The sequence below is a fragment of the Gobio gobio genome (assembly GCF_949357685.1).
Source record: "Gobio gobio genome assembly, chromosome: 6".
In the NCBI taxonomy this organism is placed as follows: domain Eukaryota; kingdom Metazoa; phylum Chordata; class Actinopteri; order Cypriniformes; family Gobionidae; genus Gobio; species Gobio gobio.
The window spans coordinates 22,290,102-22,434,280 of record NC_137102.1 but is presented as its reverse complement, the minus strand read 5'-3'; the positions used below and the strand labels follow the sequence as shown (position 1 = coordinate 22,434,280).

General features: G+C 39.3%; 4 protein-coding genes across 4 annotated transcripts in view; 3 read left to right on the top strand and 1 right to left on the bottom strand.

Annotated features, from left to right (window-relative positions):
* rgs13a (regulator of G protein signaling 13a) overlaps positions 1-4,038 on the top strand; it is a 4,593-nt gene extending 555 nt beyond the window's left edge. The window contains exons 3-5 of the mRNA XM_079819866.1: positions 1-61; positions 1,024-1,190; positions 1,300-4,038. The exon at positions 1-61 is cut by the window's left edge and continues 1 nt beyond it. Of these exons, the coding sequence (XP_079675992.1) occupies positions 1-61; positions 1,024-1,190; positions 1,300-1,485 (414 nt within the window). The 3' untranslated portion in view covers positions 1,486-4,038. The remainder of the gene's footprint in view (positions 62-1,023; positions 1,191-1,299) is intronic.
* Positions 4,039-53,204: 49,166 nt separating this feature from the next.
* Positions 53,205-102,206, top strand: LOC307127259 (structural maintenance of chromosomes protein 6). The gene is made up of 27 exons (XM_079818386.1): positions 53,205-53,285; positions 57,432-57,581; positions 57,737-57,854; positions 68,799-68,904; positions 69,077-69,213; positions 73,039-73,100; positions 73,197-73,277; positions 73,368-73,469; positions 73,609-73,728; positions 74,350-74,448; positions 76,148-76,294; positions 81,371-81,459; positions 81,560-81,724; positions 86,354-86,532; positions 89,041-89,242; positions 89,824-89,938; positions 90,035-90,195; positions 94,277-94,412; positions 94,493-94,573; positions 94,649-94,819; positions 96,484-96,621; positions 96,701-96,846; positions 97,308-97,433; positions 98,609-98,714; positions 98,827-98,979; positions 101,585-101,682; positions 101,791-102,206. Exons 2-27 carry the CDS (start codon positions 57,441-57,443, stop codon positions 101,873-101,875), a joined length of 3,264 nt encoding a protein of 1,087 aa, XP_079674512.1. The 5' UTR covers positions 53,205-53,285; positions 57,432-57,440; the 3' UTR covers positions 101,876-102,206.
* Positions 102,207-107,165: 4,959 nt separating this feature from the next.
* otol1a (otolin 1a) lies at positions 107,166-112,334 on the bottom strand (the record flags this gene model as incomplete). Its single annotated transcript, XM_079818474.1, has 4 exons — positions 107,166-108,049; positions 109,309-109,380; positions 111,725-111,814; positions 111,896-112,334. 4 exons carry the CDS (start codon positions 112,332-112,334, stop codon positions 107,166-107,168), a joined length of 1,485 nt encoding a protein of 494 aa, XP_079674600.1.
* Positions 112,335-127,329: 14,995 nt separating this feature from the next.
* On the top strand, positions 127,330-143,707 carry ppm1la (protein phosphatase, Mg2+/Mn2+ dependent, 1La). The gene is made up of 4 exons (XM_079820000.1): positions 127,330-128,641; positions 138,548-138,722; positions 140,742-140,903; positions 142,510-143,707. The coding sequence occupies exons 1-4, from the start codon at positions 128,243-128,245 to the stop codon at positions 142,857-142,859; spliced, it is 1,086 nt and encodes a 361-aa protein (XP_079676126.1). The 5' UTR covers positions 127,330-128,242; the 3' UTR covers positions 142,860-143,707.
* Positions 143,708-144,179: the final 472 nt, after the last annotated feature.

The window sequence follows — 144,179 nt, the reverse complement described above, 5'->3', positions numbered from 1 at the left end:
CTGAACCCTAGTGAGACCCTGCTGTGGTCCCAGTCATTGGAAAACCTCCTTGGATCCAAATGTAAGTGGCATATGCATGTATTAATTCTTACATTCTGTTCATATATTAATTAACGTATTGAATCTAATACACTTGATATTGTGCACTCATATCTGTGAATTTTATATCCACAAGAGCATTTTATCACAGCATTCACAATCATTTATTTTCCATTGTGGATTTAATTGACGTCATGTAAGACAGGGCAAAAATATATGAACAAAACCTGCACTGTTTAAGAGATGGTCAGATAGCTGGATCAAGGAACTGACCATATGCAAAGCAAAAGAGCAGCTTCAGTTATATAAAAAAAAAAAAAAAAAAAAAAAATTCTATTTGGACACATAGGTCACACATGAAAATGTTACATGTATGGATATAATTGCAATTTAATTTTTTTGTAATTTTTTTTTTTATGTATACACTAACGTAGATTTGGCATCATTAAGATTTTGTTTTTAAAGAAATTACTAATTTAATTTATCAAGGACCCAATAAATTGATCAAAAGTGACAGTAAAGACATTTCTAATGTTACAAAATATTTTTGTTTCAAATAAATGCCATTCTTTTGAACCATAAAAACCCCCTGAAAAACCCTTTATCACACAATGTATAGCATATTCAAATGATTTCTGAAGGATCATGTGACACTGGAGTAATGATGCTGAAAATTCAGCTTTGACATCACAGGAATAAATTACATTTTTAAATATAATACAATTTACATCAGTTATTTTAAATTAAAATAATTTTTCACTATATTGCTGGATTTCTGACCAAATAAATGCCCATGTTTTGCAGCTGCCACTAGATATTTTATACTCATATTTTGTATCTAATACAATGAAATTCAGTTGTTTGGGGGTGATTTAGGTGTCCAAACACTCACTGAGGCCACTGTTGCACAGTAGCTTCCGCACTGACGCAAAACAGATGCATTTCCCTTGAGCAACAGATTAACCCAGTGGGTTTTTTTTGTAGATGGCATGGCAACATTCCACACTTTCCTCAAGTCTGAGTTCAGCGATGAGAACATTGAATTTTGGCTGGTTTGTGAAGACTTCAAAAAAATCAGGACTTCGTCCAGGCTATCCTCGAGGGCCAATAAGATATTTGAGCATTACATCAAGGCAGAAGCTCCCAAAGAGGTAAGCACACTAGCACAGCGTGAAGCTCTCTATGTGGTTTTATTGAGCAATGAAGTGATCGATCAACGTCAATATGCTTCTCACTGCTTCTCCGTCAATCTCTCCTCAGATAAACATCGACCACGTCACAAGAGAGCTTATCAAGCAGAACGTCCAAGCTCCAACTAGAGTGTGTTTCGATGAGGCTCAGAGGATTGTCTTTGGTCTTATGGAGAGGGATTCATATCCAAGGTTTCTTCGCTCGGACATGTACAGATCCCTTCTGGAATCAGTCTCGCATAGGATTAAGGTCTGAGAACATCTTTAATGAGGTACTGCAGGACTTTAAATCTGTGGGACACATCTGTGGGACTGTTGGTGCAATGGACAAGATGGCCGTGAAGTAATCAGGCTTTGGCCTGGACTCGGGTAGCACTGAACATTGTGATCCACATAAAAGCTTGAATAAGCTACTGTTTATATGTGCCGTGTTACACTGCTCTATTGTTCTGCACGGCTGTGGTATACACAAAGACAAATGTGCCTTCTGTACAGCTCACCTGTGATGAACCACAGGAGATCTGAAACAAGCTGCAACCACAAAAGCGCCATATGGACCTTATTTAACATTATTTTCATTTCTGGATGAGTGTCAAATCTGGTTGGCATGAGATGATTGGGAATAATACTAATGACAGTCAATGAACTCAATTTCATGTGGCATGAAATGATTCATGAACACACTATGCAGAGCAAATGTAAATCTGACTGTTTTTGAGTGCACGGTGGGGAACTGATGGGATATTCTCAAAATAATCTGTATAACACACCTAGAAATTTCAAAATGTCTAAGATGTTTCAGTTGGATATATTGCTTAAGCAGGCCAACACATAATCAAAAAAGGCTTGTATTTCCTGGATCCATTCAAGTACCACTGATTTCATTCTGTAGAAAAACACTGATGAAAAAAAAAAGTTGGTTGTCTAGGTTGGGCGTTTATTTTAAAGAGCCATCTAATAACTTAATAAACAGAACTGTAAATAGAAAGTCATTTGTTGTTGTTGTGGGGAAAATTTACTTCAAGATTAAAAAATGTATTTGAATGTCACTGCATAAGATATTGAACCGAGTGACATTTATTTTAAAGGAAGGAACACTTTTGCAGCAAAATGGTAACACTTTATTTTGATGGTCCACTTTAGACATTTTACTAATAAGTAACGTGTCAACTACTAGTCATTAGAGTATTAGTAGACTGTCTGCTTTATCTGCTAACATTATTTTTGATGGTCCCCATCAGACATTATACTGACTAGAAGTAACTTTGGTAGTACGTGTCAACTTATTCTACTAACGCTAACCCTAACACCTGTAACCTAAGGGGCCGAAAATGATACCGTTATCGTCTCTGTGTAAACTACAGAAACGTGAATTTGTGAAAACATTGACGACATGCTTATGCGTATTACATGTTCAGTCTATAGGCGTGTAGTGTTTCTTTACAAAGTGACGTCGCCATCTACTGGCCTGGGAGCTGAATACAGTGTTTTTTGCCATTTTCATGGATCCGTGTCACAACGTGGTCATTTTGACAACGTTGCCGTCTGTATGCAGAAAACGCGAAAGAAAATAGAGAGACATACCCTCTACTAACAGTCTACTAATACTCTAATACACTGGTATCTCAACACAAGGAGGCCTAAAGATGACTAAATAAATAATTCATGAAAATTATTGAAAATAAGACAAAATAAGTATTAAAAGTTAAAATCTAAAATATTTTATTGGGTAGAAATTATGACTGAAGAGGGGACCTTCAAATGTTGTTGTGAACAATATCACTTGAAGTCAAAAAGTTGAGATCAACTGCTCTAATGAGGGTTAGTTTACATGTAGTTGCAAAGTTACTTATAGTTAGTAAAATGTCTAAAGTGGACAATCGAAATAACCCAAATAATAAAATAAATTTGTACGTCTGAAATGATAAAACAATTGATATTCTGTTCAAAATGGACACTTGCTAAAAATGGTTCAGAAAAGTTAGTTCTAACAAAGATTTGTTGATGTCACTTATGTGTAATATATTGTTCTATCTGTTCTATCTGAGATTATAGATGCTCAAATTGTTTTTCAAATCAGACATTCGGTGCAAAGTTCTAGGGACTTTTCTTTACAATTCAAATCCCCATATGAATTATAAGATGCATGTGTAGATATAAGAAATTGATAATGGACATCCCCTTCAGCATGCTGCTTTCTGTTTCGTGACCGAAAGCTTGGGGGGAGGGGTAACATCACATGGTGACGCCTGGGTTTCTTTCACCACTTCCCTATATACACAGACAGTGTGATAGTCATCGTACTCTTTTCAAATATCACAGACAGAAGGGAAGTTGAGGTGCCCACTCAGAACCCCTCATCTAGGATAAAAATGATCATATCACACATCTAGTTCTTTTTTTTTTTTCCAATGCTCACTTGCAATGGAAAATTTCCATTTCCTCTGTGAGAATATTACAGGTTTTATGGCCGGTCAGGTGCTCTTTAAAACATCTGCGTAATTTACTTTCATTGTTTTATACCTTTAACCACAATAATCAGCATACTGTAAATTCCTATTCATTACAAAAAAACTGTTAATGATATGTGTACATTGTACCAATAAATAAACTCCAAAATTACCCCAAATTATATCTATTTCTTTTATTTGAGCTTCATTATTTTCTAAAAATTAGTCCAAAAATGCTGTCAAATATATATTTGAATGTCAATGTGATCTGAAAAACGCCTTGATGGCACTGCATATGTAATACATGATATACGATATAAGAGTATATGAAGTCGGTACCATTAAACATCAATCACTGTAAAAGAGGTGTTTCATTTTTACAGAAATAACAATGCTACAGTAAAAATGTTACAGTAAAAACCTAACTACGGTAAAAAAAAATGGTTAGTATTAGTAATTTTTATTTCAAGTACTATCAAATGTATGTTTTTTTGGTAATAAAACTTGCTGTAAAAAAACTCACAGTAAAAGGACCTTCCCAGAAGTCCCTGCATGACACATCACATATGATTAATTCAATACTATTTTTGTTATCAATGTACATTAAGTTGTTTTGTGTTACACTTTCTGTTATTTAATTAAGGTTTATGACATTATGTTAGCATTTGTAGCCTACTTGACCCTGTGCAAAGTCTAATTGCAAGTATTGACCAAGTAGTGGCTTTATGAACAGGCCACTTGATGAACTCATGATTCATCATGTGGCTTTCTGTTCAATCTCCTGTATTATTATGGTGGTATCAGTACATTTTAAGGTAAAACGCAGATGTAGGAAGTACAAGTAGTCTTGTATATTGACATTACAGTGTTTTTACAATCACTAGGACACATTTCTCAATACTTAGGTCAATATTTTCAAAACTCTTCACAGTGATCACAACATCAGTCTGTTGTGTAAATGAAAATGAAAGGAATGAAATAGAAATTGCAATCGTTTTTTCTTCCCCATATCTCAGTTAAACGGCTTCTCGAATTAAAAAAAAAAGTAGGGCGGGACTTGATTTTGTGGATTTGTGATTGGATGGTTGTGCTTTGCTATTGCTGTGATGTCATATGAGTGACAGGTTGTCCCGCCCTCATACCAGTAAACCCATCATCAGAGAAGAGAAGAGATTAGCTGCAAGAAGGAGAAGTTGGTTTAATTATAGATTATGAGGGCACATTAATTACATTTTAAAAAATGTGCACAGATAAAACATTTATAAATACTGCAATATTCTATAAAAAATAAGAATTGTCAGTTTAGATTTAATGGTGATTTGAACTATGCTTATAACTGTGTTAAATCTGGCTCTACTCAGGCATTCACAAGTTAATTATTTATCGGTGATGCACATAGTCATTCCTGTTGCGTCATAATACACGCTCAGGCTGACACAATTCATGTGGCTGAGACGTCAGAGCAGAGGTTAACAGTGTATAGGCGCATATGCAAGCCACATCCTTTCACAAATTCATTCTGTTTGATGTACTGATACCAAGACAACACAATTGGAGGTCACAAGATTTAGAAAGGACAGCACATTTAAACATTTTAAAACACGCAAGCGAAACATTTGCACCACGAATACACTATCTTTTCAGCTGTCTCATTCACAGATGCATATCTTTAACATAGAAATTGCAGCTATTCTGGGAAAACCCCAAAATGGAAAAGTCACTTTTAGGAGGAAATCAAGAAGGTACACTTACCTTCGTTTTAAACTATAATTAAAGGCTGTAAACTTCTGGATATAAGGCCTTTTGTTTGTTTTCCATGTCTAATGCTTAAGTGAATCAGTGCATTCAGTCTCTTGAGAAACTTAGCTCAAGCTATCTTTATGAGTCTAAAAATTATAATAACAGTCACAACACATCAACAATAAAAGTGATTTTTTTTTGTTAATTTCACATATTCTTTTGATCGATAAATGGCTTGATGTTTTCCCATTTCACACTAGACACTAGCAAAATTGAGAATGACATCACACTCTGTGGCATCTTTAAAAAAAAAAAAAAAAACCGATAGGCTTATAGGCCTACGATTCAAAATGTAAAAATATACCATCTACTCCATTTTGCAATGCTGCGATCCTGCGTATCCTGCACCAAACTTGAACTTGTCCTGTCTCCAGCATTCGCATGCATATGAATAGAAATCAATGTAATGAAAAGTGTAGTGTGATCACCACTTTACAGGGGTCTTCAACAGCGGGTCATTAAAGGGGCATTTAGTAGCTAGTAGCCAACGGTGTTAGACACTGCACTGCTATATTGTCTCTTAGGTTTAAATAATTTACAATGAAGCATCGCTACTCAGGATTTTCTCCATCATCAAATCGTTCCACCTGCTGGGAGAAACCAAGCTTTTCAAAACTTAGTTTGAATCATTTCATCCAAATGATTGCCAAAATGATTCAGTTTCAAACGCAACACGCTGGTGACACCTGTTGGTCAAAACTGTGCAAACGCAGCCCAAACATACATAAAACACCTTTTACTGACAAAACTGTTTCGTTGAATGTGTAATCTATTAAATGAAATTAACAAATCATCAAATACCATTACATTTAAAGTGTCTATATCTTATTGTCTTATTTTATTCATTTGAAGGGCTTAAGTGCAGTTCATAGTATGTCCACAAGAGGTTATACATGGGTATGTTTCTACACATTATACATACCTCTTCCGATTGAGTGTGCCCTTATCTTCGCCTGTTTGATATTAAAAACTCAATTCACTCTAATAAATGCTTGGTTAAAAACTACGACGACGCATTGCTGCCACACACATATTCTTTTTTCCTCTCAATTATGTCGCAATAACGAGATGTTATGTTGTTTTATGTAAATATTAATGTAAAACGAACATCATTTATAGTGCCATTCATTAGCCTAGCAATATTTATTTTAAAGCCTAAATGAATTAGGCCAGCCTATTTAAAGCGAAACCACTTCGATGGGGGAGGGAGAAGGGTGAAATGTTTGAATTTGCATGGTGGTAACACATTTTTGTCCTAGAGATGGCCATTTTCCCAAAATATTGTATTTGAATATTTGGGCTCATAAAAAAAAACGAATATTCGAATATTTGTTTATTTAAATGACGTTATTTTGAGAAAATGAAAGTTTTGTTTTTTTTATTCATCAAGTTGTCGTCACCATTTCTGAACAAACGTATGATTAGGTAATATACACAACAAGCTTTAACTTCTCTTAAGGTTTTCATTCAGTTCAAAACATTAAACAGTAGCCTATGTGTAAACCAAAAATATAGGCCTAAAGAACAAACAGAGGTGTAAAAAGTACTCAAAAATGTTACTCAAGTGAAAGTACAAGTACTGAATGAAATTTTTACTCAATTAAAAGTAAAAGTATCTGACCAGAATCATACTTGAGTAAAAGTAAAAAAGTACCACAATCAAATTGTACTTGAGTACAAAAGTAAAAGTAAAATTAAAAAAGTAAAAGTAGCGTAAAAGTAGCAGCAAGAATGAAAACTAGAGATTCTTCTTTAAGCTTTTAATCTCTAAAAATATGAAGTGAATGAACCACATACAAGGTTTTATCCTGCTTTAGAACTGTTTGAATTTAATGGTATTTAGTTATCAAACTATAAGACTACTACCGAATTACTCAAAGTTGTAAAACCCCGGATTTAACTTAAAGGGATAGTTCACCCAAAAATTGAAATGTTATGTTTATTTGCTTATCTCCAGGGCATCCAATATGTAGGTGTCTTTGTTTCTTCAATAGAACCCAAATGAAGATTTTTAACTCCAACAGTTGCAGTCTGTCAGTCGTATAATGTATGTCAATGGAAACAAAATCTATGAGAGTAAAAAAAAACATGCACAGACAAATCCATATTAAAAACCCTGCAGCTTTTGACGACACATTGATGTCCTAAGACACGAAACGATTGGTTTGTGCGAGAAACCCAACAGTATATGTAAAAAATTATTACCTCGAATACGTTCCATGTCCGACACTCGTTCAGCGTGCCATCACTTCTGGTAAGTGAGGTCAATGTACACAATCTGGCGTAGAGATACATGCGAGAGATCACTTCCAGAATCTATCTGATCATTTGCCAGCAGCCATATCACCCTTTTGCCCAAGACTTGTTTCCCACTGAAGCTAATCAGGGCTGAGCATGGTCAGTACCCGGATGGGAGACCTCCTGGGAAAACCAGGTGTGTACTGGTAGATGTGTTATGCTGCGTTCACACCAAACGCGGATAGAGCGTCAGGAGCGAGTGATTTCAATGTTAAGTCAATGGAAAGGCGCGTCTGGAGGTCCTGCGGCGCGATAGTGTGGCGCGTTTTGTGTGGCGCGATGGACGCGATTCCGCCTCGTTCGCGCGAATGACGCAAATTGAGCGTCTTGCGCGACGCGTGTTATGCGTTTATTTACCTGTAATTCACTGTAAAATGTGAATTATTTATTTAAAGGTGGCGATTTCAAGCTTTCTTTAGACGTATGTTTCATGTTTATGTAATAAGTATTCGCCGAGTTTCAGTTCATCTTTGAGATTCTCGCAGAGCTGAAAGCGCACCCTATTTTTATTTATTTTACAAAAGCACAAAGTTGTGTTGTTATTGTGAGTGTACACAAATAAAAGTAGACAATTTATAGTTTATAATTTGTCTTGCACTTATCTGTATGGCTAAAAATGACTTGAGTATTCCGCTGTCATGACGAAAAAATCCAGAGGCCAGAGGGTTAAAGAAAACGTAGCCTATTTATTTTCATAGTTAGGCTATGTTTAAAGATTAGCCTATATTATTATTAATTTTTTTATTTTTTATTTCATCTATGTTGATTATGAAAAGTGAGCAGCACGGCTACATCATAATATGCACAAGACATGGAGAGTCAGACATGAGTTTTGTTTTGTAGAAAGTCTTTCTTTAACAAACCAAAGAATGAAATGATGATGGGGAAGAACTTCATATTTAATTTTTGCGTGTCTTTGATATCAGAACATAAGGATGTGATTCCATCAAAGATCTGGTGAAGGTACAGCTCTGTGGAAAAACTAGTTTTCAGGTGTTTTCAGTCTCATCTGAAATAAGCAGTGTTAGTAACAAGCATTACGCAATCAGATTACTTTTTGATGTAACTGCAAGAACCTTCTAGGATAAGGAATATTCCAGAGCAACTTGGCATTTCTGACATCTTTGTTTGGAGAAAAGAAAGCTCCACATACAATGGCTTGTCACTTAGCAGCAGTGTATAGATGCACTAGTGTCCATTTAGAAGTTGATGTGCAGCTATGCCATCAAAACCCATGCATACGCAAGAAATGGCTTCTTGAATAGCCGTCCACTGTAGTGATCTCTATGTGTGAAAGTGCTAAAGTAAAAATGGTGAGATATAGTCTTTAAAGGAGTCACAGTTGCTTTTTTATTCCGTGGCAGAAACAAGTTTCCATAGAAATGACATCACACACAGAGAAAAAAAAATCGGTAACACTTTACAATAAGGTTCATAAGTAAACATTAGTTAACTACATTATCCATCCATCCATCTTCTTCCGCTTATCCGGGGCCGGGTCGCGGGGGCAGCAGTCTAAGCAGAGATGCCCAGACTTCCCTCTCCCTAGACACTTCCTCTAGCTCTTCCGGGGGGACACCGAGGCGTTCCAAGGCCAGCCGGGAGACATAGTCCCTCCAGCGTGTCCTCGGTCTTCCCCGGGGCCTCCTCCCGGTTGGACATGCCCGAAACACCTTCCCGGGAAGGCGTTCAGGAGGCATCCGGAACAGATGCCCGAGCCACCTCAGCTGTCCCCTCTCGATGTGGAGGAGCAGCGGCTCTACTCCGAGTTCCTCCCGAGTGACTGAGCTTCTCACCCTATCTCTAAGGGAGCGCCCAGCCACCCTGCGGAGAAAGCTAATTTCGGCCGCCTGTATCCGGGATCTTGTCCTTTCGGTCATGACCCAAAGCTCATGACCATAGGTGAGAGTAGGAACGTAGATTGACCGGTAAATCGAGAGCTTCGCCTTACGGCTTAGCTCTTTCTTCACCACGACAGACCGGTACATCGACCGCATTACTGCAGAAGCTGCACCGATCCGTCTGTCAATCTCCCGTTCCATCCTCCCCTCACTCGTGAACAAGACCCCAAGATACTTAAACTCCTCCACTTGGGGCAGGAACTCTCCACCAACCTGGAGTGGGCAAGCCCCCCTTTTCCGACTGAGGACCATGGCCTCGGATTTGGAGGTGCTGATCCCCATCCCAGCCGCTTCACACTCGGCTGCAAACCGTCCCAGTGCATGCTGAATGTCCTGGTTAGAAGGGGCCAACACGACAACGTCATCCGCAAAGAGCAGAGACGAAACCGTGTGGTCCCCAAACCTGACACCCTCCGGCCCTTGGCTGCGCCTAGAAATTCTGTCCATAAAAATTATGAACAGAACCGGCGACAAAGGGCAGCCCTGCCGGAGTCCAACATGCACCGGGAACAAGTCTGACTTACTGCCGGCAATGCGGACCAAACTCCTGCTTCGGTCATACAGGGACCGGACAGCCCTCAGCAAAGGACCCCGGACCCCATATTCCCCCAGCACCCTCCACAGGACGCCGCGAGGGACACAGTCGAATGCCTTCTCCAAATCCACAAAACAAATGTGGACTGGTTGGGCAAACTCCCATGAACCCTCCAGCACCCTGTAGAGGGTATAGAGCTGGTCCAGTGTTCCGCGACCAGGACGAAAACCACACTGTTCCTCCTGAATCCGAGGTTCCACTATCGGCCGGATTCTCCTCTCCAGTACCCTGGCATAGACTTTCCCGGGGAGGCTGAGAAGTGTGATCCCCCTATAGTTGGAACACACCCTCCGGTCCCCCTTCTTAAAAAGAGGGACCACCACCCCGGTCTGCCATCCCAGAGGCACTGTCCCCGACCGCCACGCGATGCTGCAGAGGCGTGTCAGCCAAGACAGCCCCACAACATCCAGAGACTTGAGGTACTCAGGGCGGATCTCATCCACCCCCGGTGCCTTGCCACCGAGGAGTTTCTTGACCACCTCGGTGACTTCAGCCCGGGTGATGGACGAGTCCTCCTCTGAGCCCCCAGCCTCTGCTTCCTCAATGGAAGACGTGACGGCGGGATTGAGGAGATCCTCGAAGTATTCCTTCCACCGTCCGACAACATCCCCAGTTGAGGTCAACAGCCGCCCATCGCCACTGTAAACAGCGTTGGTAGGGCACTGCTTCCCCCTCCTGAGGCGCCGGACGGTTTGCCAGAATCTCTTCGAGGCCAGCCGATAGTCCTTTTCCATGGCCTCACCGAACTCCTCCCAGGCCCGAGTTTTTGCCTCCACGACCACCCGGGCTGCAGTCCGTTTAGCCTGTCGGTACCTGTCAGCTGCCTCAGGAGTCCCACAAGCCAGCCAGGCCCGATAGGACTCCTTCTTCAGCTTGACGGCATCCCTTACTTCCGGTGTCCACCACCGGGTTCGGGGATTGCCGCCTCGACAGGCACCGGAGACCTTGCGTCCACAGCTCCGAGCAGCCGCTTTGACAATGGAGGTGGAGAACATGGTCCACTTGGACTCAATATCTCCAGCCTCCCTCGGGATCCGGTCGAAGCTCTGCCGGAGGCAGGAGTTGAAGATCTCTCTGACAGGAGACTCGGCCAAACGTTCCCAGCAGACCCTCACAGTACGTTTGGGTCTACCGAGTCTATCCAGCTTCCTCCCCCGCCATCGGATCCAACTCACCACCAGGTGGTGATCAGTTGACAGCTCCGCCCCTCTCTTCACCCGAGTGTCCAAGACATACGGCCGCAGATCAGATGAAACGACCACAAAGTCGATCATTGACCTACGACCTAGGGTGTCCTGGTGCCATGTGCACTGATGGACACCCTTATGCTTGAACATGGTGTTCGTTATGGACAAACTGTAACTAGCACAGAAGTCCAATAACTGAACACCACTCGGGTTCAGATCAGGGGGGCCGTTCCTCCCAATCACGCCCCTCCAGGTTTCACTGTCATTGCCCACGTGGGCGTTGAAGTCCCCCAGTAGAACGACGGAGTCCCCAGTCGGAGCACTTTCCAGCACCCCTCCCAGGGACACCAAGAAGGCCGGGTACTCTGCACTGCCGTTCGGCCCGTAGGCACAAACAACAGTGAGAGACCTATCCCTGAGCCGAAGCCGCAGGGAAACGACCCTCTCGTTCACCGGGGTGAACTCCAACACATGGTGGCAGAGCTGGGGGGCTATAAGCAAACCCACACCAGCCCGCCGCCTCTCACCATGGGCAACTCCAGAGTGGTAAAGAGTCCATCCCCTCTCGAGGAGTGTGGTTCCAGAGCCCAAGCCATGCGTGGAGGTGATTCCGACTATCTCTAGTCGGAACCTCTCAACCTCACGCACAATCTCAGGCTCTTTCCCCGCCAGCGAGGTGACATTCCATGTCCCAAGAGCCAGTTTCCGTGTCCAGGGATCGGGTCGTCTAGGCCCCCGCCTTCGACTGCTGCCCGATTTGCTTTGCACCGGCCCCTTACGGTCCCTCCCGTGAGTGGTGGGCCCACGGGAAGGTGTCCCCACGTCGCTCCTTTGGGCTGAGCCCGGCCGGACCCCGTGGGGGAAGGCCCGGCCACCAGGCGCTCGCATACGAGCCCCAACCCCAGGCCTGGCTCCAGGGTGGGGCCCCGGCTGCGCCATACCGGGCGACGTCACGGTCCTCCTTCTTTTTGTCATCATAAGGGGTTTTTGAACTGGTCTTAGTCTGACCCGTCACCTAGGACCTGTTGGCCTTGGGAGACCCTACCAGGGGCATATAGCCCCGGACAACATAGCTCCTAGGGTCATTCGGGTACTCAAACCCCTCCACCACGTTAAGGTGGCAGTTCATGGAGGAGTACATTAGTTAACATGAAATAATAATGAACTGCTCTTGTAAAGCATTACATATTTATCTTTGTTAATGTTCATTTCAACATGTACTAATACTTTATTAAAATCTTGTTAACAATAGTTAATGCATGAGAACTAACATGAACAAACCAAGAACAGCTGTATTTGATAAGATACAGTAACAAATGTATTGCTCATGGTTAGTTCATGTTAGTTAATACATTAACTAATGTTAACTAATGAAACCTTATTGTAAAGTGTTACCAAAAAAAATCATACTGGAAAGAAAGAAATGGGAATTTTTTTTTTCTTCACAATCTTTCTTATTAGATATTTCAAGACTTTGCTGAAGTAGATGTCACTGTTTACATCGCTGGATGTCATGGTGGGTAAAATCTGATACATGCTAAATTAAAATTAAAATAAAAACACTCGCATGCTAAATCAGAAATCAAAATAAACGACACTATTATGCATAAAATATTTGGAGCGAGGAGGATTCTTCTCAAAGTCCGTCTGAAAAGGTTGACTTTTCCCATCTATCCATGATGTTGTGCTGTGTCAGAGAGATCTGTCCAGCTCTGAGTTTGCACTGGTGAGACTGTGATGTGATCACATTTCCTCTGCTGTCACATTCATGTGAACTGTTGCTCCGTCACAGGAAATGCCCTGCGTTACGAGGTTCTGACCAGCAGATGTCAGTATGTCCTGCCTCTTTGACTGATGGGTGCATATAAGAAGACCCCGTGTTACCATGACGTCCGGCCGCATTATTCAGGAAGGATAATATAAGTCAATGGATACTTACATGACACAATGAAAACGTCTAGTCATTTTGGGATGAATGTGTACAGCTGCCAATTCTAATGCATTCAGTGTGAGACTCGCGCAACTGACAGAGAGGACTGACAACAACGCGTAGACAGACAAAACAGAACAAGTTACTTGATATGAAACAAAAGTCTCCGCTTTCAAATTCTGTCAATGTTATTACAAAATTCAAACAATAAGTACCGTTTGGTGCTCTTTTTATGTGGCATGACAGATCGCTAGTGCCTCAGTTTGAGTGGCAGTCATCTCTTCACTAGTTACAGCACCAAATTAACATGAACAGACAGAGAAATGCTGTTCAGTTACCATTTTTTTTTGTAAGATTCAGTATACTTTTTTGTGATGCTAGGTTGCTAGGAATTCTCAGTCTAAGGCAAGTTGTGTGTGTGTGTGTGTGTGTGTGTGTGTGTGTGTGTGTGTGTGTGTGTGTGTGCGCGCGCGCGCACGTTTGAGTAGTGAACTGGCTTTGCAGAGGAACCGACACCCTTAGCATGTTTTATACACTTTTGAGGGATATAATTTTTCAAAAGGCTCGCGGAACTATTTATCAATTCAAAGTTTTAAATTAGCTTAATTGAAAACACATATATACATTTAAAATGCACCATGGCCCTCATGTTTGTGTATAGATTAAGTATAGTTTTCTGTTTACATTGTACATATTAGAGAAACATATATTTCCTCTTTTTTTTTTCATATTTACAAATGTTGTATGGTGTATTTTGTTCTGACGTTTATTGTGGTACAGTTCCAGTCAGTATTGTAAGCTCAAAGTATTATGCATACAAACAATATACATAAGTTTCTAATTTAATGCACAAACAAATGCAGACACATTTGTACTTCCTCACCGAATCCGTTTCAGCTGAATCATTATTTATACAGTGTTTACTGTTCCAGACCGTTTCAGTGACAGCCACAAACAAGAATACACAACACTATTGTACAACAACTTTTCCCCCGTTTTACTCAGAAGATGAACAGAGTGAACCAACAGGCTTTCTTCCATTAGTGCAGCGAAATTTTTCATTCAGCTTATTTTTCATACTTGAAAAATGCGCGAGAGATGAATATTAAATGAGCAGCTTTGACACAAGCCACTGTGACGTCATGCGCCGAACTGCTTTATAATCCGTGCTCGGCTCGCCTCACTGCAGTCGCGAGTTTATCCTCTTTCTCTCTATTACACACTCCACGAGAGAAACAAGACCGACTGAGCGCCAAGGAAACTATCGCTAAGAGCACAGAAAGTGATCCCGCGGGCGAGTAGGACCAACTAGACTACTAGATGCAACAACTCAGATATTCGTGATTTTAGCGCTGGTGACCGACGCGGGATTGTTGGAAGGAGGTCAGCTCCTCTCGTGAGGTGTGGTGAGTGGAAAATGGGGAGGGAAATCACCAACTGGTAGTAGTAGTAGTAGTAGTAGTGATAGATAGATAGATAGATAGATAGATAGATAGATAGATAGATAGATAGATAGATAGATAGATAGATAGATAGATAGATAGATAGATAGATAGATAGATAGATAGATAGATAGATAGATAGATAGATAGATAATAGCTTTTTTTGCATATTGTTAACATGTCCTAGACCAGTTTTTTGGCTTTGCTTGATATATATAGTGTGGTGAGCATAACACCTGATGCACTCGTTACATCATCTGAAGAATGGCATCTACGCTAATGTTAAGGCCCATTTATACTTCTGCGTCGAGTGTACGCCGTAGTGTACGCCGTAGGCTACGCGCGTAGCCGACGCCGTCGTGAGCATTTATACTTCTGCGCTGTTGTCTGCGTCAATGTGCAATTCCACATGCAGACACTAGAAGGCAGTGTCCTCGGGCATGTTGGTGTAATCAAGACAACAGCCGAAGAAGAAGCAGCTTGATGTGTAGAATCTGTACATTCATGTCTAGGGTTGCCACCTTCAGTGTGGCAAAATAAGGGACACCCATTCACGACACGTCGACCCCCCCCCCCCCCCCGGAAAAAAATAGCCTAAAAAACAATTGCATAAAGGACAGAAATAAAGAATACATCATGAAATGATTATTTCAACCTTAACAACTTGACAGCTCAATAATAAACCATAAGAAAACATAAGATCAAGTACGTGAACTTGCAACAGAACACATGCATGCTATATTATTTTACATTTGATTATTTTATTTAATTCTAAAGAACTCTTAGCCTATTTGGTGCACTTATGACGCCTCATGATGTCCAAACCTGTATGAGTTTCTTTGTTCTGCTGTACACAAAAGAAGATATTTTGAAGAAAGTTTGTACCAGGCTGCTTTGGGGGCACCATTGACTTCCACAGTAATCTTCCTATGTGTTCAACATAACAAAGAAATGTATACATGTTTGGAACAACTTGAGGGTGAATAAATGATGACAGAATTTTCATTTTTGGGTGAACTGTCCCTTTAAGCCGTCATTCTGAACCAGTAGGCCTAATCACTTTTTTGAATTTAAAAAATGTTTATTTTCTTTGAATAATTTACTTAAATTATGACTATATTATCGTGTAATTATTTGTCCCATTTTTATCTAAATATTTTTTAAATGTCATAAACTTTATATGACAGGATTATTTATTATGTATGATATAGCCTAGCTAAATTATAAATTAATAATAACATTTATTAGGCTATAATCTATTAATTAACCTGTCTAAAAAATAATAATTCTGTCTGCCAAGCTCTGATAATGTATTGGAATATTATATTAATATATTATCCATTAAAAAAAAACTATAGGCCTACCTTTAGAAGCACGGATGTGTGTGTCACATAGACCGGTCTGTCACCAAAGTCAGTCAGTCTGAGACACTGAAATGCTTCTCATAAAGTGTGCAGTTGGCCTGAGGTTCATCATGAGTTACTGGACAGACCCATTGATACCTTTTTGATATTAATTCAGTTCTATATCTGGAGATCCTCTTGCGTTCAAACGGTGGACGCGACACGAGCTCGACATGTTTTTTAAAAAACCGCGCAAGTTTTCAGGCACACCGGCACAGCGCATGTTCTCGAGACTCCGCCGCTATGGCAACAAAGCCCGCAATCACGCACAAATGAGCTCCTGTACTACTTATTTTGAAATTGATTTGTTTATATTTGCTATCAGTATTCTCCACACTGCAAAATCCGTATGTGTTTATGAAACCGAGTAATGTCGGGACGACATTGATTTTCGACGGGGAGAGTGTGGTGGTTATAAAAATATACAAAACTAATAATAATTAGTGTCATCAGAATATGTCGTCATTGAAAAATAAACTGAATGTCATTAAAGCTACACTGTGTAACTTTTTTAGTCTATTCTTAGCTAAAAACACTTAGTTCTTTCAAAAATATATGTGCTCATTAATGTATATTTACTTCTTTCAAGTAATAAAGTATTCTCGTAAGTTTATAATATGCCATTGAAAATACATTAGGTAATGGGATCTAACGGTGGTCGCCATGTTGCCCCTCCATCTTGAAAGTACATTAGCCAAAGAGGGACATACCCGTAAATTCAAACTTCGCTTTTCGCGTTTTAACCGGTTTTCATACTCGATGGCACTGTACAAAATTCTCTGCCTCGCGCATGTGCGCGTCAACTTGTTCAGACTTGTCTGGTGCATGTGCAGAGAGTTTTCATCTCAGCAGCGTCAGTAACAGAGTTATAAGGAGTTTTCCTGGCTTGTTTATTCCTCAAAAGTCTGTTTTTCCTTGTGTGGTATTTCTGTGCGTTAATAACTCCTTAAGTAATAATAGTTATTTTCATTGTGGATGTGTTTCAGAGTGTGTCATCGCGTAAATCAGTTGATGTCACCTCAGAAGTATTTTTGTGTCAACATACAATAGCGTAATGCTCACCTATTTGAATAATCATTCAGTTATTTTGTTATCAACAATGTTTATTCATTTATAGAAAATATTTGCTTGTAATGTATGTTGATGGAAATATGTATCAGGTCTGATCGGCATATTAACAACTGTTATACAGAGCGCACTGCAGTGCTAACGTTAAAGCGCCGCACACACTTTTGTAACCGGACACCGCTTGTTAGCAGCAGCAGCGGCAGCTCCGCTCCTTTTAATGCAGCTGCCTTTAGCGCCTATATATGGTACAATAAGCTCTGGTTTACGGTTACATTATACAAATGTATAAGTATAGTTATACAGTTCTTAACTGTGTATGTATATTTACCATCCTTATTTCTTCTCTCACAGAAACCACATTTATGTACATATCCACGCAAACCTGTTTATGCCTTGCAATTGGATGACTGAATAAACATTACTAGCATCAAAGTTCACTCTGGATTAGCTGCAGTTCTTTCTAGCCGAATAATTAGGCCAGTTGAGTTCCAACCATCCCACTGGGCACAGAATATCCCACAGGCACCGTGTCGAATGTGGACGAGGTCGAACTGGAAGCCATGTTAATCTTGGACTAAATCGGCCACCGTAGGAGTTAAAACGAAATCGGAATTGAGAGGAACAGAAACTAAAGTTCACTGGATGGTCATATACCTTTTCACCACTAGATGGGGGAAAATATCACACAGTGTAGCTTTAATGCACAGTGTATGATTTTGGATGATGGCGATTGGTATTCCTTGCCTACTATGGATGATCGATCATTTGATTATTTTTGTCTTGGGACTTTCACCTGCTGGGGGAGGGGCGCGCTGCTCAGACAATACAGAGACTCAGAAGATATTGCAGCAGCCGTGTTCCTGTGTCTTTTATTGACTTTATATCTCCCCTAATCAGGTATGATATTAGCAAATTGTAGTAAAAATACACTTTATATAAGTCAAGGCTGTGAAAAATGGCAAGTGTCATTGTTTGAAGTGTATTCATTGTATATATATATGTGTCTAAAAGTTCGGTTCAAGTTTCCCGCGTGTGTATCACATGTACAACTGGCGAATGTTAAATTAATGGCAGAGACCATGCGGTCATATAAATGTGAAAACGGAGTGAATTAATACCACATTGGTGTTTTTGAGAACTAATTTAACAGTTAAGTTACAGGTGACAGTGCTTAAAAAAAAGGAATCTGTTGGTTCAGAAGAGAAAGTGTAATATGTGTTCATGCTAATGGTGTGTAAAGAGATTAGTTTTGCTGATATGCTATAATTCCTGAGTTAATTTAAGAAGTTTAAAAGAGTTGAAGATATGGTAAACGGCACATATGTTTAAAATGTAGAGTATCATATGTGAATATTGTATGTAATATGCAGTACGTATTATTAATATGCATTGTAATTCAAGTTTCTATTGAAATTATTTGTTTAATTGATGGAGACTGTATCTGTTGAGAAGCTATATGTGAGTAATTCTATATTTTATTTGTCTGTATATTGTTTTTCTCTAAAAGAGATATGTTGTTATACTTTTCATTGATATATGAGAATGCAGAAATATTTGCATTAATGTGAGACAATACAGAGACTCAGAAGATATTGCAGCAGCCGTGTTCCTGTGTCTTTTATTGACTTTATATCTCCCCTAATCAGGTGGTTAGGGTACTACATTTTGGAGGCACCGCTGGGATGAAATGCAGTGAAGGTCGGCGTCCACAGATGATTGTCTACCTCCAGTGTCGTTCATTCTGACTTGCGGCTGAGGAGCACAGCAGAGTGAGAACGGGTGGCGTCTACGTTGAGTCCGGAAGAACAGCACGTGCTATCTGAGGTTGATCGTTGATACCTGGAGCATTGTCACTTTCCAACCAGCTAAGACTACTTTTCTGCATCACACTGCACACACCCAAAGCCCAAGTGAACCATGGATCAGTTAGAGGACTTAAAACTTGAAGTGATTGGAGCGTTGTATTCACTGTCAAGAGAAAATCTAGTGAAATTGTGTGACTTTTTGAATATTGAAGGGAGGGAACATGTCAACAAAAGCCGCTCATTTGTCATTTCTGCCCTCGTGAGACATTTTGAGAGGGAGGGGTTACAAGAACTGGAAGATGAGGGCATGTCAGAACTTTTGTGTGTAAGAGACAAAATTTGTGCAATTCAGCAGGGTGGTGAAAATGTCTCAGAGCAACAGATCACACAGGTGGTTCAGAGAGTGACTGTAGACTCAGTAGTACAAATCACAGAGCAAGAAAAGCTACAAAAAGAAATTGATACATTGCAGTTAGCTTTGCAAAAACTAATTGAACAAAAACATACAGTTACAAGCCCACAGCAGAGTATTAGTGCTTCTCACCACACAAACAGGCAGCAAATAAGCAATGACACACAGGAAAACTCAAATACACAAACGACTAACCTAAATTGGCACTCAGCGTCAGCACGACCAGTTGGAGCATGGAGCAGAGAGTTCAAAATTTCTGGCCAGATAGGTGAACCTGGGCAAAAAGACAAACTCTCCTTCTCAAGTCTAGCTCACCAAATTGAACATGGGCTTAGCAGAGGTTTCTCTGAGCTGGAAATCGTTGATGCTGTAATACGAGCAATTGCACCAGGTATGCAGCTTCGTAGCTACCTAGAGGGAAAGACCAACCTTACACTGCCCACATTACGACGGATACTCAGAGCTCATTTCCAAGAAAAGGGTGCGACTGAGCTGTATAAACAACTTACCTCAGAGGTACAGAGCAGCAAAGAGACCCCACAATGTTTTCTTGTCCGCTGTCTCGATTTAAGACAAAAGATTCTCTTTGCATCACAGGAAGCTGAATCCAGCTTGAAGTACGACCCAAAGTTAGTCCAAAGCATGTTCCTCCACACTATCCTGACGGGTCTACAGAATGACAGTATTAGAGGTGACCTGCGACCCTATTTGACACAAACTGATGTGAGCGATGAACTACTCTTTGATAAAGTCAATCTGGCATGCGCCCACGAAACTGAACGCCAAAGTAAAAAGAAACTTGTCCAGCCAAGCGCCACTAAAGTGCACACAGTTCAATCGAGTGATACTGCAATGGAAAAAAGGGGAAAAGCACCATCTCAGCACAATCCAGAAAAGGCTGATCTTGACATCCTAAGTGAGCTGAGGGAAATGCGTTCCGGCATGGCACTGTTGAAAGACCTCAGTGCAGAAGTATCTCAAATTAAAGAGTCAATCAAACAACCTCAGGTCATGTCCACTCAGTGTCCTCTTCCAACTAGTGCGTCCCCGCTACAGACTCAATTCTCACCTCAATGTTACTGGCAGCCTTACGACCAGAGGAGAGAGATGGCTCCACGACCACAATGGTTCCCAGTACAACGCTATCACCCTCCTGCCACCCGAGTAAGGAAATGCTTTGCATGCCAACAAAGTGGATTAGATGTCTACTGTAGTCACTGTTACAAGTGTGGTGGTAGCGACCATTTCTCAGCAGGCTGTCGAGCACGAATGCCCATGACGCATAGAGATGGTTCTTTAAACGAGGCTGGGTCACGGCCGCGGGACGGGCAGTGACCAGTGCTATGGAAGGGTCCCCTCAAAGCTGTACATATTGTGGCACCACCCGCCCTGACTTAATTTTGAGACACTGTGCGACTTGCAAGCAGATGTTGTATTGCTCCAAAGCATGCCAGGCAGGTCATTGGACAGATCATAGGAAACAGTGTAAGCCATATTCCAGAACAAATGTGAATCCTGTCTCGACTACAAAACCTCAGAAGTTAAACAAACCCACATGTGCCGCGCTAGTAGGAAAGCAATGTCTTGTAAAATGCTACATTCAAGGTTTGCTCATAGATGCACTATGGGACACGGGCTCTCAGGTGTGCATTGTCGGTGAGGCGTGGAAAAATGATCACTTGCCAAATGTGCGATTAAGAGATATTTCAGAGGCAATCGAGGCACCCGAAGAACTCCGTCTTGTAGCTGCGAATGGTCAGGATATACCATACATGGGATGGATGGAAGTCACTTTTGGACTAGTGTCCGATGAAACTAGGGGCAGTGAGCTCACCATACCTGTGTTGGTAATGAGAGGCAGACATTTGTATCATCCCATCATCGGGTACAATGTTATTGAGCAGATAACGAACAGGACCAGGTTGACCCAGCCTAATACCAGTGAGGTGGTGGTGACAGCCATCCCTAATGTTGAAGGAAGCAAGATCCAAGCATTCATCGAGCGAGTCCAGGCAGAAATGTCATGCGAGTACATCCTCAAGACCACAAAGGAAAGAGTCAATGTTCCTAAGCACACATCAGTTCAAGTTGAATGTAGAGTACAGACACTTACACCAAAGGAAGAGACAGTGCTACTCTTTGAGCCCGATGTGAATCCTACCTGGTCTGAGGGATTGGAGTTCTGCGAAACCCTTGTGAAATTGCACCGACAGACCTCACCATATGTCATTGTCACTGTTCAAAACCCCACTGACCATGATATAATATTAGATGGCAAAACGGTTATCGGTACAGTGCACCCAGTACAGGCTGTGTACCCTGCTGCAGCGCTTGGGGCAACCAGATCCGAGCCTGTAAGCATAAGTCGAGTCACAAATGAAATAACCCAGACTTCAGATTCAACCTGGGATCCACCACTAGACTTAAGTCACCTCAGTGAGTCCAGAAGACAAATTGTAAGCCAGATGTTGAGAGAGGAAGCAGCGTCCTTTTCGAGATCAGATGATGACATTGGCTGCATAGACGGGCTGCAGTTGACCATCTCGCTGAAAGACACTATCCCAGTTTCACGTACTTACCAGTCGGTACCTCGCCCCCTGTACAAGGAGATGAAGGATTACCTCCACGATCTCATTGCCCAAGGATGGGTTCAAAAGTCAAAGTCGCCATATTCCTCACCTGTGGTCTGCGTCCGGAAAAAGGATGGTAGTTTACGGCTGTGTATTGACTACAGAGAATTAAATCGGAAAACAAACCCTGACCGACAGCCCATTCCACGTGTTCAAGACATCATGGACAGCCTTGGGGGAAACAGCTGGTTTTCGTTACTTGACCAAGGGAAAGCATACCACCAGGGTTTCATGACCAAAGAGAGTAGACCCATGACAGCTTTTGTAACACCATGGGGATTATACGAATGGATTCGTATCCCTTTTGGTCTAATGAACGCTCCCGCAGCCTTCCAACGCTGCATGGAAGAGTGCCTGGAAGATCTCAGAGACAATTGCTGTGTCCCCTACCTTGATGACACGTTAGTGTTCAGCAAATCTTTTGAAGACCATGTCAATGATGTGAGAAGAGTTCTGCAGCATTTAAGGCGATATGGGATTAAACTCAAACCTAGTAAATGTGAGGTTTTTAAACGTGAAGTTCGTTACCTGGGGAGGATTGTGTCCATGGAAGGAAGTAAAATAGACCCTGCTGACACTGAGGCTGTAAGAACCCTGAGAGAGAAAAGGCCCAGCACAGTGGGACAGTTGAGAGCAGTACTTGGCCTGTTGAGTTATTATAGGCAGTACATCAAAGATTTCTCCAAGATCGCTGGGCCACTCTATGACTTGCTGAAAGGAGAAGTGGAGACAAAGGGGGGAGGACCTAATGGAACCACAACCAGGTGTACAAAAAGCAAGAAGAAAGGAGTGCCTTCCCAGAAGCCCATTTTATGGACGGAACAACATCAGCAGAGATTGGAGAGACTAATAGACTGCTTGGCGGAACCTCCAGTCCTTGGATTTCCTGATTTCTCACTGCCGTTTATACTCCATACAGACGCCTCAAACCAGGGACTTGGTGCTGTTCTGTACCAAAAGCAAGATGGAAAACTTCGAGTCATTGCTTATGGATCCCGTACACTGACAGCCTCTGAAAGAAACTATCATCTTCACTCAGGGAAATTGGAGTTTTTAGCCTTGAAGTGGTCCATCACAGAGAAGTTTCGTGATTATCTGTATTACGCACCTACCTTCACAGCATACAGCGACAACAATCCGCTTACTTATGTACTTACCAGTGCTAAGCTCAATGCGACTGGATGCAGATGGGTTGCAGAACTTGCGGACTTCCATTTTACCATAAAATATCGCCCTGGCAAAGAAAATGTTGATGCAGACAGCTTATCCAGGCTACCACTGGACGTTGGAACCATGATGGAGCAGTGTACAGAGGAACTTTCATCTGATTGTGTCGAAGCAACCATACAAGCTGTAGAAGCCCAAGATCTCGCCATGTCATGGACAGCCATGACCTTGCTTGATGATCCAATGGAGTGTGCAGAGACAAGCCAGTCTTTTTCTACCGATGACATACGACAAGCCCAGAGAGGTGATGCCCACATCGGACCTGTAGTACAACGCAAGATGGCTGGCGAAAAACCCTCCAGACACTCACTGAAGACATTCAGTGCGCAGAGTAAGAGTTTGCTGCACCACTGGGACAAGTTGTGCGTGGGAGAGGATGGAATTCTACGCAGAAAGACAGCTACCCGAACTCAGCTTGTGTTGCCAGAAAAATATAAACAACGTGTCTTGCAGGAGTTACACATTAAAATGGGGCATCAAGGAGTGGAGAGGACGACATCATTGATTAGAGACAGATTCTTCTGGCCAAAAATGCAGGGTGAAATTGAGCATTTTGTGACAAAAAGTTGTAACTGTTTGAAACAAAAGAAACCAAACAAAGAAACCAGAGCACCACTCATGAGTATTGTCACCACTCACCCATTCGAACTCGTTTCCATTGACTTTTTGCACCTGGACAAGAGTAAAGGAGGATATGAATACATCCTGGTGATAGTTGATCACTTCACAAGGTTTGCACAAGTTTACGCCACCACATCAAAATCTGCCAAAACTGTTGCTGATCGAATATTCAATGACTATGCTCTGAAATTTGGATTTCCCCAAAGGATTCATCATGACCAGGGAGCTGAATTTGAGAATCAGCTGCTTTCTCAGTTAAAAAAGAATGGTGGAATTGCAGGATCACGAACAACCCCATACCATCCGCAAGGAAATGGACAGGTTGAACGTTTCAACCGGACGTTGCTCCAAATGTTAAAGACTTTGACAGAAACACAGAAGTCCAACTGGAAGGAGTCATTGAACAAACTTACCTTTGCCTACAACAGTACACGATGTGAGGTTACTGGATTTTCACCGTTCTATCTCCTGTTTGGGAGATCGCCCAGACTACCTGTTGACTTGCTCTTTGGATTAACGTCAGAGGAAGGGACCAACGACCATAAGGAATATGTGAAGAGATGGAGGCAAGGAATGCAGGAAGCGTTTGAGATTGCTAAAGAAAACAGCAAGAAGACAGCAGAAAGAAACAAAAGGAACTATGAGGGTAAAGTAAGGAGCTCAGTGCTGCACCCAGGAGATCGTGTTCTGGTGCGAAATCTCACACCCAGAGGGGGTACAGGAAAGCTTCGCAATCACTGGGAAGATGCTATACACACAGTTGTCCGCCGAGTGGGAGAAGAAGGCCCTGTTTATGAAGTAAAGCCGGAACGAGGAAAGGGAAGATCAAGGGTTCTACACCGAAATCTCTTGTTACCGTGTGACTACCTGCCACCGGAAATGGAGCTCAGAACACAGCCAAGAACAAAGAGAAAAACGGATGAACCTACCTCTGTAGAAAGGGATGATTCTAGCTCAGAGGAAGATGAAGGATGTAGCCACTGGTACTTACCTGCGGTCCAGTCTCAGCAACCTGTGAGAGAAAGTAGTGAGTTAGAGGATACAAACCTACCAGTTGTTCTGCCCAGCAGACCTGAAAAGGAAAGAGATGAAGTTGGTACAGAGATGAGAGTGAATAATGATGAGGCAAAGAATCAGCCAAATAATAAAGGGGTACCTCGACAGGGAGAAGACGTGATGGAGGTGAAACAACCTGAAGACGTGATGGAGGTGAAACAACCTGAAGACGTGATGGAGGTGAAACAACCTGAAGACGTGATGGAGGTGGAACGACCTGGCGGAAAATCTGACGATACAGATGGACAGCTAGCCCTGTTGGAAAGCAACAGTGAAGAAGAACTGGAGTGTAGATGGCCTCAGAGAGAGAGGAGACCACCAAAGACATTCACCTATGATTACCTGGGAACCCCTGCATGCTATAGTGTAGATCATACAAACACTATGGCGTTCCATCCCACACCATATGAAATGCAGAACATGACTCCATGGACTTACCCAGCATCACACTATCAGCCAGTATACCTTTACACATACAAAGATTTATATGCACACTGAAAATAATGGATTGGGAGGAAAAAAAAAAAAAAAAAAAAAAAGCAGTATAAAGACAATAAGAGACTAGACAACTCCCAACACATACCTTTATGGAAGAATAGCAAATACAGTTAATCTGCAGTGCATACATAAATTAAAAGTTTAACCAAAAATAGTATAGCAACATGAAACCGAGTAATGTCGGGACGACATTGATTTTCGACGGGGAGAGTGTGGTGGTTATAAAAATATACAAAACTAATAATAATTAGTGTCATCAGAATATGTCGTCATTGAAAAATAAACTGAATGTCATTAATGCACAGTGTATGATTTTGGATGATGGCGATTGGTATTCCTTGCCTACTATGGATGATCGATCATTTGATTATTTTTGTCTTGGGACTTTCACCTGCTGGGGGAGGGGCGCGCTGCTCAGACAATACAGAGACTCAGAAGATATTGCAGCAGCCGTGTTCCTGTGTCTTTTATTGACTTTATATCTCCCCTAATCAGGTATGATATTAGCAAATTGTAGTAAAAATACACTTTATATAAGTCAAGGCTGTGAAAAATGGCAAGTGTCATTGTTTGAAGTGTATTCATTGTATATATATATGTGTCTAAAAGTTCGGTTCAAGTTTCCCGCGTGTGTATCACATGTACAACTGGCGAATGTTAAATTAATGGCAGAGACCATGCGGTCATATAAATGTGAAAACGGAGTGAATTAATACCACATTGGTGTTTTTGAGAACTAATTTAACAGTTAAGTTACAGGTGACAGTGCTTAAAAAAAAGGAATCTGTTGGTTCAGAAGAGAAAGTGTAATATGTGTTCATGCTAATGGTGTGTAAAGAGATTAGTTTTGCTGATATGCTATAATTCCTGAGTTAATTTAAGAAGTTTAAAAGAGTTGAAGATATGGTAAACGGCACATATGTTTAAAATGTAGAGTATCATATGTGAATATTGTATGTAATATGCAGTACGTATTATTAATATGCATTGTAATTCAAGTTTCTATTGAAATTATTTGTTTAATTGATGGAGACTGTATCTGTTGAGAAGCTATATGTGAGTAATTCTATATTTTATTTGTCTGTATATTGTTTTTCTCTAAAAGAGATATGTTGTTATACTTTTCATTGATATATGAGAATGCAGAAATATTTGCATTAATGTGAGACAATACAGAGACTCAGAAGATATTGCAGCAGCCGTGTTCCTGTGTCTTTTATTGACTTTATATCTCCCCTAATCAGGTGGTTAGGGTACTACATGTGGACCTGTGTAAAATACGGGACAAATCGCGTCCCGTATTGGTTTGATACGGAACGCGTCATTTTGCTTGTAAATACGGGACGATTCCGTATTTTACGGGACGGGTGGCAACCCCGGAATATCAGCAGCAGTGAGAGAGTGGCTTTTCTTGCAGCTTGAGTTGTTGTATCTAATACAAATTAAGCATCTCTAGTTGATTAGTAAAGTTAAATAAGGCGATCTGGCGCTGGAATGCATTTGTGAAACCATGCGGAGCTCGTGGCCGCTGTTTTCAGCAGCGGTGGCTCAGCAAGCGATTGTTGTTGCGGAGACTTCATTCACGAAATATACCCTAATGTGTCCCTGTTCTTGATATACAATTACTGATTAACATCTTTGGTTTTAATGAGAAAATAAATAAACTATATTCAGCGGATCTATGTATTTATTTACTACCATAAAGAATCGCTGGACTGCAAAATAGTGTGTTATAGCAGACGTAAGGAACTATCATCCAATTTCTGGACACACACACACACACACACTCCTATCGCAGATTTTTTATTTATTTATTGACCTGAGGGAAGGGTTCTGGCAGACCAATCACAGCGCTTGCGGTCCGCGTAGAATTGACGCGTTGTTACATTTTTGGAGAGGTGCGCGTCAGGCTACGGCGTAGGGTACGGCGTATCCAACGCGTCTATGCGTAGGGTACGCCGTACCCTCTGCGTGCACTCGACGCAGAAGTATAAATTGGCCTTTAGTCTATCTGTTTTATACCGAGGTTTACTGCAGTCAGCCGGATCCAGACCGTATCCAGATCAGATGGTGGACCTGCGCCCAGACAAGACCAACGCATGACCCTGAAGTGTCTGCAGAACCCATGTCAATTAGACTCCCCCTAAAATTGCCTCATCGACACGGCATTCTCTATAAACCCGTCTCCGGCGTGATGACTCTGATTGTTCGATTATTACAATTTAATAATTTTTAAATCAATATGTCATCCTCAATAAACCCGTCTCCGGCGTGTTGCCTTCGATCTTTCGAATATTGCACTTTAATAATTGTTTCGTCTATACGGCATCCTCAATAAACCCGTCTCCGGCGTGATGACACCGATATTTCGATTATTCCTATTTAATAATTATTTAATCGACACATCATCCTCAATAAACCCGTCTCCAGCGTGCTGCCGCCGATCTTTCGAATATTCCGATCTATTATGACCTCTGACCTGTAAAGTTGCCAGAATAATAATCATACGCTGTTTGTTAATTGGCCAGAGGAGAACTGGCACCCCGACTGAGCCTGGTTTCTCCCAAGGTTTATTTTTCTCCATTAGGTCATCTGATGGGGTTTTGGTTTCCTTGCCACTGTCGCCTTTGGCTTGGCTTGCTCAGTTGGGGGCACTACATTTTTCAACTAAATATCCAAATAAATCTAATTATTAAACTAAATTAACCATATAAACTATATTACTGATCTAATTACTGTTGTAATACCCACATTGTCACTGTATGATAATTGAAATGAGCTGATGACATCACCGTTTTCTCCAGAACGGTTATACGGCTGAATAAAATTCTGTTGAATTATTATCCTGTTTAACACTGAAGCTGCTTTGAAAAAATCTGCATTGTTAAAAGCGCTATATAAATAAATTTGTCTGACTTGACGTGAGTGGAAAATGGGAAACAACAACAGTAATTACAAAAAAAACAACTAAAATATATATTATAACATAATAATAAATTAGTTAAAGGGGTGATGAATTGAGAAATGAACTTTCCTTTGAGCCTTTGATATATAAAAGTTCTTCATGATATAAGAATATCCTGTAAGTTCCAGAGCTGAAAACTTCCTTGTTAGTCAAAGAAAAGCTTTTATTGACACCAGGCCCAGAAAACGAGAGATTTCAGAATATGTCGACCATTGAGGTCATAGAATGCAGAAGCCGACTCGTGGAGCTAAATGGGTCACGCACCCCAGCAATAAACATGCCGGTTCCAGCTCACGTGTGCTTAATTTCACAGCGGAATCGATTGTAAACAAGATACAGGTCGAGACTGGATTTGCAGACATATCGAGATTAAAACACAATGCTGTGCCTTCTATATTGGATCCGACAGGAATGGTGCAAGACACTTATGTGAGTAAAACATGTTTTTTTTATATGTGTTAGTATTGCATTGTTACAGATAGTTTGATATTGTTTGATAGTTATTGGTTTATTCGTGATCAGACTCGGACTTGTAACATTATGGGCCAGGGCTCGCAAAGCCCAACATCCCGGGGCTATGTGTTTTTCAGACGGGCTACCAAAACATATCACCGGCCTGCCGACGGGCTATCTTAAATAGTGAAATAACATTTGCGCGCGCATGTGTGTGTTTTGTACGGTTCGCGGTTATATTCACTGATCGGGGCGGCCAAGTAATAAAAAAATGACATTCCAATCAATCGCGGGATCGATAAAGATATTTTGCGAGTCCTGTGAGCGTTTCCCCAGATGCTTTCAAAACAATTCCCACATGTACTGAGGGGAGCTGAAGCTCATTAAATATGCAAATCTTCTCCAATCCTAGCCGTGGGCGTTTACTTCCAAGTCTTCAGTGTGGCACGCCCATAGAAACCGAGCATTTCTTCAGAGAGCCTCAAAACCAAGGCAGAAAATAGCCTAATACTTATTCGTTATGATGTTTTTTAATGTAAAAACCACGCAAATGTCATAAGTTGACCTCAGACAACAGTATAACATTTTTTAAAAAGTCAGTTCATGACCCCTTTAAGATCAATCAAATAATTATATTGAAAAATTTGTAATAAAAAAAACAATAAGTAAATAATTTAGTAATAACTAATATTATATTAATATAAGAATGTGTAAATAAAAAATAACAACTAAAATGATAATAAAAACATTTATCACAGAGCTGGAAGAAGCACCTTGGCAGATCGGCCTCTGATGATGATAATAATAATATTGGACGGCTTCACTCATCACAGAGCTGGATGAAGCACCTCGGTGGCAGGTGACAGGGCCTCTGTGTTCAGCTTCTCGCGGGATGTCTGTGTTGGATGGTGTTGGGTGATGTGTGTGTCCCTCCACACCATATGTATGGGAATGTCCCGTGGCCGTCAGATCGGGTGACACTCGCACGCACTCTTCGCCCAAGTGAAGCGCTCTTACCACAGCGAGACGCTGCTTTATATCTCTCACAGCAGTGAAGATCAATAGTGAAGCTTCCACGGTGGGTGACGGATGGGGTTCAGTGGAGCTTCTCACGGGATTGCTGACTCGCGTTCGGGAGCTGCTGTTGTGCTGAGAGCCAGTGTGAACCGGTTGTCTGGGGGGTGTTTGGTGCTGGTCCTCTTGGGGTTTCGACCTCATAGACGATCAGCATCAGGGGCTTCTCAGACCGCTTGGTGGAGCTGGAAGGAGGCCGACATCAACCCGTGCTGTGATGAGTGAAAAGCGAGAAACAATAACAACAACTACCAATAATAATAAAAATAATAATAATATATGCAGATAAAAAAAGAAGCGATCCAGAGACTACCAGTAGGAGTAAAGAAAGTGATCCGCCACCTGATACAGTTCAAGTGAATTTCGTTTTGTATAAATTGTATTTTCATTTTGATCAATGTTTCCTTGATCAATTTATTGCCTGTATATTAGCAAACCAAGAACATTGGGAATGGATTGACGTGCATAACAAACCCACTGGCCTGTTTCCGCGGCCTTTAAAGGTCCTGTTCTTCGTGATCCCATTTTTCAAACTTTAGTTAGTGTGTAATGTTGCTGTTAGAGCATAAATAATACCTGTAAAGTTATAAAGCTCAAAGTTCAATGCCAAGCGAGATATTTTATTAAACAGAAGTTCCCTTTCAAAGCCTACAGCGAACGGCCCGTTTGGACTACATCCCTGTACATCCTGCTTTAATGACGTCAGTAGAACAGTTTGTTGACTAACCTCCGCCCACAAGAATACGCAAAAAAGGGGGCGTGGTCTTGTTGCTCTCCCACGTGGAGAAGAGGAAGTGTTGCGTTCGGTTGCGTTTGTCGCCATGTCGTCCAGACACTGTTATTTTCATCCCGGAGTCAAATCACCTTTGTTTGGCCTTCTTCAGGGACGCTGTACTTTGAGCGCATGCATCTCCCTGTTATGGTAAGAGGCGTGACCTTTCCGGGCAACGTGCGCTAAGCTGCTGTCGAATCACAACACGGGAACCGCTGGCACAATCAGAACTCGTTACGTATTTCTGAAGGAGGGACTTCATAGAATAAGGAAATCATCAAGGCGTTTTTAGGACAGTGAAAACAGCGGTATACAGATAAGTAAGTTGTGTGAAAAATACTGTTTTTTTACACGCAAAACATGAACATGTTATATTGCACACTGTAAACACAATCAAAGCTTCAAAAACACAGGAAAAACGGGACCTTTAAGTAAGGCTGAAACTATAGTGTCTATTTTTTTTTATAAAAGTCTTGAATATATGTTTTAATTACAGTAGGCCTATAGTTATGCTGCGTTCACACCAAATGCGAATAGAGCGTCAAAATCGCGTCTCCCGCGTCTAGTTGGATGCTTGAACATTGTGAATCCATTATATCCGTATAAATCGAGCGCTTGAAGCAAAATAGGCGCGCGTTCAAGGCGCTCCAGGAGCTGCGCCTGGATGACAGCTCGCTCTCACTCCTGTATGTATTTTTTAGGCTACAATAAAACGAAATATGTCATAAAACACCACTCTGCCTCTTTTTATTTTCATTAAAAAAATATTAAACATTAATAGCCACACAAATGTGGTCCAAATTTCCTAAACTCTTAACGCATCAACACAACCACAACACACAATTGGCAAAACGGTTAATTTTATGCTCAAAATCACACTTTGTAAACTAAACTCCAACACTAATTTTCAAAATACAATAATACACTAACACAATACACTATGTCTAACTCTAACACATGTTCTCTTCCGACAGGAAAATTTAGTCAATCATAGCACAATGTCATAGAAACACTAACACTAGATGGATTTACACAAACTGCACTGCCCTTATACAATAGACCGTATATTTTATTGATCATAGATTGTGTCTTTTGAAGCCTCTCCATATTTTTGTTTTGTTGGGTTTAGTAAATGCATGCATTTTGTTTCTTTTGCTGCAGAAATTCAATACAAAAAATGAATGACCCATCTCAGAGTAGCTTTATAGAATGCCTTTCAGTTTTATTTCATTATCAGCAATCACCATGTTGACAATAGCAGGTTCCTGTTCTTCATTTAGGGAGGTAGACGTTGAATCCTTAGATAGACAAAATACAGTTACATATTAGAGACCAGAGGCATACAGTCACTGTAATACATGGTAAAAGTATTTACACTTTACAGTAGGAGAAGCCCTTATACAATATCCTACCTGTTAGTTTCTGGAAAATTCAGGATAATGGATGCCACTGTGTCTCGGCTGAGATTTGGCTGTACTCGTTCACCAGCCACTCTTTATGATAGCCTGTGGTTTATGACATGTCTATGATAGTAGCTCTTATTTCATCAGTTACCCTAATTCTGGCCCTTCTTTGAGCGCCATCATCCATTCTAACTCCTCATCCTCTACTGTGTCCTTGTCCAGGCATTCCTCTCCCTTGAACCTTGTCCCACTCCTCTCCCTTGTCCTGGTACTCATCTTCCTCTTCCTCTCCCTCGTGCAGGCGTTTTTCTTACTTTCTTTGTGTTGCTCTATATTATTCCTTTTTCACACAAGATAAGCCCAAAGATGTCCTCTTTTACTGTATACCATATGGTCATGTGATTGAAAGAACATCAACACCTGAACAATTCTTAGATGGGAATCAGCTGTGATTTATATATTTGCATAACTTCAACCCGCTGTTTCTCAGTAACAATGGAATAAAATACAGGGGATATATGTGTTTCAATGCACAATATGAACAGGAAACGGGCAGACTTGAATAAATAGCAACACAGTAGCAAACTCAATACAAAATTGCAAAACAAAAAATCATAATTAATCCAAAGTTTGAACATTTATAAATAGGCTAAAACATCTTTATTTGACCATGCGTTGTGTGACTGCTTACAGTAAGCCGACGCATTGTTCAAATTTGACCTGCTGGCGCTGATAGGTATAAATGCCCCGTTTTTAAATCTGGTTTTATCTAAACAATTTTTAACAACAGGGGATTGTAAATAACACAATTTTAGTAAATACTTGGATATTTTATTGGAAATCTGTTATGAACATTTGAAAAACAGCCATGGGTAAATTTTACCCCGTGGCGGTTCTAGTGTTAAATATCCTAAAAAATAAAGTTATGAAACTTCTCTTTGCCCTCAGTCCAAACGATTTGGCAGACAACAATTTATAGATTCATGACACCAAAGATCGCCCGTTAGATCTACACAAGACAAATTCTATCTCATGTTTAACCACTACAGAGGCATCCGAGCCAGCAGCAAATGTCAGAAGGACTGGCCGAGGAAAGGGTGTTCTCGCCGGGGTTAATGAGCGCTGAATGCCCGGTGATCACCTGGATCTCACAACTCCAAAAACGCAAGATTTTTTTGCTTTAAATAGGCGCTCTCTTTATAAATAAACCACAGATTTGAGCTTTAAACAACTACATTTACACCTGAAAAATTTGTGACACAATAACAGTAGTATTTTAAGCGGGGTTTCTCATCACGTCACTTTACCACGTGACAGCAGCAAGCAGGCTCCTGATTGGTTAACGCGGCGTGAATAGACGCCAAAGTTCAGATTTTTCATCTCAGGCGTGCGACGCAAATTCGCTTCAAACGTGCAAATCCACAAAAAGCACCAAATAAAATCACTCACGCGTAAAGCCCTATTTTTACTTCTGCATCGAGGGTACGCCGTAGCTCCGTCGTAGGCTGTGTGTTGCACGCGTAGCCTACGACGTACCCTGACGTGCACCTCTCAAAAAATTTAACAACTAGTCAATTCTACGCGGGCCGCAAGTGCTGTGATTGGTCTGCCAGAACCCCTCCCCCAGGTCAATACATTTTTAAAAATCTGCAATATGAGTGTGTGTGTCCGGAAATGGGATGATAGTTTCATCCATACATCTGATATATAACACAATATTTTGTAGTCCAGAGATTCTTTTGACGCTGAAGTAAAAATCAGCCTTAACACGTCTATCACGCCGCAGGACCTCTAGACGCGCGTCAACGCGTCTTTACGTTGACTTAACATTGAAATCACTCGCTCCAGACGCTCTATTTGCGTTTGTTGTGAACGCAGCATAATGATATTTGTGGCTGCACCGGGGTCCGTCATAGGTTAAGTTACATCATGAGCGGTCTATGGCCCTAAAAAGTTTGAGAAATTTTGATTCAGACGAAGGCTATCTGTTATGAACTGTAAGTATCAATACATTTTTGGGCACTGCTATTAATACAGGCAGCTGAAGATAGCCTATTTTACGCTGAGCTTGCTTCTGTTTTTCAAACATAGAAGTGTGACAAAGGCACATACGCTATATAAATTCTCTAATGTGGATAAAGGCATATTTTGTACACATCACTATACAACACGTGTCCTTATTAGGAGAAAATATATGTTGTTTTAACGAGAAAAATATGTCTTTTAACGACATAACATCTCGTTTTTGCGAGAAAAGATGACGTTAAAACAGCATAACATCTAGTTATTACGAGAAAATATGTCGTTTTTACAACTAAAATCTCGTTATTACGCAAAAAGATGTTAAAACTACATAATATTTCTTATTACGTCATAATTTTGTGGAAAAAAAGAAGCAACTGCGGATTGCAAATTTTGCAAATCAACTCTTACTGATGTGTCTGGCTTGACTTTCTATCGACATGTTCAAAGTAAACCTAGAGAAATGTAAGTTGCTTATTATAACTTTGAATACCAACTTAAAGGGGTGGTAAAACACATTGTTTTGAAGGCTTGATTGTGTTTGTGGGGTGCACTGTAACATGTGTTAATGCTTCGTTTTTTTAAAAAAATCATTATTTTTCATATATTTGACATTTATTCTACACTGCTCTGTCCCTCCTTGTAAAACGGTCTGATGCTTTCCGGGTTGTATGAAGCCAGTCCCTCAAAAATACGCAATGGGCTCAGATTGGTTAGCTGGCCCAGTGTGTTGTGATTCGCTAACCGCAGTGTACGTTTATCGGAAACGTCACGCCCCTTACCTTACCGGTAGACTCTGTGCTTTTGTCAGTATTAGAAACGATGGCGTCAATAAAACCACACCAATCTGAGCCCGAATCAGACCCAGAACATTTTAGTGAAGATGATCGAGCAGAACCTGTTCAGTCCTAATGAGTAAAGACTGCGGATCTACAGTGATCGCTACTGAATGGCACTGTTACTTTTGTATTTTTAGAACGATTATAGCCAAATATCTGTCGCAAGAACTATTAACCCAAAACACTAAACACTGGCTTTACTATAGTAGCCAAATCACACACAGAACCATGTTTAGCATGCCTGTAGATAAATAATACATAAAAGCTCTAATCAAAGAATCATTTACACTAATGCCAAGTTCGCTGTTGAGATTTTAACGTGTTCGTCGGATAACGTTAAGTATGAATAAGCATTTAACTGACTGGTTTGCAGAACAGTGTTGTCATCTGTTTACTTCCTTGCTACAACCTATTACAGGAAAACACATCGATGAAAAATAAATCAGACTTACAGGTTGTGGCCCGTAAACAGCTTCTGTTTGTAAATCCAGCTTTCAGGTCAAGCCGTTGTGCATATCCTGCATTGAACTCGTGAACATTGTGAAAGTTTTCCTCCGTGAAATGTGCTGCGGGAGGGAGCCCTGCGCGCGTCCTGCATTCACACACTGGCAGTGTTTGTCTTATGCAGCTGACGTTGTGCAAATCCGATGTTGAACTCGCGAACATTGTGAAAGTTTTCCTCCGTGAAAAACTGCTGCGGGAGGGAGCCCCGCGCGCGTCGTGCATTCACACACTGGCAGTGTTTGTCTTATGCAGCTGACGTTGTGCAAATCCGGTGTTGAACTCGCGAACATTGTGAAAGTTTCCCTCCGTGAGATGTGCTGCGGGAGGGAGCCCCGCACGTGCCCGTTCCCTTCTGTCTCATACACACGTGCATATAACATGTTGTATGTTAAACGCTCTGCAACGCACCCCTGTCCCTATGAAGGCTGAACAAAGCAAGTACCCCAGACCTGCAATCCGGATGAATATAACAGCGTTTCCTCGGCATCGCGGCAACAACACTCCAGCCTAACTATACCACAACAGCGCCGCGATACAAAATGGCCTCACCCCCCCCCTTATTTAATATTCTCGGAGGAGGGGTTTATGTAAATATTGAGCCTGGTGATGTCACCAACCCTGGAGGAATGTGTGTAGTCGCCTACTGGCCGTTTGCTGTAGTTCTTAGAAACTGATTTCTTTAAAAGCAAATATCTCCCTTTGCTTTAAACTTTGAACGTTGTAACTTTGCAGATGTTGTTTATGCTAAAGCAGCAACATTACACGCTAGCTTAAGTTAGAATAGTGAAATCGTGGTTTACCACCCCTTTAAATCCAAATAACTTAGGGCTGGGCGATATGACGATATACAGTATATCGGATTTTTGGGTGCATCAACGGCAGACAGAAATGAGGCCACCTCATCAGTAACAAATTATCTAATGGTTTACACTTGGACTGTCAAATAAATTCACATACATCATGTCAAAAATCTGACAGAGTATTCATGTAGGCCTAAACACAGTCGGTTATGTCTTCAGTAAATGTAAACAGTTAATCGTCAATATAGCAGTCCAATGAACCTGCTGCCATAACAACAAAAAAAAAGAGAAAATCACCCACTCACTCACTCTACTGCTGACTAACTTTCGTCAATTTAATAAGAATCACTGTACATGTGATACTGTGAAGTTTGTTTTATTTTACATTTAATTGTTTTATTCAATTTCTATAGTATTTATTCTTACTTGAATAATCCTACTTGAGAAAGCATATCATTATCGTGAAATAAGATTTTAGGATCACCCACCCCTCAACATTAGCATTTGGTGATTCCAGACCAGAGGCATTAAATAATTTAAATAATATAAAACGGGTTAATTTGAGTTCCCATTCAGTCGGTCACGTTCAACGTACGTTGGACGTACCGACGAATTGGGATCACTTCTGGGAGCCCCTATCAGCTTCGAGCTATCTAGAACCGGCCAATGAACGATTGGCGTGCGAGATTTGCATCTCGCGCTCCGCCCCGCACTGCGGGTATAAACAGGAAGCGAGAGCGAATGCAAGCTGTCATTCACTTCGGAGCTAAACGGCAGAACGAAGACCACTCAAATTGAGTTCGCTGCTATCAGCAAGACAACAAATAGAGTTTGAAAGAACCGGAGAAGAGGAGAAACGCGTGTTGGAGAGACGGCACATTCCAGCGGGATCGCGGAAGACTCATCAGCTGCCTCTGTGCTACAGAGAAAACTGCTGTTTTCACAGCAACAAATTTCTGTTGGTCTGGTTTGGGCGTTTTCCTGTATTGAGTACAGGCACGGGCTGCACTACAATCCCGTGCGCTGTCGCGTTTCCCCCTGAGTGCTTCAGCACAGAGCGTTTCCTCACAAAAGAGTACACGGGTGACGCTGCGTCTTTTTCAAGATGTCATTCCACCCGTGCGTTTCTGGATGCGGTCGTTCCCTGGCGCCTACTGACGGTCACAATCGCTGTCTCACGTGTTTGGGCAAACAGCACGCTGAGGCGGCGTTTGTGGATGACTCATGTTCCCACTGCGGGAACATGACCATCGCGGAACTAAGATCGAGACTCTCCTACCTCCGGGCTGGGGGAGTCCCCTTACCCATCCCACGAACCAGGTCTACCCCTAACCCGGGTGGACCTGCTTCTTTGGATGGCCAGGGTGATCTGAGGATCACGTTTAGGGCAAACCCGCCGAGTGAAACTCCGCAGGCCCCTATTCCCTCGGTTCCGCAGCCGGTAGAGCTCCCGAGAGAACCCGCTGGACCATCCCACGGGAGACCAGTGGTGTCTTTCGGAGCTCCAGTAGACGAGCAGATGTCGATCGCTGCATCGGAGGGGGAGTTTCAGTCCTCGGAGGATGAAGGGTCAGCTGTACTGCCTCCCTCTGGGAGAGTGGCAACGGCTGCCCCGGACCCCGAGATGACTGCTATGCTTGCCCGGGCCGCCGAAAGGGTTGGGCTCGTGTGGAACCCTCCACCGTGTCCCGAACCCTCTAGGTTGGATGATTGGTTCCTCGGGGCGGCTCGCGCTGGTTCTCAGCGTCCCGCCCCGACACCTTTCTTCCCGGAGGTGCATGAGGAGCTCACGAGGTCGTGGACGGCACCTTTTTCTGCCAGAAACCGACCGAGTGACTCCTCCCCCCTCACTACCCTCGACGGCGGGCCAGCCAAGGGTTACGTGGGGATCCCGCCAGTGGAGCGTCCCGACGCGATGCAACTGTGTCCGGTGACCACCTCTAACTGGCGCGGTGACCCACGTCTCCCGTCCCGGGCCTGTAAGTTCTCTTCCGGTCTGACCGGGAAGGCTTACAAGGCCTGCGGACAGGCTGTGTCCGCCTTGCATGGCATGGCGCTGCTTCAGGTCCACCAGGCCCAGGCGCTCCTTGACATGCACGAGGGTAGGCCTGACCCAGAGCTCCTCCGGGAGCTCCGGACGGCGACGGACCTCGCCCTCCGGGCGACGAAAGTCACCGCCCGTGCCATTGGTCAGGCGATGTCCACACTTGTGGTCCAGGAGCGGCATCTCTGGCTTAACCTGGCTGATATGAGGGAGACCGATAAATATCGGTTCCTGGACTCCCCCATCTCGTCAGCTGGGTTATTCGGCGACGCGGTCGAGAGCTTTGCCCAGCAGTTCTCGGCCGCCCAGAAGCAGACGGAGGCGATCAAGCACATCCTGCCCCGGCGGCCCGCTGCTGCCCCTACACCGCTGCCTCCGGCTACTCGTCGCCGAGGACGTCCACCCGCCTCCGCCCCCGCCAAAGTCCCGCAGCAGCCTAACACCGGCCGTCGGCCGTGGGAAGGACGTCCAGCCCGCTCAGGCCGCTGCCAAGCCAGGTGGCAAGCGCCGTCGCAAGCGACCCTGAGACGGGCCGCCCAGAGATGGAGGAAACTGCTCTGAGGGAGATGGCTGCAGCACCACTCCCTCCCCCGGAGGAGGGCCGGGGGAGAATCTTTTGTTTTTCTGTTCCGCCGCTGGCCCAGGTGCCAGCAGCACCCAAAACTTCAATAAAAGAGCAGTTTCCAATATCTCTGGGTGCCAAGAGAGCGCGCTTGGCGGTGGTCGACGCTCCCATGCCTCGCCACCCTCAAGTACCTCTCCCTTCGCCAGCAGGGGACGCCAGCTGTCGGGACGCACACAAGCGGCCTCCCCACACTCGCACGTCCCCTCCGCGGATGCAGGTAAGTGTTGCACAGCACACTCAGATCCCGCTTCGGGCCGCTCCCATGCCGTCCGAGCCGGATCCCTGCGTTCCGCCTCGCTGCCCCGCTGCGGGTACGTCTGTGGTGCCGTTGATCCCCCTTGCGCGGAGTCTGGGAGCCTGGCTAGCGCTTCCCAGCCCGTCTCGGTGGCTCCTCCGTACCATCAGACTCGGCTATGCGATTCAGTTCGCCCAGCGTCCCCCCAAGTTCAGGGGCGTTCACTTCACGACTGTAGTGGAGGCGAACGCCCCCGTGCTCAGGGCGGAGATCGCTGTCCTATTGGCGAAGGACGCGATAGAGCCGGTCCTTCAAGCCGATATGAGGTCTGGGTTCTACAGCCCGTACTTCATTGTACCCAAGAAAGGCGGCGGGTTACGACCGATCTTGGACCTGCGATTCCTGAACCGGTCCCTTCACAGGCTGCCGTTCACGATGTTAACGCAGAAACGCATCTTCAGGTGCATCCGTCCCCGAGATTGGTTTGCAGCGATCGACCTGAAGGACACGTACTTTCATGTCTCGATTCTCCCTCGACACCGGCCCTTTCTGCGCTTCGCGTTCGAGGGACGGGCATATCAGTACCGCGTCTTACCCTTCGGCCTGTCCCTGTCGCCCCGCGTCTTTACGAAGGTTGCGGAGGCGGCCATTGTTCCCATGAGAGAGCATGGCGTTCGCATCCTCAACTACCTCGACTACCATTGGTTTAATGGGTTGAAAGGTTAAAATATTAATAGAAGGTAAACATTTACAATAGCAATTTCTAATCTTTTTTCAATTTAATTACTTTCTGGACTCGGGCGGACTTGACTCGGACTCAGCCGATAAGAACTCGGACTTGAGTCCAACTCGGTCCCTCACCACGCAGCATTATTCAATGTGTTGATGTCATTTTCCCTGAAATGGCTCCAGCTGTTAGCAGCTCCTCCCCTTTTTTGAAATAGCCAATAGCGTTTCGTTAATACCACAGTTTGACTAGAGCCTTTCTGTTTGGTAAAGCCAGACATTCCTCCTTATCTCTAACCGTTTATCATCATAATCTCCTCCATATCGCTTTGAAATACAGCATTCTGTGCAGAATTTAAATGGGTCCGATATGTTTTGTTGTCTGCACTGACTCGTGCATATGATCCGCAAATGTATAGTGCCCTATGTGCCATTCACCATGTAGAAAATAGTAAATGTGTGAACAGCTGCCCGATTTCAGCTGCTGCTTCAGTGTCTATTTATAGTGTAGAGGGCGGGCGCTTCAGATTCTAGTGAGCATTTCATTGGACAGAAGATGTGATGAGAAGCTGAAGTCTGCGATGATGTCATCAAAATCTGTGATTCATTTTTACGGAAGTGAGAGACTGTACGTTTTGAATGCTTATATCTCCTAAATACGAATTTTGTCATTGTTTTGGAACACACTAGCTTATTCATGACCTGAAGGCTAACATAGTCATACAAAAAGCTAAACTTCACATTTTGATTTCAGGGGGCCTTTAAGATATGGGCTGTGTTCGAAATCGCCCCCTATACCCTTATATAGGGCACTATTTGAGTGAACATCCATTTGTAGTGGTGTCCGAAACAATAGTGGGCGTTTTTGAGTGCACTCATTCAATCCCACAATGCACCGCAATAACGAGTGTACAGTAGATGTACGCGCTGGAGAATATGCTTGTTCGATGCACCAGCGCTGCGCAGACCGATCGGCGTATGACAGCAAAGTCTTATCACTCACTCGTTTTCAAAGTGGACTATATCAGTGGACTAATGTAGGGAATAGTGAATGAGGGTATAGGGGGCGATTTCTAACACAGCCTTGGTGTTGACTCAAACTCGACAAAGGTGGACTCGGACCAAACACTATATTTTAAACAAAAAATATTGAAGTCTCTGCGGTCACAGCCTTAACATGTCAACTCTGTCATCACAGTGTAATAGTTTCTGTAAATAGTTGTGGGATAAATCTTGCCATTTTGATAAGTTTATTAAGCCAGCTACAACTGAGGAAAACTAAATTGCTCCACTGTACAACACGTGGTTAAAGGGATAGTTCACCCAAAAATGAAAATTAGCCCATGATTTACTCACCCTCAAGTCATCCTATGTGTATATTTACATTTACATTTAGTCATTTAGCAGACGCTTTTATCCAAAGCGACTTACAAATGAGGGCAATAGAAGCAGCTAGAGCAGTCCAAGGGCAACGATATCAACAATATGCAAGTGCTGTAACAAGTCTCCGTTAATCTAGCACAGAACAGAATTTTAAAAAAAAATATTTTTTTTTTTTAATAAATAAAATAGACAGACAGACAATGAATAGAATGATAAGTGCTATTCTCGATCGGTCAGGTGTTGCTGGAAAATATGTGTCTTTAGACGTTTTTTGAAAATGGCTACAGATTCGGCCGCACGAATTGAGATAGGCAGGTCATTCCACCAGGTGGGAACGATCCAGGAAAAGGTCTGTGACAGCGATTTCATGCCTCTCTGGTATGGCACCACAAGGCGTCGTTCACTGGCAGAACGCAAGTTCCTGGAGGGTGTGTAAGTCTGTATATGACATTCTTCTTTCAGACGAATAAAATCAGAGTTATATTACAACAGTCCATGTGTGTTACAACTAGTGTCAGTTGTGTTACAACTAGTGTTCTGCCCTGGCAGCCTTGTCAGTGCTGTCATTGTTTAATGTCCCTATGTTTGTGTTGTGTCTAAGCAGATGGCTCTGTCTTTTCTTGTGTTTGTCATGTGCTCCTTGTGTCCTGCCTCCTTGTTTCCTGTTACCATGCCCCCTTGTTTAGTCCTTGGGTGAGTCTCGTTCAGTTCCCTTGCTCCCGAGCTTGTGAATCAGTATATCATGTACACGAGTTCGGGCACTGGTTAGGACAGTAAAAGACACTGACTCACTCACTACACATTGGGACACTGATGAGTCTATTTCCGGCGGCGTGACAACGTCCTCATTGAACAACATCATTACTGGTATTTATGAACAACAGCAGAGCTTATATCTTTCTGACATTACTTGTAATGTAATTAAAAGTACATTCTGATAAATACTTAGCTTTTTATACGTGCAAAATTTCAGCCATAAATAAATTATAAATGTTAGCTAGACTGTGTTCATTACCTGTCTAACGATGTATGTTTATGCTGAAATATAGTAAAATTCAGTTTTTAAAAACATATCGTGTGTCGTTATCTGCCATTATGTGTAGTGAGTTGGCTCATGTGATTTGAGTTTCTCGCTTCAGAACTTCCGTTAATGGAACATAGTGAGCATCGATGCACCCTGGGTTTTGCATGATTTGTGGGACTTTTTAGGGACCCTTAGAATGGCCGACTCCCTGATCAGTGAGCTGACTTAGGGAGCTGATTGAGACGCAACGCTTGTCTAGTCCTAGTTTCACTAATTGCCCTTTATATTGAGCTGCTTTCCCTCTTGTCTTTGCTGGTTCGTTGTACGTATTCAGTGTGTGCATGTGTTTCTCGCATATCCTGTCAAGTCAGTTCTAGATTTTTTGTTTTAACTGTTTTTTTTTTATTATTTTCTGTTTTTTCCTTGTTCCTGAATGTTTCATCTAGTTCTAATCTGAAGTTTTTGTCTTCATTTTGCTCTAGTTTTCTCCAGGCTTTATTTTTGGTTTATCTTGTTTTTTCTCTTATTTGTTAGCTACTCTTTTATTTTTCCCTTTTCTAGCTCCAGTTATATTTCGTTTCTCATTTTATTTCTGGTGTTCAAGTTTTGCCAGTTTTTATGTGTTTTGTTTTCTTTCGTTGTCTTGAGTTTTGTCTCGTGTTGGTTCCTGCCTACTCCCTGGGATTCCCTGCCTGCTGGTTCCTGCTGTATGGCAGCTAGACTGGTTCTGACGGTACAGATCCACTTTTGCGGCACGACTGAAGTGTGGTGTTGTGAGTGACGCTTCCCCTCATGTGTATGTTGATGGGCGTTCCTCAAGTTTACCACTATGGGCATGTGTTTGAGCCAGCAGGGAATGAAAAACAAAGGACCAGCGAGAGACTTCCCTCAGTCTTCATGTGCTCTACTTCTATTGGATAGTCGCGTCGCGTCGCTTTTTTGACGTGGGCGCTTGACGTCACCCATAGGAATAAAGTGGAGTGCGGCGCGACAGAAGTGTCGCACGGACAAGTGGATCTGCACCCAGAGTCTGTGAGCAGTAAGTACCTGATCTCCGCTTCATTGCGCCCTGCCCTGTCTTCACCACTACCATCTACCTGGCCTGATCAAGTCCTCAATGGTTCTTCGACCTGCTGTATCCTGGAGCTGGTTCCAGCAGTCACCCTCATTTGTCCTGTCATTGTTCTCTCTTTGGCCCTTCTGTTTGGACGGTCACTTCTCCACTACCTTCTTGTGCCTTGTTAAACTGTCCTGTCAATAAATTGTCTTTGTTCACTGTGCATCTGGGTCCTCCATTTCAGAATACCGGACACGTAGCCCCGCGTTATGTGCCCGGCTCACCCTATATGCCCCTTGTAGTCCAGTGCTCCCCAAACCTCCACCACTGCACATTTTGTCTTGTCTTGGCTTGCAGTCTCTACTAATGATGAGTTGAATCAGGTGTGCTAGATGAGGGAGACATACAAAATGGTGCAGTGGTGGGGGTCCCCAGGACATGTTTGAGGAGCACTTGTGTAGACAATCAGCACAACACGTGCATATTTTTTGGTCAATGGACATTTGGATGAAGGTTGTTTTTTTTTTTTTTTTTAAATAGGAATGCGCAACTAACAACATGCAGTAGTGCACAACAATGTGTGGCATTAATTGGTGGCAGGGGATCCGAAAATTATATCATAATATTTTAAACATGTTGATTGCTTTTGTTTTTTTAACAATTTCAAAGAAGACATAAAGAGTCAAATTCCACTATCAACACCTTAAAGTTTGGGGATTCATTTTAATTACATACGTTTATGTAGGCTATATGACATTTTTCCAGCAATATAAATAAAAAAATTAACAATGTATGCAAGATTTTCGGGTTTCGGGGACAGGTTCGTGTTAACCGCTAACATTGTATTCACGCTTTCTCTCTTAAAATGTAAGCGCATGTATAACTGTATAGGCTATGCCAGCATTATCATATGCGTGTAAAGAATTTAAGTCATTTAAAACAAGAGCTTATTGATGCAGTTCAGTCTGCCTGCCTGCTATTTTATTCTATCCGTTACTCCTGATCGGAAGCTTCCATAAATATCCTATGTATTATGTTAATACATCATTTTTAATAAAAATTAACTAGATTAATCACATATTTTCATGATTAATTGCCATTAAAAACACTTAATATTTTAATATATTTTATAATGTTATAATTTCAGTTAATCTCCAAATTGATGAAGAAACAACATAAGGAAAGAATATTCTAAATACTTGTTTAATGACATCTTTTTATGAATGAAGGCCAGTATTACTGATACTAATACTGTCTCCATGAAATAAAATTTAATTGACACTTCAATGAAATAACACATTAACATTTATTAGGCTTCAAAAAATATAACTTTTTATTTAAGTGAATTAAAAAACACAAACCCATAATAAATTCCATAGGCTACCTGTGCCCTATTACCTCTATAGCAAGTAGGACATATGCAGAAATTGAAAAGTTATCAAACAGTTTGCACTGCATAAATTATATATAGATTAATCTTTATTAAAGAGCAGTGAGTAATTACTTTTGTTCGTTACATTGTCATCATAAATGGTTACTGTCACTTTAAGATTTTCCGCTGTCGCACATGAAACGGATCTCACGTGCTTCTCATTTCCTCGCGACTTTACGTTCATAAGACGTTATTTTACTAATTTAAGACTGCTCTTGTGAGGATACTCAACAAGACTGGCATTTTGGCATAATTGTGTGTGTGTTATTGTTAGTTAAAGCGTGGAAGAGAACTCGATTCTGGCTGCGCAGCCTGTGTGCATCCCACATGAAAAAATACTATAGTATATTGTAAAATTACTCTAGTAAATACTATAGTGTTTTTGAACCGTACTATAGTAAATATACTGCAGTAAATTAACAAAGTGTAGTAAATACTATAATATACTACAATTTACTGTAGTATCGTTACGTATGGTTCAAAAACACTATAGTATTTACTAGAGTAATTTTACTATAATATACAATAGTATTTTTTCATGTGGGAGGATACTGGCGTGTTTCACAGAATGCATTCTCTTTGCCAATTGTCGCTTTTGAATGGTTTAAAAGCATTTGCATGAATAAGAGCGTGATCATATAATGTAACACTAGCCAAAGCGGATGACAGAAAAAACAGATTCTGCTTTATTTCAGACCTGAGTCTTACCCATAGATATCCATAATAAAGGCTAGATGTCTTACGGCGGAGTCTCTAACGTCATCACCGGCGGCCATCTTGTCACAGGCAGGGCTCTGTGGTAGCTACCTGATGTAAGGTGAGTGATGTAAGGCATGAACACAAATACTCTTATCTCACTGAAATCTTGACGGATTTACAAATGGTTTGGTTTCTTACAAACGTTATTAACATGGCTATAATTATGCATGCTTGAACAAATTATGAGTAATTTTTCATAAGTATGCAGTGTCATAACTACATCTCTGACGTTTATAACAAACCAAACAGTTTGAAAATCGGTAGAAAATTGAGCAAGTTATGGTTATTTAAAAAGTGCAAGCACCCATGAAAACAATGTTATGAGTGAGCGAGCTGCCTGTGACAAGATGGCCGCCAGGTGTGGACGTCGACCTCCATTGGCCAGCAGCGCGGACGAAACATCTAGCCTTTATTATGGATATCTATGGTCTTACCATCCATACCAGTGATGCTTGATTCAACTTCCCGCCCTGCGCAGAGATCAACAGCGCAACTGGGTTGTAGGTTGCCAGGTCGAGGTCACAAATGGGTTGAAATCAAGCTATGGATGTGTCGATCGTATGATTAGGTGTTTCATACAAGATCTGCCAACTGAACAACCTTGGAATAATAAATTGAAGTGATTGCGTCATAACCACGCGACTCTGTCGCACAGTAGATAAATTACCATATAGACAGGAGGAGAAGCTTGAAGGCAATCTTTTACTGTCAATGAGGCAATTTGGGGGACGTGGAGGCATGAAGTCCGATAAAGTCAAGGGATAAGCATGTGGAGAAGATAGAGAGCCAAAAGCAACGGGACAAAATATTTCAACAACGTGATTCAGATTTCACTTAGCACAACTACTAGGACTTACAACTGTCAGACAGGTTGCTCACGTCATATCTACGTCATCAAGCTCGGTCTGCGGCTGCACAGTACACTCAGCCATCAGGAAGTGAGTGCTTCTAACCGACTTCACTTTTCCCCGTCGAAGCCTATGGGGTCGCTGTGTCCATTTCTTTTACTGTCTATGTGAAATACGGGAGACTGGCAAAAAACGGGAGTGTTTATTAAAGGTGAACTATGTAAGATTTCTGCAGTAAAATATCCAAAAACCACTAGGCCAGTGTTATATATTTTGTTCAGTTGAGTACTTAGAATATCCCAAATGTTTCCAACTATTTGTAAATCGTGAGAAATTGCTATTTTAACCAAGGAACCGGGACGTGTGAGCTATGCGTTTGAGGGAGTCGCCTGTCGATTGCGTCATATCTGCGTTACCCTCGGTTTCCGGTTTTATTTAGCAGAAACGATTTACTCTCACTGCAGTGTGAACAAGTGTCATAGCAGCCGCCGAGCGAACGTCATAACTTCCTTTTCAACACACTCAGATGTATCTAATACGATAAACAGAGTTGCGTTACCTCATACTCATGACTGGAAAAGAGGAAGTGGAGCCGGCGACCGTGTCATAATAAAAGTCCCGCCGGCGCCTATGCCATAATAACAGTCCCGCTCTTCAATCGCTCCTGCGGCCTTGCTCAGCTCCACAACACTCGGTCCTGCTCTGCTTCATACTACAGTTATGTTAATAATCGCATCCATGAATTTTTATGCCCGAGTCCTATCCTGACTCTTTTCCACCGGCTGTGAGGTGAAGACCACATGTCCCAAGATTCTACGCTCAAACGTGGCGTCATCAAACTACGCCTTTGTTTTGAACAGGCGACCTCTAGCGGATGGAAAAGTTACATAGTGTAGCTTTAAGCCTGAATAAAATAAAAGTGTCCTCAGAAATAATATTATGAACTCTTTAAAAACAAAACTTTGTAAAGTATATATTCTCCGGTCTTCTAAAATGAAAGTCTCCTCTCAGAAATCCTCCGAACAGCTTCACAAGATTCACACAGAAATATCTGCAAAAGTTTCTGTATTCGCAAAAACAGACAGCGATCGTTTCGAGTTTGTTTATGCAGTCAGAATTCGTATCATGTCGCTGTAGTAACGAGTGAAGTCTGAAGTCGTGTGCGCGAGTGGAGCGCGTGAGCGCACATCGGATCTGATCTGAACAAATTTATTTAAAGCTCCCGTCTGTAACTTTTTGCGCTCTAGCAGTTAATAAACAGAACTGCATGCGTCTTGTGGAAGAACATCGCAGCCGGAGCTACTTCTCTTTGTTTATGTCTATGGCAAGTCACACAGGGACTGTGCTCCTCCATTGCAGTTCCTAACAGTCTGGTCTGAAATAGTCCCAATATAAACACTTATAAAGTGTACCATAATGATTAGGGGTAAGACAAAAACACGGTTTGGAAAATGGATTCATATTGTACATTTTCATTATATAATAGTTTATAAATCTTGAACACAAAAAAAGTTACGGACAGCAGCTAAAATACTTACAAAACAAAAATTTCTTTAAAACATGAGATTTATTCTTTCTGAACAGTTATTATAATCCGTAGAATTATTTGTGTCAAAAATCTTCACTCATTGAGCAAAAGCGTCCACTTCACAAGTCACTTGTCTAATGGACCCATAGTCATTGCTTCTGTCCAAAATGCGTGCAAAAAGGCTCAAGTGAGGATAAATTGGACATCAACTTATGATAAAGTCTGGATGGATTCAATTTGCCTTTCTCCGCAAACCCATTAAGGCCAATCAGCTTTCAGTATCACTAATGTGTCCAACCATTTAGTGGTAGAGTCGTAAAGAAATCTAAATGAATAAAACCCATTTTTGATTTTACTAATGAAGGAGGACAATCCTTATTTTACAATGATAAGCAATATCTTTCAAAAAAAAAAAGCATAACAGATTAAAGTTATTAACAGTTTACTGCGCTTTCATGGGCCGATTCATACTTAAATATTACGGAGGCAGAAGCACTATGAACAAATGATTGGTAATAAAACAAAATCATACGTCGAAATAAAATGAACTTTAATTACATGAATTCCTAAATTGCAGTTAAATCAAATAATCCCAATCAAAGAAATACCCTTTATCTTAATTAACCGCCTATATTTTTTAAATTCTGTAAATATGGAAAACATGTAAACGCTGTTTGTGTGGATCTTGCATTCAAATATTTATATGAGCAAACTTCGTCATAATTTTAAGATGGTGTGATGAAAAACTAACTGGGGAAAAATGTATGGATTAAAAACTCTAAACACAAAATGCATCACAAGATCCCACTGCAGCTCATATTGATGTTGCTGAGAATGAGTGAGGTCATGTCGTGGGCTTCCAGGATTCCTACAAAAGAGAGTCCCAGGAGAGGAAGTACAGTCATCAGGTAGCCTATTCATTTGATCTCTGCCATTGTAAAAGTGTAAGAGGTTATACAATTTATGAAGAAACTTGTTTTACCAAGCCCCAACCTCAATGGGACTCAAATATGCTGTCAGTTCTGTGGTTCAAGAGCTTGGCCTCCACGGATCCGGGATATGCCAAGACACAAGAGGTTTGTCTCTTGAGAAAGGACATAGCATTCAGTGTCACTGTAACGAAAGTCCACTGACGAGGCAAGTTGCTGAACCCAAGTGAAGTTTTATTTAACTCAGAACAAAACAACAAAAACTTGGCTTGACTTAACTTGAACAGAAACAAAGACTTGGTAAAAAAAAACATGACAAACAGACTTCGTAAAAAAAAAAAACCCATGACAAACAGACTTGACTATAACACAACTCACCAACAAGCGGGTTACACATTCAATAACAGACAAAGAAGCATTGGCAAACATGAGGGCTAAATACACTGAGACAAATGACTAGACAAGTGACACCTGTGAACAGTGATTAAACAGTTGACATGACACAACACATGGCAGGATCACATGAGGGCCAGGGAATCACATGACAAAAACCAGGAAGTGCATGACAAGACATGATAGAACATGACAAACTGAAAACATGAAACATGAACGTGAACCGTCACCAAAACACTCTGTGAGAGTCACTTATTGCTTCGACACTTTTCCTGAATCTATGAATGTCTAAATGGACTTCAGGACTTCTGCTGTGAGAACTACAGAGATTTGTTTGAGATTGTGGTCCTTGAAAAGCATCCGTCTCTGAGATGTTCTGAGGCAAAGCCAAGCAGACCTGGGCTGCGTTTCCCAAAACCATCGTAAGCTTAAGTTGATCGTAGAACAATTGCCACCAATGGTCTCTACGGTCAACTTAGGCTTACGATGGTTTTGAGAAACGCAGCCCTGGTCGAGATGACCCCTTCATCAATGAAGACAAAGAGCAACAAGATAAAGAAAGAGGAAAACACAGGTTTGTGTTGTAATACACTCCTGTGTAAAAGTCATTAAATTGATTAAAAGTGACAGTAAAAAGACATTTTAAAGGCCCTATTTTAATTAACGGAGTGCATGGTCTGAAGCGCAGGTGCTCTTAGGGCGTGTCCGAATCCACTTGTGCTAGTTTAACAATGGAAAAAAACGGTCCGCACATAAGGAGTATGGTCCAAAAGGGTTGTACCTTGTCTCTTGAGTCATGGGTGTGTTTTGGGAATATTGTGCAATAAACTAATCAGAGTCTCGTCTCCCATTCCCTTTAAAAGCCAGTTGCGTTTTTACCATGGTGGATTCACTATTTACATGGCAGGGTGTAGGGCCCAAAATGTTAGAAAAGATTTCTATTTTCTTTCCATTCATCAAATAATACTGGGAGAAAAAAAAAATAGTTTCCATCAAAACATTAAGCAGCACAACTGTTTTGAACACTGATAATAATAATAAATGTTTCTTGAGCAATAAATCCTCATATTAGAGTGATTTCTGAAGGATTTCTGACACTGAAGACTGCTATTCAGCATTGCCATCACAGGAATAAATTACATTTTAAGATATATTTTTAAAATATTAATTAGAATTATACTATTTCACAATATTGCTGTTTTTACTGTATTTTTATAAATAAATGCAGCCTTGATGAGCAGAAGAGACTTCTTTCAAAAACATTTTTTTTTAAACTTGCTGACCCCAAACTTTTGAAGCTTTTTAAAGCTGTGTTTTAACTTGAGCATGTTGTTATGAAAATATATTATTTTACTTATCATTCCTTTGGCTTATAGTTTCAGACAGCAGAGAGAGAGAGATGCAGAGATATGACAGAGCTGCTCACTCCAGTTTATTGGTATCAAATAACAGTGAGTCTATATGTGAGAGAGAGCATGCTTGGACAACATGCCCATGGATGGACAAGAAACAACAAAAATTCACACCCAGAAATGAAAATTCTGTCATTATTTCCGTTACTCCCATTTATCTTTCCGTGCACAAAATCATCATGTGGTCCATATAGGCCAATATTTCCAAGTCTACAATAAATTTGTATGGGGAACAGACACAAATTTTGTTTAGTTTTAGTGTCTGATTCATGACTTCTTCAAGAGTGGTTGCACCTCATGACATTTTTAGAGTCATTAAATTTAAACTTTTTCATGAAAACAGAATAGTATTATATTTTTCTTTGGTTTTCTTCCAAAGCCATATAGGAAGCCATCACAAATGCAAAGCATAACCTACATTTCCAAGAACTTTCTTTCTTTATTCTTTTTTAAATTTTTTATTCCATTACATCCTATCATGTGTATTATGTGTACACCTATTTCTCACAGTGTAAATTTGATAGTTTTGAAGTCGGTGTGTGTGTGTGTGTGTGTGTGTGTGTGTGTGTGTGTGTGTGTGTGTGTGTGTGTGTGTGTGTGTGTGTGTGTGTGTGTGTGTGTGTGTGTGTGTGTGTGTGTGTGTGTGTGTGTGTGTGTGTGTGTGTGTGTGTGTGTGTGTGTGTGTGTGTGTGTGTGTGTGTGTGTGTGTGTGTGTGTGTGTGTTGCAATGTTGATGTTTTAGATTTCAATCTCATTGCTGTGTTAATTGCATCCTATTTTTAATGACAATTTAGCTTATTCCAGTCATGGAATATTCCAGTTATGTCAAGTCACCAAGTTTCGTATCATTCTGATGAAGTTACAATTTTTGTTGTAGATGTGCACAATAAATAACTGCTCCATCTTCTGGGGTCCATGGCCTGAACAAGATTGATAGCACAGAAGAGAATGTATATATGTCTTCTGCTTTAATATAAACAAATCAATATCTGCAGACTGCTGTTAAATTACCTCATACCGTTCAAATGATTGGTTTAAAATAAAATATGGGTAATAGCGTCATCTAGTGGAGAGCGGCTTAAAAGTTTGTATTTGGCAGGTATTTTACCCAAAACGACTAACCTTGCACTCAATACATTTTATCAGTTAATTCATTATTATATTATATTATATTATATTATATTATATTATATTATATTATATTATATTATATTATATTATATTATATTATATTATATTATATTATATTATATTATATTATATTATATTATATTATATTATATTATAGTTTTCAACACATTGAGTAATCTGACATTCCAAACGTCTTGCATACTCATTGTTTTATGTGTTGTGTTATTGAATCATCAAATGATACATTTTAATGCTACCTTTCGTTGAAAGAAGCAAAAATCTTTTTAATTTTTGATAAAGAGGTTGATGCTTCAGCTCCAGTTTCAGTGTAAACAAACTCTATGAATATACCGTACAAGATTTCTAAATGCAATAAAAAACATGCAGGGTTGAATTTCCATGCCTTTTCATGAAATTCCATGGCACTTCTACTGTATATATATATATATATATATATATATATATATATATATATATATATATATATATATATATATATGTGTGTGTGTGTGTGTGTGTGTGTGTGTGTGTGTGTGTGTGTGTGTGTGTGTGTGTGTGTGTGTGTGTGTGTGTGTGTGTGTGTGTGTGTGTGTGTGTGTGTGTGTGTGTGTGTGTGTGTGTGTGTGTGTGTGTGTGTGTGTGTGTGTGTGTGTGTGTGTGTGTGTGTGTCTGTCTGTCTGTCTGTCTGTCTGTGTGTGTGTGTGTGTGTGTGTGTGTGTGTGTGTGTGTGTGTGTGTGTGTGTGTGTGTGTGTGTGTGTGTGTGTGTGTGTGTGTGTGTGTGTGTGTGTGTGTGTGTGTGTGTGTGTGTGTGTGTGTGTGTGTGTGTGTGTGTGTGTGTGTGTGTGTGTGTGTGTGCATGTTTTTGTGAAATATCAGGACACAAATGTGTATAATGACATGCGTATGACATAGATATTACAAAAAGAGGGTGAAATATGAGGTCGTTCCCCATGTCCTCGCGTTTCAAAATGCTTATAAATCATACAGAATGAGTTTTTTTCACAGAAAGTAAACTGTGCAGTCTCCTGTGATGGGTAGGTTTAGGGGTAGGGGCAGTGTAAGGGGATAGAAAATACGGTTTGTACGGTATGAAAACCATTACGCTTATGGAATGTCCCCAAATTTCAAAAAAAAAACCCTGTGTGTGTGTGTGTGTGTGTGTGCGTGCGTGCGTGCGTGTGTGTGTGTGTGTGTGTGTGTCGCACACACCAACAATCGCTTGGCTGTTATCTGATTGGTGGACACAAGCCCACACACACACGCCAACAATCGCTTGGCTGTTATCTGATTGGTGGACACAAGGCGGAAGTGCTGTAACGCCATCGCTTTCTCTGAGCCGTCAAAGCGCGCGAGGAGAAGCAGGAGGCTTGACTGGTATGTTGCATCTTTTTTCACACACTTGACATTTCCTTACATTTATTTACAAACACCTTAATTACACACGTATAGCTCCCTTTTATCTGGTTATCATGTCTGTGGTGGTTTTGAGGAATGGTTTCAACTTTTTCAACACGGCATTTTGCTCGTCTGCTAACATTTTAGCAGAAAGCGAATTTCAACGTGATATAACGTTAGTTTTTATCAAATGTTAGCAAAGCCAGTCTCACAAAGTAATTTTGATAAATTACATTTTCTGAACTTGCCTCTAACAATGTCACAAGTAGTTTCGTTTCCATGTTTTGATTACATTTGAATTCACGTTAATGTTCATTATGAGTTCAAAGTGTTTCATAGTAAGTTATAATAAAAATATTATTTGTTGTGCTCTTTATCTGATCATTCGTGATCATATCTGATCAACTTTTTTTTTTACACATGGCGCGATGTGCCGAAGAGGAGAATGATTTTCTGTGGTCCACGCCGTGATGGCATCAGTTATGTCACATTTCCTTTAGTGGTTTTGCTGTCTTGGTTTCTGTGCTCGTGATTTTGGATGTCAGGTCTGTATGGCAAGGACCTAGACTTGGTAAACCCAGCCCGATCTGCCGGCGATTTGATTTCTTAAAAGACTGAGCTTGGTCTGGTCATAGCCAGACAAGCAAGGACCGCCAAAACCAGTTCAATGTCCAATCAAAACTAGACCAATACCAAAACATGCCACAGTCCGTGATAGGCATTTGCAGCTTTCCTTATTTGTAGCCTTACTTTCTAATGCTTATAACTGCATTAAACACAGTTCACATGCACTATTTTACCTATACATTTTCCATGTTGTAATTTAGAACTACAGTTGAAAAATTATGTCCCGCCTACATGTTCTGACTTGGCTGTTTTGTCTGAGATTCTTAAGGGATAGTTCACCCAAACATGAAAAATTGTTTCATCAGTTTATTTAACCTCATGTCGTTCCAAACCTATAAGACATTGTTGTTCTTCAGAACCCAAGTGAAGAGATTTTTCAAATGAAATCTCAGATATTTCTGTCCTTCCATTAGCCATGTTAAACGCGCATCAATTCTAAAAATTTGCCTAAAAAATGTATGCGCTCAATAAGGGTAAGCAAATTGTTTTATATCTACAATGGAAACAATTACCAAATAAATCCCTTGATTGTGTAACAAAAAAAATTTATTATGCACAGCAAATGTAAATGCACAGCATCTCAACTGTTGGTTTGATCTTTCTGAAATGCCTGAGACGATGACAAATCAAAATTAGCCCAAAACCAGCTCATGTCCAGTCAAAACTAGACCAATACCACAACATGCCACAGCCCGTGATATGCATTTGCAGCTGTCATCTGTAGCCTTACTGTATAACAGCAGAATTCTAAAGCTGAACCTCGGTTAACTTGCACCATACTTGAATCTAGATACATTAATCTACACTATTTTACCTGTAAATGTGCCATGTTGTAATCAGACCTACAGTTGAGCTGTCTGTCTCTGTTCCCATAAAATGATATCTAGCCTGTTCTGACTTGGCTGTTGGTCAAAAATTCTTAAAGGTTCACCCAAAAGTTTACTAATTTTTATTAAAATTAAAGCAAAAATGAGGGTTAGTTCACCCAAAAATGAAAATTATGTCATCAGTTTATTTAACCTCATGCCGTTTTGAAACTAGAGCCCAACCGATAAAGGATTTTTAAGGCCGATACCGATACAAATATTTGGTGATTTAAAAATATGATATATCGGCCGATATTTATATATATTTTTAAAAACCAGAAACTTGTAGAAAAAAACTTAAACAGATTTCCCTTACATTAGTTATTTGTAGTTATTTATGATCTCAGCCTCTCTAAAATAATATGATAATGCAGTTTAAAAATAAACTTGTTTGTTTTATTGTAACAGAACAGAGGAACATAAAATATATTAAGTTTGTATTTTTATACATTTTATTTATCAGAACTTTAAGATATGAAACTTAAAGTCAAAAACACAATAACAAAAACAATACAAAAAAATTAAAAAAGTTACCAGTATTAAAGAGCACCTATCATGGAATTTAGAAATTTACCTTTCATGTAGTGTGTAACATGGATCTAAGTGAACAAAAACATCCTGCAAAGTTTGAAATATGACAGTACACCGTATCTATAGTTATTTTCTTTCAAAAGTAAGAGTCGACTCTGAGTCATTTTTAAGAATCGTTAGAAGACCGAAGCTTTTTCTCTGACTAGATGACGTCAACTTGTCAATTTATTTGAATACGATACGCCCACTTATTGCGCTCCAAGACGCCAGTGAAAACTAGAAAACATCCTGGCGACGAGACGCTGTGTTCTGAAGTGCGACTCAAAAGCTAAATTTTTTCATCTGCCCAAGGATGAGCATTTGAAGACTAAGTGGCTTGAAGACAAACCATACATCGTCGCGATTGTGTGTTTATTAGTCTTCAATATATGTCTCTATTTGCATGTTTCGCGATCTCAGGAAGCTTTTATTATGGACTTCTATTATGGCACATGGTTCTTCTTCGTCTGTCTGTACCATATATGGACTACATGTGCATAGAGCGCCATCCGGCTGCCAGTATGAATTGAAAACAACACATAAGAGACTCAATCGCTCATGATTAGGCTATATCTGCGCATTTTGAGGAAGTATTGAATAAAAAATACTCCTCTGTTTAGAAATTTGACACAGACATATGAGAATCTATCAATATGTCTCCTCATCTGCACACTTTTGAACTAAAAGCCCTGAGGGATGTTGATTTGTCGCGAGTCTTCGTGACGAGAATAGAGGAGTTTTTTTATGAATGAGATCAGCTGAGGCTCATATTACAATCAAACGGTACCGACGCGGTTTTCATATTCATAACTCCTGACACATCTTAACAAATTACTGTCACTATAAGACTTTGATGGGCGTTCCATTTCCGAAAATATCTGCACAGACTATACCAATCACAACTGACTGGGTCATAGGACCAATCACCGCAGATTAGCGTCACGTAAATGCGGGGTTTTGAAAAGTGAATCACTAAAGGAATCATTTGAGAATCGCTGTCAAAACAGGTCAAAATAAATGCATATTATAAGAAATCTAAAGTCTTTTTTGTCATTGCATGCATGCAAAACTGTTGTTGGGGACTTCTAAAACAATATTTGGAACATTTTAAATGCCATAATAGGTGCTCTTTAATAAACGTGGTAAGCTTCATAAATGCAAACTGTGTTGCCAACCAGCATGTTGTAGAGTGCCCTCTGGTGGACAAACTATGAAACGCCAACACTCACAATGTGGTTGAGCTGTGTTTTTATTATTATTTTAAATATTAATTTATCGGCCATTTTAAATGCCAATGCTGATATATTGGTCGGGCTCTATTCCAGTCCTATAAAACTTTTGTTCATCTTTGAACCTAAATGAAGATTTCTTTCCCTCCATCAGCCATGATTCCATCCACCAATTTTTTGTGAATTTTGGGATATCGCATAAAAAAATGCAGAAAGAAAATGACAAGATGCGCATCAAAATTCTAAAAACGCACCTAAAACGTATACACTCAATACAGGCAGGTAATTTGTTTTTATTCAATAAGACTCAACTACGATGGAAATATTTACCAAATAAATCCCTCGATGTGTACAAGAAAACTCAACATAGGATGTGATTGGATTACTGGACTAAGCAGTGGATCAGTTTCATTGCACAGCATCTCAAATGTTGTTTGATCTTTCTGAAATGCATGTCATCTGAATGATTTGGTATAATGACCTTCCAGAAATGTCTCGCATGATGGCGTTCCCAAACATCAGGCATCCGAATGTAAGACAACATGACAGCATTTATTGCGTTTCGTCAGCACGCTCAGTCATTTATGATGGAGCAAAAAACGATTTTGTTATTTTCCTGAACACATGGGATTGAATCTGTGCTTTAATTGCAAAGTTAGGAAATGGGAAGCAATATTCCTATTTTTGCACATTTAAATAAATTTGCAACTTTGGGTGGAAACATAGCTACTGAAAGTATTTGCGCAAAACTCTGATGCATGATTTGGGAGTGTAATGACAATAAAGTTAGTGTGTGACTGTGTTTCTGAATGATGTATGCTTGATGTGTGTAGAGGAAGAGCATGTCGAAGAGGAAGAGCAGTAATTCAAGGTTCACGCCTGATAAGAGAAGCCGGTTATCTCAACACGAACATGAGGAAGAGGAGGAGGATGAGGAAACGGGCTACTTCAGTTCAGGAAATGGCACAAACTCATCACAGAGTGTAAGACATTCGCAGCAGAGTACAAGTTTTTTGACCTGTAAAATACCCTATGTGCACTTTATTGTAGTGAATGTGTGCTAGTGGCTGCACTCTGATCACAAGTATGCACATTGTGCATAGATGTTGCTTACACATGTATGTATGTATGTTTTCAGGTCACAGGTGAAGTGGGCATCATAGAGAGTATTTCTCTAAAGAACTTCATGTGTCATTCGTTGCTTGGTCCCTTTGCATTTGGTCCAAACGTCAACTTTGTCGTAGGGAACAATGGAAGTAAGTTCTTTTTTTTTTTCTTTTTTTTTATGGAATTAAAGGGATAGTTCACCCAAAAATGAAAATTCTGTCATTAATTATTCACCCTCATGCCGTTCCAAACCCATAAGACTTCCGTTCATCTTCGAAACACAAATGAAGATCTTTTTAACGAAATCTTAGAAATTTCTGTCCCTTGAAAGTCTATTCACTCAAAACTCAGATGCTTCAAAACGTTCATAAAAAGATTAAAATAAATCCTTATGATGCAGTTTAATCCGGGTGTTCTGAAGAGACACAATGGCTTTATATGAAGTACCGGTTTAAATGTAGGCTTTTATACACACATAAACATTGATCAGCGAGCATACATAGAGCACATCAAATATGGTAAACAGTAGGAATGCACGATATTGGATTTTTGCCGATATCCGATATGCCGATATTTTTCAACTCATTTTGGCCGATATCGATACCGATTAGCACTCCTTGCACATAGTGTTGTTTTCGTCAACGAAAAGTATGACTAAATATCTTCGTCAACGAACCTTTATAACGTGACGAAAACGAGACGAGACGCAACGTAAATGCTGGTCATGTGACGATGACGAATAAAAACGAGACTAAATGTGGTTCACAAAATAAAAACTATGCTAAAATGTCTCTTCATTTTCGTTGACGAAAATGAGACGAGACGAAAAGTCGTGTTTTTATTCTGCAGTATTTCTGTGCGTCTCAATCAGGGGCTGCATCAGGTCTCACTGCGCAGACGCAGGCCACATCACTCTCTTCAAACCCCACTCGCGCGGCGTCTCCGGTGAGTGAACGGGTCCGATGGCCGGCCAGTTGGGGTTCGTAAGCCCTATTCGGACGGTAATTGTTTGTCCTGCGGTCGTAAGGTGTCTTCATTATTTACAGGAGCTAGTCAGTGATTTTATTGTCGTCTTAATGCAGAATATCAGTGTTTTTCTCCCACCACCCGTGTAAAAATCTCCGGCCGAATTACCTAACTGAATTACTGTTTGACAAACACCAAGGTCGTGTGGTGCCGTCTGAATCCACATCTCTGAGTTTTCAATCACTTCAGAATTCACGGTTTATATCCTTTTTGGCCACTGCAGAGCACCGTGCGGTTGTGCTTCGCTGTTATTTTGATGCATTTTAAAGATCTAGACTTGTATTACTGAAATATTGGCAAGTATTTACAAGAGCAAGATATTTCATCACCGCTCAAACAAAGAAAGAAAGAAAAGCACGTAAACATTTTAAATGTGCCGTTATAACGGCAGCAATTATATATGTTAAAATAACCGCAGCATTATGAATACCTCTTAAGCGAATAAGAGGCTATATTCACTTATTTCCACTAATTTCCATGTGGAATAAAATTACATCCTTTATTTTGAGATAAAATACAAGACAGAAAAACATTTTAACTATAATGTGGGTCTAATTTTAAACATAGGCCCTAAATAATTAAATAATAATTTGGATATTATTTTCCTATTAAATTAAATATGCATTTATTCTTATTAAGACATTTGGAAAAACTTTTATTACATTGAAGTGGAAAATAAAACGGGTGTTGTGGAAATAGATGGGGAGAAATGTGGCCACAAAAATCACAGGAAAAAACACCACAAACCTTAAGAGACATCTCAATGTTTTTATTTATTTTATTTAAATGTATGTGTGTGTGCTTGTTTAGTTGGTAAAATAAATATGTTGTAACTTCAAATCAGAGCGTCTTCCGTGTCTGGAATGGATGTATTCTTGAGTCTATAAGGTAACAATAATATAATAAGATAACATTGTTTGAAATGGGTTTGGCTAAAAGAAGATTTTGGTTTTGTCTATAATACGTACTTATACTATATTGACTGGGTTAAATAGAATTGCATTACTAAAAAGAGACTAAAATACAATTTTCATTGACTAAAACTTGACTAAAATGTCATTAGTTTTCGTCGACTAAAACTAGACGAAAATAGTCATAGATAATTCTGACTAAAATAAGACTAAAATGCTCAGACTTTTAGTCGACTAAAACTTGACTAGACTAAAAAGAGTATGACTATGACTAAAACTAATAAAAACTAAAATGACTGCTTGACACAAAGACTAGACTAAAACTAAAATGAAAACAGGCCGCCAAAAACAACACTACTTGCACATGTGAGTTATTGCAGGCTCATATCAACACATTATCATATCGGCAAGGCATATCGGCATAATTTTTCATATCGGTCGATGCCGATGTAAATTTTTACATTTTAAGCGTTTATCGGCCGATTCCAATGTCGTGCTGATAATATCGTGCATCCCTAGTAGACAGAAGCTCAACTGTGCTTGCATGACGTGTGAGAACAAACCTCACTGGTTCTTACTGAAGCTCAAACGTGCTGGAGTGACAGGCGAGAAATAACGTTTTAAAGAATCAGAGTTTTGGGTGATGGAGGGACAGAAATATCTCAGTTTTCATTAAATCGACATTTGTGTTTCGAAGATGAATGAAAGTCTTACGGGTTTGGAACAACATGAATTTACATTTTTGGGTGAACTATCCCTTTAAAACATTATGTAATTTGACATGATAATAGATACATTTATTCTGTTGGTTGTAACAATAACTGAAAAAAAAAAACCAAGCCATGGCAATTTGCCCAATTTGTGAAGTTTTAGGGTGCTTTCACACTAGCACTTTTGGTGTGCACACTGGTTCGATTGACTTCAAAGTTCGGTTCGTTTAGATGATGTGAACGCTGTCTTCCACTTAAAAAGGTCTGGGGTGCGGTTTACGTGAACTCTATTGCAATTTGCTGCTGATATGAACTTAATCGTACTAAATTATAGGGCTGCTCGATTATGGAAAAAATCATAATCACGATTATTTTGGTCAATATTGAAATCACGATTATGTAACACGATTATTTCACATGACTTTGGGAATGTGTTGCATTTATTAAAATTACACCTTTTAACAATTCAATTGAAATTGTAACATTTGTTGTACTTTTTGAACTATTAAAATAAATAATATAACATATATTCAAATCAAAGTATTCAAGTAAAAATGATAACCACAAATAAATAAGATCAACAATATGGTTCGGCTAGATATGCTTTTCAGGTACGTCTAACATTAGTTTTCAGGTACAGAAATGTATCAAATGTAAAATAACAGCATATTTGAGTGCATAAATTAAAGATTAATCCTATTAAACTTACAAAAGCTATTCAATCAAAAGCAGTGAATGATGTCCTTGTCTTTTGTTGTTTGACAGTAAACAGACAGCAGTAAAGGCTACTGCCCCTTTAAGACCTAATGCTCAGATATGCGTCGTCTTTATCGACTGTATAAAGTTTACTTAAGGCATATACAGACTATGTCTGCTAGGGTACTCATCAAGATGGACGTTGACATATGTTTTGTGTGAGTTTGTCCGTTCAAGAGCAAGACTTGAAAGAGAACTCAATATTTGCGCGCTGAGAGACGTGTGCGCGCTCTCGGATGAGTGCACAGAGACTAATTTTCTCACAGCGCGCGCTACTTCACATTCGCATCTTCTGGCACTAATCCCGGGTGATGACGGCGAAAATGACTGGTCATATTCGAAAATATGGCAGCACTCGCATGCATTGAACAAAGTTTACAAAGAGAGAATTATTTGAAAAATATGAAGGAAAAAAAGGACGTTTACACGGCACCCCTGCTCTAGTCAGTTTTTGTTTCTTTATTAGATTGTCATAGGTCACTCTGTGTTTAATTTTCAAGTGGTTAAACAAATTCGTGGTGTTCCCTTGCGTTGCAGCCACTACCATGTAGCAAATCTTGCACGTATACATGTTTCTGCTCGTCGTCTGATTCCTCGAAGCCAAACTGTTCCCAGACAACGGAGTTGGTTTTGCCTTTTTTGCTCACCAAACGCTGCTGTAACTGCCCTCCTTCTGCCATCTTTACTCGCGCTGAGTTTTTAAATTCCAGCGGATGATATGCACAGCACACGAGTCACGAGACTCACGACCTGAGAGAGAGTTTGTGGCTTCGGGAGGGGCGGATGTGCGCGTGCGCGTTTCATTCAGAACGCAAGACAAAATAAGAGTGTTCTTGCAAAACTGAACATGGCAAAATAATCGTTTTTTCTCGATTGTACTATTTTGGTGATCGTTGGGAGCCAAAATCGAAATTCAATTAATTGCACAGCCCTACTAAATTATGGAAGTGAACTGTTATGTGTGTATGTGTGTGGTTCACTCACTTTCCTGACAAACATGACTGACACACTGCAAGTAGAGAGAATGTCTATCTCATTTCTGCTTGCATTGACGCAAACGCACTGCGGTTCTGACCCAAATGATATAATCTGAACACAGTCCGGCAGGGGGAGTTGGGAGCAATCTAACTCTGGTTCAGACCAAGTGTGAAAGCACCCTTAGTAACTGATTGTGAAATGAAAAATGGACATGTCTTTCTGTTGTGTAAACAGATTTACAAGCAAATGACTCTTATGATTCAGCTAACAAATTAAAATCTATGAAAATCTACTTTATATTCCCTTTCAAAACCAGATTTGTGTACATCAGGGGCCCGTTCTTCGTACCTCGCTTAATACATCTAAGATGATTTGACAGATCCCAGATCTTTTAATCGTGATAACTGATCTCTGGCTAATTTGGTTCTTCAAACGAATTTGCGGATTGGATTAAAATATCTGGATTAAATGATCTAAGATTACTGAGCGTTCTTTTTTTCCCTGAAGAGGGCAGATGCATCGATACTCGAAACCACGATCAGCAATGCAGCGATTGGCTATGGTATATGATTGGTAATGACATCATATAATTAAAAAGCCACCTGGCAAAAAACTTGACAAATTACACAAAAAAAACCCCACGAATTTCTGAACCTTTATAAGGAAACAGCCAAACGACCAAACCAACATAAAAGTTATAATAGATAAATGATAAATGTTTTTTTTTTTTTTAAACATGATTACCAATTATTTATATTCACGATTTTATACAGTATTTGTACACCCTTTAAATTTTTATTTCAATGTTGTAATTTAATTTTTAAGTTAATTTGAAGCAGATTTGTAACGTGACCGTTTCTTATGGGTCAAGATAAAATTATCCTCTCTTGCGCTGCATCAAGCCACTCCCATAATATCCGTGATCACTTAATGCACGGCTCAGAGTAACTGTACAACATGTGTGTAAACCAATAAAAACAAAATTATATATAGTAATTATTCCATCACAAATAAATCAATCAAGTGGCTGTGTCTATAGTATTATACACAACATTATACATTCTCATATACATATACAATATAAAATTTTTATATTATTATTTAAAATTATTATTATTGCCCCTGGTTCAGTAATGCACTCTTGTAATAAAGTAGCTGTGGCTGGGACAGATTTTAAGTATCACCTCAAGATGCAATCTAATCCTGTTTACATGAAATAAGCCTGCTCCCGAGCAGGTTTAAGCTTACGGACCTGTTACTATGACAGCAAGTCCAGGATGAGCTTCGAAGAACCAAACAATCCAAGATCCTGCCAAATCGTCAACAATCAAATCCAGCTAACTGAGTTAGCGAGGTACGAAGAACGGGCCTCAGGTGTCTTTTAGTACATTCTAGATTGACACTTGTGACTTGTGTTTTTGCTAAAAGGCGCAGATCCAAACCTCCTTGTGTTAAATGTATCTTATTGGACTGCTCTGCTTTCAATACAAGTAGACAACTATTTTAATTAGTAAGATCTTGTATGGACTTTATCAATAAGATGCTCACAGAAAACATTTTCAAATTTCTATTGTATTTAGGACCCTTTAGGGTCTATTATTATTCTTCTCCAAAATTAATCGCATTTTTGATGGCCTAAACATGCTCGAAACTCATTAAAATTTGCTCACACGTCTGAAGTGGCGAAAATTTACGTCTGATATGGGTTTCAGAATTAGCCGTGGGAAAATTGCTTGATAGCGTCACCTACAAATTTACAATTAAGTGCCTCTCGCACTTCATTTCACGTACTGCTGAAATTCGGTAGACACATGTAACAGCCCAATGCCTACAAAAAAAGTCTCCTGGTGCAAAATCTGAAAATCAACAGGAAGTGAGATATTTAGAATTTTCTTTGCGAATTTTGCCATTTCCAGACGTTGTACTTTAACAAACTCATTCTAGAGATTTTATCAGATAAAAATAATATTTGGTCAGTCTAATCTAAAAGTTAAATCGCAAAGATCTTGAGTTTTTCTCTGGAGGGCGTGTCCGTGGCGGCCTCACAAAGTTCGATGTTTCACCACAAAACAGAAAGTTGTTGTAAGTCAGGCATACAAAGTCCGATCTGCCCCAAACTTTATATGTTATATTAGAGTCCTGCCCTGAACACATCTACATGATAATATTCAGTTATAGTAATAGCATCACCCACTAGCAACAGCAAGTGACGTATTTAACACTGTGATGCACTGCTAGCAACACATGCAATTGAGTACTAAAATGGCTAGAAACATTCTAAAACATGCTAGCAACACTTAGCTGAGTGCTAAAGCATGCTATTGTCGTCATGAAACTGTCCGATCTGCCCCAAACGTTTGACAAGTGCCCTGGCCTGAAGACATCAACACACCAAAATTTAGCAATAGTCATAGCGCCACCATCTGGTAGCAGGAAGTGTGGTAAATACAAATGACTGACCTAGTCTTCCTATTTTTATATACTTAACCCTCTGGTGCTCTTCGTTTAGGGGTTGCATTGGTTGTCTTCCCGCTCATAAGTGACGGACACCTAAAAATTAAACGTCCTCCACCCCAGTAAAACCAATGCAATTTATTTTTCTTCAATAATATTGTTTTCTTTTTAATTTTGTATTTTGAGATGCTTTGATGGTATTTTTTAATATTTATGCAATATTTATGGTCTATTTTTGCCATTGAAAAAAAAAAATTGTAATTAAAATAAAAATAATTATTGCAGTATTTCAGGTTAAAATAAAGACTAGGGCTGTGTTCGAAATCGCCCCCTATACCCTTAAATAGGGCACTATTTGAGTGAACATTCATTTTTAGTGGTGTCCGAAACAATAGTGGACGTTTTTGAGTGCACTCATTCAATCCCACCATGCACCGCAATAACGAGTGTACATTAGATGTACGCGCTGGAGAATATGCTTGTTCGATGCCCGATCGGCGTATGACAGCAAAGTCCCGCGAGAGCATTTCGAGAGCAAACGAGAAACAACTCCTTATGCTTTTGAAACGTTAGGCTTGTTTGAGATGCGCCTCGCCTCGCCTGATATTATTCAGCCGAGACTAGGCGGCTGCAGTGAGGGGAGGAGTGAAAAAAGTGCAGGCAAGCCGGACAGTTCTATCTTCTCGTAGTGGATCAGACACCTGCGAGATCAAAGGCGGATATCGCGGGATTCACACTCGTGCGCTTTGTTGCTGATAAACTGGATGTAATTTAAGTTCTGTTACCTTTATATGAAAATAAACATTATGAACAAGACACCCAAAGTTTTTGTTATTTATTTCCATTCGAAAGACGTGTTTATCAATCATTTTTACTTTAATTAGGCCTACATACATGTTTGTATATATATTTTTTTTTATAAATATGACAACAATCACATAACCCACAAAGGCGGACCTCCCTCGGACACATTTCTAACCGGCATGCATCTCGCGCTGATCACCGGTGATCGGTTCTGCGCAGATTTTGCTCATCTCAAACAAACCTGTTCTCTCACTCAACCAGACGGTGTACTCTCAACGCACTGAGAGTCGCGCCCTGAATGAATGAACTTACCGCTGTCCGATTCGCCCTATGTACCCTCATTCTCCATTACTCCACTACTCCAAAAACGAGCCAACAAGCTTAAAGTTAACCCTATAACGCTTTACTTGTGTGGCACTGAACTTACTTGGAAAGGGGAATAATAAAGTAACTAATAAGCATTTAATTAAAAAAATAACAATAATATTTGTATATACCGTAGTAGGATATATTTCATACTTTATAGTAGGCTACTATTTATATTATGGGCGTCAGAAGCAAAAAAAAATGTTGGTGGGTCCTTTAACAGGAACATTTTACTGGAGTAGATGCAATGTACAAAAAATATATTTAATATATCGGCTTGTTTAAACGTCTGGTTGAGGAAGACACACCTACGGAATACACAATCTTCATTAGTAGCAATAGTGTAGGGGTAAGACGCTTAGCATTAAGATTTGACGCAAATTGATCAGAGGTTCGAATCCGCCTTTTACCAAACTCGCACTGATCCTTTTTTCCATCATATATCAGATCGGAAAGGAATTTATTTTCTATGAATATGAAGAAAATATTAGAGAAGTGAAAATAAAGCTACTAACCGATTTAATCAGTGTTTATCAGGGTATGTAAACAGACGTGCTCAATTAGAGATGATACAAGTGAGTGGGCCCAATATCATTGGTCTTAAAAAGTGTGTGAGTCGATGCCATCTCCTGGCGAAACGCGGAAATTCATTCAATGCACGGCGCGACTCTCACGTGCATTATGGGTATTCTCTAGCCGTCGAGCATACATCGGTTGCAAACTCGTTATTGTGGGATTGTATGAGTGCACTTAATAACGTCCACTATGGTTTCGGACACCACTAAATGGCTGTTCCCTCAAATAGTGCCCACAGCTGAATCAATCATCCATCCATCTTCCGAACCGCACTGGTCCAGCGCAATATCATGCATACAGGTATAAATGATCCTTTTTAAGATGATTATTATATTGTTTGATTAAGGTTACATGCTAGTTTCCGTAGCATAGTTCAGGATAAATCTTTTCATTATTACTGGAGCTGCCAAACAGCAAGCACAAACTGCAAAATCGGCAGCCTTTCCGGCGCACTTAGTGTCCGAAATCACTCACTCGTTTTCGAAGTGGACTATATCAGTGGACTAATGTAGGGAATAGTGAATGAGGGTATAGGGGGCGATTTCGGAAACAGCCTAGGCCTTCAAAATATTTTTTTTGAAAGGCAGATTAGCGCCCTCTTTTGGAATTATTTAAGAAGTCATGCAACCATGGGTGTAATCACTAGAGGTCTCTATGGAGAGGCTTGAGAATTCCCTAGTTCTGTTTTGAACAAATTTAATTATTTTTTTTGATGAATTTGAATATATATTTAAAAAATCTCAAAGACTATTTATTATAAAGTTTTAGATTTTTGGGGGGGGGGTTTGTTAGAAATATAGATTTTTTTTCTGTGAATTTGTGTTTTTGCAGGTTTCCCATTAATTTCCTCTGGTGTCATTTTTGATTTTTGTTTACATACCTAATGCTAGAAAAGTCACCAAGTTTCATATTTTTCCGATGAAGCTGTGATTTAAAAAAATTGATGGTTTATTGGTTCATAGGCTTAGTTTTTCGTGTGTGTGTGTGTGTGTGTGTCAATATCACACTCTTGATGTTTTAGGGTGTCACCCTTTTACTGCTGTGCTGTGTACTTTTTTTCAGCATTGTGGCCGATTTGTAGATTGTACACGCAAATATTCTGTGAATTTTTGTGTTTTTGCCGATTTCCCATTCATTTCCTATGGTCGGTCATTTATGACCAAAGACAATGAATGTTACTTTTTTTTTTTTACGACCAATTAGCATGCTCCAATCATGACCCCAATTCTTTTGTGTGTTTACATACCTAATGCTAGAAAAGTCACCAAGTTTCATATCATTCCGATGAAGCTGTGATTTTTAACATTTCAAAACAGAAAATTTTCCGGTCAAAAATGACCGAAGAGCACCAGAGGGTTAAATGCATATTGCCCACCATGCTCTGTTTTCCTAAAACCACCGGGTGGTGGTGGCACGGGTGCGAGGGCCCTTTCATCGCTCCTTGCAGCTTTAATTATAATTATAAATATATTTGATTTTGTTTGGTTATTTCATTGTATTTATACAACTCGTATTTAGCTGGTAGAAAGTGTACAGCACAGCTCTTGCCATGAAAATAACCTCAGCTGCTGACAAAATATATACTACATACATACCTTTTGAGTCGGTTCTTGTTATGAACTGCTAAAAAAACAACTGGTTTGAATCAGTCTGACTTCTTCTCTGAATTAACTCACTGAACCCATCCGATGTTGAAAATGAGGTGTCACATGTTATTTACTTTCTTTTCTTTAGCTGAAATGTAGCCTCTAGTTAGTGAGCATTCTTAGTTAGTGAACACTTCAAGCAATAACACAGTGTAACTAAATTGATTTAAAGCATTATTAAAAATAATTCTAAAAGGTAGTTAGGATAGTTCACCCAAAAATAAAAATGCTGTCATTATTTAGTCACCCTCAAGTTGTTCTAAACTTGTATGAGTTTCTAAAGAATATTATTTTGAAGAATGTGTGTATGCAAACAGTTGCTGGTTCCCATTGACATCCATAGTCTGAAAAAAAAAAACTATGGAAGTCAATGGGGGCCAGAAACTGTTTGGTTACCCACATTCTTCAAAATATCTTCTTTTAAGTTCCACAGAACAAAGAATTTCATAACAACTTGAGGGTGAGTAAATGAAGACAGAATTTGTATTTGTGGGTAAAATAGGGACAACACAGTCTAGACCACTAGGGGGCCACAGACCCCTGGTTAAGGAACACTGCAGCATGTGACTCTCAGGAATGTTTCTTGCAATAATTATAAGTTTGAACCTTAATCAACTGGCAGCTTTTTTAAATAAACAGATTCATATTTTTTTATGTCTGGTTACTGGTAAGGGGGAATTTCAAATCTTTAGATAGCTTAATACAGTTTCACTAAATGTGAAGAGAGATTAAATATTTATATATTTTTAAATAGACCTATCAGTGGCAATAATAGGAAAACAACCCATTATGAGTTTTGTGAAACCTTGTTTTGCATCGTCAATGCTGGAAATCTTTTAATGGCTTCATGTGTATTTGTGTGTTAGGTGGGAAAAGTGCAGTGCTGACGGCTCTGATTGTGGCGCTGGGTGGTAAAGCTCTCACCACCAACAGAGGCTCCTCACTCAAAGGATTTGTTAAGGAAGGAGAGAGGTACAGCACACCTATCGTGTTATTTCTGCATGCATTCACAAGGGTTTCCAAAAAATCCAGCATTTCTTTTTTTTCTGCGAATTATGAAAATGTGCATAAAAATAGGTGGATGGAAACGTAGCTACAGTCTGTATATAGTCTATCACGCTGTTTGTGTGTCTTTAATGTTCAGCTCTGCAGACGTGTCCATCACTCTGAGGAACTGGGGTCGTGATGCGTATAAACCTGAGGTTTTTGGCGAATCCATCATTGTAGATCTTCGTATCTCCAGCGAGGGACTGCGGACTTATAAACTAAGAAGTAAAACAGGTATACTTACAATTACAAAACCATTTCACCTTCAGGTACTCACTTTCTTTTGGGTAGTTCAAACTAGTGCTGTGAGATTACATGTCAAGTTAGTAGTTTAGTAGTTAATTTAGTAATTTCAGTGGAATTTACTCTTGAAGAAGCACATTTAGATACTTTTTCAGCAAATATTGATTTGTCTGGTTAATAGCAAATGATTCATCTTTTAACTAATTCAATAGTATTGAATCAGTTGATATCCCTAGGGTTGTCATGATTTCTCAATTAAATTTGATTACTCAAATTGAAAAATTTGTATGAAAAATAAAGTCATTTATTTGTCAAGTTAAACCAAACTTTTATTTTGATGGGTTGACGTGAAGACCTTTTGAGTTTCTGTGTGTTTATGTTATGACGATAGTTTTTCTCAAATGAAACGGTAAAATGCTGATGAACTGACTCAGAGCAGCTCTGGAGATGACGTTTGTGCGTTGTCCTCATATGAGATGGCAGAGAAACAGCAACTGTCATGCACGATTGAGTGAGTGTGGTAAATTAAACCCGCCCTAGGAGGTAAAGCTCTCACCACCAACAGAGGCTCCTCACTCAAAGAATTTGTTAAGGAAGGAGAGGGGTACAGCATGCAGTCAACAAGCGTTTCCAAACATCCGTAGCTACAGTCTGTATATAGTCTCTCAAATCCTTTGAGTGAGGAGCCTCTGTACCACCCAGGGCCACAATCAGAGCGTCTCTGTGTGAATGAATGGCGCAGACGGGCGGTTTAATTAACCTCACTCACACTCTGAATCGTGCGTGATGGTGGCATGTTTTTATCTCTGTCATCTCATGTGAGGATATGAATGCACAAACGTCATCTCCAGAGCCGCTCTGAGTCACTTCATCAGCATTTTATCGTTTCATTTGAGAAAAACTATTGTCATAACACAAACACACAGAAACTCAAAGGTCAAACACAAAGCCAGGATTCGTATTTAAATATGCCCTGCGGGTTTTATATATATGCTCTTTAATTATTTACATGTGTTTAGATTATGTGCATCTCATAGCAGCTCCATTCACAGTGAATTCTGCTCCACATGAACTGTTATCATTTACATTGCCTGGAGCAATGTAATGCCTGGAGCTCAAACTCCATCTCTGCATATGCTGTGGGTTACTTATAACGTTCATCTGGGAACACAATGTGTGCTGTTTCATCAGATTTGTAAGAAATAATGTATAAACCTACAACAACACAGCAGAAAACACCAATATGTTTCTAAATATGCAAACTGTTCATCTCGATTTCAAAATAAAAGTTCTGAGTTTGCATGTTTTATGTCCACATATTCTTGTTTTAGAAATGACAGTGGCTGTAGCATTTCTATCGTAAAGTGGCCAAATATTAAGTATACATTTGTATTTAATGTCGTTTGGCCAGTATTAGGCTACGTGTCCACCAAAGGTTTTTTAGCCAGCTGAAAACGCCTGGCTGTTGGCTATGATACGGAATATCTGCGTAAGTGTAACTAGTGTTGTCACAATACTGGAATTTCTAACTTCGATATGATACCTAAAAAAGTATCGATTTTCGATACCACGGGGAAAAACATTGAAAGTTTAGGCAATTACAAATTTCTTCTGAAGAGATCACTTTATATGATAAAGCTTTTAAACTTTTTCTCATATATAAACGTTGTTCAATTACCATTACAATTATCTGACAAATATTTGCTAAGTAATTGTCTTGCAACAGCTTGCATACAGCACAAGGAAGCTTGATTTCAAATTGAATTTAAAAAGACGAGTAAACCGTAATAAAATAAGAACAAATAAACAAATTACAAACAATAACACAAATAAATACAGTAGAATAAAGATACTGAATTAAAAAACACAAAGTAATCAAATTTAACATTGGATAAACTTCATTGTTAAAAATTAAATACAGATTAATATCCATTAGTTACACAAGTTAATCAGTCGAGCAGTAAGTGATCGTTTGTCTTTTTGTAGTTAATAATAAATAACTGCTGACCTGACGCACGCATGGATCCCAAACACTGTTCCTGTTACACATTCTTCCTGAACTGTTTGCGACTGTGTTTGCATTAATACTCACCATCAAGATGGGCATTGAGACATTTTTTGAGTGTATTTGACCATTAATAATCTGGAAAAAGGAGCTAATTTTTGCACTTGTATGACAGAGGTGGCTTTATTACGGTATGTGTGTGCGCTTCAGATTGAGCATGAAATCTGCGGGAATTAGTAGAATTAACGTTATGTGCAATCCCGTGCGAAATTTAGACCAGTCACACCAATACTAACACACTGTTATGAAGAAAAATCCAGCAGAACACTCGTTCGCCGTGTTCAGAGGGTTAACCAGACTGAATGAGAGGAGGCAGGTGCGTGTCAACTCGCTGTCGGTGGGAGAGGAGAGCGCAGCTGGTATCGATACTGTAGAAAATGAGTATCGTATCGTTTCAGATATTTCAGTATCGATACATATCGAAATATCGATATTTTTGACTACACTAAGTGTAACTAGCATCTCATGTCACAGATAGTTTCTATATAAAAATGTCAATACAATGTAAAGTACTTGCTCTGGTTCTTGTTTTAAATTATTTTCTTATGCTTGTCATCTGTTGACGTTGTACAAGCAGAATGTGACCGTTGGTTGCTGTGGTATTTGTCCCGCCTCTCCTCCGCTGTGATTGGTCGGCTGGGTAAAAAGTGACAGTGATGAGCACTGTGTTTTACCCACTCTTCAACTCTCGATGACCGGTAAAAAAACGCAGAGCGCTTCAGCGTAAAATAGACGCTCAGTGCCTTGTTACACTTTGGTGGACACACAGCCTTAAACAAGGATTTGATCTGCTGGGAGGTATTCCGAAAGCAAGGATAACTTACCGTCATATATACCCTGAACTCTCAGTTGATTAACCCAAACCTTGTTTACTCGAGGTATGCTGGTTCCAAAAACACGTCCGAGAGTAAGTTCAGCCTTGTAATGAGAAGCACTTGCAGTATAAACCAGCTGTTGTCATCAAAAAAGGTATTTTTGTTGCTCCTGGTTTTCCACCAAAGTAAAAGCTTGATGGTTTAACATTTGAAATGAAGACATTTAGATCACACATAAATATTTTTGTGATTTTACATTTGTACTGATAAATAAAATTATTTTAATTATATTCTTTTTTTTTTTTCTTTAATACACTTCTTTTTTTTTACAGTAAAATATATTTTTCATATTTTTTTATTTACTACTATTAATATAAAAGTTATTTTATAGTTCAGATTGTGCAGCCCTACAAACAAGCACCGCAAACCTGAAAGTGTTTTTTAATCAGAAAAATCGTTTCACATCTGTGCTGTCGTGACAAAGGCAAGTGAAGATTTGCTGAAGCGCTCATAATTAAAGCCAGGATCTAATTTTTTCCTGATGTGTAATCGACAGCCAGTTGAGTCAGATGTGCACATATGCGCAACATATGTTGCATCTGTGGTGCTCCACTGGTTTTGCTTTAGATTGAATATGAAGTACCAACGCAGCACCTAAATTGTCAATCATACCAAATTCAATGGTTTCATGCTTAGTAATTCACCACAGAAAACTGTGGTTGGTACGAACCATGTTTATACTCTTTAGTGAACCTGTATTTGTTGTTGTCTGGTTCATATTTATTTTATCACTTCATGGGTTTTGAGGGCAAGGGCATGTCACGCAACCATGGTTGCATCTGCCAGTTTTGCTTAGCTTCTACCACATGCACACAAGTCTAACTATTTGACACACAAAAGCCATTTGATTTATGACTTTCCTCCCTTTGTACTTAGGTCACCTAGTGTCATCCAAAAAGGAAGAACTGATCTCCATTTTGGATCACTTTAACATACAGGTATTGTTAAAGATCTTCACCGTTTTTAAAATGCTTGCTCACAAATCTATTTAAGTAATCTGTTTTGATTCATCTGTTTGGTTCTTCCGTCCTCAGGTGGACAATCCAGTCTCTATCCTTACTCAGGAAATGAGCAAACACTTTCTCCACTCCAAAGGAGAGGGGGACAAATACAAAGTGAGTCTTAATCTTTGTTTGTAAGTGTGCATTTGCTTATCTTAAGACAAACGCAAACTTGCCATTTGCATTGCTCTTTTTTTTATATAGTTTTTCATGAAAGCCACTCAGCTTGATCAGATGAAGGAAGATTACAGCTACATCATGAAGACCAAGACCATGACCCAGAATACAGTGGAGAAACACAGGGATGTGAGTGCTAAAATAATCACACCTTTCTGTGCCTTGGGTGGAGCAGCGTTGGAAACAATATGTGATTTGGATTGAACTAGTTGATCTTTAAAATGACTGCATAGTTTTCTTTTCTGACACACCCTTTCCTCTCACGCAGACTCTGCAAGAACTAAAGAGAAAGTACCACGAGAAAGAAGAACGCTATAAAAACCTGGCTTCACTTGATGAAATGCAGCAGAAGTTGGATGAACTGAAGAATCAGATGGCCTGGGCTCTGGTCAGGAATCACTGCCAGCACAACATGAGCTCTGACTGCATGGATCAAATCAAAATTCCAGCAATTCCAAATTCCGAACCAAATTTGATCAATTTATTAATAGTATTGTATTTGTAACAGTAGTTTTTGTACTTTTAACATCACATTTCTATTTTATTATTTCTAATTATCCCATAATTTACTCACCCTCAAGCCATCCTAGGTGTCTATAACTTCCTTCTTTTAGCCTTCATAATGGGAGTGAATGGTACCTTAGACTTACCTTAAACCATCCATCATAAAAGTAATCCAGGGTGTTAATAAAGGCCTTCTGAAGCAAAGTGATGCGTTTTTGTTTTTTTAGAAAAATGTCCATTTTTAGTTTCAACATGCTGCTAATGCAACTCAACCAGGCCTCCCCTGACTTTATTTTGTGTATGCCTTGGGCAGGGACTATTTAAATTAGGGATATTGTGACGTGTTTGTTTGACATTTTTCATGCTCAAACAGCAATATTACACACTAAAGAAAGTTGAAAATGTCAAAAAGCAGAATAGGTCATCTTTAAATGTAACTGAAGATTGTGAGTGTCTTTTGCTGTCATTGTCATCTAATTCTGAAATGCATGTCTGTGTACATCAGGTGGCAGAGGTGGAGCAGGAAGTGAAGCCCATGAGAGAACGAATCGCAGCTGAAGAGAAATCCACCGTCAAATATGACCAGAAGGTGGAAGAGTGGGAGGTGATTGAATATTATCTACAGTTCCTGTGGTCCAGTATCCTCTAATGTTGTGTAGCTAGACATTTGACTACAGGATAAAGTCTGGTCCAGATTTCAGCTTTTCCTGTCTAAGTAGGCGGTTTTTGGCCAGAATGAGAATGATGTTTAAAGCCATCACTTACTTTTTTTGTTTTCACAATTCAGGGTCGGTTTTTATCTGAAATACATTATTCTACCATACAGACTCAGAATCAAGTGGCTTTATTGGCAAGGTAAAAAGTCTTTACATTTCTTTTTTTCTTTACGAACCAAGTGGAATTATAATTCATAACGAGAAACGTGCTATATAAAAAGCAGTATAGTGTCTGATGCTGTGAGTGAGTACATTAGTTATCACAGTTGAAAACCAAAAGAGCACCTCTTCATCTTAAAATGTTGTGTAAATACGCTTCTCCGTGCGAGAATGCTGTCCTGATGAAGCCTTGCTTCTTGCTCTAGCTGCATTATAACATTAGTATAGTGTTTGCGTGTGTCTTGACACAGTTAACCTCTAGACAGCGCTGGGAGATCCAGAGAGAGAGCGTATTTGAATTTGCTGCAGTATTAATACGAATGTAGTTTAACTGCGGGAATGATGGCTATATTCGTATATTGTTTGCGTGTCTTGACAGTTACAAATAAAGCCACAATAAGCTCATGGAGCGAACTTGTCAATCATCTTCATGGATGACGCAGAGGAAACTAACCAATAAGAGGACAGTTGTACTCGCATGTGACTTGTGTGAACACATTTTGGTACGCTTTGAAATATTGTCTTGTGAAAGCGAATCAAGCCAAGAAGAAAATGCAACATGTAACAAACAGTCCCTGTTTCGGAACAAAACAAACAATCTATTGGTGTGAAAACGCCCTAAGATATAGTAAGTTGTCTTATAAGATATATAGTTGTTAAATAATATTTTTCAGTCCTTATTTGTATTCTTGCACTGTATCAAGGCCACCTTAAAATAAAGTGTTACCAAATTGAATTTAAGTAATTGCACAACATTCAAAGATTTAATGCCATTAACCAAGTTCTTCTTGCCTAAAGCCATCCAATCAGATTGAAGCAACCTGTTTTTGCTTTTTTTTCCATTTAGTTTTTACGATAAGATCAATTTGTTGACACAAAGCCTCTAAAGAGACTGCATGCACATTTTTCTGACGAGCTGCAAATTAATAAACACAATGATGTGACTTCTGTTTTGTTTTACTTTTTTCTGCACATTAAAATGTAAAGATCATAATCAGGTTTGGCAGACCATCATTTCCTTTTTCTTATTGTGTTTTGATAACAATGAGAAACACTCAGAAACCCAAATGACAAAAAACAGCTGCAGTTATTAATGCTGCTCTAACATGCATACATTTTTCCTAATCGCATAGAGTAGAGACCATTTGTAACCGTAGGCCATTTACAGGGACATTACTGCCAAAATTTGCTCTAGGGCACAGTACATTAGGACTGCAACCTCATTGATATTCCAGTTGCTTTCATACTGTCATCTTTTAGCAACCCTGGGCTCCAGCCTCAAAGCTTTCTTACAGAGCTCTGTTGAGTTGTGCACAACCGGCAGCCCCTAGTTGTTCTTTCATTGTGAATAAAATGCTTAATACAAATCTAATTATGTTTTATCCACAGTAATGTGCAGTGTCTATTTTGGGTTTTGTTTGTTTGTAGGGCAAAGTTCAGGAGGCCAACAGGATATTCCAACAGTTGCAGGATCAGCTGGAGGGCGTGACGGAGCGGATGCAGCAGCTGCAGCCACAGTGTGCTGAACTAAAGGGCCGAGCACAGGAGCGCAACCGAGATCTCAAAGCAGCCGAGGTGCATAATTACAGCACAGGCCGACAAACATGCATGCACAAAACAATAGGTTCAGACTGTCAGTCTGGATCCGATTGGAATCCAATCATATTTAGCAAGTGTGAACGGCAAAAAAATCACATGATATACGTTTTTTACAAATAGGTTTCAAGCTACAGTCATATGTAGATAGAAATTATATTCAAAGCCACTTCTGGAAATCCGTTACAAGCATAAACATCACAGACTTGTAGGAAACATGCTGAAAGTCGCTGCAGAAACAAGGTTGTATTGTTACTGCGAAGTGCAGGTTGAGTAGAAAACTTAAATCTGCTGCTAGTTGGCCTGGCCTACACACCTCTTTTTGAATTTTGAGAAAGCAGCACGAAATAAAGGGCCTTTTACACTGAGCGTGATTAAGCGACACAAATGTACGGCCCCTTGTGACACACACACACACACAGTAAATCGTGTCTGCTACCGTTTACTTGAGTTCACATGGCTTTACTTATCAGCTACCATTAGTGATTTCAGTTGAAAAGTGCACATTTGGAGAAATATTGATTTATTCTAGGGCTGGGCGATATATCGCATGACTTTGTTAGGCGCATCTCGTCAGTAAAGCCGGTTCCTTGATTAGTAGTAAATCGCCATCACCTGCTTTCAGATAGAGCGGCATTTACTACACAGAGCCGTAGTTCACTGACAAGCTGAGCCATATCGCATTAATTATCGCAGGCGATACGTCCGTGATAATTAATGCGATATGGCTCAGCTTGTCAGTGAACTACGGCTCTGTGTAGTAAATGCCGCTCTATCTGAAAGCAGGTGATGGCGATTTACTACTAATCAAGGAACCGGCTTTACTGACGAGATGCGCCTAACAATGTCATGCGATATATCGCCCGGCCCTAATTTATTATCACGTTTACTTCCTATTTCTTTATAGAGAATATGATTTCTATTCATTTTCCACTGAATTATGCACTCTGAAGAGCTTTAAAGGTCCTGTTCTTCGTGATCCCATTTTTCAAACTTTAGTTAGTGTGTAATGTTGCTGTTAGAGCATTTATAATACCTGTAAAATTATAAAGCTCAAAGTTCAATGCCAAGCGAGATATTTTATTTAACAGAAGTTCCCTTTCAAAGCCTACAGCGAACGGCTGGTTAGGACTACATCCTGGTATTTCCTGCTTTAATTACGTCAGTAGAGCAGTATGTCGACTAACCTCCGCCCACAAGATGGCGCGAAAAAGGGGGCGTGGTCTTGTTGCTCCCGCGTGGAGAATAGGAAGTGTTGCGTTCGGTTGCGTTCGTATAGTTTGTTTGTTGCCATGTCGTCGAGACGCTGTTATTTTCATCCCGGAGTCAAGTCACCTTTGTTTGGCTTTCCCAGGGACGCTGTACTTAGAGATCATTGAGCGCATGCATCCCCGTTATGGTGAGAGGCGTGACCTTTCCGGTAACGTGCGCTCTGCGTGCCCTAAGCTGCTGTCGAATCACAACACGGGAACCGCTGGCACAATCAGAACTCGTTACGTATTTCTGAAGGAGGGACTTCATTGAACAGGGAAATCTTTCAAGCCGTTTTGAGGACAGTGAAAACAGCAGTATACAGATAAGTAAATTGTGTGAAAAATACTGTGTTTTTTTACACGCAAAACATGAACACATGTTATATTGCACACTGTAAACACAATCAAAGCTTCAAAAAAACACGAAAAACGGGACCTTTAAATGTACTGTGTGTCTGTTTTCTTCCAGTCAAAGAATGCTCATTCTGTCTAAATCTGTCAATAATAGTACGTGATCATAACCCTCACCTGCCCTTCCGGATTGTGCATAAACAACTGAGAAACATTTCTGTATGTGTTTTTCATTCGGCTCAGGGTAATTTTTTTACAGAAGGATGTATACATGAGAAATAGTAAGCAGGTACATAAGCTGGGGCCCGTTTCAGAAAGGAGGTTAAATGAAAACTCTGAGTATGTTAACCCTTAAATAAGGGAAACTCAAGGTTTTCTGTTTTAGAATGAGAGGTATGTCAAACCCGAGAAAGCAGGGTAAGTCAAGCCCGTTTCTGAAAGAGAGGTAACTTATACTCCGAGTCAGTTACCAGGGTAACTTGAACCTAACCTGGTCAGGAGCAGGTTTTCTTTGGTAAACCCAGAGTTTCTTTCAGTCTCCTCCCCTTTTTTAAAGCGGCAGCTGTGTTTAAATAGTTATTCATTCATTCAAACCGCACAAATGCTTTTTTTTACTGAGTATGAGTATAAATGAGTATTTTTGGCCGTATTTAAAAAAATTATAAATTTAATCTAAATCTAAAGTAAGCGAAGTTTACTTAAAACAAATTAAATGATCTGCCACTTGACAAAAATACATAGTGAGAAAAGCATTCTTTGCAGTGCAGGAACATTCATTCATTGCTTTCATCATGAGGACACTATCAAACTGACAAAAATGGCATGTCCTTTTATACAGGAAGGATCCTGACGTTCACTTGATAAACCTCTAGAAGTAACCTAATAATTAGGATTTCCAGTGGTTGGACGCATTGATGACACTCATATTCCCATCATCACACTTTCTGAAAATGGATTACTGTATGGAATGGAAGGATGCTGCCAGATGGTAGTACGAGATATATGCCATAACCACCACCACAGCTGTTAAATACATTTATTTACAATTTTTATGGTCATCTTTATTTCCTACAAATGCTTTATTTTTCCTCCATCTCCTCTTCATCTGTCAGTGGTGCTGGTTTTTGGCTGGCCTGAGTAGAAGTAAAATGTTTAATGTCATTGCCCTAATTAATAAATGTAGCAGGTGGGATCAGAGAACATTTCATTATGTGAAAAGAGCATAGACCCTTTTCACATTTCTGGGTTTCTCAGAACGGAAGTCGTCATGGGGTTAACTTTTATAGCGGTGAATGAAAGAATACATTAAATATAATTTTTTTTGTGTCCCCATTTGCTCAAATAGCAGAAGAAAAACTCCACAATAATGATTTAACAACTTTCAAAAAGAGGGAAAAAATAGATTGAGTTTAGAAACACTCTCACAGCAGCGGTAATATAATACAAAGTATTAGTATTATAAATGTACATGGGCCTACATTTAAAAAAAAAAAAATACAAAAAACTTTGCTGGATTTACGATATTGATGACCGTTAAAACGCGTCATCACAGTCTGTGAAAAGGGTCTATGTGGGAAAAGCTACTGCACATTGGACACTGAATGATATTTGATTAATATGTCAAATGTTTGTAAAGTCATTAAACCAACACCCATGAACATTTTATGCTTAAAGCTTTATCTGATTGAATTGTTTTTATTTTTCATTTTTAGCTGCTGCCACATTCTTTTTTTGCCTTTTGGATACCATGAAAATTAAACTTAATTAAAATAATTAAGAATTAAACTTACATATTGACCCGGAAGTATGCGAACGTCTTTTTGTTGGGTGCTGTTGCCATGGTGAATCGTAATTTCGTAGCTCCATTGATCGTGGCTTTTCATAGTTGGAGTGCATGTGCTTAACTCCGAGTCAGTCTACTCAGAGTTGATTGAACTAACTCAATTCAGCTGTTCTGAAACCCAAAACTCAGAGTTTCCCATTTCAGAGTAAGTCAACTCAGAGTTCAGGTTTAAACTCAGAGTTGGTTGAATCTCCTTACTGAAACGGGCCCCAGGTGTAGTGTTCAGTCTATTATAAAACATTACAAATAATGCATGTCTGCCCATTAGATAATCATGTATACTATGGTCTGTCTGAATACTCGATTCTGATTGGCTGGAAAGTGTGCAATAAAATTGTCTAATGCACAGGTAGTTCCAAGTCAGTTGAATCACCATTCTATATTTTCATTGAAGCACACAGATGCATACGTCACTCACACACAGAGAGCGTAGATCACACTGTGCACACACAGAAACATTCAGGAGCACAGAAACTTATAAACACTGTCCCGCGACTTTTAGTAATAAAATAGTTTACATTAAAAATCGCTACATTTATATTTCTCAGCAACGAGGGGGTAACTTTGCTATTGTGAAGTATTTAAATTCACAGCTTCGTTGTCAATAGATAGCGAGCAATGGTCGAAGCAAAAACAGTAATAATCTCATAAATTGTGATGTGTAGCTTGATGCTAATTTTAGCTCTAATGCACCTGTTACTTAGCTGCGATTTTTTTTTTTTATGATGATTTGATCAGGTCTCATAAGAATTATAGATAGTTTGTGTTTATGGTGTATTAACAATGTATTTATCTTAATTTACTGTTGTATGTTGTGCAGCGGACAAAAACCTATGAGATATACTCAAGGAAAAGATGCTGCAGCTTCATTAGGCATATTATTCCAGTGCTGCGGCTACACATCATGTATCTGTGTTGCAAACCTCTCCATGTTACTGTTGATTTTAGGGCTGGGCATTGACACAAATTTCATGATTCAATTTTTCTAGCTAACGAGTTTTTGGACATTGAATGGCTTTTCTGAGGTACATGTAACATTGCGCAACATTATTTACAAGGTGCTTTACTCATGCCTTTCGGTGGTTGAAACACTGATTGATCAATTACATGAGACATGATACTTATTTAATGTTTATTTCATGTTTATTTCGTCCTGTAACTAGTAGTAAAGTGGAAGAGATGATCAATTCACATGCGCTTTGTGCTGCTGCTTTGCTTGATCTGAGGCGGCTACAGCGGTATTTCGCCACATTAAAGAGCGCCAAAATGTTATTTGTTTCAATTTCGTAATAAGAATTACTTTGAGACTTTGTTTCATATGAGAAGTAACAAAGCGCAAAGCTTCTTGCGATTTATTGGTCAGAGGCGCTCTACAAAACTTTATTCATTTATCAACTGAAAACAGCATAGACTGAAAGATCAAATCTTGGGATTTAAGAATCGATATCGGTTCTTCAAAAAGTTTTTTTTTTACCAACACAACATCATTGCCAAAGAAACACAAACAAGGGACACAAATCTGATCTGAATAGTTGCCTTTATGCATTTACATCTCAGTGGTGATTTGTTGACAGAAGAGAAAATCTTTTTTTGTAATTTTCTGTTTAGGCTGGACTTCATCGGAAAAAAACTAACTTAAGAGACCTTGAGAAGGATAAAGATCAGCTCAACAAGCGTATCCAAGAACTCAAACGGAGGTACGTCAAAAGTGTGCCGAAATGAAACAACATTACACAACATAATCCTTGAACAATTTCCAGCTGTTTCATTATGACACATCCCCTTCTCACTGTCCAGCATAAGTCAGGCGAACTCAGCTGACACCCAGGCTCGTGTGGAGAGGATGAATCACATTCAGGCTGAGCTGGAAGATCTGAGTTTCCAGGACGCCACTCTGGCTCAGCAGATCGATCAGTTTAAACAGGCCTGCGCCTCTGCTAAAGAAAGGCTGGGTAGAATGAGGTTAGTGCAGATGTTGGTAAATGTCTTTTTTCCACAATCAAGCCTAGAAATGTAACATTTTCATGCCTGGAAAAGTCACACCAATTACATGTTTTAATAGAAATATCCATGAATTTTGTAGACTTTTATTAACATCTAATTCTAAAATAGCATAGATATTTCCATTAAAAAAAAAAATGTAAATGTTGTATGATTTTTTTTTTTTTTTTTAATCCAATTGTAATGGCAGCTAAATAATGGTATTCTATATAGAGTTCCAGCACACTTTTTCAGCGGCCATATTCTAAAAAAGTCATTAAGAGTAATAAGAAATGAACCAAACCAAACAGCTATGAGGTGAAAATCACAACATTGCAAACATTAATTTAAAGCAAATTTTTAAATTGTAAAGACAAAGGTACAAGACTATAAATGGCTTTAATGAGGGAAAGAACTACAATCCCATGAAGCATCGCAAATGACATAATCGCATCAAAAGTTATGGAGATATATAAATCTTGTTTATTTACAGGTTATATATGGTGCTGGTCATATAATAAGAATATCATCAAAAAGTTGATTTATTTCATCGTTGATGTAAGTGAAACTTGTATTTTATATTCATTCATTACACACAGACTAATATATTTCAAATGTTTATTTCTTAAAATTTTGATGATTATAACTGACAATTAAGGAAAATCCCAAATTCAGTATCTCAGAAAATTTGAATATTGTGAAAAGGTTCAATATTGAAGACACCTGGTGCCACACTCTAATCAGCTAATTAACTCAAAATACCTGCAAAGGCCTTTAAATGGTCTCTCAGTCTAGTTCTGTAGGCTGCAAAATCATGGGGAAGACTGCTGACTTGACAGTTGTCCAAAAGATGACCATTGACACCTTTCACAAGGAGGGCAAGACACAAAAGGTCATTGCAAAAGAGGCTGGCTGTTCACAGAGCTCTGTGTCCAAGCACATTAATAGAGAGGCGAAGGGAAAGAAAATATGTGGTAGAAAAAAAGGGTACAAGCAATAGGTATAACCGCACACTGGAGAGGATTGTGAAACAAAACCCATTCAAAAATGTGGGGGAGATTCACAAAGAGTGGACTGCAGCTGGAGTCAGTGCTTCAAGAACCACTACACACAGACGTATGCAAGACATGGGTTTTAGCTGTCGCATTCCTTGTGTCAAGCCACTCTTGAACAACAGACAGCGTCAGAAGCGTCTCGCCTGGGCTAAAGACAAAAAAGTGGTCCAAAATTATGTTTCTCTGATGAAAGTAAATTTTGCATTTCCTTTGGAAATCACGGTTCCTGAGTCTGGAGGAAGAGAGGAGAGGCACACAATCCACGTTGCTTGAGGTCCAGTGTAAGGTTTCCACAGTCAGTGATGGTTTGGGGTGCCATGTCATCTGCTGGTGTTGGTCCACTGTGTTTTCTGAGGTCCAAGGTCAACGCAGCCGTATACCAGGAAGTTTTAGAGCACTTCATGCTTCCTGCTGCTGACCAACTTTATGGAGATGCAGATTTCATTTTCCAACAGGATTTGGCACCTGCACACAGTGCCAAAGCAACCAGTACCTGGCTTAACGACCATGGTATCCCTGTTCTTAATTGGCCAGCGAACTCGCCTGACCTTAAAATCTATGGGGTATTGTGAAGAGGAAGATGCAATATGCCAGACCCAACAATGCAGAAGAGCTGAAGGCAACTATCAGAGCAACCTGGGCTCTCATAACACCTGAGCAGTGCCACAGACTGATCGACTCCATGCCACGCCGCATTGCTGCAATTATTCAGGCAAAAGGAGCCCCAATTAAGTATTGAGGGCTGTACATGCTCATACTTTTCAGTTGGCCAAGATTTCTAAAAATCCTTTCTTTGTATTGGTCTTAAGTAATATTCAAATTTTCTGAGATACTGGATTTGTGATTTTCCTTAGTTGTCAGTTATAATCATCATAATCATAATCAAAATGTATATTATGCATACTAATTAGTGCTGTCGATCCAAAAAAATTAACTAATTAATCACACATTTTTTCTGTACTTCATCACGATTAATCGTGATTTAAGCCATTGGAGTTAAAATTTTTTATATTTGAATAATTTCACAGTTAATCTCCAAATTAATGTAGAAACAACTTAAAGTATTTTTTGTATACTATATTTTGTAATTGCATCTTTTTATTAATGAAAGCCAGTATCTCTGGTACTAATACTGCTACTGATGTCTCTATGAAATAGATTTTTTTCTTTTTTACATTAAAGCAGCACTAGGTAACTTTTCAACCTTTATAATATATTTTCAAGACTCTTGTGATGATACATCGACTTACAATAGGTTGAATGACACGTCTGCCATAGCCTGACGGGGTCTGTATCGTTTTTAATCGTACTTTTAAACTTCGGGTTTCGGGTAGTAACCCGAGTAAAAAAAGAACTACAAAATTCGACTGTTTTACGGCACATACGTCACTTCCACCACCACCCCCACTTCCTTAAATTCGGACGTGCGAGCCCAACTATAATTTGTTTGCCGAATGTTATAGTCATGGCCGAAGCAGCACAGAAAAATAAGAAAGCAAAGGTTGTCGGAGGAAAGCAAAAAGAGGAAACGAGAAAGTGATCGGATTAAAGGCAGGACAAGGATCAACATTGGGCCAGCGTTTGCTCGTTGGCGTGAGCTGAAGGAGGAGGGGCTACATTCTTACAAGTAAATACATAAGACGTACAAAATCATATTTAAGGATACCTAACATGTCTGTGATATTTGTTTATTTGTCTTGCCTCAAGCTATAATGCAAATCGATTTTTCAAATTTGCAGATTCATCTATGGTAGCTTGATATTATAATATTGCCGATATATGGTTATTACCTACCACTCAAACATTGAATTGAAGTATCATATAGATTCTGTAAAACGGGAACCAATAGACTAGGCTACTATAATGGCGCTGTCTTGTAAACGTGAGCATCGCGATCATTTGGCGTTTGAAAAAAAAATATGAAATGAAAACCCATGAAATTATATTCATATGACATGCTGAAACATGTTCCACTGTACCTGGGATGAAGACATTTCATACGTGACGTGTTCAGGGCTATCATGGTTGTCATGTCAATAAATGCATGTGCAATGCATCCCCTGATGTAGAATGACAGTTTACGACAGTAGTAGAGGACAATACTGTTTCCCAACTGTAGGGGGACCCCGAGAGCAAAAACTACCTAGTGCTGCTTTAATGATAGATATTACAGTATAATTGAAAGCTGTCAATTTCAACATTTATTAGTCTTTAAAAAATAACTTTTACGTTATTTTCCAGACTATGAGTCGCAACTATATTGTCAAAAAATGCGTCATGAAGAGGAAAAAAAACATATATAAGTCGCACTGGACTAGAAGTCGCATTATACTGGACTATAACGGCAGCTTCACACCGCACGCGCAAGCAGTGAATTGGCAGGGCAGAAGCAGTGCGGAGAGCGGGAGCCGCGCGCCCGCCGTGCATTCAAACTGGCAGCGTTTGTCTCGCGCAGCTGACCCTTTCCCGACAGAGCATTCAAGCACCCATCTGTGGACTCGTTCCGCCAGCTCTGGCCATCTTGCTTTCAGTCCGCGATTAGCTTTCTTTGTTTTCTTCATTACAGTTAAAGTAACCTCTGCTTTTTGCCAGTCCCTCACAAGTTTCTCACTCACTCCAAACTTTCTTTCTGCTGCTCGATTACCATTTTCGGCTGCATATTTTAGTAACCTGCAGTTTGTAATTTGCAGAATAGGATTTTTTTTTTTATGGGGCATTTTGTTTGTGTTCAGTCTTTCTCAGTTATCTTTAAGTTAAAATTTCAGTTAACTGTTTTCAGTTAATTTTTTCAGGGGTAGGCTACAGGAGCAGCATAGAGCGCCCTCTCGTGGCTGTAGATGTAAATGGTTTCTCTTGTCAGTCAGTATGAATTAATTTTGATATATGTCGCACCTGTCTATAAGGACCAGTCAAACAATGAAAAAAAGTGCGACTTATAGTCCGGAAAATACGGTAATTTAAGTGAGCTTTAAACAATTTTTATATAAACCCATTATAATAAATGTCACGCCTTCCTACCTGTTAGACATATACAGAAATTGAATAGTTATCAAACACCTTTCTTAACTGCATAAATAATAAATGAAATATGGAATAATCCTTATTAAAGCTACAATTTTCTGTTACATTTGTTCTTTGATAAACATTAATGACAGACATCACATCAACTGGTTTATTAGGCTGCTGTCACTTTAAGATTTTCCGCTGATACTGGTGTGCGTCTTTCTGTGTCACACGGACAGGACATTCACAGACAGCATGCTCTCTTTTGTCTTGTCACAGTTGAATGGTTTAAAAGAATTTGCATGAATAAGAGCAAATATTTAAGTAATTTGAGAGTTTAGGGAACTCTGTCATTTGCAGTGCTTCATGAAAGTGAGTGGGCACTAAAAAGTTATTTGTATAAAATAGAAACATTTATAAAAATGTTGGGTTCCACTGGATCTTGAATGTACAACAAATGCTTCTTTTTGCTTCTAATTCTAATTTTTATTTTGGCTGTTGAAATATCTCACTTTGTCTATCTTGCAATCTTTTGTTTCTTTTCATTCTGTAGCCGTGAAAAGCTGGACCTGCTGCATGCAATGGATTCTAAGCGGCGTGACCTGGCTGCTATGGAAAAAAGTCGAAATAACCAAATTTGTCGTTTTGGTGAGCAAATGCCAGCACTGCTGAAGGCTATAGATGAGGCTGACCGGCGGGGTCAGTTCAAGAGGAAACCTGTTGGACCGCTCGGTAAATATCCTGATACAATTTGAACAAGCTACTTGTCTCATTTATTTCAGGATGTAGTTTAGCTCTTAAGCCCAGAGTATACTTCAGTTTACGCATACTCTGTACACTCAGCTCGCCTTGAATTTTTTTTATTTATTTTTAATTTTTTTTATGCCCATGTTGACAAGCGTTTATGTGAAAGCATTAAAAGACACCTGCAACTCTAGTTTATACGAGTATAAAGACATTTTTATTAGGGATGCACGATATATCGGCAACATATCGTTATCGGCCGATAAATGATTATTTTTGATGTTATCGTTATCGGTCCAATAAGAAAATTTGACCGATATAGTCAAGCCGATAGATAATGTATTATTTCCTTCAGCTGAGAGGGACGCGCTGTCCACCATGATGGGTTTGAATTGCTCTAAATATGTTTGGAATCACTTCGAAAAGGAAAATACAGTTATGTGCAACATGTGCAGCGCAAGTCTTCTATAATCTACATAAAATGATAATGAGAATAGAATAGGCTGTAAAAGAGTGTTGTGTTTCAGCGCGTTTGTTGAGGGAAGAGCGCGCCCACAGAGTTACACCTTCATGACGAGCACAGTCAAGTTCGCTTGTGCATTCACAGCCTTTTGTGCCATTGTAAGTTGTAATATTATATTTATTATTATTCTGTGTATGTAATATCATATAGGATGCGTTTGGTTGAGTTAATAAACGATGCAGTAAAGCACTTCATTGTACCGGTCTTTAGCTTCAGCGCGCGCCCACGGAGTGACACCTTCATGACGAGCACAGTCAAGTTTGCTTGTGCATTCACAGCCTTTTGTGCCATTGTAAGTTGTAATATTATATTTATTATTTTGTGTATATAATCCCATATAGGATGCGTTTGGTTGAGTTAATTAACGATGCAGTAAAGCACTTCATTGTACCGGCGCGCGCATTTCAAACAGAAATGCACAGCATTAATAACTACTGGGACTGTCCTATACATAACACTGCAATGAGAATATTTCTGTTATAAAACGTAGTGAATTCTCTGGGTTTAGTTGTTTTTCAGCGCGCTGTTGTGGGAAGCGTCAACAACGCATTCTGACCAGCACAGTCAAGTTCGCTTGTGCATTCGCGTCATTTTAAGCATATGTAAGTCGTAATATTACGTTTTTGTAGTATAAACATCTGATTAAAGTCATATAGGATGTGTTTCGTTAAGTCAATAACCCGCAGTGCTTCACTGTACCGGTGATCATCTTAAGTTTCAGCACGCTCTCAAACAGGGGAAGAGCATCCACAGGAGTTATAACCCTTCACCTATGCGTGATTTTGTGCTAATATAAGTTGTAATATTATATTTATTTTGTATAAATATCTGATTGTTCTCATATATGATGCGTTTAGTTGTTAATTAAACTTCTAAGCGCTTCAGTTTATGGTTGTTCGTTCATTCTCTCCAGCTTCAGCGCGCTCTCAAACAGCAACATTATTCCTAATAGACTAGACTATATTACAGATGTTTACTATTACTGTAATATTAAACATATTTTTTTTTTTCAAAAACACAGAAGCATTATTTTTTATAATTAGCACTTTTATTGTTCTCGTATCATTTCCATCAACAATATGGTTTGATTAAAACCATTTCTTTATCGTCTGTGCGGAGGTTATTTCATGCACTTGCATTCTGATTCTTTATTATGCAGCCTAAGTAATGCTGTTCAATTACTTGTTTGCATTATTTAGGTATATTATTTGTATTTTTTAGACAATATAATTTTTGGTAACATTTTACAAATAAGGTCTCATTTTATTAATGTATTAACTATCATGAACAAACAGAGAGCAATAACCTTTGTTTCTTTTAGTAATAAAATGTTTGTTTTTTGTAACAGTCCATTCACAGTTCATACCTAATGTTAAAAGACACAACTTTGGGTCTGAATATGTTGAGATTAACATGAACTAAAATTAATAAATCCTGTTGAAGTATTGTTCATTCATTGTTGGTTAACTAATACTAACAAAAATTAAACCTTATTGTAAAGTGTTAAAAAAAAAAAATTTGGCCATAGGAGTGTAAAATTAATTTGAAAAGGTAAGGAATCTCACACTGGTTCAAATAGGCTACTGTAGTGTATAGGTTTGATTTATGTTGAAGTGTTTGGGACATGGCTTTTAATGGTGAGCCTTTTGTTTTTGTAATCAGGCTCTCAGAGTTTATTAAAATTTGTATTTAGATTTATCGGCCAATATATCGGTTATCGGCTTTTAAATATTAAGAATTATCGGTTATCGGTATCGGCCAAAATGTTCATATCGGTGCATCCCTAATTTTTATTGTTCATAACTTCTGGATAGAAAAAGCATAAATACTAGACAAGGATGAAACTCTTTAGTTCACACACACACTATCAAATGGAGTATACTTTGAAAGTCTGTGTTTAACTGTACACTCATAACCTAAAACTGAAATGCAATGTCGTATGGAATTTTGCTTAAAGGGTCTTTTGTTTCTAGGATTCTGTATCCGACTGCAGGATCCGGAGCTGGGTCTTGCAGTGGAGAGCTGTCTGAAGACTCTGATGTTAGCTTTCTGTTGCGATAACCATGCTGACGAGAGAGAATTACAGAAAATCATGAGTCGCTGCTTCCAGCATGGCAGAAGACCTCTGATCATTGTCAGCACATTTACCAACACGCTCTACAATGTCGGCAGCAGGTAGCTAGAGATCACCTGACCTGCCATCTTTTTTAGTAATGATTACCTGTGTTTTCTCTAATTTGTCTTTTTCTGCTTTATTTTTATTCCCTGTTAATTTGGTGTGATATATTATTAAATGCTGTTATTATGGTTTAAAAGTTATTTTATAAAAGGTAAATTGGAAAATTGCTGTGTACATGTGCACCAGTAATGTGATTTTATTTCTAATAATCAGAATTAGAGTGTTTTGCATTTTTCAGGTTACACGTCTAAAATGTCTTCATTTCTAATGACTGCTTATTAATAGTTAGGAATGGTAGTGTTTAAGTTTAGGTTTTGGGTAGGATTAAGGGATGTAGAATATGGTCATGCAGAATAAAGCATTAATATGTGCTTTATAAATACTAATAAAACAGCTAATAGCAGAGTAATATGCATGCTAATAAGCAACTAGTTAATAGTGAGGACTGGACCCTAAACTAAAGTATTACCGGCTAGTTTCATCTCATGCTGGTTTTTAGCCAGTACTAGTTTGTCCCTCAGAGTACAAATGGAAACTTGTATGATTGAGAAGATGGATGAAATATCTTGCGTTTCAGGGCTGTCAATCATCCTGAATACCCAACAGTGCTCCAGGCACTTGACATTGAGAATCCAGTTGTGGCCAACTGCCTGATCGACATGAGGGGAATCGAAACCATTCTGCTCATCAAGGTGAGACTGTGAGGAAGACCACAAGCATTTTCCTGATTGATTTTGATGCTTTTCCACATCCTGTGAAGTTAAGAACTCTGTTCATCTTTCCTGCAGAACTCTAAAGATGCGAGAAGGGTCATGCAGAGTGGACACCCACCACGCAATTGCAGGGAGGCCTTCACACGAGAAGGGGACCAGGTCTACAATAACCGCTACTACTCCTGCGAACAGATCAGAGCGCAGTACCTCAGCAAAGATGTTGAAGAGGAAATCAGGTTTGAATACATTAAACTAATTTCTGAGATGTATATGGATTAATTTACCTTTAAAAAAAAATTCTACCTATCTAACCTATACTGAACTAAAAAGCTGGGTCTGGAGGAAGCACTATCTCTGACTTTTGTTTCACAGTCAAAAAGAAACTGATGAGATGGGAAAAACAACAAACTACTTGAGATACCCACAACTCTAGTTTAAAAAAGTACAAAGATATTTTTACATCAGATCTTTTGGGGAGTAAAGGCCTGTTCATACCAAGGACGATAAAGATATTGTATTGTAAAATCGTTCTAAATGTAAAGGATTTGTCCAATCATAATGATAAGGGCACAGAAATGATTTGATTTTAATCACTTTCATCATTTTTTTTCTAGCTGATAAATGATAAAACGCATTGGATGATAACTGTAAAGTTTGAATTGTTCTAGTTCTGATTATCACTTTTTTCTTCCCAGCTGCCCAGAACATTTTCTTCCCAGCTGACGAACAATATATACATTGACAATCAAAATACAGCTTAAACATTTAAAGCTGCAGACGACATAACTTCAGCGCACGCTTATAATAGACCTTAGACTTTAATTAATGTCATATTTAAGTTTTGACAGGAATGAAAACAAGGCTGTGAGGGAGTGAAGTACAGTGGGTAGTAGTTTAACAGCATACATTGTTCAGCTGAACAAACATCTTTCCAAAAAAGCTTTCATTGGACGAAAACTTTATAAAACAGTTTTGAATACTAGGACCTTTACACCATGTCCTAACCAGACATGACATGATAAAAGGCATCTTTTCCATGTTAATCAGTGTTTTTGTCGTTCCAGCCACAACAAATCCTTTTTGAAACGGTTTCTATTTTTCTGCAACGTTGTGGCTGAAACGACAATGATAACTCATGTACTGATTATGTGCTTTAATTCATGTTAAAAAAATTCAGTGTGAGTTTGAATATAATTTTGCATGATTCACCACAGATCTTGAAAAATAAATGAAAGGAAACGAGAATTTTTCATACTGTGAACATAATGTGAACAAGCAAGTGTATTTTGTGACAAAGATTGTTTCAATCGTTCATTATGTATTTTTTAAAAATGTTAAAGTGATGTAATGTTTATGAATTAAATTTTACGTGTCAATTTCGCTGAGTTTGCCGGAATGACTCCTGACCCACACGCTTTTCTGATTGGCTGTGATTTTTTTGGATTGATTTTGTCATGTCTCATAGTCGCATCGCGTTTGGTTTGGACACAGTGTTATACAGTAGCCTGACAAGCCAGACCCACATCAAGATGTTGGGTCTGGGAACTCACCATTGGCAGGGTTAAATCCAAGGGGCGGGATAAATGGTTGTCTTTCAAATTCCCTCCGCATGCAATAGGATAGCGCTACAACCAACCAAAGCAACGAAGAAGGTGAAGCGGAGCTAGTTGGTAGATTAAACTTTCGCCGTATCCGGCCGGCAAAACTCCGAACACATCTTCCTTTCTTAAGAATGACTTCAGTGCCGTTCTGTGTTCTTTTCTCAAAGAAAAGCTTAACAACAAGTCTTCCAGAGTCGCGGCCAAAGCCGATTCGAAAGACCGCTGTTCGCCAGGTTTACAAGTAGCACGCGGAACCGCCGCAACTCCGCCGTCATTATGTTAAGCCCGCCCACCGACTCTATACACGATGTAATTGGCCTGACCAGAGTATGGTTTTTTCAGCTCGCACACCAACGGAGAGTTGCTAGATTACCCTGGCTGCAAGTTAGATTTGCTGCCGCTAGGGGGCGTCTAGATTTCTAGGCTAGTTATACAGTGCTTGACATTGTAAAGACTGTAAGTCTGCATTCAATATGGCTTTCAACCTGACAGAGGTCCATAAACAGAACATTGTCATCCGATAGTTAGGATGCTAATATACTTAAAGGGATAGTTCACCCAAAAATGAAAATTAGCCCATGATTTACTCGCCCTCAAGTTATCCTAGGTGTATATGACATTCTTATTTCAAACGAATAAAAGCAGAGTTATATTAAAAAATGTCTTTGCTCTTCCAAGCTTTATAATTGCAGTGAATGGCTGTTTCTGTTTTGAAGTCCATAAAAGTGCTTCTATCCATCATAAAAGTGCTCCACACGGATCCGGGAGGTTAATAAAGGCCTTCTGAAGCGAAGCGTTTGTGTAAGAAAAATATCCATATTTAAAACTTTACAAACAAATCTCTAACTTCTTCTAACTGTCGTATGCGCATTCATGAGAGATAAGAATTCTCTCCGGTGAGAATATGCTAGTTCTTGTGAGAACCAAGTTTAGTTTTGCTCTATCCTCTCCACGTTCATCATCAGGAACTTGCGCTACGTCTGCGTCATACCGGACGCAGGTTGTAACTTTCTAGTGCGCATGTGTTAATCGTTTGTGTTCAAGCAACCAAACATAAGTTTTCATAGAGTTTTCTAACTGTCTAGCTATGTCCACCGAACTTTGCACAGTCCTACAGACTCTTCTGAAGGTTATGTTTTGTCTTTGTTTTTTAATCAGATGTAAAATTATAATTAATTATAGTTTATAATTATAGTTCCTACAATTTCTCAACATGTTCACAATTTCTGTATCTATTTCAGTTTGAGAGCCCTATCTTGCACCCAGCGCAATTGACTTTGTACACCGACGCATGTGTCATTCCTATTTTGCACCCGCGCAAAGCGTGCTTTTCCCTCCACAGAAGCACGTCGCTAAACTAGTGAATGAACTTGCGCTACCTGGGCGGTTCAGCGCAAAAAAGGAGGCGTGTTCCGGCGCAAACAATCCCTGGTGCTATTTTGCTGTTCCATTAAACAATTGCGCCACTGACCAGAAAAAACCTAGTCTAAAGTCAGTGACGCGTTGCGCGTTGTTCATTATGCTATTTTAAGGGCGCATGCTTGACCATAATGTATAGCGTGCACAACGCGCATACACTTTGCTCATGTAGGCTAATCTACACAGATGCAACAGTTATTTTTGCAAATCATAAATTGTTACACTAAAAAATATTAACACATGAGATGACGGAAATCATTGTGGTGTGCCACGAAGATGTGAAAAAATAGGCATAAATCTAGCTTACAAATTATTCAGGCTAATTGTAGTCTAATAATTAAGGAGACCTGTTTGCCCAATAGTGGCAACTTCTGGCAAGACATATATGTATATAAGGACATCTAACAAATTGGTTTGTCCGTCAAGAACCAGGAAAAAAAATCGGTGAGGGTGGACGCAGCGATGTCCTCTGCTGGCGTCAGGTCCTGAGTAGAGGCAGATCCACCTCCCGTTACACGGCGTGCCCGATTGATGCTGGCAAGCTTGGACTTTCCCCGTCTTCTGATGTCATTGTAGCGCTTGCGGCACTGGTGCGACGTCCTGGGGATGCCAGCTGATGAAACAATTGTGGCTATTTCCTCCCACGCCTGTTTAACCGACGCTATTTTGGGTGGGTTTCTCCCATCCCCATACAACACAACTTCTCTGTCTTTCACTGCTCTTACAAGCAGTCTCCTCGGCTGTGAACCGCTCCTGGCGTGCGCCTGGTAAATACGCCATAATAATAGCAATCCATAATGGAACTTGCGCACCTGCTTTTTACAGGGAATGTTGGATGACGCTCTGATTGGTTTATTCACGTTACGCCCAAACCACACCTATGAATAATGAAGCTACTTCAGACCAACCCATTTTAGATTTGCGCCGGGCGCAAGAGCCATTTATCCCGCCGGGAAAATAGCAACAGCGCCGAGACCCGCCCACAAAGTTACTTGCGCTTCGCGCTTTGACACTTGCGTTTCAGATCGTTAAAATAGGGCCCTGAATGTGTATCTATACCTTAGCAAAAGTTTGGGGTCAGTAAAGATAAAATTATTAAATTGACACATTAAATTGATCAAAAGTGACAGTAAAGACATTTAAAATGTTGCAAAAGATTTCTATTTTAAATAAAGATTTTCTTTTGAATTTCCTGTTCAGTAAAGAAAACTGAAAAAAAAAAAAAATATATATATATATATATATATATCTCAAGGCTTCCACAAAAAAAAAAAAAACTTTTTTCTTTGTTCTGCAGACTTTTGCAGTCTGCCTTACATTCCCAGAAAACACATTTGGATCGTTTTGAGCAGGACATGCAGCAGATTACTGAGGACGAGAGACAGAACCAAACTCATCTTCGCAGAGCCTATGAAGACCAAAAGAAGGCCCAGGTCACTAAATACCAGACCACATCATAGTGTTTAACTGAATGGGGCGTAATATGTATTTTTTTGTTTATTTTCACTAACAGGAACGTTGTCGGAAGCTTCAGGCAGAGCTGACGGAATTGCAGAATGTTGAGGAACCACAGTCGGAGGACTTGAAACCTTTGGTAATAAACAGATTCACTCATTATGAAATAAGCGTGATGGTGGATTTCTATGTCTCATTATGTGTCTGTGTTCAGGAGGAGGAACTGGAGGAGCTCAGCAGCCGGATAAGTGTATGTCAAGTGGAATTTGAAGCTGCGCGGAAGCAGACGCTGACACACAAGAGGGAATGTGAGGAGGCCGAGCAGCTCTACCGGCAGCAGAGGGAAGCTGTTAACAGCATCGCAGAGGAAGCTGAGCCCATTAAGGTAGGAGAAGATTTTCAAGAGTGTGTGTGTAACATCATTAGTTCCTCCTGACCAGCTGGTGAGTTTTAACCACCAGATTCCTCTCAGCTAATGTTTAAAGCTTCAGGCCATATAATGATTTTGGGGTCTACTAGAATAGATTGTCATGCTTGAATGAAAAAATAGCCACATTATTTTTCACTTCTACTACGGGGCTGTTTGCTTGAAACTGATTGGTTGACGAACGTTCTAAGGTGTGCAATTATTTTCACACAGCTAAAGTAGATCCAGGCAGGTCTCGACCACATTACAGTTCCATATCACTTCGCCAAATGATTTCAGTTATTAATTTCAAAGATCCTTTTCAGCCTACAACAGCAAAAGAACCAAAAATAAATATAGTAAACCATAGGATAAAAACGACAAATTATTTCTGTTTTTTGCTGAAAAATTACGTTTTATTATGAATGGGAAGCACATACTCTCCTGCTTGCTCTTCCACTCAAACGTGCACACACACAGTATGCAGTGAAACGTGTTGTCAGTGCTGCTCTGAAGATTTTATCAGTAAAATAGTTTAGCAAATGAAAACATGACATTTCTTACTAGTGCGGTAATAACGACGCTGTTCTTGGAGCAGATAAACGTACAAAAGATATGCGGCTGCCGAACACTGTTGAGAGACACACAGACTCTGGTAATTCATACATATTTAATGTATGTAATGTATACATATTTAATTCTCTCTCTCTCTCTCTCTCTCTCTCTCTCTCTCTCTCTCTCTCTCTCTCTCTCTCTATATATATATATCTATATCTATCTATATATATATATATATATATATATATATATATATATATATATATATATATATATATATATATATATATATATCTATATCTATATCTATATATATATATATATATATATATATATATATATAAATAATAACTGCATTAGTCTGCCATCAGTGAAAAGCATGCAGACTTAAATATGATAGAACTTATAGAACACTGTTGAGAATATTGCTTCTGAATGATTTAGGCTATACTTGCAAAACAAAAAAAATTTCCAGATAAGCAACTCTACTTTTTATTCTTACAATTAAATGACCGATTTACTTGCACATGACACACATTTAAACATTATATAAGCATTTAGTTGTGGTGCTCTTACATTTTTGCTGGTGCTCGTAACTTTTTGAAGTTGAGAGCACCAGTGCTACCAAGTAAAAAAAAATCATTTCGAGGCCCGTTTTGTGTTTGGTCAACTGCTTTGAGCGTGTTTTGGAAATATCACGCCCCTTTCCATAACCACAAGTTTCAACACAAGACTAACACAACTCAACCAGGCTTCATCCCCTTTTTTGTGTATGTCTTGGGTGGGAATTATTTAAATGGAATGCTGTGACGTGTTTTCTCCTGGAGGAAACCTCAAGACTACAATGGAGGCATTGCAGGGAGTTCATAAGCAGTTATTGATACAGAGAATAACTCCCTTTAGAGTGACTTTGTAACTTTGCAGACCTTTTTATGCTCATTACACACAAAGGAATGTTGAAAATGTCATAAAGTAGAATAAGTCCTCTTTAAAATAAGGATCATGATCTTCAAGTACACTTAATTCTGAATGAAATTTTTGTATTTCCTAAATATCAATGTATCCAACCTTTGTGATGAGTGTAGGAGCAACTGAGCAGCAGTGATCAGGACGTGGCGAAGAGTAAACACCACAAAAGACACTATGAAGACAAACGCAAAACCCATGTGGGAATGATAGAGACACTAAAGAGGAACCTGAATGTGAAGGAGCAGGAGTTACAGGTGACCAAACATTGATATCTTGCACTGATTCTTTAGATATGAAAAGATTAGCGTTTGACTGAATCCGTTTTTCCGACAGGCTTCTATAGCAAAAGCCTCAGAAATCTGCCCCGAGCGTTTGGATGTGAGGAGAACGGCTAAGAGTTTGGACAGTGAAATCAGCCGCCTCAGACACAAGATTAACACACAACAGGACCAACAAGGACACAGAGACACTATCGTCAGGTAAACATGCACAGTCCCCAGGCAATTCTAACAAAACCTGTCAAAAGAATGTGACCGGAGGATATTTTCACCTTATAATCAAAAGAAAGAAAGAAGAAATCATATTAGACGTGAAGAAAACAGAATTTGTAAAACCGTTAAGATCTGTTGCATTGTGACATTATTTGCAGAACATTTAAACACATTTCCTCGCAAATCTTAAAATGAACTAATCCTAATATGAAACTTTTTTTCTCAAACATATTAATTTACACATCAAATAATTCTACCCATGTCCAAATAAGATGGTATATGAGTATGGTAATCGTTCAGATTTCCATGGTATTATCTGAAAATGTACTATGCTGCTGCCTCAGTACTTTTTTATTTTGCATGCATATTTGTAAAGTGCGTCTACATGCATGTGAGGTTTATTTGTTATGATGTTATAATGCTGAAGTTGTGGTCATTGAAACTTCTAGGCAGTACCATGAAGCGAAGGAAAACTTCAATAACATAGCCCGACAGGTAAAGGGACTGGAGGCTTTCGTCAACCAGTTATCCAAGATCATGAACAGTAGACACGTTGTCTACACTGAAATGAGAATGTAAGTTTCACTCTTGTCTTCATTACTGCCTGATTTGTAGGGGTTAAACGGATTGTCGTTGATCCCGTGATCTATATAGACCAGGCGACATGGTTTGGCATGCATGTGATTTTAAAGGGTAACTAAACCCTAAACCAACTTTTTTTAGTTAATGATCTGTAATACTGGGGCTTTATTAATGATGTTCATTGATTCGAGTAAATGTTTTGACATTTGAGTATAAAGTGTTTTAATTCTATAAAATATGGTGTAAAACCGCCAAAGTGCTGCCCTCTTAAGGTTGAACGGTGGCTACTGCAGTTGAATTTTCCTATTGGACGTTGTGGTACATCGTGACGTAGGATGGCACCTCCAACGGCTCACTATCCGCGCCCCTGGCACGAGCTCACCACGCCCTCAGAAATGTTTCCCCCAATCACACGATGAGAATGGCTTCACTCCAGTATGAACTGTCCTATTACATGAAGTGGAAACATTATGAATGAAACTCACTTGACACTTGCTTTAACATTGTATTGAAGGAAATACGGTTAAATAATGCAGTTGTCAGTACACGTCAGGCTTTTCTTGCGATTTTATTGCCGCCCGTCATGTGTACAGATAATTTTCATACTTGAGACGCGCTTTCAAACCCTGACACGCAAGTGGTTGCCACGGACGCAGATAGATTAGGTCAGTTCTCTTGCGCGGCTGCTTCACTAGCATCGTCGGCATCGGGAGTTAACGCAGTTTGAACAGCGGCTCGCATTGATAAGGCTCCGGGTTTATGTCTACAGACAATCCACCCTCCTCCACTTCAGGTGAAGGTAGGAGAATGACCGCTCTGTTGCAAAGCTGGCGTCACTCCAGTCATTCTCCATCTTTGCGACTCGCGAGTCTGACAGCTGTCAGTCAATCCGTCACTGCGGGTCTCAGGTGCACGCCCTCCGCTCAGCCCCGCCCTCGGTTCATCCCCTCTGTGTCCGCCGGGCTCTGCCCACTTTTCCAGCATTTTTTGAAAATTGCCAGTGGGTGGAGTTAAGCTCTGAGCAGGGGTTTAGTTACCCTTTAAGATTAACCATCATCAAGTGAACATTTCTCATTTACACGTTTTTCCTATTAAAACAGCAAGTTGCAGTGGGACATATCAAAGGGCTTGTGCATTTTAATGAGGATGTTGTGTGTTGTGTTTCCAGGTATCTGTCTGTACGCTGTAAGTACTACTTTGACTCCATGCTGTCTCAGAGAGGGTACGTAGGAAAGATGACCTTTGACCACAAGAATGAGACTCTCTTCATTTCAGTAAGACTTTGCATGATGATAACATCATGGATGTTGTTGTTCTCATGTGTTCTCATAGTGTCTTTGGGGTCAGTTATTTTTCCCTGATGATCGCCATCGGTTTCTTCCTCAGGTCCAGCCAGGAGTTGGTGGTAAGGCCGCTCTGGGTGACATGCGTTCTCTGTCTGGAGGAGAGCGGTCGTTTTCTACCGTGTGCTTCGTCCTGTCACTGTGGGCCATAGCTGAAGCTCCATTCCGGGCCTTGGATGAATTTGACGTATACATGGTAAAAACAAAAATTAAACATTGATGATAATAATAATAAAAATAAGCACCAAATCATCATATTGGATTGTCTTCTGAAGGATTATGTGACTCTGAAGACTGGAGTAATGAAGCTGAAAATTCAACTTTGCATCACAGGAATAAATTGCACTAATATATAAAATATATTAAAATAGAAATCAATTATTTTCAATTGAAATAATATTTGAAATTACTATTGTTTTACTGTATTTTTGATCAAATAAATGCAGCCTTAATGAGCATAAGAGAATTCTTTCAAAAACCTTACCAAACCCAAACATTTGAATGGTAGTTTAAATACATTTTGGCATTTCTTCAATCCTTTTTTCGTCACCTAAACAAGTATATTTTGAAGAAAAAAAAAACAAATTCTCATGGATTTAGGTCATATTTGATCATTAAATTTAATAAGGTTTATACATTTTCAGTGTATATGGTAGGTGCTGGTCACAATTTTTTTACCGTTTAGCCTTTTTGTAATCATTTAAATGCTCAACCAATGTTAATAAATTAATTTTTACAAGTACAAAAATTGTATGTAGTTTAATAGGTGGCTGTAAAGTGTGTAACATATAAATTAGGGATGCACAATATTATCAGTACGACATTGTAACCGTCCGATAAACGCTTAAAATATAAAAATCGGCATCGGCCAGTATAAAAAAATTATGGCGATATGCCTTGCAGATATGATAACGTGTTGATATGCGCCTACAATAAGTCACGTGTGCAAGGAGTGCTATAGTGATAAGATCATGTCCGCAATGTGGTCATTCTTGAAGTGAACTTGTATGTCAACAATCAAATACATTGCATGTATGGTGATTTATATTGAAAGTTTTGAAATGCTGCCTTGAATTTGTGAATGCGCGTTCAGAAGGACGTGACCGTCAACACTACAGGTTTTCACAACAAAACTTGCCCAAAACAAGCCCAATCGCATCTTCCCACTCTCTAGCTCGCGCAGCAGCCTCCACAGTAGCAGAAGCTCCTCTAGGTCCTAGTGCCCTTCCTTTAGAATTTTATAAATATTTAGTGGGGGTGCGGTTGTTATAGTAATAAAATGAAAAGCATAATACACAAATAACTTGAAGTTACTTTTTCTGAATAAATAAAGCAGTAATGATGTCATAAATCACAATCATTACACTTGTAAATTAAATACTTATATTTACATTTTATTAATCTGTAATAAAATCTTATGAAATGGATGATGAAAAATTATCCAAGGAGCTCTAAAATAATTGTAGAATTTTTTATTTGAAGCTAAAGACAGCATAAACTGATGCCATGCCACCCCCACTTTTTAAAATATTTTTGTTACAACTGCATCTGTCTGGGGTGAAAAATTACTGGCTTTATTATTGTTATTTTCAGAGCTTTTAATATACTCTTAATATAAAAATAACTTTATTAACATGTATTAATCTTTAACAAGTGTCCCTTTTAGTAAGGAGACCTCAGAAATCTGAAACCAGAATGAAAAAAAAATTTTTGCTCAAAATGGTGCTGTTTCCAAACTAAGGGAAAAAATTAACGTATCGGCCTAAATGAGTTGAAAAATATCTGGATATCGGCAAAAATCCAATATCGTGCATCCCTAATATAAATTATACAAGTAGAAAATTTTGGGGGGGATTAAAGTGCCCCTATTATGCTATTTTAAAGGTTCCTAATTTGGTTTTGGAAGTCTCCTACAACATGGTTACATGTATCCAGGGTTACATGCATTCATCAGAGTCTGAAATTGTTTGTTCGAAGATTCAGTCTTTCTAAACCCCTCCTTACCAAGAGCGTACTCTGCTCTGATGAGTCAGATGGCCCAGTCTGCTGTGATTGGTCGACCGCTTAGAGCTCATGCCAGAAACCAAGCGTTCATGCCTATTACCATATCTGAATTTCAGCTCTGGAGCTTCCCCAGCACTTGATACAGTGATATGAACAGTAACGATGGTGTCGGTTTTACTGTATCTATTCCAGTGCACGTCCTCATCCTTTTGAAGGGCATGCAAAGTGGATGATTTGCAGTGCTGAAAACAGGGTCTTCTCGACAAACAGAGCAAACCAAATCTTTTAGGCCTCATCTACAACTACAGCGTTTGAGTATTTGAAGATGGGTCAAAGTAGACGTTTGTGGGCAGCCAATGAAGACCATAGACTGCCATTATGCAAATTTCTTACTTGGGTTTGTAACAGCAAGTGAGACTGGAAATACTGATGACTCGTTTCAGGCAGTTCAGAATCGATTCTCTTTTAAGAGACAATACGTTTATTTGTTGTCCACTTTAATCTTTAAAACTTTGCAGACCTTTTACATTCACACACAGCTGTATTGCACACTGCACGAAAGGGAATATTCAAAAAAGCGGCACTAAAAAAATTTAATCACACTGAAGGACACTGCTGTCACTGCTTGATATGTCAAGTACCCAATAATGTGTCGAATTAATGTCATGCTTAAAAAGATATTACATTTAAAAGTCTAAAGAGCATTGTGTGAATACAAAAAGACATGTGTCATGGTTACTGATGAGAATCAGGTGACTGGAGTCATGGTGTCAAATCTATTGTGTGTGTTCTTTCAGGACATGGTGAACCGGAGAATCTCCATGGATATGATGTTGAAGATCGCTGCCAGCCAGCGCCACAGACAGTTTGTTTTCCTCACGCCACAGAGCATGAGGTGTGTTCATGTAAAACTGAAGTTAGCTTAGAAGACATTCAAGACATGATTGTGTTATTGCCTTATTCTTACAATTAATTACGTATTTTTCTGCTTCCCTTTTCCCAGTTCTCTTCCGGTAAATAAATTGATCCGCATCCTACGTCTCAACGACCCTGACCGTAGCCAATCATCTCAGAGGAACCCAGAATAACACTGCTGTCCGCTGAACTGTAGTTTACTCCTCTGCACTTTACAGTTCTCTCTGTTCTCTATGAATGTTTACAGTTTTCTTTTTCAAATAAGTAATTTAAAAGTATGTACATTTATAAACGAATTTAGTTATTTAAAACCAAAATTTGCAGGTTCTGCTTTGTTCTGCACTTTAATTTTTTCTAAAATAATAGTTTTTAAGTTTTATAATACAAATGTGATTACAATGTTATTTGCATTGGTTTAATAAACCTTTCGAAAGTCATTTTCATATTTCATTTCATTTATTTCATATTTTTGTCATTAGAAATTAAAATATTTCCTGCTTGAACAAAAGAAAAATCAATTCTCACTTTATTTTGTTCATTCATTCACCTGAGTCAGTTTTGGGAAGGTTACTTTTGAAATGTAATAGGTTACAGATTACAAGTTACCCTATTTAAAATATAATAAGTAATTATTAAAGTAACTGATTACTTTTCTAGTTTCCAGCACTGATGCTCCTTTTTATCGCTTGCAATTGTGGCAACTCCCAGACAGGTTGCAGCCTAAAGCTTTTTCAGCGGCAATGTGGATGGATGTAATTGGCAGACGTTCCAACGTATGACGCATGCATAGCGTAAGTTCAGGTTATGAACGTGGAGAGGATAGAGTAAAACTAAACTTGGTTGTCGCGAGAACTAGCTTATTCTCTTCTGTGAGAAACCGAACTGTATTTGTTATTTTTTTTACCTCTTATCAGACCAATGTCATCTAGTATTCCCAGCGCCATAATTTCCCGCGAATAAGGTCAAAATACTGCCGTGATCAAAGAGATACATACGTAGGTGCCTCATTCGACCGATTCGCAGGCACAAATGAGTTATCTATGTATATATCTATGATCGCGCCGGTATTTTGCATGTATTTTGACCTTATTCGCCGGAAGTGATGGTGCGGGGACAGCTGATGCTGAGCCATAGAAAAAAATGAAGCAAATGTTTAATTATGGATATTTTTCTTACACAAACGCATCGATTCGCTTCAGAAGGCCTTTATTAACACCCCAGAGCTGCGTGGAGCACGTTAATTGACGGACAGATGCAGTTTTTATGGACTTCAAAAACAGAGCAACTATTACTGCCATTATAAAGTTTGGAAGAACCAGAATTTTTTTTAATATAACTCTTTGTTCTTTTTGATTATTTTCGTCTGAAAGAAGAATGTCATATATACCTAGGATGACTTGAGGGTGAGTAAATAGTGGGCTAATTTTCATTTTTTGGGTGAACTATCTGTTTAACTCTTTCCCTGCCATTGAAGGGATTTTACGGTAGGGGGCGCTATTATGCGTCTTCTGAAAGAGTACAGAATCTCAAAACACAGGTCAAGAAGCCGAAACGAGCGATATAAGACTTGCTTACGCACATGTAAGTTAACTCAATCATCAAACATTAAAGGGTTAGTTCACCCAAAAATGAAATTTCTTCCATTAATGACTCACCCCAATGTTGTTCCACACCCGTAAGACCTCCGTTCATCCTCGGAACACAGTTTAAGATATTTTAGATTTAGTCCGAGGGCTTTCAGTCCTTTGAATGTAAGTGTATGAACACTTTGCTGTCCACGTCCAGAAAGGTAATGAAAACATCATCAAAGTAGTCCATGACATCATTTGGTTAGTTAGACTCTTTTGAAGCGTCAACAATACATTTTGGTCCAAAAATAACAAAAACTAAGACTTTATTAAGCATAGTCTTCTCTTCCACTTTTGTTTGAATCCGCGTTCACGACGCCACAGTGACGCTGCTGACGTAAGACGCTGTGACGTGTTATCTGGTATCTGCTATCGCACCAGATAACACGCCCACGGCTAGGATTGGATAAGATTTGCATATTTAATGAGCTTCGGCTCCCCTCAGTACATGTAGGAATTGTTTTGAAAGCATCTGGGGAAACGCTCACAGGACTCGCAAAATATCTTACACAATGATTCATCTCTCATCCACCCGCGATTGATTAGAATGTTATTTTTTTATTACTTAGCTGGCCCGATCAGTGAATATAACTGTGAACCGTACACACACACACGTGCGCGCAAGAATGGAATGTTATTTCACTATTTAAGATAGCCTGTTGGCAGGCCGGTAATACCTTTTGGTAGCCCGTCACATAGCCCCGGGACGTTGGGCTTTGCGAGCACTGGCGTTATAAGTCCGAGTCTGATCACGAATGAACAATAACACCTTCTCCAGCCTGTGACAGCATGCTAAGGTATGTAATCAATACTAACACATAAAAAACATGTTTTACTCGCATAAGTGTGTTGCCCCATTCCTGTCGGATCCAATATAGAAGGCACAGCATTGTGTTTTAATCTCAATATGTCTGCAAATCCAGTCTCGACCTGTATCTTGTTTACAATCGATTCTACGGTGAAATGAAGCGAACAAACGTGCTACGTCTTACGCACGTGAGCTGGAACTGCGACCCGTTTAGCTCCACGAGTCGGTGGGCGGGCTTGAGGTGTCGCTTCTGCATTCTGTGACGTCAGTGGTCGACATATTCTGATATCTCTCGATTTCTGGGCCTGGTGTCATTAAAAGCGGACGTTTTCAGCTCTGAAACTTTCAGGATATTCTTATATCACAATGAACTTTTATATATCAAAGGCTCAAGGGAAAGTTGATTTCTCAATTCATCACCCCTTTAATGCAATAAATCCACTTCCTCTGTATCTCTTGCTCCAGGTCACAATAAAAGCCTTTTAGAGAGCTTTTGCAGCAAATTATTACTTTTATTTCATGTACACTGGAATAAATAAAGATTTTAAAATCACTAATTTGCATGTTTTCTTTTAAACTCTGTGAACCTATATAAATCCATTAAATTCAGTTGTGATTCACTTGCATTCATACAGTCATCATTTCTTTCAGCTGCGTTCTCAAACATTAGTGGCTGCAGCAGTTTCTTCCTGCCTTGTAAATGTTTAAATTCATGATATTTCAAACGGACGATCTTCAGGTTTCTTGTGATTGGCTGTTCGTTAGAGAGGTCACACTTTCAGATGCAAGGTTGGATTTGTTTGGTTTTGTCAACTCTAAACCTAGTTAAGATTCAACTAACTAGGTTACTTCAACTGGTGTAGCAAAAACACCTAACTGAATGAAATAATGTAGGGTAATGTATTCTGTTGAAAGAAATCACATGATAGATGCCAATCATGTTACCCACTTTCAATTAGTCCTACAGCAAGTTATGTCTTTAAGCTTTGACCTTGAACAAATGTGACTTCTGAATGGGCAGAATGCAAATAATGCTGTAAATTGAGTTTCAGTTCTGAATTCAGAATTCACAGAATTCAGTTCTGTGGTCATCTCTGAGCCTGTACTTCAGTTGCGATAAGCAACTACTTTACATGGTGGTGTCCATCTATCTCTGTCAGTGAGTCTCTTACTTAAAGAGATAGTTCACTCAAAAATGTCTTTGTTCTGTTGAACACAAAAGAAGATATTTTAAAGTGTGTTGGTAGACAGTTGACGGTAGCCATTGACTTCCGTAGTAAGAAAAAAATACTCTGGGTCATATCATACCGTCAAATGTCTGGTATACTTTAAAATATCTTCTTTTGTGTTCAACAGTAGGAAGAAACTCATTACAGGTTTGGAGTTATATGAGGGTGACTAAGTGATGACAAAATTTTTATTTTTGTGTGAACTATCCCTTTAACACTGATCACAGTTCTCTTTGTTGATTCAGCTTGTCATTGCTGGTTATATCCTGTCTTTTTTTGAGGCAGTTCGCCTTGATAAATATATTTGTGGTTTTTATGATCGATGGTGTGTAAACTACCGCCTGAATATTTTGCATGTTTTGTTGCCAGTTCATTGCTCAGTCATTGTTCATTGTTTCCTGTATTCAAACAGGTTAACCAAACAATTATTTAAAGGGTAATGAAATCAAAATTAGAGCTTTGTTATGATAGATAGATGATAGATAGATAGATAGATAGATAGATAGATAGATAGATAGATAGATAGATAGATAGATAGATAGATAGATAGATAGATAGATAGATAGATGGATGGATGGATGGATGGATGGATGGATGGATGGATGGATGGATGGATGGATGGATGGATGGATGGATGGATGGATGGATGGATGGATGGATGGATGGATGGATGGATGGATGGATGGATGGATGGATGGATGGATGGATGGATGGATGGATGGATGGATGGATGGATGGATGGATGGATGGATAGATAGATGGATAGATGGATAGATAGATGGATAGATAGATAGATGGGAAAATAGACCAAGAATAATGATGACTCATCATGCACTACATGATTTTTATCCAATCAAATCATTCCTATAATGAGAATATCCCTCCCCCTAATACATCCTGCGACCAACAAACAAGTATTAAATCATAATTCATGGCTGTGATGTCAAGCGTGTTTGATATTTATTTATTTTATAATAAATTCTTTAATGTATATTTAATGTATCATGATATGTCCAGTCCTAACTTCCTGTTTCAATTACAATAATAATACACAGGACAAAAACAGTTCTAAAGTGACTGCATTTGTCATTTAGCGGAGCATTTGTTCTTATATCTTCTGCATTATTAACAATAATTATAATTTAACTATAAAATGTGTATATATACATATATATATATATATATATATATATATATATATATATATATATATATATATATATATATATATATATATATATATATATATATATATATATATATTATAGGCCATCATTGGTCAGATTAATTATAGGATATAAATGGATGTGCTTTAATGCAATTACAAAAAATTAAAAATCCTTGGAAAATGAACAGTGGTTAAAAGTTTTTTTTTTTTTTTTAAATGAATCACTATCAACAAAACTAACATTTGCATTTATTTAAAAAAAAATAACATTAAAAATGTTTTAAAAGTCACAGCATAGTGTGAACTTTAGGTAAGAAAGCAAGACCAAAATAAAGCATTATTTACTTTATTGCATAAGCTGCCAGTTTATCCGTATAAATATGTTAAGAGCTAAACAAATAGCTGCCACAAATCATCAGCTTATTAAAAAAATAAACACAATCCAGCAACAATTGTTGTGGCGATGAAACAGGTAGCTTAATAATTAGTAGCTGTACAATTACTGTTAGTAGACAAATCTAAGTTCAGGGCTCAAGTATTTTAGTAATATAGGTGGCTTCCAATTCACCCCTACAAAACAAAGTCTAGGTCTAAAATGGTTCGTCCAGAGGTCAGTGCGATTCCTGGCCATCAGTCCTTGGTGGCATCAGCATAGAGCAGGAATCCAGAGAACGTGCTGTCATCCTCGCTGCTGGAATAAACACCGTTCCAGTCTCGCAGAGTCTCCAGCCATACCTGGTCTCCAGATGAGAGACGAAGCACTGCCATGTTGGAAGCCTGGTCAATGTCCTGGCCATAAAGGGAGTCACGAGTTCGCAGTTTCCGGACGCCGTTCACCACCAGGGCTGCTCGCAGGGGGCGATTACGCACGGTTATGTAGTAGGAAAAGACATAAACTCCCCCATGAGTGCAGTTGAACCTACTGCCGTGGGGGTCCCAGTGACCCTCCTCATTGTAAATGACTTTGTCGAACTTGATAGGCAGGCCAGGTGGCGGGAATGATCGGCTAGGAAAAAGACCAACGCTAAAGGCTGAACGCTTCTGAACGGCAGGTTCGCCTTTAAGGCCCTTGAATCCCCTAACACCTCGTGCTCCCTTTAGGCCTCGTGTGCCTTTCATCCCTGGCATCCCCCTCTGCCCTGGTAGTCCATGGGGTCCTGAAGGACCAGGCTCTCCCTGCTTACCTGGGGGTCCTGGGTCTCCCTTCAGCCCCGTAGCCCCAGGAAGCCCATCCGTGCCATTCAGACCTGGCACGCCCATGTCTCCTTTTGGCCCTTGAGGCCCTTGCTCCCCCATACTGCCTTTCTGCCCTTTCTCTCCAAATGGACAGTCTCCTTTGTCACCCTTCTCCCCCTTGATGCCATCTGGTCCAGGGGGGCCAGTCAGTCCTCGTATGCCAGGCTCACCCGCTTCTCCCTTTGTTCCGTTCCAGCCGGGCTCTCCCCTGTCCCCCGGGTCTCCTTTCAGCCCGAGTAAACCGGTATCTCCTTTGTCTCCTTTGAGGCCCATTTCACCTGCACACATTAACATAGACTAGATTTCGAAATTTAAGGTCCTTTCTAAGGAAACTGTTGCAGATTAACTGTTTGAAAAGGCTACTGGTGAACACATTTTAATTTTCCCAGATCATAATATATTTGGATAAGATAGTATCACCCCGTTTTGGTGTATCCTTATTAAGAAAGGATCATCACCCATATTAGGGCTTCACCATAACAGAGTTGAAGTATCAAGCTTGATAAAGTCAAGGTCAATGTAATGAAATGAAATGCTTATAAAGACCGTAAAACAAACCTATATCCGTTAGAAAGGTGTGGTCAAAAGGACTATGATGTCCAAAAGAATTTGATATAATAAATAACCAGTAGTTAGATATTACTTCTAACCCTAAAGCTCTTTATTATTTCAACCCCGTCACAGTTCAATTCCTATTCTGATAGTACTGCTACGTTTCAGTGTGCCTTGTAAGAAATTAAACATTTTAAAAATAATAATAATTTAAAAAGATCACCATCACCCTTAGTAGGGCTTTGCCATGACATGTCGAAATATTGAGCTTGATACGGTCAATGTAAATGTAATGTAAAAGAAACCTATATCTGTTAAAACCATGTGGTTTCAATGATGTCACTCCCTTGAATATATATAAAAAATATTTTAAATACCAGTATTTTAAAAAGAAAATATAATATCACAACAGGGTGGAACCGAAAGTGAGAGACAGAGACAAATTGTAGATTTTCAACAAAAAAACTGCATAAAGCATTTTAGAAAAAAAATTCAGGTCTCCAATTGAAACTTTTCTAGTGACTGATCACATCTACATTTTTCAGTTGGCCAAATGTAATTTCTGTGATTTGATGCAATTTAATTCACAGAAATTCAATTTGGCCAACTAAAAAATGTAGATGTGCTCAGCCACTAGAAAATTTTCAATTGGAGACCTGATTTTTTACAGTGCATGTATTCATTCTACATAATATAAACAGTTGAACTATTTCCTAAATAGTTACAGCCTTCAAAATACTAATAGATATTTATCAAACTTTTTTTTGTTACTTTTTTTAAAAGCATAACAGGGTTGAACAATGTGTGGGGGAAAAAGACACATTTTTGGATTTAAAAAAAATATCCTTTTTTTATTTTAAGTTGTAGTACTAATAGTAGTAGGAGTAAATCGTAGCACCGTTTCTTGAGAACAGTCCATAAATCAACACTGCAAGCAAAACAAAGTGCATCAAACGGGTTAGAGCTTTTGTCACAATGAATGTACCTTTCTCTCCTTGTTTCCCAGTAACACCGGGAATCCCAGATAGCCCACTCACTCCAGGATCACCTTTCTCTCCTGAAGGAGGAAAGGACATCTGTCTACAACTGATTTGCACGTCTACTCTTTGCAGACACAGTTAATCAAAATAGATCTCAATCCTTAAGAATACACAAAGGTTCACAAGAGAACAAAACCACTGAACTCTGGTGTATTTTTTATTAACTTCAGTGGTTACTCCAGCTTGCTCTTGCTAGAAAGAGAGAAGAATCGGAGATAGTGAGCTCTAGGCACATAATTTTGCAGATGATCTTTTGTGCAATCTCAAGGAACTAGCATTACCAGTTTTAATTCAAATTGTAGGTTTTGCCAACTTGTGTGAGCATGCAGCACTACAAGAAAGGGAACAGTTTGTTTGAGGTGTGGCAATTGTTTTTTCTAATATGGAGATAGCCTTGAAAATACACACAAACTCCATGTAATTCTCCTAAGCTAAGGTCAAGGTCTTCTCAAATGTTTGTCCTCTTTGCAAAACATTGATATATGTATACACAATCAACCGATGATGTCCCTAATCCTTTGTTTATAACTTTGGATAGACTAACTACCATAAATGGAAGATGTGAAAAAAAATGATGGTATAAACAGTATTTGCCTAAAATCCTTTTGACTCCTTTATATGGAATCTTAAATGTAAAACTTACTATTATAACTTCTACTATCTTTCATACAACAGTTATTTCCAGTCCTTGAATTTGATTGGTCAAGCAACGTCTATAGAGTGCTGAAATAACAGTCCAGCTGCACAGACGAATACAATCAGGTTATTTTTTTTAAATGTCGTTGCTTTTCCAACCTTTATAATGGGAGTGAAGTCCAAACAAGTGCATCCATCCATCATAAAAGATATCCACATGGCTCCAGGGGGTTAATAAAGGCCTTCTGAAGCGAAGCGATGGCTTTGTGTAAGAAAAATATCCAAACTTTATTAACTAAAATAACTAGCTTCCACCAGATGACCACACCAAAGAGTGACCCTTGACCTGACGCATGATGTATTGACGAATGCGGACATGCAGAGGATAGAGCAAAACAAAACACCGCTCACAAAGTCTAAAACGTGAAATTTTGAAGAGAAATGCCAAAAGATTTTGATATAAGAGAAGAGGGGCTTGAGTTTGTTGCCCTATTTGTTTGAACCGCGAGAGGCGTCAAAGCTTACGCTACTCCTACATTCTACACCATACATCGTGTCAATGGTACTTATTTGGCGTAAGTTGACTTGCGTAGGCCGTCTGCCAGAAGTTATTTATTTTAGTTTATAAAGTTATGAATATAGGATCTTCTTACACAAACACATCGCTTCGCTTCAGAAGGTCTTTATTAACCCCCGGCGCCATGTGGAGCACTTTTATGATGGATGGATGCACTTTTTTGGACTTCAAAATCCGGCCATTCACTGCCATTATAAAGCTTGGAAGAGCCATGATATTTTTTTATATAACTGGGGTGAGTAAATCGTGAGGTAATTTTCATTTTTGGGTGTACCATCCCTTTAATTCCTTGTTAAATGTATGCAATTGTTTGCGATTTCAGATGCATTCTCTAATTTATTCAGAAACAAACAAGTGAGCCATTAGCTATGTTTCCATCCAAAGTTGTGAATCTAACTTATGTGCAAAATTGGAATATCTAATAAATCATTTGCGAATAAAGCACCGTTTCCATCCAGTGGGTCGACAAGAACAAAATCGTCACTTCCTGATAAACTGGTGATGAATATCAATAAGAAAAATGGAAGTTGCTGCAGTAGGAGAAGCCACTGTATATGATATTTGTTGTATATAATAAATGACGTGCACCTCAGAGCACGCAGACGAAACTCAATTAACATGGTAAAGTTATCTTGCTTTCAGAGGTGGATCTGGGAGGTAATTATACCAAACCACTTTGATGTGCAATAAGATCGGTCCACTGCTTGGTCCAGTTATGCCGTCCCATCCAAAAGTCACGTCTTTTTTGATGTGCATCGAAGAATTTATTTGGAATTTCCATTGTAGTTTATGCACATGTTTTCTTATCGGATAAAAAATGTATCCGACTCAAATGAGAGCATTAGATTTTTATGCACATTTTTAGAATGTATTCCCATTGTTGGCATTTCCATCCAGCATTTTTTATGCGATATCCCAAAATGTGCATACAATAGGTGAATGGAAACATAGCTATTGAATGGTTCACTCAGCCAAACTCGCTCAAACTCAATGGTTCATTGGTTCATTCAAAAAACAGACAAAGTAACTGCCAATATTGTATCTAAAATGTAAATTACTCAACATTTACATCTTGTTCACTGAACTCTTTTGATCATCTCATGCTCATACTTAAGTTGAACACAAGCACATGACATTACCATACAGACCTTTTTCTCCATGTGACCCTGGACCACCAGTGAGTCCATCTTGACCTGGAAGTCCATGAGGTCCCATCTCCCCCTTTTCTCCTGGAATGCCTTGCAAGATTATAAATAAAGTGTGAAGTTTAATTCAGAATTTGATTCAGATCAACTGGCAATTACAACTCGTCTTCTTACCCGGCAATCCCTTTTCTCCTACCGGTCCTGGAGGACCTCTCTCTGGTGGACAGCACTCACAGAAGTTGAAAAAGCACTCGTTGTAGTCCAACGTGTAGTTCCCAGGGCCCACTCCAGGAGGAACCATGGCCTCCGTGTGGTAGTCAGCAGAATAAGCATCACTGGAGTAAGTGGTGCTGTCTGTGGGGGAAATAGTGTACGCATCCATCATGGAGTCTGTGACTTCCTCTGTGACGGCAATGGCGGTGGGGCTTGTAGTGGTAGTGATCGAATGGGACCCCAAGCGGGCGGGCGGCTGTGGGGGATCATCTCGAGGCGGAGGCTTCTTAGTGGGTTTCAGTCGTGGCCACTGTGTGGTCTTGGGTAGTGATGCTTGAGTCCCTGTTGTTACCTCCAGCAAGGCCATCAGCAGGAGGACCGGGTGGAGAATATTGAGCATTGTACCAATAGCTGCAAACAAACAGCAGCTAAATGCGCTGAGGACAGAAGCAGGACAGAAAGAGGACAGAAGTAGACACTAAACGGAAGTTGATAAACAACATTTTCTGAAGAAAAACATACAGCTAATACTTACCTAGTCGTCGAACTTCAATGCCGCCTCTCCGTTCCCTTCTCTAAGAGAAAACTGCATCCAGATCACTTCCTTTTAACAACCTGTGCCTCCCCGTCTCCCCTCGGTCCAGCCAATGAGAGTGCTTTCTGCTGCATGGGCAGGTGACATACACTTGGCACAGACACGAGGATTTGATACCTGAGGAGAAGCTAATGTGATGGCTTTAGAAAGTAACGTATCAGTCCACCTCATTCTCATGCATCTGTATCCCTTGTTGTGTTATATTACGTAGAAGGGCAATTAAAGAGCAGATGTTTACACATCATGAGCATACACACATAAACCTGTAATATTGTGAATTACAATTACAATACTCCTATGATGGCAAAGCTGAATTTTCAGCATCATATTCTTCAGAAGTCATTCTAATATGCTGATTTGCTGTTCAATCAATTTTTTAATTTTGTATTATTATCGATGTTTTGCTGCTTAATGTTGTTGTAGAAACCACACTGTAAACAGTATATGAGCAATAAGTTATGACAACATACATTGCTTTAACTCATCAAAAATAAGTTAAGCAATTTTCAACTTTTATAAGTTATATCCACCTTTTTCCGGGGGGGCATACACTAAACATTTCAGTTTAGTACATTTATTAGTTAATTAATAATATCACAATACAATAAACAATAACATTTTTGTGCCCTTAATTGTCCTTACTTTACTGACCTTCCACAAAAGCTGCTTCATGACTACAACAGCGTCCTGGCCCTGAAATACATGAACAACCCGCTGTCTGTACTTCATCTGTCACTGATGCTTGCACCTATGCCTTGTGATGGGATACGTGTAGGCTCAGGCTCGGCTCGATGTCCAATTTTAGCCATCACAGGCTACCGATTTACCATCACAGGCTACTGAATCTAGAAAATAGCTAAAAATGCTACCATACGTGAATGCTACCATCCTCCCAACCAACTACCGCGGAGGGTAAATTTCACACTTTTGAAAATTCGTTGAGGTTGTGTTCCCACATCGTTAGCAAATTTGGATAGCTTGAATGATTGTCAACTGTTGAATATCAATAAGCTATTTTTCCATCACCTATTTTTATGCGCACCTATATAAAATGCTGAATGGAAATGCCAAATGCGCATGAATTCTATAAATGTGCATTAAAAAAATGTATGAGCTCTTTTGAGACAGATATCCAATACGAAAACATGTGCATAAACTATGATGGAAATGCATAATGTCCCGCTGTTTATTTCGAACTGGAAGACGCTCCCACTTTTGATGCAAGGCTTCATGGGGCGTAGGAAACTTGTGGATACGATTCAACTCTTTATAGTCAAAATGAAGTAATTTAAGTTGAAATGACTTAAACATCAGAGTTGATCGTACTTAAAAATTTAAGGCAGCAACCTTTTTTTATTTATTTTTTTACAGTGAATACATTTCTTTTCAGGATTCTTTAATAATTAGAAAGTCCAAAAGAAAAGCTAATTTACTTGAATTAGATTGAATAAAATTGGCTGTAGGATTTACTTTGAAACAGTTTTCACTCATAAACTTCTAATAAATGTCACAAATAATTACAAAGAAATTGTAACACTGTAAAAAATGATATGATCAATAAGTTATGGCAACATATGTTTTTACATTGCTTCAAAATCTCATCAAAATAAGTTAAGCAATTTCCAACAGTTTTTTGTAAGTTATACAAGATTCCGTTCATTTTTAAGTTAGTTTAATGTAATTTAAGTTGAAATCACTTTAACATCCAAGCTGATTGTACTTTAAAATTTAAGGCAGCAACTTTTTTTTAGTCTATAACACAATTAAATGTGAAAGTTTGAAGTAGAAAAACAGAAATAGTCATTTGAAAAAAAGTGTTTTTGTACACATTATAACATTATAAATGTCTTTACTCTCACTTTTGATTAATTTAATGCATCCTTTCTGAATAAAAGTTCCCCTCACACACACAAAAATAATAATAATAATAATTTTTACGGACCCCAAACGTTGAATGGTACTGTAAATGTTTATATATTGTATATTATAAAATATTTAACTGATGATATCAGTCCATGAACGCTGACGCTCTCTTGGAAACTTTCAGAAGCAAAATTGTGCTCCACAATGTGAAACAAAGGTTGAGTAAGTCATGATTTTCCCAAGGATCAAAGAGAATCAGAGACTTTTTGGGGGATTTTTGAACGGTCTCAGCGGAGAAAACACTAACACTTGGGGGGTGAATGGTCGTGTATCCTAGACGCCTTCAAACCCTTCCATTAGACGTGCAGTCTCCTTCCTAAGAGTATAAATGTACAAATTTTGAACGAAGAAACCCTGGGTCAAAACTGCCTTCTACAGAAATGTGGCCTGAATTCTGTGTGACTGGTCCATTTGGCTGAAGCTCAAAGGGAAGCTAAATAATCAAAGCAAATGAGACGTTGGCCCATGAAACAAAGTCATGGCAGTCATTCCGCGGCCCTCCTTCAGGAAATCTAGCACTAGTGACTTTTATATCTCAGGGGGTTACTGACCAGAGTAACCCCAGAGTTAAGATGTTCATCTCGTACCTCTCGATGTGATATGATGTTTCCCAGGTGCAATGACATCATTCTAGGGAAAAATGTTTAAATTACTGTACACCTCCACCGTTTGTCAGATCAGTAGAGTGTGATTAAAGCGCGACTGTGTTCATGAGGTGTGACAACTTAAACATGGGCAGAATCAAACTCTTCAACAATATACGTTTCATCTAAACTTTTAGGAAGAAACTTGCTGCCACAAAGCTATAGGGTGATGTGGGGTGTTTTGGTCAGGCAAGAAATATGTCTCAACAAACAGCACAGTTTGAGCATTATGATCATGTTTTTAATTTGTGGACTAACAGTCATTTGTGATCCTGGACCACAAAACCAGCACTTGTATATTTGTGGCAATAGCCAACAATACATTGTATGGGTCAAAATTATCGATTTTTCTTTAATGCCTAAAATCATTAGAATATTAAGTAAAGATCATATTCCGTGAAGATATTTTGTAAATTTCCTGTGAATATATCGAAATTGTATTATCATTAGTAATATGCATTGTCCGCCTGACATTTTCTGACATTTTTCTTTTGAATGAGCATTTTTGTTTTTAATTCTTTCTATCAGTGACATTTTTGCAAATTAGGCATGTCAATGACCGACTAATAAACTTTTCATTGCCATTAAAGTGAAATTACTGAACCTAAATATGATAAATAAATTTCATTTAAAAGAAAAATGTCAGACGGACTTAGAGGTTTTGCATCTGAAGTCTTCATATTTATGAATTATTATGAATGGAAAAAGATTGTATATAAGAATTATTTATATTATATATTAATCTATAATGATAAATTATTATTTTTAAGTATTTGTGAATAAAAAAACACTTTTTACCTTAATTTATTTTAAAACTTTTGTTTGAAAATGATTATGTGGACACATTTAAGGTGTATGAAAACATATGCTATTTTCACATTACATTTAGAGTTATTAAATAAAAGAGTTTTAAATTAGATTTTTAATATATTTTCAAAAAAAAAATGTCTTTGTCATTGACCTATCAATCATGTTATATTGCACATGATGCAGGATGAGTTACAGTATACACTCTTTAAAAGGACCTATTCTGCTTTTTGAAATGTTCAACTTTCTTTAGTGAGTAATGTTGCTGTTTGAGCATGAAAAAAGTCTCAAAGTCCCTTTCAAAGAGAGTTATTCTCTATATCTATAACTGTTTCTGAACTCCCTGAAACTTTAGTCTTGAGTTTTCTTCCGGGAACAAACGCATCACAATATTCCACATTTAAATCATTCCTACCAAAAAGCCACGGACACACTAGACTTTGAGCACACAAAATTTCTATGAACACTATAACAGTCATGACATGACGTCACACTCTGCGGCATCTTTTTTATAATCATGAGTTCAGCATATACTGTATAGCAAATAGTAATGCATTCAAAATGTAAAAACATACTATCTACTCGACTTTACTTCAAAAATATGTGTTGTTTTAATAGAGGTCATGCAAGAGGTGACAAATCAATCTTTTACTGGTCACACGTCTTCCCGTGATGTGAATTTGCAGGTTCACTAAACTCAAACTTTTGTGAATGTGAAACTTTTCACATGAGCTTGCATTTCTGGTCTGATGCATTCGTATTAGTGCTGTCAAATCGATTAATCGTGATTAATCGAATCCAAAATAAAAGTTTGTGTTTACATAATATACAGTATGTGTGTGTACTGTAATTATTATGTTTATATAAATACACGCTCATTCATGTATTTATTCAATTAATATTTGCATGTATATACTGTACATATATATAATTTATATTATATATACATATAAATATTTTATATAAATATTCATAATAATTATACACAGTACACACACATATATTATGTAAACACAAACTTTTTTTGGATGCGATTAATCACGATTAATCGATTTGACAGCACTAATTCGTATGTGTATGAATGGAAGTCAATGGAACGAAATGTGTAGTGTGACTGCTCCTTAAAGTGAAAATTTTAATTTTGTCATTACTTACTCACTCTCAAGTTGTTCCAAACCTGTATGAATTTCTCTTCTGTTGAACACAAAAGATGGTACTTTAAAGAATGTTGTTAATCAAACAGTTGTCGGCACCCATTGACTTCCATATAGGAAAAAAACGGTAGTCAAAGACTACTGTCAACTGTTTAGATACCAAGACTACTGTCAACTGTTTAGTTACCAACATACTTGAAAATATTTTCTTTTGTGTTCAACGGAAGAAAGAAACTCATACAGGTCTGGAACAAGTTGAGGGTAAGTAAGTGATGACAAAATTTTCATATTTGGGTGAACTATCCCTTTAACGCATATGCAAAAAAAAAAAAAGGTGAGGCATAGTTGAGTTGTGTAAGTGTGTTTTTGTTGCCACGCTGTTTTTTCCACCACAGATCTAATGCAGTTATGGTAAGAGGAGCGACTGTTTTGTAGATTTAATTAAGGACTGTATTTGTACTGGAAGAGGTGTCTTTGTATCCGCACTGGTGTGTCGGCAAGAACACATAAGACTCAGTTGAATCAAAGTTGGAGTTTATGATTCAGTTGAATGGGTACAGTGAGTGGTTACAGTGAGTGGTATAAGTCCACTAATGAAAGAAGGAAATGGAGATATCAATCTCCTGCATTGGAGCATTCAGTTCGTCTTCCTCTGACTGCTAGGCATTGACTGACGTCACTTAGCAAACAGCGCTCCGATTGGATGAAACTTCTTAACACTGCCGCCCCCAAATATGCTATGCATATTTGTACTAACCAGTCTTGGGGGCTAAGCAAGTTTCTTCTTGATCTGTGAATGCAGGAAGGGGGATCAGGCGGGAAACTGGTCGGGTGTAGGTCTTATCCTTTACCTGAATATCTGCAGCTCTGATATGGCCATCAGAACCTGGGAAGGTCTTCACAACTTTGCCTACCAACCACAATGCTCGTGGTAATTGTGGATCAATGAGCATCACCACAGTTCCAGTAGAAATGTCATTGACTTCTGCTTGCCACTTGTTGCGGGTCTGTAGGGTAGGCAGGTAGTGCTGGATGAAACTTGACCAGAACTGATCGGCCAGAACTTGACTCTGTTTCCACCTCCGTCTACCCATAAGCTCTGTAGCGGGATAAACTACGAGTGGTAGTGAACTATCTGGCCGCCCCATGAGCAGATAATTTGGTGTGACAGGGTCAAAGTCTGCTACATTACTGGAAGTGTAACCCAGTGGTTTGCTATTAAGCACTCCCTCCACTTCAATGAGGACTGTTTGAAGAACCTCCTCAGTTACGACTTGGGAGCTGACTACGATGCGAAGGGCAGTCTTGACTGACCTAATTTCTCTTTCCCAAGCACCTCCAAAGTGTGGGGCTCCAGGTGGGTTAAAGTGGAAAGAAATCCTTTGTTTAGCCAACTGTAGTTGAATCTGTGGAGTAAGCAATGCAAAGGCTTCTTGCAATTCTCTCTGTCCTCCATGGAAGTTAGTACCATGGTCTGAATATAGCTCCCTAGGTGTGCCACGGCGAGCTACAAACCTCCTCAAGGCCATCAGAAAAGAATCGGTATCCATAGATGCAAGGAGGTCTAGATGCACACTACGTGTTGTGAGACACTTAAAGATGATTCCCCATCTCTTTTCACATCGTCTGCCAATCTTAACTTGGAATGGCCCGAAGCAGTCCATACCTGTACTGTAAAATGGAGGTTTGAGTAGTCTGAGTCGAGCTGGTGGTAGATCTGCCATTCTGGGAATAACTGGTTTGTTTTTCCATTTTTGACAGTCTCTGCACAGATGTTGTTGTTTACGGATAGCTTCCCGTCCTCTCAGTATCCAAAAGTTTCTCCTCATCTCTCCGAAGACTCTTTCAGGTCCTGGATGGCAGAGTTTACTATCATAGTCTCGGATCAACAACTTGGTGACCCAGTGATGTGGGTCAAGGACTACAGGGTGTATCGATGATAGTTCAAGTCCTTCAACTCGGCGTAAACGGCCACCCACTCTGATAAGCTGGCAAGCGTCGTCAAACTCTGGGGCCAGAGCAAGCAGTCGACTAGTGGAATGTACAGGTTTACCAGCTTTTAGCAATTTGTACTCATCAGGAAAACTATCAATTTGGGATTTCTGTAATATATGCCATTCTGCGGTTTGGTAGTCCTCTGCCGAGGGTGGGCCTGAACCCTTTTGCCCCTGAACTGTGGCCTCAACTAACTCGCTCCAGGTGCTGTGCGTGGTTGGGTCAGGAATGTCAGGAACAACCACTTCTGTCGTAAGGCCACAGAAAATTCCTTTACGCTGCTCTGTTTTGATATCTGGTGGTTGTGTGGGAGGAGTGATAGGCCATGCTGATTCAGACTTAAGCAGGAATGGTGGTCCTTGGCTCCATCTGTTCGGCACGGATAGTTCGGAGAGACTTTTACCTCGGGTGAGGTCATCTGCTGGATTACTGCTGGAATTCACATATCGCCAGGTACATTCTGCAGTCAGCTCTTGAATTTCGGCAATACGGGTTCCCACGAACACCTTGAATCGGTATGACTCAGATTTGAGCCAGGATAAAACAGTGGTGGAATCTGTCCATAGTGTCACTGTATTGATCTTTAGGGTGAGCTCAGTTTGCAAGAGTTTAGCTAACTGGGCACCATTCAGGGCAGCACACAACTCTAGTCGGGGAATGGTCTGACGTCGTTTTGGGGCAACCTTGGACCTTGCTAGTACAAAGGCTAATTGGATCGGACCACTGTTCTCCTCAGTACGTAAGTAGGCGACAGACCCATAAGCTTGCTCAGAAGCGTCGCAAAAGATGTGAATCTGTCTGGTGGTGTGAGACTGATCCATGTCTGAGGGTGTGATACAGCGGGGAAGTGAAATACTTGCTAACTTAGGGAGTTCTGACTCCCATCCCTTCCAGGATCTCAAAAGGTCATCCGGTAAATTTGGATCGTCCCATTCTCGTTGCTTGTCCCATAATCTCTGAACTAAAATCTTGGCCCGTGTGGTGAATGGAAGTATGAAACCTAAGGGGTCGTACTGCATTGCAAGTACCTTGTAAATGTGCCGAAGGGTACATGGTCCAGGCTTGACCGGACGAGTATTATACCCAAGGAGGTCTGATTTGCAGTGCCACCTTAAACCTAATGTGGATTCGTGCACATCAGTACGATCTTGAGACAGCCACAATTCGGTACTGCTGGATCTTGCTGCTGTCGGTAGGTGGTCCACCACACTGGGATCATTGCTTGCCCACTGACGAAGTTCAAAGCCACCGCTGGCAAAGAGGGTGCAGAGTTCGTTCACCAGCTGCCTTGCCTCTTGAGGTGATGGAAGGCTCTTCAAACAATTATCCACATAGAAATTTCTTTCTACAGTGGTTCTGACATTGTCGTCAAGAGTGGTTTGATCCATGACATGGTTCTGGACAGCATAAATGGCACAACACGGACTACAAGTAGTGCCGAAAGGTAGCACTTGCCATTCATAAATGTCTGGTGGTTTAGACCGGTCCAAGTCTCTCCAAACAAAGCGGAGAAGATGTTTATCTTCTGGGAGGAGACGAACCTGATGGAACATCCCTTTAATGTCACCGCTTATTGCCACGGGATGTTCACGAAAGCGCAGGAATACACCTAACAAGGATGGGCCTAAGACTGGTCCTGGCAGTAGGTAGTTATTCAGGTTATGGCCTTCAAAGTCAAATGAACAGTTAAAAACCACACGGTTCTTACCGTTGTGCTGCACAATGTGGTGAGGGATGAACCATGATTCACTCTGTGGATTAACTGTTTCAGGTGGGAGTTTGACAACGTAGCCTGATGTTTCTAATTTCTTCATTTCCTGTTGGTAGGCAGCTGCTTTACTGGGGTCTTTCTCCAGGCGTTTCTCTGTGCTCCTAAGGTTCGGGAGTACTGCTTCCATGGGAGCTTGAAGAATGGGCATATCTTTCTTCCGCAGGAGTGGGGTGGCATAGCGACTCACACCATCGACCAGTACTTTGACAGTTTGTGACTGGAGCAAGTCAAGGGCTTCTTGGTCCTGCTTGGACCGAGTAACAGATTTCTCTGTTCTGTTAGGAATGGCATCTGCTTGCCAGAGTCTCTCGACATTACGGAACAACTCTGCCATTGAGGGATTAACAGCAATGTGCAAACACTGTTGAGATTTCACTTTATCTCCAAAGACTCTTGCTGGGCCCTGTAAAGACCAACCTAATCTTGTCTTGACAGCTGCCGGACCTCCAGGTGGACCAAGACGGATTGGTTCAATCGGCGTGATAAGGTGAGGATGATCTGCTCCGATCAGTAACAGGGGACAGGCTTTGTGGATAGGTTGTAATGGTAAGCCTCTCAAATGTTGGTAACGCCGCTGAAGGTCTGCAACAGGGTATGAATGTTCAGCTAAGCTCAGCAATTCTGCAGTAAAGGCTCCCTTTATGTTGTAACTCCTGCCAGGCTGGGATGGAGTTGAAACATGAAAGGACACTGAAGCACCACGAAGCTTGGTGATGTCTTGCCTTATAGTTCTCAAGGCCAAGTCCTCTGTCTGGCCTGTGAGTCCTAGCTTCCGCGCTGCTGATGGTAACAACATGGTCCGTTCAGACCCATCATCAAGCACAGCGTAAGTATCAAGGCTCTGTCCCTTATGCTTCAGAATGACTCTGACCACTTTCAGGAGGACACTGCTGAATCCTTGCGGGCGGTCTAGGTATAGCCGTTTGCTAGTTGAGCTGACTAAACAAGTCCCTTCTTTCGTCGGTTTAACGTTGACCTCATGGAGGATCTGGAGGTGCTTCCCATTACACAAGTGGCAGAGTTTCTTGAGAGTACATTGGGCAGCTCTGTGGTTGCGTCCACACTTCCAGCATCTGTTATTAGTCTTGATCCAGTCAATCACTTGGTCTTTAGTCGGGGACTGGAATGTGGCACATTGACTCAGATAATGTTCTTTGCTGTCACAGTATGGACAGAAGGCAAAGCTTTTGCCTTGACTCTTGGTTGGCACTGGTTGTATTGGGGGAGATGGTTCATTTGAGCCGTGAAGGATTGTAGTCTGTCTAACCTTGTATTTAGTCTCTTTCTGTTGATCCGCTCTGGAACGGGCTCTATCTTTCTGGGGCTTATATCCACCAAAGCTCTCTGGGTCTTGACACCAAGATTCGAAGTTAAGCCATTTTGCTAGATCCAGAAGTGTGTATACTGAGCCTGGTTCATAACTCATGTGTCTTCTGAAGGATGCTCTTTGTTCTGGAGGGAGTTTGGACAAAAGTCGAGCCACATGGGATCCACAATGCAATTCAATGTCTCCTTCAGCTCCTAATGTCCTAAGGAATCCTACCAGGGCTTGGATCTGAAGAGCGAAGCGTTCAAAGCCTACAGTGTCTCCAGGCTGAATATCCGATGCATCCATAATGGCAGCAATTTTGCTCAGAGCAAGCTGGTGAGGTCGACCGTACCGTTCAGTGAGTGCCGCCAGGGTATCTGAGTAGGGAGTGGATGAATTTAAAAAGGAATCAGCAATGAGGCGAGCATCTGTTAACTTCAGGTGATCTACCAAAACTTGGTACTTGAATAGCTCTGTAGCTTCATCAGGTAGTAAGTTGCTCAAGGCTAGTTTGAGACGGGCAAATTCACTAGGGTCTCTGCGGGTAAAATCTGGAATGGTTGGCTGTGGACCTCTATAAATGACCTCCTGTCTTGAAGTGTTAGTCTGCATCCCTGCGTGATTAGCTGGGGCTATATGCAGCGGACTGGAGTAATGAGTAGGAGGTGTGGAGATCAAAGAAGCTCTCATTTCTGTCGTTGGTTGCCATGTGACCTGGGTAACTCTGTGAGTGTCAACCGTGTCTGAGGAAATGTGAGCACCTACGTTACTTGGAGCAAAGACATTTGAGTCAGGCTGAAATGAAGGAGATGCATGCTGTGCATATCTGAATGTAGCTGCATAAGGATCTGCCTTCTTATGTGTAGAAAGGTGACGTGGTGCAGGTACTGGCAAAGCTCTAGGGGCTGGTGATGGCACTGGAGACTCTGACTTTCGACTGACAACTCTAGGCAAAGGAACTGGAGGGTTTAATACTCTGGTCTGTGGTTTAGGCATAGAAATTGACCTCTGACTTTGCGACTGGTTAATCAGCATCTCTTGCATGTTTTTCTGGATCTCTACAAGTTGGCTGATCTCTTCCCTCATGGATAACTGAGCAGCACGGAGATGTCTATTTTCTTGTTCCAGATCATGCATTGTGCTTTGGATGTTAGGAGGCGAGGAATGTCTATTCCAGTGAGAGCTGCGTTCATCTCTTTCACTCCACCGATCTGTGGTAAGATACCAAGGCTCTAAAGCCAGACGTGGGGATTCCAAAGAATCAGGTGATCCAACGGATCCTTCCCTTTGGTCATGATAAGTACTGGATGCATATGGATGGTCCATAGGAATATCTCCATCATCCTGCTGAAATTCATCTGACACATGTGGTTGCAGTGTTTCCGGAGGCAGGGAAACATTAGTTCTAGGCAGCCCAGCATACTGCAACTCGAAGTCTTGTAAGTAAGCTGGTTGACGAACTGAACGTCTAGGGCGTGCTCCTTGGACTCCATACTCTAGGCTCTGCTCTTCTGACATCATTAATCCAGTGTAGACACACTATCCGCTCGAAGGACCAAATTGTTTTGTAGATTTAATTAAGGACTGTATTTGTACTGGAAGAGGTGTCTTTGTATCCGCACTGGTGTGTCGGCAAGAACACATAAGACTCAGTTGAATCAAAGTTGGAGTTTATGATTCAGTTGAATGGGTACAGTGAGTGGTTACAGTGAGTGGTATAAGTCCACTAATGAAAGAAGGAAATGGAGATATCAATCTCCTGCATTGGAGCATTCAGTTCGTCTTCCTCTGACTGCTAGGCATTGACTGACGTCACTTAGCAAACAGCGCTCCGATTGGATGAAACTTCTTAACAGCGACATTTCCGAAACACGCTCGAAGCAACACACAGATCCACCCAACCAATCAGAGCACATGGTGCTTTTCAGAAAGAGGGGCTTTAGAGACAGGAACTAAACAGAGCGTTACTGACAGACTGTGAGGAGAGGTGCTGCATGCATTAATTACATTTTTTTGAACATTCAAGCATTAAATCATATTCTAGTATTCCAAAATCAAGACTTTTTGTCACAGAACAACCATTTTGGGTTCCCCAAAGAACTTTAAAGAACAGTTTTTAAAACAATTTGTTTTTCTTATAACATATTAATTATCTAAAAACACTTTTATCACTTTAAAGAACCTTTTAGGAATGGAAAGCTTCCATGGATGTTAAAGGTTCTTTATGAAACCATAGATGCCAATAAATAACCTTTCTTTTTAAAAGTGTATGCACTGAAATTGAATACTATACAGTTTATTAAAATCTCTAACTATTACTAACAATATTAGCTAATAGTGATGCTTTCCCTAGCAAACAGCAATATGTTTTAGCAGGCATTACCCTCTCCACTTACAGTGCCCATTAGACTGTCTAACACTGTTTCTGTGTACACAAGGGCACCATTCGGGAGAAGGAGATGAGAAGTGTGGGGGGATGCTGTGGGTTGTTACTTGAGCCTGAGATACACACCCTCTCGTTGCCGCTACAGACGCCATATGCATTAGCTTCAAGAGGCTTGAATGCCCTGTGCTAAATGACATGCCCTTGTTGCCAGGTAGGCAAAATGGAAACCATTAGTCAAACCAAAGGTCTATTACTCTACTCCTCACTAAGCTTCCAGTACTGGTGCACCACTAAATAAATCGCATTATGATGAAAATTAATCAATAAGATGTGTGCATCCATTATTCAGCCTAGAAGGCCAACAGTATGGTAAGCACTTTTCTGAATCCCAGTTTTGCATCAATTGATCCATTAATAAGTTTACTTGCTGAATCCCTAAATGGATCCTTGGATGAGCCGTGCAACTTCATGTCAGGGCATGAAGTAAAATTACTGGTTTCAAATTGTTAAAGGGATAGTTCCCTCAAAAATTAACATTTTGTCATCATTTACTCACCAAAGTCGTTCCAAACCTGTATGAGTTTTTTTCTTCTGTTGAACACAAAGGAAGATATTTTGAAGAATGTTTGTAACCAAACAGTTGATGGACCCCACTGACTTAAATTGTAAAAAAAAAAAAAAAAAAAAAAAAAAAATACAATAGAAGTCAATGGCTACTGTCAACTCTCTGATTTACACCGGTTGACTTACAAAAATCTTTCATCAACAGATGTGTAAAATATAGCAGTTCTAAATGAGTGGATGACCTGTACAATAACATGGACATTCATTATCTTATTTTATTCATTCCTTCTTGATTAGTATGAAACGTGTATTTATGGCCATGATCATTTCTTCACTATACATACAAAATAAAAGTCAGAAAAACTTTAACGGAACAGTTTATTGAACCTGAAGACAAAATATAAGATATACTGTATATATGCATATGTGGTTTATGTATTGTATGCCATTTAATACATAAGGCTATTATGGACCGTTATTGGCAGAAAATGAAAAAAAAACATACATTTTATTCATTGTATTATTTTTCCCAAACTTAGAAAAATGTTGCCATTTGGTGCATATGTTGTTATTTATATGGCTAAGTAAGATGAAATTCTGATAGGGTGTAATATCCATACAACTAAAATAACAAAACATATAATGCAATGCATTACAAGGATGATTGAAAGATGTACAAATAAATGCATCTCAAGAGCCTGTTTTCTAAAAAATGGGATAATGATAAACAGGTAAAGTTTTCAGCAAAGTTTTGATCATTTAGAGCATTTAGAAATTCTTCAAATATTATACAGTAGGATTGATACTTTTTTTTCAGTGTGGCAAATTACTACAACATTTAGGAAAAAATTGTTTAAGACTATACTTTAAGCCTACTATAGAATGTTTTAGCATATGCTAGACATTTTATGTCTACTTCTTTTAACCTTTTAGCATTTTTATTTGCCTTGGTTTTGTTGGATCAGGACGCTAAAGTTGACATTTCACCATATATTTTTTCATATAGCCTATTTATTTTTATAAAGAACAATAAATACAACAAACAATGGGCAACCGTATTAAACATTCTAAAACGGGCTTGCAATTCCAGTGTGTAACAAAAATGAATGTTATAATAACCTTTTTTATTGGGGCAGTCACAATGTAGAACAAATAAACAAGAAAAAAAGGTAAAGACAGGGGTATATAACTAATCAGAATAGATCGCATATATATACAATTACATGTATGCATATCAAATATAGAATTTTGTTAATAAAATATATAGAATTATTTTTTCCAATTAACAATTGCAAACAAAACATTTTCCCGAAGTAACAAAAAATCCTTATAAATGTTTTCAATAAAAAATAGGGAAAAGTCTTTCCACAATAATTTAGAGTAATGGCAAAGCCTAAATAAATGCACCATAGTCTGGGTGCTGTTTACAAAAAGAAAAAAAATGATATATTATTCATATGTTTAAGTAGACACAGGGACTCAGTTGTTTAAAAAATAAAATGACATGAAATGGCATGCATAGGCATAAACAATGGGATTTTTTTTTCATTCACCAATACGTTTTTAGGTTTCAGGATTTTTTTTAACCAAACTTTGTTTAAAGATGATTCTCAAATATGTTATGAAAGATATAATGAAATGAATTGATATACGCAATATGTGGGTAAAATGGCCATACATTGGTTCTCCCATTCAATATGATGTATCTATACACTGGATCTAATTTGCATATTAATGTGTTCTTGGAGCAACGTGTAATGAAAAAAGAAGTGTAATAATGGGAGTAATAGTTGGCAACATTTTCATAATAATATCTAATATTTTATAGGAATATATTGATATGTAATTTCTTCTAAAATGCCTGATGAACATGATTTAAAGGGATAGTTCACCCAAAAATGAAAATTCTGTCATCATTTACTCACCCTCAAGTTGTTCCAACCCTGTATGAGTTTCTTTGTTCTGCCGAACACAAAAGAAGATATTTTGAAGAACGTTTGTAACAAAGCAGATGGAGCAACCATTGACTACCATAGTATTTTTTCCCCTACCCTAGGGTGAGTAAATGATGACAGAATTTTCATTTTTGGGTGAACTATCCCTTTAAGTCCTGGTGTCCTCTACAGTGGACATGTATGAAATTAGTGACAGAGGAGAAGTTGTTGTCCTGGTGAAACCTCAAAACAAATGGTCTCTCTGAAAAGCCCTGAATGTGCTCTTTACTCGACATGTGACATGTATGGTGCCAGAGAAATTCAGTCAAATATAATGCCTCATATATTGACAGTGGCACCCAGGAGGATAGAATATTCCAGTTAAAATATTAGGAGAGAAGTTATGCTTGTATAGATGAGACCAGGCGAGAAGGACCTGCTCATGAAACTTGGTTATTTTTCAACATTATAATTACAAAGCAGTAAAAAAATACAACCACCAAATTGGGAGAAAATATTATGTGGAATAAAGTTCCAGAGAGAGGTTGGATTTCAGCGTGGCCCTGTTTTTCTTCGGAGCACAGCTACGCATGACGTCACGACCTTTCATAGTCATCGATTGGTACGTCACGTTGCGGCATCTGTAGTACAAAAAATCAGTTCGTCGTGGAAATGTAAGCTGACGTAGGCTTCTGAAGCTAACGGACCGATATGATGTAATTTCTTCGGCGGTTGTGTCTTTTCCCCGTTCCGCCCGGTGCTGCAGTCAATCAGTCACGCACTCAGCGCGCGGAGGAAGTCAGAGCAGCTGCGGCAGCGGCATGTGCATCGACGGATTCGCGATATAGAGTGTTTTTTAAAACTCCCAGTGACGCACGCGAACGAGTAAATAACCGTCGTTTTGAGCGGAGACTCGTCGAAGACGCTAGCTAGCGGCACGGATGGCTTTATGGGAGGGAAAGGATTCGCTGTCGTTGGGGGTAATGGGATCTGTGCGGTTATATGCAGCCCGTCGGTAGGGCAGAGCAGAGCCAGACTGCAACCGAAAGCACCGGGATCTCTCTCCATCTGCAGCTTATAATATAACCAACGGACATTCGAGCGTTTGTGTCGTGGTGTGTTCAGAGGGCTTCATACACGTCGGGCTGCAGGTGGGCTTTAATATCAGTCAAATGAAGTAATTTGAAGCCCATACTTCAGTCCCCGTGTGCAGTCTTGAGCGTGTGATGGTAGGAGACACAATGACGCTTTTGTCTCTTTTGGGTCGCATCATGCGTTATTTCTTGCTCAGGCCAGAGACCTTGTTTCTGTTATGTATAAGCTTGGCCCTTTGGAGTTACTTCTTCCACACGGACGAAGTGAAAACCATCGTTAAGTCCAGCCGGGATGCCGTGAAGATGGTGAAGGGGAAAGTGGCGGAGATGATGATGAACGACAGGCTTGGCGGTCTGGACGTGCTGGACGCGGAGTTCTCCAAGACCTGGGAGTTCAAGAACAACAATGTTGCGGTGTACTCGATACAGGGCCGGAGAGACCACATGGAGGATCGCTTTGAGGTCCTTACCGACCTAGTGAACAGGAGCCACCCTTCAATCTTTGCCATTTTCGACGGACACGGCGGGGAGGTAAGAGGATGCTGAGGAGAGTCGTCGTGAAAGCTTTAACGTTACATACGAAATGACAGTTACGATTGTTACAACGTTAAAAATAACGTTAGGAATTGGTTCCCAAAATAACCAAACATAAGGGGACGTTCTGTGGTTAGTTGGGACGACCTTCAAAAGAATGGCCAAATGTGTTTACTCACCCTCGTGTTGTCATAAAAACGAAACCCGTATTACTGACTCGCTTCTGTGGAACATGGGAAAACTATGAAGCAAATCATGGATATGCCTACTGTTTCATATACTGAAAGCGGATGGGGACTAGTTGGTCCAAAATGTTAAAAAATCCAAGAAGTTAATAAATGACCAGATAAGTATCATAAAAGAGGTGAATTTGAACCGGTGCTGAAGTAGCCAAATGAGAGAGTGAATATTCGTACACTTAAAGGCACAATATGTAAGATTTTTGGATGAAAAAAATATCCCAAAAACACTAGATGTTATATTTTTTGTTGACATGTGTTTACATTATCCCAAATGTTTTCAAGAGTGTTTAAATCCAGGGTCATAAGCAATTTTAACCAGGACATGGACCGTGTCCGTGCATCACCTATCAATTACATCATACCCGCGTTACCCTCGTTTTTATTTTTTATTTTGTAGAAACCATGGAAACACCAAAGACGCTGTAATATATTATAAATATGTTTCATTTGACAGGTGTTTGGATGCATTCATCGACAGAAAACGAATCATTATGCAGCTCAAGACAGTTAGTCTTGATTTCTTGATTTACCGCGAGTACCATGTTTTACCATGCCTATTATCGATCTAGCTTACTGCCGTGTGCAACAAGTGTCTCATAGTAACCGCAGAGCAAACGCACAGAGAAGCATTATAACACAACTTTCAACACACTAAAATGTATCTAATAAGACAAAACAGCGCTGCGTTACCCCACATACGCATGACCGGAAGAAGCGGAAACGGTCGTCTGCGGCATAATAAAATCTCAGCGAAATCAAGGCTAGGCCTTCGTTTTGAATAAGCGACCTCTAGTGGCGAAAAATAACATTGTGGCTTTTAAAGGAATAATTCACAAATATACGCTCTTTCAAGACTGTGTAACCTTTTATTTTACTTGTGGTGTAATTTTACACCATTGTCTTTTGTGTTAGATGGGTGAAAGAAGGTCGTACAGGTTTGGAACAACATGAGTGTGAATAAATAATGGGTGAACTGTCCCTTTAAGGCTGACTATTTACAAGAGTTTATTCACTGATAAGTCATTCAGGTCAGTCAATTAGACGATATTTAGAAATTATCAAACCAATGGGCTAATAAACACTTAAGTTAAGTTGTCATTCTGACTTAAATTAGTCCCAGAATTTACTCTGTAGACATTGCACATTTTCTGTTTCCTTTTTTTTGTTTTGTTTTTTTGGTAATGTACGTCTTTTACCCACACTGCTCCCATAATTTCATAGTATATCAGCCTTTTAAAATACACTTTTGGTTGATCACAAGTTACACCCCTTCAAAATAATTGTTTCAGTGTATAGTGTGTTGAATTATGTTTCAGTATTGCTTCCAAATAATAAATTGTTAGCCCAAAAGTTTTGAATGTGTTAAAAATGTGACACTGAGAGATCTACACAAACTGCCTTTATAATGTTATATGAGTACTATAATGCAGCCAATTGAGATTCCCATGATACTTATCTGAGGCATTCAGTCGTTCCCCCCTTCCCCCAGACATCTGCTCCAACCAGCCTTATTCTCCAGCCAGACAGATGTTCATTTTATCTCTTTCATTGTTTGGTAAAACAGATGAATGCTGGTTGGCCTAGAGTTTGAATGCCTTCTGAGATTCTGTTAAGTAATGAAATTAACAGCTCACAGGAACCAGTGGATATGGAAACCTAATAAACCAGCTCCGAAAACTCTTACATTTGAATTTTACCGATCAGCCATTTTCCTCAGCATTAGTCGGCTGTTTCTGGCTCCCACGATCATTTATGGAATGACTGAAATCTATTTATAGTGGTATTTGTTTAAATGGCCAGAGGCCTCCCTACAATCCAGGCAGTTAATAGATTAAAATGTGCCAACCTCATGCTCTTCGGCCCCTGTAAAAGGTCTTTTAATCTACACTATCTCCTCATAAATGTTTACTGACCCAAACGTCCTGACATTGAGTCTTATCTGTATTATGTTGATACTGGCTCATTTTTTGGTTATGAAAGCCCATGAGGATTATTACCTGACCTAAACTCTTAAAGGTCCCATGGCATGGCATTTTTCTATTATTTTATAATGTTTCCTGAGGTGTACTTATATTGTTAGTATGATTTTTACATCATAAAATGTCATAATTTAGAAATAAAAGGCATTTTTTCTGTACTGATGTTTGCCCTCTGGCTTGAATGCTCTGCTTCAAGGGGCGCGTCTGCTGTGAGACTTCAGTAAAAACGCCCACTGTTGTGATTGGCTGACATCTTTGCATTTGAAATGAGTATCAGATCTTGTAGCGGAGGGGGCGTGGTTTAACGAGGTCTACGAGTCACCCAGGCACAAGCCTGGTGCCAGAGAGACACTTCACTTCTCATCAGTTTCTCTCAGCACGTCTCAGTTCAGTGAACTGTTGAAGTTACTAGCATATACTTCAGGTTATTAGTTTATTTCTAGTCGGAGGGGCTGTCACTCATGCCAGAAAGTTAGTAACTTTAGTCAATTATGGATCAGCGCTGACTCGAGACGCGAACAGTTTCGAATGATTCAGTCCGATTTGGTGAACTGGTTCGATCGGTTCACTAAAAAGAACCGGTGCAAAAGAATGATTAGTTCGCGAACTGGACATCACGGACCAGAGACGGAGCGATTGCTAACAAACAAAGTTATATTGTACAGAGTTGTGAAAGCGCTGTCAGCGCTGTGAGTTTATTGTGTTTGTATCTGAGAGTCCCAGTCACACCGAGTCCATCTTCATCCTTATTCTGCCAACTTTGTAACATGTAATGTACCATTACAGCTGTCGAGATGAACGAGTTAAGAGTAAGTGTTGATTATAGCATTATTTTTAGATATTTTCCTGTCATATGAAAAGCGTCAGTGACGCGCATTGAGTACACAGCGCAAGCAAAGACACAACAGCGCAGTAACCGAATGTAATCCAGTTTATTGTGGGGATAACTGGCTAGCATAGCTCGGAGACCCCCACTTTTACCCCCCTTCTGCTTAATCTCGCGCCGCGTTTGGTGCCTCCGCTGTGGGCCAGATGCAGTACTGGGGGTCGGTGATGTTGAAGGCCGACCGGTCAGTGCAGCCCGAGCTTAGGCTTGCGTGAGGTTTATCTCGCTCTACCGATGTTGAGCAGAACTGATTGTATGAGTTACTCACGACTGTATGCACATTTTAGAACAGATAGACGCGACGAGGACGTACAAAAACACTGACTCACAAGATAGAAAACACGAAAACACCGTTCTGTCGGGAGAGAGAGAGAGAGAGAGAAGCCGCAGCGTGTGCATGAATAATAAAGCTCTGTGTGAACTTGAATAATTAGCTACACATCAGAAATCACTGATCACAGATCAGAAGGAACTGAAAAAAGACTTCTGTTTTCATTTGTACATCCAAACACTGAGAAACTGCCAGCATTCACTCATTCACAAGCCATGATCTCTCAAGGACAAATATAGCGCTTGCATGGGCATGCCAAATTCTCTGGGCGGAGGAAAGGGAGGTAACCGAAGTCATAACAGGATCATTCCAGATCAGCTCGTCTGGGCTGTCATTTTCTCAAAGGCAGAGAAAGACAGCCAGAACTCGGTTTACACTGATCAAAATTTCTAGCCGCTTGGGGACAATATTCAGGCTAGGGGAACTCATATTAATGTAGAAAAACAAATTTCATGCCATGGGACCTTTAAAGACACAGTATGTAGGATTTTTGGATTAAAATATCCAAAAATCACTAGAACAATGTTATATATTTTGTTGACTTCTGTACTTACTTTATCTCAAATGTTTCCAAGAATGTTTAAATCCAGAGAAATAAGATATTTTAACCAGGACATGGACCTTGCGTCGGCTATCAGTGACATCATACTCGTTACCCTAAAATTCTGGATTTATTTAGTAGAAACCATGGAAACACCAAAGACGCTTTCATGTATTGTGTGTTTCATTAGACACCAAAGGTGTTCAATCGGATTGAGGTCAGGACTCTGTGCAGGCCAGTCAAGTTCCTCCACACCAAACTCGCTCATCCATGTCTTTATGGACCTTGCTTTGTGCACTGGTGAGCAGTCAAGTTTGGGCCATCCCCAAACTGTTCCCACAAAGTTGGGAGCATGAAATTGTCCAAAAATGTCTTGGTATGCTGAATCATTAAGAGTTCCTTTCACTGGAACTAAGGGCAGGGCCCGGTTGAAACCCTTTAAGTGGTTGTATCCCTAAGGGGGAAATTCTTTAAGAGCGTTGCAACAAATATCTTAACCGTCACCCTTACCTAAGTGTTTATACTAAGCTTTTTGCGATAGTTTCTGGCAAAACACAGCAATGGAGAAGCGGTTGCTATAGTTACGAAATCTCACGTAATAAACAGGACATAATGGACCACCACTGACTTTTAAACAAGTTTGACATTTCCTAAACTATACAGCTGTACTACAATATTTGAGTTATGGAGAATATTAAAGGCGGTCTGACAGACGACACAGAGCGTATTTGAGCACATTGTTTTTATGAGACACCTGACCGGAGGATGTTCCAAATTCTGCCGCGCCACTCGCATCATTTTCCATTAAATGACATTATATATGTCCAACTCGTTGTTATTGTATTGTACTCACGCATCAATGCCACTTTGTTCACAACTTCAGTTTGGTGATTATTCACTGAATGATGCGTTCGGTGTCCTAGACGTAACGTGTGCGAACCGGCTTTACGGTAATGGAAACCAAAAAAAAATCTCAAACAAACTGGACCAAGGACAAACAGCTTTTTTTTTTAAAGACAGGGGGAAAACACCCAAGCCTGCCACTATAATCAGTCTCTCTTGCGCACAAGATGAAAGCCTGCCATGAAATAATTAATTCAAGTGCACAGTGGAAGTAATGGGGGGGGGGGGGGGGGCTTTGGTGTTTAATGTTTATTTAATCAGTATACACCATGTCACGTCATACTTTCAACAGGCTTATTTTAATTGATTGGTAAAAATGCACATAGGTACATTCTTTCTCAATTAACATGAAATCATCCATCGCGTTTGAGTTCAGCAGATGACTTAAGGGACCTATTTTGATACCTTAATTTACGGGCTAAATGGTTACTAAGGACTTTGTTGCAACGCATAACAGAACTTTAGGGAAAACTTAAACATTTAAGGGAAATACTTAGTGACAGCCTTAAGATTCCTTAAGTGGACCCTTAGGGTTTTTTCTTGCAACCCATGTTTCACTAAGGCTACCCTTAACCTTTTATAACTAATGGTTTTCTTAACTTAAGGGCTTTCATGCAACCGGGCCCAGAGCCCAACCCCTGAAAAGCAATCCCGCACCATAATTCCCCCTCCAACAAACTTTACACTCGGCACAATGCAGTCAGGCAAGTACCGTTCTCCTGGCAACCGCCAAATCCAGACTCGTCCATCGGATTGCCAGACAGAGAAGCGTTATTCATCACTCCAGAGAACACGTCTCCACTGCTCTAGAGTCCAGTGGCGGCGTGGTTTACACCCCTGCATCCGATGCTTTGCATTGCACTTGGTGGTTTTAGGCTTGGATGCAGCTGCTTGCCATGGAAACCCATTCCATAAAGCTCTCTACACACTGTTCTTGAGCTAATCCAAAGGCCACACGAAGTTTGGAGGTCTATAGCTATTGACTCTGCAGAAAGTTGGCGACTTCTGTGCACTGTGCCCTTCAGTATGCTCTGACCCCTCTGTGATTTTACATGGCCTACCACTTCGTGGCTGAGTTGCTGTTGTTCCCAATTGCTTCCACTTTGTTATAATACCACTAACAGTTGACCGTGGAATATTTAGTAGTGAGGAAATGTCACAAATGGACTTATTGGACAGGTGGCAACCTATCACGGTACCATACTTGAATTCACTGTGCTCCCCATTCTTTAACAAATGTTTGTAGAAGCGTCTGCATGCCTAGGTGCTTGAGTTTATACACAGTTGGTCATAGAAGGGATTGTAACGCCTGAATTCGAAGAAATTCAGCTTTGCATCACAGAATAAATTACATTTTAAAATATATTAAAATAGAAAAGTTATTTTAATTAGTAATCATTTCACAATATTGCTGTTTTTACTGTATATTATCACTTTTTTCTACACAACAGCACCAGAGTAGCAGAATAGCAAAACTGTTGGGTTTAATTATACATTTATTTTTCCAGAAATTATAGAGGGAGGGTTTTCCAGCCTCCCATAATGTTCAGTGCATAAATCTGCTACCCAAACAACAGTACGAAGTGAACACCCCACCCAGTCTGTAGTCTGAGCCAGTTTTTATATTGACTTTTTAAGCTGCTTACAATGTCAACATTTTTGATTTATTACAGCTGTGAAGGGCTGTAATTGGTTTCTTGGACAACAGCCGACTGATTGAAACACCTCAGCAGTAGATAGTCAACAATCTGTCATATCGTGGTTAGAATTTGCATGTGTAATCAACATATATGCAAATATAAATTCTGATTTAAAGTGTCAGAAGTTAAAAGTAGGTCTGAAAAATATTTGATCCAGGCGGTCTGTTAAAAATACCCTGCTAAATAATTTTGCCCTGTGGTGTCTGCTAATGATGAGAGCTCTTGCTAACAATGACTAGCACAGTTGGCCTAATCAACGCTTATCTTGTGCTCTTCCTCTATTCCCTGGTGCTCTGGTTTTCTCCTCATAATCTTGAATTAGGCCTGGTAAATTGAGCTTTTAATTAGCAATAGGGGTACAAAATAGTGTGAGTTACTGTATGATTATTCTTCTTTAAATCAGATTCTAAATGCACTGAATGGGTGAATTTTGAATATAGAAAATGAAACCTACTGCATTCAAAAGGGATTTTTTTATGTCTTTGAAAGAAGCCTCTTACGCTCACCAAGTCTGCATTTATTTGATGAAAAAATACATTAAAAACAGTAATATTGTGGAATATTATTACTACTTAAAATGTATTCTTATATTTTCAGCATCACATGATCCTTCAGAAATAATTCTAATATGATGATTTGCTGCTCAAGAAACATTTATTATTATCAATGTTAAAAACCGTTATGCTGCTTAATATTTTTTTGTGGAAACTGTAATTGTGTAAATTATAATTTTTGGTTTTATTTTCATTTATATATATATATATATATAATTTTTTTTGTATATCTTATATAGTTGTGTGTGTGTGTGTGTGGGGGGGAAAATGTTGATCACAATAAATGCAATGCAGCAAATACTACTCATTTTATTTATTTAATTTACTGTTTCAAAAATATATTTGCAGTAATCAGAATTTGAGTGGAAAATGAGCTTAAAGGGATAAGTTCACCCAAAAATTAAAATTGTCATTAATTACTCGCCCTCATTTTGTTCCAAACCCATAAGGATTTTCATTCATCTTTGGAACACAAATTAAGATATTTTTTTTATTTAATCTGAGAGCTTTCTGTACTCTCCATTGGCAGCTATGTTTCAAAAAGTTCATAAAGAGATCGTAAAACTAATCCATATAAATTGAGCGGTCTAAAATTTTCTGAAGAAACTGTCACTTTATATGATGAACAGATTAAATGTAGGCTTTTATTTTATTTAGGCCCTTTAAAAAATCCTAAAAATAGACTTGCTTTCTTTAAACTTTAAAGTTCATGAGATCGCCAGGAATGCACTGACACTGATATGTTTGAGTTAAAGCCCTAAATCTTCCAAACACAGGTGCGTAACACCAGTAATAAAGCACTCATTGTGTTGGTGTGTGAATGAAGTAAAATGGCTGCTTGACTATAGTGTGTTTGCGGTAGGAGGGTCTTGAGTGAAAAGAGGTCACTGCGGGTCACCACCGCCCCATTGTCTTTGTTCCTGAGATACAATGAACAGCATACTTTGAATAATTCAGATTATGACACCCTGAAAATTGTGTTACTGCCAGACTCACAATATATTCATGACCATAATTATTATTGGCTACTATTAGTAGTGTTGTTGACTACTACTGTAGATTGACTACTATGCCCTTTTCAGATGGTAGCTAACTACACTGAAGTCATTTAAGCAACCGGTATTATTTTGATTATTATGAGATTATACAGTCTGAACAATTCGGGAGGCACAGAATTCAGCAAGCCCTTGATCTCTGATCTGAAAAACTCCTCTTCATATCAACTCTGTGCTATTTACGGGTTTAAAATCACTGCTGTGTGCAAAGTGACCCTGAGCTATATCTGCTTATTCTGTAAGTGTTCTGCATGAGCGCTGCTTCTGTGTAAATAATGCATAGGCTTCATCAGAAGGCTCTGCCGTGTCTTGTCTGAAAAGCAGCAAGTCCGTGTTGCCCGGGAAGTGGCTTTCGATAGAGACTGCGGCGTTCTCTTGGCAGACAGGTATTATGTTTGCTTCTCTGGTTTCATCACTGTATTTATAGCGTGGCATTGCTGAGTCACTGGCAAAGATGCACAAGGCTGTAGTGTGAGCTGCTGAAAGCATCCTGACTGATGATGGGGAAGCAGAGTTAGGCAATGAAATAATGCTCTTTGACTCGATATGTTTTGGTGATCTGGCAGTATTTAGAAAGGGCACTCGCTCTCTAGAGACTTTCTGTCCCTTCATCTGTATTCTGCTGCAAACTCCATCTGGCAACAGCTCTTAGGCCTCTTTTAAAGCGATAGTTAACCCAAAAAAAAGAGAAAGTTCTGTCATCGTTTACTCACCCTCATGTGGTTCCAAACCTGCATGACTGACTTGCTTCTGCTGAAAACAAAATAGGATATTTAAAAAAAGAGGGAAAAAAAGAAACGTTGGTGTCCGAACCACTTTGGTGACATTGACTTCATTTGTATGAACAAAAACCGTATGGACAAAAAACACTTGAGACATTTCTGACTATCTTCTATTATGTTCCATAGAAGAAGGTTAGGTTAGGTAAGGTTTGGAACTATATTAGGGTGAGTAAAAGATGATCATTTTCATTTTGGCTGAATTATCCCTTTAAAACTGAATTAAGTTTAATATCCATCTATTATTCTACCTGTCTATCTATCTACCATTTTGTCCATCCATCCATTGTTCTACCTGTCTATGTTCCATCCATTCATCTATCGCTCTATCCATCTATTGTTCCATCAATCCATCCATCTGTTGTTCTACCCATCCTGGATCTATCATCTATCATCTATCCATCTATCGTTCTATCTATAGTTCCAGCAATCCATCCATCCATCTGTTATTCTATCCATATATATATATATATGTTGAAAAGTTTAGATTAGAGAGATAGAGAGATAGAACGACAGATGATGGATTGGATAATATTTTATTTTACTTTTTTAACTTTTTTGAAAAACGAATGAATGAACGAATCCACTGTTGAAAATAAAATAAAAAGTTAAGTAAATACATGATGTTTCCAGAATCAATGAGTAATGCCACTGAATAAACGTGATCTCAATATTGACCAACATTATAGTGACTAAGATTTTTGCCATAATTGAACAGAAATAGGTGCTTAATTGTCATGAAAATAATGTCACAAAAAATCTTAATGGTCTTAAAAATCTTATTTAATATTTCTTTATAAAATCTTATTTATTTTGATTTGGGGGTAAAGTGTGACCTGAACATGTTTTCGTGAGATTCCTATTTATCAGAAGCAGCTCACTTCATGCCCCTCGTGTGCTCATCTGCGTTTCTTTGTTCTGTTTCTCTCACAGGCCGCTGCTGATTATGTGAAAGCCCACCTGCCCGAGACTCTGAAACAGCAGCTGCAGGCCTACGAGCGGGAAAAGAAAGACAGCTCTCTCTCTCATCCCGCCATCCTAGAGCAGCGCATTCTGGCTGTGGACCGGGACATGGTGGAAAAGTTCTCTGCCTCCCATGATGAAGCAGGTCAGCAGGTTGATCTTATCTCTGGGCTTTGGCTGACTGGAAACTGTAAACAATGCTGAATGAGGAAAAGCTGCGATGTGCGATAACATTGTTTAATATTGCGATGGCGATATGACTTGCGATAAATATTCAAATGTGAATGTTAGCTATACTGTTCCCATGCCTTAGTGCTTTAATAGGTCGTGTTCAGTGTTGGGCAGTAACGGAATACATGTACCGGCATCACGTATTCAGAATACATATTAGCCTATGAGTAACTGTATTCCGTTACAGTTACAATTTAAATAGTTGATATTTAGAATACAGTTACATTGTTGAAATCAATGTAACTTTCATGAGTTTATTTACTCTCTAAATAAATTAAGGCAACTCAATGCATTTCTCAGAGGCCCCAATATTAAAACGAAAAAATGCACGGTTTGCGTGATCAGTCACAATGGAGTCGGAAGAGGAGCAGCAGGAGCTAGAGGTAGAGATGGAGCCAGAACAACAGAGCCAGGGCAATAAAGCGTTTCTATCTTGGAAATTCAAACAGCATTTCATATTAAAGAAAGAGAAGGGAGAACGAAATATAACACGGCTGTGCAACTGTGCAGTGGCGCGGTGGTTGGGGGTGGCGGCTACACACGCCTATATATATTTTTTATATAGCCTATATTATATATATAAATTTGTTATATATTCGTTAAATATATTATTCGTTTATTTTTTATTTTCAAAATGTAGGCTATTTAATTGAGATTGATGTGTATGTGTATACCTCAATTAAATAGCCTACATTTTGAAAATAAGAAATATAAACAAGGCTCAAACATGCGTGTTTATTTTAGTAGGCCTACTTCCGTCAGTGAAACAACATAGCCTACTACAGCCTGTAAAACATTTAAATAAATATCTGTAAATAATCGAAATATAAATAATATTAGTTAAAGAAAAAAATGCGTTTATATTTCCCCACAGACGTGCGTCGTATGCCTCTATGCGCTGAAAGGGATGACACGAGCAGGAAAGCCTCGTTTTCTAATATCTTGTTTTCTCCTGATGTTCCAAAACTGATTGGCTACTTGTAGTAAAATGTGAAGAACTAAATTATCTTCAGCAGGGTCAAAAACTTTGTTTGATTATGCGCTGTGAGAGAAAGCGAAACTAAAAATCTCTGGCGTGTATGAAATACGCTATACACAAAAACTTGACCAAGTCTAATAGCAAGCACAAACTGTGCTAAATAAAGTAAAGTTTGAAGTAAAATGTATCTGTTCTACTCCGTTTTCTACTTTACCACAGTAAATGATGCGAATATAGCCTACTCCTAAATAAATCAAACAAGGAAGAAACGTTTAATCCCATGTGAGAGACGTGAAAGAGGATTTGGGAAAATAAATCAGGGATTCAATGTCCAGTAGAATAAAATGGCGTAAGCCTATTGTTAAATTTGTGGCAAATCGTGTGACCAGATAGCAAAACGCAAGGAAACTTAAATTTTTGCTCATCACACAAAGCTTCCTCTCTCGTTCGGCATGAATCCATTTGTTTCCATGGCTGTGATGTAGGCTAACATTTAATTGCGAACCTATTATTTATTTTGTAAATAAAGCTTTGTGCTTCACTCGTGTCATAATATTCACGTAAAACAGCATTCACATACAAAAAAAAAAGTGTTTTGGCCGACCACCGCCGGTGCTCCTGCTTAGTTGACATGCAACTTTACATTCTCCTATGTGCTGATTTACTAGCCCAAGAGCCGTTGGCCCCGTTTGACGTTAGCTACATTTTTTATAATATATGTTTAGTAAGCAGGATTTGATGGCCGCATTCCGACACTTATAAAATGCAATTCAATGCGGAAGTAATCCAAGTATTCAGAATACGTTACTCAGATTGGCGCATGTAATGAACTGTTTTCCCTTATTCATCGTGTCAGGCTGTCTGTTGCGATGTGTTCATCGCGCGAGTTCATATCGCGATGACGATGAAAATTCGATGTATCGCTCAGCCCTAATTCCGCCCCTTTGTTTTTAGGCACAACATGTTTGATCGCCTTGTTGTCAGACCGTGAACTGACTGTGGCAAATGTTGGAGACTCTCGCGGTGTTCTCTGCGACAAAGACGGCAACGCTGTGGCCTTGTCCCATGATCACAAGCCTTACCAGCTGAAAGAACGCAAGAGGATCAAGAGAGCTGGTGAGTTTGCTGGCTTCAAGGGGAGCTACTACAGGCATAAGTGGTGATTTTGCTTCAACTAAACAATTTTGACTTTTGCAATTAAAAATTATTCAGCTACCATACTTTAAAAAAAAAAAAAAACTTATTTTTTGACATTTTTTGAAAATGTTACCTTGGTTTAATTTATCAATTATTATCATCATTTTTCAAACAATATTTTCTTAAAAATATCATATAGTAAAGGTAGCCATCTCATGGTGTATAATTGAGATCATCTAGAGATCTCTATCCTTTAAAAAGTTTTTTTTTTTTTTTTAATATAGCTGATCATTTTTAGAGGGTTTTTTGAACATTTATCATTTTTGCATTTTTTTTCTTTATTATTTCTTTGTTAAAACCACCAAAAATATTATTTTATTAAATAAACTTTTATTAGCACCTATTTATACCCTATTATTGGGCCATTGTATCTTAAAGGCATTTATTTTGCATACATAGTATTATTATAGTATTTTGTTATTATTAATGATGATGATGATGATCATAATAGTAATAACTTTTTTATTTGTTAAAACAACCATTTATTTTTTTAAATAACCTTTTTGATTTATAGCCCAATAAAAATACAATTATTATTAATAATGATAATAGCGTTTTTGTTTAAAACATGATTTATTTGAATAACCTTTTGATTTATAATCTTTAATAATAATTTTATTTTTACAGGATGATAGCAATGTTTTTGTTTGTTAAAACATTTATTATTGAATAACCTTTTGATTAATAACCACTGTAAAAAAAATATTTATTATTATTAATGATGATAACTTTTGTTTAATAAATTTTTTTTTTTAAATGACCTTTTGATTTATAACCCCATAAAAATAAAGTTATTATTATCATTATTAATAATAATAATACTATTATTAATAATAATAAAATAACTTTTTGTTTGTTAAAACAACAATATTTATTTTTTGAATAACCTTTTGATTTATAACTCCTGTAAAAAATATTATTATTAATAATGATAACTTTTTTTTAAAATAATCTTTTGATTTATAACCCCCGTAATAACATTTATTATTATTTTTTATTATTATTTATTAATAATGACACATCAATAGTACTTTTAAAATATTTTTCTTAATTTTTTGTGATTTTAATAAAATATTTTAATAATAATCACAATAATTGCCCCCAGACCCCATTATGGGGTTTGTGTCTTGTCACCTTTTTCTGATGTGTTTGACCCCTGCATATTATAATAAAAGTTGTGACATTTTCTGTAGTGTACACATCATTATTATTTTAATATGCAAATTTGTGCATATTTAATAAGTTTTATCATTTTTTATTTATTTTTTATTTACAAAAGTTTAAATGGGGAAAGCCACAATAAAGAAATATTTTGTGTATTTCAATATGACAGTTTAATGTGAAATAAAAAATTGGTTAGTTAATGGACATAATTATATTTTTCAGTTTAATACAGTCATCAGGTCTGCTGTTGTTGAGACTGATCATTTGTAACATTTTAAGTTTGCACTTGTGATTGCTTTCTGGCAGTTCTAGATGACTTCACTGTGTGAATATAACACGTGTGTGTGATCTCATCCATCAGGTGGCTTTATCAGTTTCAATGGTTCTTGGCGTGTGCAAGGCATCCTCGCCATGTCACGCTCACTCGGTGACTACCCTCTGAAGAACTTAAATGTGGTCATCCCAGACCCGGATATCTTGACCTTTGACCTGGACAAGCTACAGCCGGAGTTCATGATCCTCGCCTCTGACGGCCTGTGGGATGCGTTCAGCAACGAGGAGGCTGTGCGCTTTGTGCGGGAACGCTTGGATGAGCCGCACTTCGGAGCCAAGAGCATCGTGCTGCAGTCGTTCTACCGCGGCTGCCCCGACAACATCACCGTCATGGTGGTGAAATTCAAGAGCAGCTCTGGGACAAAAACTGGAGAGTAGTTTTACTCAACCAATAAACAGCCTTGATTGTCTTTCCATTAAATGCATATCGCTATGGTGTAATGTAAGAGACAAACCTTTTTTTCTCACAAATACAATAAACTGGCACACACAAGCATGTGCGAACACATGCATTCCTAGATTTTTTTGGTTTTGGTTTTGTTTTTTTGCGTGTGTGCCAAATGGACACTTTTAAAATTATTTTGAAATTACTCCTTTTTTCAGTTCATTACACTGTAAAAATTATGTATCCTGGCCTTCCTTATATGGAGCAATATTATTTGTGAAACAGCAATTGGCATAAATGGTAGAAGGACGTTTATTGCTTTGAAGATGCACTCTTACTATTTGTTTCTGGAGAACAGATAAGAACTTTATTTTTTTGTTGTTCGGTTTGTTTTTGTTAGTTTTTTTCCCCTTGTTTTTGTGAATTGAACAGCTGATGAAAATGTATCCAGCTCTTGAATTTGGATGTGCATGATCCATTCATATCAGTACAGGGCATATATGCCAATTTACACTGGTGCTGCTCATCTGATGGTGGTATAAGGCTGTGTTAGATTAAGAATGTTTGAAACTTTGATTAAACTTCATAATCAGTCTATGTCCCAATTATTGTTGTCAGAAGGAACTCGAGAGTTTTCCAGTCATTCCTGAACTTTTAAGTCACAGTTTTAATGGTTATGTGAATACAAAAGTGGCTGAATTGAAGTATGTTATGTCATTATTTTGTAAAGACTGAACGAAATTGGCACCAGCCCCCATCTACACACAAGATGAATTTCTTGCACTGTGTAAAATGTATGTTGCAGATTAAAGAGATAAATAAACCTAACAAGTCAAAGCTGATACTACTTGTCTTTGTTCTCTCTCATATTGATATGATATTTAGCAGGGACATTGATCAAAACTGACAGTAAAGTAAAAAAATATATACATTTCAAATAAACGAAGAGACCGTTTTCAACTGATAATCATAAGAAATGCTTCTTGGCCCTCCAATCATCATATTAGAATGATTTCTGAAGGATCATGTGACACTGAAGACTGGAATAATGATGATGAAAATTCCTCCATCAGAACAAAAAAATACATTTTAAATGAAAGCTGCAACCAGCGTTGAAAGGGCCCTCGCACCCCGGTGGCCTTGGGAAGATACTGAATAGTGGTAAACATAGGAGAAATGTGGCAAAATCACTTTGATTTGCCACACTTCCTGCTGCTAGCAGGTGGCGCTTTGACTATAACTGAATATTCAGGTCAGCTCTTATCAAACATGTGAGATTTAAGACAGATCGGACATTGCATACATTTGCACTT

What these genes read in the sequence shown, in the direction of transcription:
- ppm1la (XM_079820000.1), top strand. Translation starts at nt 128,243, where the DNA reads ATGGTAGGAGACACAATGACGCTTTTGTCTCTTTTGGGTCGCATCATG. An exon ending in TCGACGGACACGGCGGGGAG is followed by an intron (nt 128,642 to 138,547) that starts GTAAGAGGATGC and finishes TTTCTCTCACAG; the next exon opens with GCCGCTGCTGATTATGTGAA. An exon ending in CAAGAGGATCAAGAGAGCTG is followed by an intron (nt 140,904 to 142,509) that starts GTGAGTTTGCTG and finishes CTCATCCATCAG; the next exon opens with GTGGCTTTATCAGTTTCAAT.
- LOC307127259 (XM_079818386.1), top strand. Translation starts at nt 57,441, where the DNA reads ATGTCGAAGAGGAAGAGCAGTAATTCAAGGTTCACGCCTGATAAGAGA. An exon ending in TTTGTTAAGGAAGGAGAGAG is followed by an intron (nt 68,905 to 69,076) that starts GTACAGCACACC and finishes TTTAATGTTCAG; the next exon opens with CTCTGCAGACGTGTCCATCA. An exon ending in TAAACTAAGAAGTAAAACAG is followed by an intron (nt 69,214 to 73,038) that starts GTATACTTACAA and finishes CTTTGTACTTAG; the next exon opens with GTCACCTAGTGTCATCCAAA.